The sequence below is a fragment of the Nyctereutes procyonoides genome, unplaced genomic scaffold, assembly GCF_905146905.1.
Source record: "Nyctereutes procyonoides isolate TBG_1078 unplaced genomic scaffold, NYPRO_anot_genome, whole genome shotgun sequence".
In the NCBI taxonomy this organism is placed as follows: Eukaryota; Metazoa; Chordata; class Mammalia; order Carnivora; family Canidae; genus Nyctereutes; species Nyctereutes procyonoides.
Window position 1 is genome coordinate 60,608,963 of NW_026575049.1, and position 144,179 is coordinate 60,753,141.

At 37.3% G+C, this 144,179-nt stretch overlaps 1 long non-coding RNA gene across 2 annotated transcripts; it reads right to left on the minus strand.

Annotated features, from left to right (window-relative positions):
- Nucleotides 1–15,425: 15,425 nt before the first annotated feature.
- LOC129511745 (uncharacterized) lies at nt 15,426–71,482 on the minus strand. Of its 2 annotated transcripts, none has more exons than XR_008664897.1 (4): nt 71,412–71,482; nt 70,531–70,624; nt 42,764–42,834; nt 15,426–15,497 (listed from the first exon to the last, which is right to left on the minus strand). It is a non-coding gene; the product is annotated as an uncharacterized LOC129511745 (long non-coding RNA). The 2 variants fall into 2 exon arrangements; XR_008664898.1 differs by lacking the exon at nt 15,426–15,497 and adding an exon at nt 37,422–37,468.
- Between the last annotated feature and the right edge of the window lie 72,697 nt (nt 71,483–144,179).

Sequence of the window (144,179 nt, forward strand, 5' to 3'; positions counted from 1 at the left end):
GTACTATTAATTCTATTTTACAGATGAGAAACCAGACAAAGGTTAAGCAATTTGCCTAAAGCCAATCTGATTTGAGAGCTGATTCAAGCCCAGGTCAGCTGGGTTCTATCCTCTAGGCCAATTCAACAAAAACATGAGGGGCTGCATGAATAATCTGCAGAGCAAGGTGACCACTGAAGGATTGTGTGGAGTGATGAAAGCAGACAGAAATGGGTCACCAATCAGGTAAGACTTCTTGAATGAGGGATCACTGAAAGGAGAAAAAGAGATGGAATACAGCCCTGAAAAATAGAGGATCAAGCAAGTGGAGCAAGGTAATAAAGAAAAGAAAAAGCATTTGCCATTAAGACTGTAGAAATATTTACAGTTGGTTTCCAATCTCCTCATATTTTCTATCTAGCCAAACAGCAATAAAGGTATGTGGGAAAACATATATATTAAATTACTAGGTGTCAGATTTCTGATTTGATAACACTTGGTATAAAAATAACAGTTATTATTACTCTTCATTTATCTAGCTCTGAGCGTGTACACAGCACAGTATAATACATAGAATTTATCAGAGGAGGGACGAAATTGGTGCCCCAAGGGCTTTCCAAGTAGAAGCTCAAGTGGAGACTGTGTGGCATCTGAGAATCAGGGCACTGCAATCACATGGATGTAGGGTGGCCTCCTCTCAAGGCTGTGGTCGAAGATGTGCAGTCCTATTGCAGGAGGCCTTTTCCTTTTGTGGGATAAGGAAAGGGATTTCAGTGTCCATTTTTTACAAAGAAAGATGTTGGCTGGAGCCTCTTCCTAACATTATGTGCCCCAGATTACTACATGTAAAAAAAACAAACAAACAAAAAAAAAAAACCAAAAACCCAAGAACCAGTTTTCCTCTAAATACTGCTGTCTTTTGAGTGATGAGTGAAGTTCAGTGATGATCCAATGAGACCCTCCATCTGGAAGCAAGGGCAGATGGGAAGCCTTCTTCTCAGGGGCCCAGCAAGACAAGTTTAGGCTCATAATGATTAGGTGTATTAGTTATAAAGTATAGCAACTGTACCTCAAAAATGCCCTGCTGCTGCACCATTGCTCAGAGACTCAGAAGACAACCAAGAGAAAAACAAAGTTAGCTGAAGTTCCTTCATTTCCGTCAGAGCACAGGCCCTCAATCACAGATTGTTAACTTGTACTCTGGACACAAGTTTCATAAACTTGGTTTTATAGTTTCCCAGCATTGATAATTTAGCAAGAGCAGATGAGAAGTACGTGGGGAAGCAGAGAGCTAGGCAACAGGGAAACAATGGAAAAGCTGAGAAGTGTAGCCAGGATTGGGATGGGATGGAGTGACAGGGCACAGAACACACAATCCTAAAACTCAGTGGTCCCTGACAACATCAGGGTCTGCCCAGGGTTATAACCCAGAGTTCAGCTCATACTTGTTTGAGTTGCGACGAATTATATATTCTCCATAATAAAATAATTACATTTTATTTTTTTAAAAGGAACTGTGACATTCTGTAAAAGTAAATACTGAATCAACTACTCCAGTGGAAATAAAAAAATAAAATAATTGGAATAAAGAAATCCCTGCTCATAATGTAGGGTAATCACAGTAAGTAACATTTGTACTTAAGTCTAAATAACCACTGTCAATCGTTATGAAGATTTAAGGCAAATGTAAGAAACAAATTTCTTAAATTAAGTGGTAATGCAGAATGCTAACAATCATTTCGAAAATAATCCCAGATATTTCAAAGAAATATGTCAGAGAGAAACTGAAATCATTTTAAAGTTCACTTAACATTGAGTATTTATTGAACCCCTGTTATGTGTCAGGAGTTATACTAGGTGCTAGGGTTCTAGAAAAAAATTCAAAACAAACAAACCAGCTCTTGCCTGAATTACAACCTCACATGTGAACAGACAATAAACAAGTATATAAATCTACATTGTCACCCCTGGTTATGATACATGCAACAAAGAAGAACAAACCAGGGTAAGAGAGTCAGGGGACATTCAAGCGGAGAGATAGCTACTATTTTTGATACGGTGTTTTTCGGATATTCTCTCTTAGGAGGTCACATTTAGACAGGACCTCTGAAAAATAACATGGCCATTCAGAGGAAGAACATTCCAGGAGAAGTGCTGGGTGAGTGCAAAGGCCCCGAGGCAGCACCAAATTTGGTGTATTTGAGAAATAGCTAAAAGCAGAACAAGAGAGGGAAGAAAGAGGTAAATGACTGCAGACGTGGGTAGTATTCCAGCAGAACAGGATCTACTGCTGAATTGGATGTGGGATATGATGGAGAGAGGAAATCAAAGAGGTATTTTAGGACCCTCTCTCTGAACTCCCTGTCACTTGAAGGCTGGGATACTAGGTAATGGTGGACCCAATTACTGAGATGCGGGAAATGAAGAAAAAAACCAAGTGAGGGATTCTATTGAGATTTGGAGGGGTTGGCCTGAAGATCAATGCCTGGGATCCATCAGAGTATAGATGGAGGGTAGAGCTAGGGGACTGGCCAAGAGACACCAGGCAGGATAGATGTAGGAGCCAACCGGCTAGTAGGCTGGCTTGTGACACATGCCAACATTTAGAAATGAGCAGAGCAGGGGAGAGTCCGAGAAGGAGCAAGGAGTTCAAGAGTCTAAGAAAAGCCACAGAACTTCAAGTTCTAAGGATGAAAAAAAAAAAAAAAATCTCCAGAAGGGGTGAATGAACAGCAGGCTCATTGCCTGAGAGTTTAGGTAAATCAGGTGAACTCTGAGAAACCCCCATCAGACAGAGGGGAGTGCTGGGAGACAAATTTATAGATTTACAGTTGATTTAAATTTCTGACAATGACAGAGAAATGTACAAAGTTGAAAGTTAAAGCCAACATCTAATCTAATAAATATGCCATGGTGGTGGGGGGGATCACTCCCACCAAGCCCCTCCCTGGCCCGTGGCCCGCTGTCCGGTGACCTGCTTCTGATTGATAGGAGGGTGTCACATCTTTGGGTACAGTGGGATGCAGGCCTCAGGGTGGGATCATTCCTCCCTGGTACAGTGGATCCTATATACCCAGGAGATAAATCAGCCCGCTGTGTAGAAAAGGGCTAATCCAAACAATTTAGAGAAAGGGAAGTATTAAAGACGCTGATGGTGAGGCTACGAAACTGAGTGGCAAAAGGCCTCTCAGTTGTCCAGCAGTGACTCGCCTTGGAGAAAACTAATTCTAGTACATAGTGTTTTTCTTCTTGTTGCTTTTGGTTTGTGCATTTTACTTATTTTCTTCATCAAGCTGCGTCAGTTAACTGGAATTCTGTAGGGAAGAAGAGCAAAGGGCTGTGGTGCTTTTAGGCGGAGGCATGGTGTGGGGGGCCAGCAGCCACACAGGGCCCGGGCCGGCCTCTACCATTGTCAACATGTGGTGTATGGAATCACCTATGGGGAGGAAATCTAACCATCAGCGCCATATATTTTTTTTCCTTATAATCACCTATATTTTATTGTCCGTGGTGGTGGAACTGGAGATGCATGGTAATATTCCTTTTTCTTTTCTAAGTACTCCATGACCAGGGGGAAAAAGAAAGAAAGAAAGAAGACTTCCATTGTGATGGTGCAGCAGCCAAGATTTAAAGGTTGTGCTGGACTTACAATTGAAATGCAAATCACTCTTTGCAAACAGCCTCCTGCTGAGGCCCAAATTTTTACAGATCAGGTTCTGCTGTCCTGATGAGGAATCACTGCACAGCATTTCCCAGGATTCACAAATTAGTTGCTGTTTAAGGTATCATTTTCTACGTTATAATTGTAACTTACCAGAGGAAACTTTGTCACAAAAGACAGTACCCCGTGCTTGCATTATTTTTCCAGCTGCACCGCCACTAAGGATCCTTTCACACACAATAAAAATACACACATCACGACCTCCCTCTCTGAAATACACACTCCTTGAATATAAACATTTTGAGAATATTGGTGTGCTTTTCTTCCCCTTCCTTTTTAGATGTGCAGGTGGTAAAATACTGGCTGCCATGAACTGCAGACAATAAATAAAAATTACCAGCTTCTTATGGCTGCCTGATAGAAATGTGCCAGCTTGGAAAAGCCTGATTCTCCGGGCACAGTGATTCCCTGGGAGAAGAAGTCCCTGGATATTCATTTGGGTCTTGAGCGCTCCTTAGTGCGTGGGGAAGCCTTGTCCAGTTCAGATGTGCTTAGCTGCCCTGGAAACAGGACCCTAAAAGGTTCCCTAAAAGGACCCTAAAAGGTTCCCTCTCCTTCCCCAGGTTCAACAATAGGCTGAGAGTCTAAAAGCCAAAGTTGAGTGATGAAATGATAATTCATGGTTGTACGAGGTGGATACCAGTAAGCTAGGACTCCTGCGCTTGGTCTTGTTACAGACCTCGCTCGCAGAGTTGTCCGAGACAAAACCCGATGTGTCTCTGGACATCAATCTCGTATATAAATGTTCTGGATCAGAGTTCCTCAAAGAAAAGTCTGAGAGCCACCTGTCCCAGCAGCACACAGGGAGCCTGTTCTCAAAAGTGTTTCTGGGGATTTATCCCCAGAGACTCTGACTTATTATCCCTAGGGCATGCAGTTTTAACCTGTTCCCCAGATGACTTCTACGCATGCTGAATTTGAGAAACACTGCAGTAGATGAACTCTGAAATTCCTTCCAGACTTAAGGCTCGAGAAATCCACGGGTTAGTCAAACATAGTCACCATGAACACTGTGTCCCTCTACCAGTAATATTGATCTTTGTGTCTTTATAGATCTATATGTCTATATGTTGTCTATCCATCTCTATGCATATGTAAAGCTAAGTTTATGTCTACACCTACATCTACATCTGTATCTATAGCTCCAAGAGAAATAGAAGGCAAAAGCCGACTTCAGATGAGGTTACTATCTGCATCTAGATAGAACCTACCAGAAGTCCTCTCCACCCAAGTATATGATCAAAGGCCCCCCCAACTGGGCAAGCTGTAAATGTGATGAAATCTCAGAGGTCACCTTCCACGTCCCCTGGCCACTCTTACAGGTGGGGCCATGTTCTGCTGGGGCAGGAGAGATTCCTCAGGGAGGGACCCAAGTAAAAGGAAGAGCATGGTCCTTTCCTCAGCCTCCATGGTTTGGAGAGGAGGAAAAACTAATGAACAAGGTCAGAACAGGCCTTCAATGACCTCAGTTTGAGGTAGGTGAAGAGAAATATATGGATTTGATGAAATCAAATCAAATCAAAATATGAAGTAGGTGTGAGAGAAATATATTGGAAGACGGGAGGAGAGAAGGACTGAAGGAAATTAGGAAAGTTTGGAATGATTATTGAAGAGAAGGGGTGTGAAATCTAAGCAAAGTCCATAGAAAAGTGTGAGTTGCTTGAGCCCTGCCTGGGATGAAAGCTTCTGGAATTTTATCATTGCTAATCAGCTTGATTGTGAGGTTGTTTATAGTGACATTTAATCCTTTGAAAACCAGGGAGACTGAATATGTTTTCACATCTTTTTTGGTCATATGTTTTATGCATGGTGGTGAATTATCCCTTCATATACTTTGCTCATACATTTTATTACTTTCTTCTTTAATTTCTTTGACCATAGATGTATTTATGGTCATATCCTTCAGTGTGTGCACTGCAAGTAATGTCCTTCACTTAATTTGTGTTTAAGTACTTGCAATGTGCATACGTTTTTATTTGTATGTACCCAAATCTACGGAACTTTCTCTTCACATATTCTTCAATATTTATTAAACTTACGAAGTCTATACTGTCGAAGAGACCCAAATATTTCCAAGATTTATCTTTGCAATTTTTTTCTTCCCCGGGTGTTTTGCTTCACCTGATAAGATAAAGGTATCTTGATCTTTATCTCCTTCAGATGGCTAACTTCCGCCTGAATTATACAGTCAACTTCCAATTCTTTGTTAGGGAGGCCAGTATAAATAACATGCACAGCTATAATACTATGAATAATTCCCCCAGAAAATACAGCAACTTGCTTTTTTTTTTCTCCCTGTAAAGCTTTCATTTCAATAAACTCTTTATTCAAAGTATCAGTTTATAATGATAACATTTTTCTTCACAAAAAGATAAGCCTGGTTTCTTTAGGTGACTCTACTGTATTGGGCCTTAGTCTTCTTATCTATAATGTAAGACATTTGTTTTAGGTGATCCTCAAAGGCTTTCTCAACTTTGAAACTGTGTTATTTGTGGGAGCACTGTGAACACCTGCCATTGTGCTAACTAGAGACACAAAACAACCTGTCTTCCTGAGAGTAGGGGCTCAACATTACAGCCTTCAGGCCATACCTGGCCAGTGGCCAGTTTTTAGAAGGCCCTTGAGCTAAGAATGGTTTTTACATTTTTTAAAGAGTTGCCAAACAATAACAAAAACAATAAGAATATTTGGCAGAGGCCCAGAGATCATGCGGGGTCCTCAGAGCCTCCAACAGTTCCTATGTGGTCCTCTGTAGAATCTGCTGACTGACACCTACTTCCATGTCAGCAGTCATGTCTTTTGTTATCACGGGCATACCTCCAAAAGCACCATCGGCAGCGAACATAACGTGTACCATATTTCCTTTTCGTCTGGGCACAAACTCAGAACACATTTCCCTTCCTCCCTTGCAGACAGGGCTGGCCACTAACTGAGTCTTGCAGAATGGAGCGTGGGTGGATATGATGTACACCACTTCTAGACTTCTGCTAAATCTCTCCCCTGCCGGACATCCAAATACAGTAGATCTCTGTACACCCCCTCCTGTGTATGCTAGCCGGATGTAGGGAGTTGATCAGAAGACACCAGCACTTTAGGAGATGGGGGACTCATCAAGCGGAGGGAAGTTGAGTCCCTGACTGACCCGATGGTAGGCCATCCACCGACAGAGAACAACACATTGAACTTCATGTGAGTAAAATGTAAACTTGTGTTGGTGAAGATGGCAAATGTAGGAGTTCATTACAGCTGCTACTATTTATCCCAGCGAATGCGGGGCTTCTTTCGCCACGGCTCAGCTAGCACATTGCTTCTGTCTGCTTTGAGCCAGGAAATCAGAGCACAGATCCTGTGAAAAACAGAATTGTGACGCTGAGGACTGGTCAGTTTCTGAGTGAAAGGAGAATTCGACGACATCAATTTGAAACAGTGATTTGGGTAGATCAGAGGCCTTTGTCCCCTGGCTGGTTAGGCTAGGACTATTTTTTCTGAGACACAACTATTTTTTTTTTTTTCTCAGAGAGATAACTCCAGTCAAATAAGTGGAGTGTCAGACCACCAACATGAACCGCATTGAGGTTCTCCTTTTCCTACTCTCGGGCTGGGGCTAATCAGAGTGGAATGGCTTCAAGTGAGTAAGGGTGCATTTCAACTAACCATTCATAAAGTTGAGTTCCGAAGATATATGAAGAAGAATTATCCTCTTTGGACATCCCTATTGCCTGGGAAAAAAAATCACAGGAATAGTCCTAATAAGTTTCTAAAACAGAGACCCTCCATGACAGTACAGAAAATGCTATCTCCAGAATATTCGTATATGACAACAACAAAATTAATGAGTAGATGCGACTATGAAGACAAAATTGTCCCAAGGACAGCAGTTGAGAGCATGACTGAATTTAGGAAGCCTGGGTTTGAATTCTTGCTGTGCCACTTACTGCGTGACCTCTTATGACCTCAGTCTCTCTGATACGCTGTTTCCTCATTTGTAAATAGGGGAGAATGATACTAACAACACCTGCTTCTAAGAATTGTAACAAAACTTAAGTGATTTACTATTTTTAACTTAAAACAGTGCTGGCACAACAATAGGTGCTCATTCATCCTAATTATGACATGATTCAAAATAAGGGCACCAATCCAATAGGTGAGGTCTAATGTCACACTTTGAAAATCTCCACGTCCCCTCCTTTCAGTCATGCACTTCCGTAAATACCTTCCTAGTATTTCACCGTTGCTGAAATCATTCAATTATTCCTTCCCAGCCAAATTTTAAGTTATGGATACAGTTGCAACAAGTGGGCAGGATAGGAAGGGCATTACAGTGGGATGTAATGACAGGGAAAAGAGAGGTAAGGCACGCAAGGGTGTGTGGGGGGAGATCAGTTCTGGCGGCCCTCATCTCTATAGAGCAGCACTTTTTGGAGGCCAGAGCTCTGTGTTCTAAGAGTGAGACTTAGAGGCCAAAAGCACCTTCCTATCTTCTCTGGAGGACAGAAGAGGTTATCTTTTCTTTCAAAGCACTGTCAACTCGAGGCATGTGTAAGTCTTCTCTTTACACTGAGTTGGAGAGAAAGAAGCAAAAATATTCATGATCAGAAGGGAAAGTTCATTTTGGAGAAAATCTTCAAATTGCTACCACACACACACACACACACACACACACACACACATTTAATTGCTTACAAATGACCAAAATTCTGCAGCTTAGATTATCTGAGAGTCTGAATATTTGTAATTTATATATATATATATATATATATTTATCAGTATGCCTGGCTTCCTTTGTTAAACTTTATATAGTTTCTCAGAGCAAAGCATAAAGAACTATATCCTTATTCAATGCATTTTGAAAAGATTGTTTTGTTTTCTTCGAGGAGGAGGAGATACTTTTGTCATAAAGCTTGTAGTCACCTTGTTTGCAATCTCTTAAACAAGGGATCATTTATCATGGAGAAAAATAAATTCACATACCATATGCAATATGAACACACTAGTTTCTGCTATTAATTCAGAATTCTTAGTCCATCCTGCATGTTTTATAGCCTAACATAGTGATATGAAAGGAATTTTATATATTTTAGTTCTGTCCCTCTGCTGGCAGTGGAAGTAAATCCCAAAGTATTTCAGCAGGTGCTATTAATATGCAAATAACAGAGAATACACTATTTCTAATAGACCTCCCAACTGCATGGGAGGCATCGCTGTTGGAGCAAATTAGCTTTCTGTAATTTGCATGCTTTTCACAACCTCCTGGGATTATATTTTAGATCAGACAATAAAAGCATATGCAGTTAGCTTAAAATGTAACTAATTTTAGACTTTGAAACAATTTTAACCTAACTTCTTTGTGGTGTTAAACAGCTATTTGCAAAGAAACTTTTATAACAGTCTATAATTTTCGTAGCATTGATTTGCCATTAATGACTCCATCTCTCCATAGCATGAAAACAAATGTGGTCACAGACCAGGTGTATGGGTTTCCCAATTGACTGAATAGATACAAGGGGCTGGTGAACGGGAGGCCTGGGAGTATGCATTGTGTGGGCAGTTACAAAGAATAGCATGAAGCAAGAGAAAACATGAAATTGGCCCAAGTGGTATGATCAGCCAAAATGTTTCATGGCCAGAGCAATCAGCCAGAAAGATAAAGCCAAATTATTTGGGGTACCATGTAAGTCTCACAATATCTAAATACCTAAGTAAGTAAAACACTAAATACACTGATAGATAATATTGTAACTATTTTAATTTATATCTTACAAGCAATGTGGTTTTAGAACTATTGTCCTATGTCATAGAAATTCGGAAAGTTCCTTGAAAAATACTATCCAGTCTGGCAACATAAGTAACTGGGAATTTAACATTAATTCAGTAGGACTAAGTTTTCTTGTTGCTCTACCAATGAGAAGATGAAAATTGCACCAGCCTGTACATATTTTATTGAGGAAATAAATTATTTTGATCCCTTCCTGGACCGATAAGCCAGTTTTTTTTAAAAAAAATAAAAGTAGTTAGATGATTTTTTTAGCGTTCTGTTGTCTTAAATCCACACATGAAAATTAAATTGAAGAAATGAAATAATTAGATGTTTAAAGCTAAATGTCGCCTTTGAGTATGTGGTTTTGATTTGGAGCCCAAATGTCTAATGACTAAATTATTCTGCATTTCCTTTTGTTTCTATAGACACGGCTGCATCGTAAGTTTAAAATACAAATATGTCATATGAGAAAATGTCATAAATGGGAGTTACTGGAGATTTACTGTCTAAATATGTTTCTTAATCATTTGTCCAGTAACCAATAGCTGACTAGAGAAGAAGAAAACAGAAGATTTGGGGAAAAGAAGGTAACTTTGCTATGAAGAAGGAATATGATGATGAAACGCTCATCTAATACTTTTGGTTCCATCACATACAAAGATTCAATGCTGGTAATTTCTGCCTCATGATTCTTGCTGAAACGTGTAAATCAACTTACAATAAATAATCTGGCCATTTGACAGACTTTGGATCCATAAAGTAAAAAAACAATAAATTTAAATATGATAAATTCAGCTAATTCAATCGTCAGGGATATGTACATATTTACATATGGATAGAGTAGCAGTTTTGTTTATCTGTGGATTCAAGTTTTAAAGATGTTATTTAAAAAATAAAGATATTATTTTTTACTCAATGATCATATTTTGGACAATTAGTCCTGTATGTCAAATGGCAAGAGAATCCATGTATGGTATACATAAGTAAAGCTAGACACTTTGGAAACAAGTTCTTTGAACATGAAAAATTATATTGAGAATAATGATAATTTTGTAACAAAATTAAGATTATCTAATAACAAGTAAATATAAAACATATTAGTATATATAATTTTATGTGTATCATAAATTTATATAATTAATCTAAGTTATAGCACAGCTTATGTTTGGTGTATCATTTCTTCTTCGATATCTTTAGGACTTTGTCTTCAGTACCTCTTATTCCTCTTTCTTCTTTAATAATATAACCCCATGCAATGGCTTTCTTTTCACTTGTCTGTTGACAATTCCTAAGCAGTGCCTTCAGTTTTTATGATTGTTTTTTTCTCTTAAGCTGAATTCAACCCATCCTATGCATCCTTCAAAGTCTAGTTCAAATATAGGCTCCACCATGAAGGTTGCGACCGGCTTCAGTGATGCTGCCGGCCCAAATCCACTTCAGTTTTCTCAGAAGTCCCATTGCCCTCAAATCATTCTCATCTTAAAAATATGGCACTTCCTCCCTTTTTAAATTATATTGAAAATGCCTTATTTTCTCTGACTACCGTATGCTTCCTGATAGTAAGGTTTGTTATTGTACCCTGAAACCAATTCCTTAAAAATAGCTGAGACTCTAGAAATAATGATTATTAACAAATAAAGTTTCTATGAGCATTATTCTCTTAGAGACTGTTAGATATGCGAACATATTTCCCTCTCCTCATATATTTTAAACAGCTATTTATTCTTAGAGAAATTAACTCTGAAAAACTCAGACCACATTTTCAGACTAAACCAGTTTTGACTACTTTTATGTGACCTCAAGTACATCATTTATCTCTGCTGTGTCTGCCTTTCTATTTGTAAAATATTAAAAGCTCACTCTCTCAACTGCTCTGCGCTTCTGTGAGGATTATCCAACGCAACGCACTTTGCATGAACATGCTCTGAAGGCAGGTTTTTATAAACAAAGACTGGCAGTTCCTGATATTCTAGTTCTGGCCAGCGTGGCTTCGAGCCTTGCAGTGTCTAAGAGTTGCTCAGGGCCCTGGCTGCCTCTCCACTGGGACAACATCTGAATGTCCTCATCTTTAGTTACGTGGCTGGCACCTCCATGAAAAAGCCCTTTATAGTCTTTTCTTTTCTCATGGAATGGGTGTTTGGACATGATCTCCTTACCAGCTGACTTCAAGTCAAGGAGAACTTTTTTTGGCAGCTGATATGAAACAAATTCTGGTCAGACATATTTAGGGCCTCAAGTCACAGACCTGTGTTTATTTTTATTGAAAAAGCACAGAGTGGGAGACTTGGCCCCACGGCCTTTTGAGCTCTACACAATAGCAGAGCTCTGGGTCCAGCAGTATATAGAAAGTTGTTTCAAGTATTTTAACCAAAAAACACAAGAAGATGATTAGTTTTCATTCTGGGCAACTAAAGATTGCCCTTTTAGGTATACCACACAAGTATAAGCCAGAGAAGAGTTTCCAAGAAAATACTGCATTTGTCATTCATAAAGGTATCCCCAACACTCCCCACCTTAAATAATCACAATAGTTTTGCCTTTCTCTAGAAATCATGGACTCTATCACAACCTTCCCATGTTCCATCCTTTAACATCAGAACTTCTCTCTTGCAGATGATATTTTGAGCAATGGTAATGCTGAACATAGGTTTTTTTTTTTTTTTAGCAAATTCCCCACATCACACTTTTTTTAATAGTAGTATTTTTATCACTATATTGCTCCATGCCACTACAATCTTATGGTCAAGGCTTCTCTTTTTTAATATTTTAATTTTTTAAAGTTTTTAATTTTAATTCCAGTATGGTTAACTTACAGTGTTATAATAGTTTCAGGTGTACAAATAGTGATCGAATAATCCTATACAGTACTCAGGGCTCGTCATGATAAACCCAGTCTTTAATCCCCATCACCTATTTCACCCATCACCCCACCCACCTCCCCTCTGGTAAGCATTAGTTTGTTCTCTATGGTTAAGAGTCTGTTTCTTTCTGTTTTTCTTTTTTTTTTTTAAGATTTATTTATTTATTTATTTATTTATTTATTTATTTATTCATTCATGAGAGACACACAGAGAGAGAGACAGAGACACAGGCAGAGGGAGAAGCAGGCTCCTCAAAGGGAGCCCGATTTGGGACTCGATCCCAGATCCTGGGATCATGCCCTGAGCTGAAGGCAGATGCTCAACCGCTGAGCCAACCAGGCGTCCCTCTCTCTCTCCTTTGCCTTTGCTCATTTGTTTTGTATTAAATTCCACACATGAGTGAAATTATATGGTATTTGTCTTTCTCTGACTGACTTATCTCTCTTGGTATTCTATTTTCTAGCTCCATCCATGTCATTACAAATGGCAAGGCTTCATTCCTTTTTATGGCTGAATAATATTCCATTGTGTATATATACCATCTCTTCTTTATCCACTTGGGTTGCTTCCATAATTTAACTATTGTAAATAATGCTGCAATAAATAGGGGATGCATACATACTTTCAAATTAGTGTGTGAATCCTGGATCATAAGGTAGTTCTATTTTTTTTTTAATTTTTTAAGGAGCCAGTTTGCATTCCCACCAGCAGTACAGAGGGGTTCCTTTTCCTTCACATCCTTGCCAACATCTGTTGTTTCTTGTGTTGTTGATTTTAGACATTCTGACAGGTGTGATGTGGTATCTCATTGTAGTTTGGATATGCGTTTCCCTGATGATGAGTGATACTGGGGATCTCTTTTCATGTATCTGTTTGCCATCTGTATGTCTTCTTTGGAGAAATGTCTGTTCATGTCTTCTGCCCATCTTTAATTAGATTTTTTTTTTTTTTGGTGTTGAGTTGTATAAATTCTTTATGTATTTTGGATACTAACTCCTTATTGGATGTGTCATTTGCAAATATTTTCTCCCATTTAGTAGGTTGTCTTTTAGTTTTATTGATTGTTTCCTCCACTGTGTAGAGTATTTTTATTTTGATGTAGTCCCAACAGTTTATTTGTGCTTTTATTTTCCTTGCCTCAAGAGACATATCTAGAAAAATGTTGCTATGGCAGATGTCAGAGAAATTACTGCCTGTGGTCTCTTCTAGGATTTTTATGGTTTTAGGTCTCACATTTAGGTCTTTATTTATTTTTTATTTATTTTTTTATTTTTTTACATTTAGGTCTTTAATTCATTTTGAGTTTATTTTTGTGTATGGTATAAGAAAGTGGTCCAGTTTCATCCTTTTGCATGTAGCTGTCCAGTTTTCCCAAGGCCATTTGTTGAAGAGACTTTTTTCCATTGTATATTCTTGCCTCTTTTGCCAAAGATTAATTGACAACATAATTATGGATTTGTTTTTGGGCTTTCTATCCTATTCTATTGATCTATTTGTCTATTTTTGTGTTAATATACTGTTTGGATTACGACAGCTTTGTAGTATAACTAGAAGTCTAGAATTGTGATAACTCCAGCTTTGTTCTTCTTTTTCAAGATTGTTTTGGCTATTCAGGATCTTTTGTGGTTCCCCACAAATTTTAGGATTATTTGTGCTAATTCTAGAACAAACAGTTTTCTAGTTCTAGTGAAAAATGCTGTTGGTATTTTGATAGGGATTGCATTAAATTGCATTAGATTGCTTTGGGTAATATGGACATTTTAATAATATTTGTTCTTCCAATCCACAAGGGAACATTTTCTCATGTGTGGAATGTTTCCCATTTCGACAATGTTTTATAGTTTACAGAGTACAAGTCTTTCACCTCCTTGGTTAAGCTTATTCCTAGGTATTTTATTATTTTTCGTGTAATTATAAGTGGGATTGCTTTCTTAATTTCTCTTTCTATTGCTTCATTATTAGTGGATAGAAACGCAATGGATTTCTGTGCAATGATTTCCCCATACCTTTTTTTCCCCATATATCTTCATGGTCTAAATTTGATACCTTTGATTAATACTGGAAACAGTTTTGTCACAAGAAATGAGTCTTCTTACATTAACTTCCCTCAAGCCCTGTCCATGCGTGGATCATTTTTTATTTGCCATGAAAAGGATCACAATTTGCATGTATTGAACACCATTTGTGAGGCAGCCACTATGCTAGGAGCCATGCATTGTCTCCTTCAATCTTCACAACTATCCCTAGAGGTAAATAACATTCCGCTTATTTTAAGGATGAGAAAATTGAGTCTATGGTGGGCCCAAAGTAAAACTGCTAGATGGTGTCAGAGCTGTTATTTATATTCAAGGCAAGGTTATTGCAGCTTCCACATTCTTTCCATTATACAACCAAAAAAGAATACATCAGTATACATAAATAAACATAACGACATATACTCATATGTATACCTATACACAGAATACTTGTTGCTGAAGCTTCATTACACATAAAGCAATTTTTAGTAATTAGACAAAAATTTGTCATTTTAGTAATAGGTAGATGAACTAGGTACTAGCCTAACCGTCTGTTTGTTACATTGTTAAGCAGTGTTTTAGAATGCTATCGGCACAGATTCATATATAAAAATATTTACATGTCTCATATATAAACAAGAAAACTCGGTAAGCTAGAATAATTTTCTTCAAAATAGTCTGATGACATAACCTCACTCTTTTAAAACTGCATATGACCCTGATTCAGCAGCCTATGGTACTAGGAGGACACACTGGCAGATGCTCAACAAGCATCAGGTGTTTCAGCTAGAAGAGGGTTGAGCAGACATTCAGATTGGAGGTGGGTAAGAGGCAGTTACCATCCACAAAAGAAGGTGAAGACCCAGATTCTGGATATGGGGTCCTGGTCCAGAGCAGAACTAGCAGCCATTCTGATCTGAAACTCAGCGTCTGATGGACTAGCCCAGGGGACCTAATTAGCCCTAAACACAGCAGGTGTTTCCACAGTCTGCAGCAAGACCTAGCCTATAGATGGTCAAATGCTCACAGTTTCAAAGATTAGAGGGCTTAAGAGGCAAGGAGCTGCCCAACTCACCCCAATCCTCTTCTATCTATTTCTTAGTCTTCTTTTTTAAAAGCTTTCTGGAGTATGATTACTCCTCAGCAGACCATGGAAAATGTGCCTGGGAATAAATGAAATTAAACTAGTGATTCAAGAATTCTTTCATAATGCAATCCGAACCAGTCTTTATTAATGAGGCCAAAATATTTCCCATCCAACTGAAGTCCTGCAATTATTTAAATGTGTAAGTGAAACCATTCTTTATACCTTCATTCACAGTCCATTTAAGCCAGAAACTGGGCTTACTTGGTTTACTAACTGAGCATTAAGCACCACTTGAGCAGTTTAAGAACTATCAACAGTTGCAATGGCCCATAATAAATATATATACAATTATTTCTATATAGATTGTCCTTCATTTTTGAAAATGACATTGCCAATACAGGTACCAATCATGTGCCTAACTCTTCCTGCATGGCTAGGATTTTAGTGCATATCTGTATGGGGATTTTCCATTTATAGGGCACTTACTATCTCATTTATTTATCAATATAATCCAATACATAATTGTTATTATTAATGTATCATTAAGGAAATAGAATTCAGTGATGTTGGATAATACAAGATGGATAAAACCAGGAACTGAAAGACCAAAGTTCTTAGCATATTGCATTCATACATATCATAAATAAGCATGATTTTTCTTTCATAGTTGCCATGCAAAATTCTGTGTTGTCTGTCATACTTGCATAGTGGTCCCTTACATAAAATACAAAGCCCATTTATGAGGAAAAATAGTTAGTTAGTCAAAATCATATATAGTTAAATCTTATCTTCTTTCAGTAACACCTTCATTTGGAGTATTTAAATTATTTACTTGGGGTATTCGAATTAGTTATCATTTGCAAATATAATAGAATTTTACAGCAAAGTATCTCAAATAATATTTTCCATGTCTTAAATTTTATTTAGAATTTTTAGTTATAAATGTAATTATATATTTAATTTTCAAATATATACCATCCAGTAGACATGTATTGACAGATTTTTTGTTTCAATTCAAACATATATATTAGAAGTAGGCAGTTTCACATAAGTATTTTCTTAAAGTTTGAAAAAAAGACTAGAAAACTCTAACAATATAATTTCATACTTTGAAGCTTATATATTCAAAGCCTTGTTTTGTAGATTTTCACTGTGTGAGATAAAGCTCATGAAAATTACTTCGTTATGTCATTTTGGACAGAGAAGGAAAAAGGTTTTTATTGATTTCATTCTTTTTAAATCTCTCTGCCTTGAAGGATTGCTCAGAATAATTGATATGGACAAGAAGTAGAGTCTGACTAGATGTTCCTAATGCAACCTCTCCCTAAATCCCAACAAAGTATCCATGAAGGTCCACAAGAAGGTGAAAATTTCACAAAAACTTCAGTAAATGACAACAAAGTTACTGCTAAAAATTGGAAAAATATCACATGATCTACAAAATCTATGTAATTGAATAAAATGGTACAATGAATGGTTATGTATATGTTGCTAAAACAAGAGACCCTATTGGAGTGAAAGAAGAGAAATACTTTCTCTCTCCACCATCACCTGTCTTTGAAGCGAGATGCTTCCTATCCTTGCCCCAGGAAAACTTTGCTGTATGTATGTTATGTACTAAATGTTTGTGCCCTGCCCCCAAATTCATGTCTCGGAACCTTAATCCCTGATGTGGTGGTATTAGTAGGAGGGGGCCTTTGGGAGTAATTGTAATGAGGTCATTGAAATGGAACTATAATAAATAGGATTAATGCCTTTATAGGAAGAGACATGAGAGAAGTAATCTCTTTCTCAGCCATATGAAGACAGAGTGAGAAGCTGGCCATCTACAAGCCAGAAGAAGGTTCTCACTAGAATGCTACCATACTGGTACTCTAGTCTTCACAACTGTGAGAAATAACTATTTATTGTTTAAGCCACCCAATTTATGGTATTTGTTACGCAAACTAAGCTTACTAAGACAATAGATATTTTATTTTAACACACTTAAATTACTGTTTCTTTTCTTCCATCTTTACATTCTTCCTTTCATTCAGACATTGAAATTCTCAGAAAATAAAACGTTAGGAAATATGGAGATGCTAATGGAAATGTACTTCATCTTTCAGACATAACCACAATGACTATAATGCTGTGGAAGGAAACAGTGATAGGATGGTTGTTGGTGGGACATGCTCATAATTGTAGGTTGTTTGAACTTAACTGGTTCAGTGTCAGTGAATCATGCAGTAAATGCTGGAGATAATCTTAACTCAATCCAGAAGAGATGTACTTAAAATCTGCTGAGCAGAACTGAATTGAGAATAGAATCTTAATGATACTTCAAATATATACTTAGTGATACTAAGTATAAGTGGTGCCCAAGCAAGCCATACATAACAACTTGCTAGAAAAATACTGAGTGTGCCAATATTACTTTCAATTCAGAATCAGTAGAAAATGTTAGAATAGTATTTGGCATTCAAAGAGTATGCAAAAATACGTGATTCATGTCAATTAGGCAAACAAAGGGTCATACAAAAATCATGCTGAGTGGTAAAGAAAACATGTTAGTTACAACATAAGATGGGCAATGTAAGAAAAGATACATAAACTAAAATTAACAATAGTAAAAGTAAAGTCGGTATTGTGGAAAATAAAGAAAAAACTGAATTAGTGTGTAGGGATGAAGAGGACAAACTTTAAAAGTTCTTCCAAAATAATAAAGAAATAAAAACTATGAGAGAAGTTTATGGGAAAAAAGATAACACAAATGTGGAAAATAGTATTTTTAAGAGAGACTAGGAAAAATATAACAATGTCTGAGATTTTAAAAAGGAAAAACATCGTAATTAAAGTTTGAAATGGAACTTAAAAACACCTGCAGACATCAAATAGAAAAAAACAAGTTACCTACAGGTAAACACAAGTCTGGCCTGATACTTCTTCACATCAGCGAACAACATGAGACCATGTAATAAAAGTCTACAAAAATCACATTTATGAATAAAATGTGAACATGTCAAGTTTTTATTAATATGTGAATAAAAAAGTCATTCTCTGATATGTATAGGAGGATAATTTTAGCATCCATTTCTTCTTGAAAAAACATTAAAGACTTATTGGAGACCTATTCCAGAAAACTGAAAGATAAATCAAGATTACAAAGTCAAAAAAGGGGAAATAGGATATTGGATAATAGTTTTTAGATGTTATGATTCTGAATCCTAAAGTCAATACTGTAACCAATATGCATTAACATATTAACATAACAGAATAATGCAGAAGTCAGAAATACTTTTGAGAGAAAAAATACAATGTAAAATATATCAATTAACATTAACCTATGTTTAAAATCAAAAGAACAAAAATACTAAGAGAGAATTGGTAAAATTGTACTAATTTCCTCAAGTTATTGGTAGCGTCTCAAGATATTGCTTTGATCTTTTAAAATCATTTATTTAATTATCAAAAGACATTCTCATTGAGAAAAATACATAAAACAATATGAAAGTGTATGTAACTATAGTCACAAATTCCCCATTTGAACACTCTGTCACCAAAAGATGTAATCACAAAAAAATGGTTTGGTTTATATTATTTTCAGAACTGTATAAAGTTAGCCAAAATGTAAGAACATGCATATATATATACAAACACACATGCAAATCCATGCATACACATAGCATGTATCTAGATGTATATATGTATGTATATGTAAAATATGTAAAATTATATCATTATCTGAATGTAGTATGTTTTACACATAAAGTAGATAGTTATTTTTTATATTATTTTTACAAAATTCTGTTTTAAGATACTGCTTTGCAAGTTTTTTTTTTTTACCTGAAACTTTATAATGGACATTATTCCTTTAAACTATTGAGATTACACCAAAATAAAAAGCTTTTGCACAGTGAAGGAAACCATCAATGAAACGAAAAAGCAACCTACTGAGTGGGAGAAGATATTTGCAAGTGATATATCCAATAAGGAGCTAATATCCAAAAAAATATAAAGCGCTTATACATACAACTCAACACCAAGAAATATATATATAATAATCTGATTAAAAATGGGCAGAAGATTTTAAGAGACTTTTTTTCAAAGAAGACATACAGATGCCAAACAGACAAATGATAAGATGCTCCGTATCATTAATCGTCCGGGAAATGCAAATCAAAACCACGATGAGGTATCAACTCACACTTTTCAGAATGTCTAGAATCAAAAAGACAAGAAATAACAAGTGTTGGCAAGGAAGGGAAGAAAAAAGAACCCTAGCGCACTGCTGATGGGAATGTAAATTGATGCATCCACTGTGGAAAACAGTATGAGTTTCTCAAAAAATTAAAAATAGAAATACCATATGATCCGGTAACTCCACTACTGAGATTTACCCAAAGCAAATGAAAACACTAATGGGAAGATATATACACCCTATGTTTATTGCAGCATTAGTTACAATAGTCAAGATATGGAAGCAATGCAAGCATCCACCCATAGGTGAATGGATAAAAAAGATATGGAATACATATATTCCAATATAGTCATTAGTAAAATAATCGTGTAAGAAACATTCCTAAACATACATCCTTGTACACCTGTTTTAGTATTTTTGGAAAATACGCTTCTACAATATTTGTTTTAATGAATATGCTGATTTTCCATTTTAAACAACAGCATATATCCCTTTCCTGAGGAATCTAGGCTTTAATCTAAGCTAACGTCAAGACTGCATCTCAAAACAAAGAGAGTATCCCATGTGGTAACCTACTTCTGCTGCCTCAACAAGGAAGGTCTAAAACCAAAGGCAAGCATCCTGATGCATCTTTCCTCACATATATATCATGTCTTGGGAGCTTTTAATGAAATTTTGTATTCACGAGTCTGCAAGAGTAAATATTTAGTTTTGTTGAGGAAGTCACTGCTATTGCCAGTAGTGATCACTTTAGCACTTTGGATACTTATTTATAAACATCAACAAAATAGACAAGCAAGAACAACTGTACTTTGGGAAAAATAAAAATAAAATAAATTAAAAAAACAAGAAACACTAGAATTAAGAGTCTGAATCATGAGAGAGAAAATATCCTAAGAAAACAGATGTAATGTAGGAAATAGAAGACAATTTTAAATTAGTTAAATTTGTATCCCCAGAAAGATTCAGTGATTTATCACAAACAGAAAGCAACTATATACTGATATGAACAAGAAAGGCAAAACAACACAAGTGCTTAGGAATTAAAAACAGAATTACTAAACTAAAAAATAATGATTGTGGTAACTGAAGAGTTGAACTAATAGAACTTAAAAGTGAAATAATAATATGGATTTGGACTTCAAAGAACAATCAACAGCCAGATAAATCAATACAAGTTATAGTTAACTCTAAATAGTATTTGACATCGGAGTTGTTAAATGACTGCTAGTTTTAAATAAACAAAGGCACAACATGAAATCAGTTTCATGACTTTCTAGGGGAGGATTTCTAGGTAATTTTCACAGATGTGGGTGAAGAAGAGAGTTAAAGCAGGGGAGAGGCTTTACAAACGGTATTGTCTGCATTGAGGAAGAAAGGATAGAATGTTCAATGAAATTTGCCGAAAGCTTAAAGGGGGAGTCTAATTTTGTCTTAGTCAATTGATGAATACAATAAAGTGTGTCCATTTTAAGTGTAAATTTTTCCGAGAATTGAGAAATTTGAATACCTGTGTAACTACCACACCATTAAGATAAATATCTCTTTAACTAAAATATGTTCCTTTTGCCCTTTCCCAGTCAATCTCATATCTCTAGTGCGATCAACCATTGGCTGACTTCCTGTCGTTAGAAATTAGGTGTCTTTTCTACAGTTCCTTATAAATGGGATCAGGAATCATATAGCATGTACTCTTTTATCTGGCTTCTTTTGCTAAGTATATGTTTTTAAAATCCACCCCTGTTATTGCATCCATCAGTAATGTGTTCTTAATTATTTCTGAATTGTACTCTATTGCACAGACAGACCACGATTTGTTCATCCATTCCTCTACTGATGGATATTTGAGGCAATTCCTATCTAAGGTTAGAGCGTAACTGCTGGATTATGTATCAGGTGTATGTTTCTCAGTCATCTTTTGCCTGGCCTCATAGTGTGCATGTGTAGATTAGTTTGCAGCCAAGGACTTAAAGGGACCCCAAGCCATGCTGGGAATCTCCCTCTTTTTTGTTGCATGGTTCCCTTCTTTCTAGTTCTTTTCTTCCCACATTTTAGCTAACCTCATCTTCCTGAATACCAATCTGTCTCCTCAAGTCAACGAGACCTCTGGGTGCTGGTAGGGATCTCTTCCCCTGTACCCAACTGGGAATTGGCTTCAGGCAGAAAGCTGGGACAATATTGGGGCCAAACTCATTTGTTTATCTTCCTCTGATCACAGTCCTACTCTGCTCATTAGTCAGTGTCTGGAAACAGTGACTTCATATGTTTTGTCTATTTTTTTTGGTTTATTAGGGGAAATTTAAGTTTAGACTTAGTTAATTTCTTAAGTCATGAAATCAGAAGTTGATATTGATTAACTTAGTTGAATAGAGAATATAACTGCTCATACATTTAGCAAAAAACAACTATCAGAATAAAAATAGAAAAAAGAACTCACAAATTATTAGAATAAATAAGATAAAAAATAAAAAAGAAACAATATAAATTATAAAGGCAACCAACAAAATAAATAGACAAAAGCAGCAATCATAATAAATGTGGAATGAAGTAATTAATCTGGGGCAAGATGTAATACTTAAATTGTGTGTAAAAATCCAACTGCATGCTCTTTATAATAGATGTAATTAAAATATTGATTAAATAGTTTGGAAATAGTGAGATGGTCTTATTTTTGATTTTGCTACATAGAAAATATAGTTCATAATGGTGGTAAGGCAGATCTAGAGGAAGAGTGTTTTAGGAAATTATAAAGGCTCTGAGATGGGAACAAGGTTGTGTTCAAGTAACAAAAATAAGGCAAATGAGTTATGTCAGTGTTGAATGAATTAATTACTATGGATTATATTTTACATGTCCTGTGGGGTAGTTGAGGGATAGAAGCCTAATGGAGTCAGTGACTTTGATAGCATTTTAGTGAAGTGGTTAAGCGCTTGGACTCTGAAGCTAGGTTGGTTTTAAATTCTGGCTCTACCACTTTTTAGCTGTGTGACCTTGGGCATATAATATATTTGTTTCAAATTTAAAAAAATTTTATTGTAATATAATTGGCATATAACATTGTTAATTTTAGGTGTATCACATAATAATTCCATTTTGGTATATATTGTGAAGTGATCACCATAATAAGCATAAACATTTGTCAGTTCCTTTTTTTTTCTTGTGATGAGAACTCTCACAAGATTTACTCTCAGCAATTTTCAGATATATATTATTAATGATAGTCACCATGCTATACATTTTTTTAAAAAGATTTTATTTATTTATTCATGAGAGACAGAGAGAAAGAGAGAGAGGCAGAGACACAGGCAGAGGGAGAAGCAGGCTCCATGCAGTGAGCCCGATATGGGACTTGATCCCAGGTCTCCAGGATCACGCCCTGAGCCGAAGGCAGGTGCCAAATAGTATGGTATTTGTTTTTGTATGACTTATTTTACTGAGGGTAATGCCCTCAAGACTTATCTACAGTGTTGTAAATGGCAAGATTTCCTTTTTTATGGCTGAATAATATTCCACTGTGTGTGTGGGATGTGTGTGTGTGTATGTGGCGTGTGTATGTTTGTATATGTCGTGTATATATATATATATATATGTACATACATACCACATTTCCTTTATCATTCATCCATTGATGGACACTTAGTTTACTTACATGTCTTGGCTATTGTGAATAATGCTGCAACAAACATGGAGTACAGTTTTTGGGTTAGTGTTTTCATTTCCTTTGGATAAATACCCTGAAGTGGAATTGTTGGATCGTATGATAGCTCTATTTTTTAATTTTTGAGGAACCTCCATACAGTTTTCCATAGTGGCTGTACCAGATTACATTTCTATCAGCAGTGCATAGGGTTCCCTTTTCTCTACATCTTTGCCAATACTTATTATTTTTTATCTTTTTGATTATAGCCATTTTAATAGTTGTGAGGAAATCATCTCATTGTGGTTTTGATTCACATTTCCCTAGTGATTAGTGACAATGACTATCTTTTCATGTGCCTGTTGGCCCTCTGTGTGTGTCTTTGGAAAAATGTCTTTTCAGGTCCTCTGTCCGTTAAAAACGGACAATTCAATTAATAAACTGAATGATTATTATCAAAAAAAAAAGAAAGAAAATATAGTTCAGGTATGCCTGCGTGGCTCAGCAGTTGAGCATCTGCTTTTGGTTCAGGGCGTGATCCTGGAGTCCTGGGATCGAGTCCCACATTGGGCTCCCTGCGTAGAGCCTGCTTCTCCTTCTGCCTGTGTCTCTGCCTCTCTCTGTGCTTTCATGAATAAATAAATAAATAGTCTTTAAAAAAAAAGAATAAGAAAATATAGTTCAGTGTTATTTAAAAATTAACATTCAATTGAACAAACATCAAGGTAAAACAATATTATTAGAAAAGATAAAATGAAAATAAAACATAATTCTCATAGTAAAATAAATAAGACATCTCATTTGTATAAAATAAAGAAAAGGAAAAATATTTATTAAATTAAAAAATATTAAATATTAAAAACTACAGGAAGAACATCAAACATCCTAATTATCATAATAAATGTAAATGGATAAAACTCAAAACATCTCTGACACCAGTAAAAGACTGTGATATATACTACCTACTTCTAAAAGATGTCCCAGTAATTAGAAAGTAGAAAAACATTACTGGGTAAAGATATACTAAGCAAACTAGAAATTTTATTTTTAAAAAATTTTTAAAGGTTTTATGTATTTATTTGTGTGAGAGAGAGGCATAAGCAGGGGGGGAGGCTGTTGGAGAGGAAGAAGCAGACTCCCCACTGAGCAGGGAGTCAGATGCAGGGCAGGGCTGGATCCCAGGACCCTGGGATCATGACCTAAGCCAAAGACAGATGCTTAACCAACTGAGCCACCCAGGCGCCCCAAACTAGAAATTTTAAGTGGTAGTATTCATATCAGAAATATAAAATTATAGAAAAAATCAGGAGAATGAGGATTATTTTGTGTTAAGAAAATATATTCAGTGTTGAATTGAAGGTCAATTCAGAAGAATCAGTTATATGCTACTCTTCTCAACTTCACATTCAGTGATGTCACTTACAGAACTTGAAATTGGCTATGGTAACTTAGAATTTGGCAAATGTTTCAGATCAGACCTCCTCTCCCCTCCCTTCCCACGGAGACTTGGTTGTTAAACATTTACTAGTACACCACTGAATATAATCCAAAATGAATATATAACAGTAATGGCTCTGTAAGGCCTAATAGCGTAACTTAAAAATGTAGAGCACAAACTTATTAGAAATTCAAAGATAAGATGACAGAAACTCAATATTTGTGGGAGAGATTAATATATCTCTGTCAGCCTTTGATGATTCAAGTAAGCACATACAGAAAGTACAATGAAATAGATGATTTGGATTATATAATTAATAAATCACCTATTTCATCATATTGATGTGTATTGCAAACACCAAAGAATATATATTCTTTGTTGCATATACAAAATACTTTAAAGCATAGTAACTCAGACAGAAAATCTCAAGAATTGCCGAAACACTTAAATAATGAGGTATACAGTCTTGGGCCTCAAGACAACCAATTAGAAATAACCGAGTTAACCACTGCGATTGCCCAATGAAATCTCTTCCCTCCCCCAACACATAAAACACTCTAAATAACTAAGGTGGATTTGGAATCAGTATTTTAATTGAACATAACTTCAAAAATAACAATGACCATTGCATTAAAATAGTAAAACTATAAATTCATATCTTCTGACTCAATGATAAGCTAGTGAAAGCCAGAAAAAGGCAAAATAATACATTGCAGAAATCAACAAATTACCTAATTTCTATACTGTAAATTTCTAAGTTATTAATAAGATGAGGAGGTTACTCATTTTAGACTGGGGGAGACACACAAAATCAAAATATGTAACATACAATATTTAACTTTGGATAAATTTATTGTAAAAATGAGGATAAAAATTACACATATGATAAAAAGGATGTTTCCAAATAACAGGTCTCTTAAGTATGAAAGCACTATTCATAATGATCTCCAATAAATGTAGGGATCTTAGAAATAGAGAATAATAGCTAACATATTTTGAGTGCTTATCTAGTGCCAGACCATGTGCTAAGACTTTAAATCTATTAAACCATTCAATTCTCAGATAAAAGTATATGATGAGTGGGGTAGTTCACACATAAGGAAACTCAGACATTGAGATGTTAAGTAATTCACCTGAGGTGAAATAGCTGGATGTGGCAGATCCGGGGACCAGAAAGGAAATCTGGCATCAGAGTCCCTTCTCTTAGACACCACACTGCACTACCACCCGGAAGATTTTATGGGAAACTAAGCTAAATAAGAAGTAGAAGAGAAAGGCCAATTGCATAGAAAAGATGTAAAAAAAAGAAAAAGAAAAGAAAAGAAAAGAAAAAAGAAAAGAAAGAAAAGATGAGAAACCATTATGGATAAACTCTGAGAAAGATTTTTAAATCAGACAAACTTTACAAATGATATTTTTTCAAACTCTCAAGACATTACTGTCATATGATCAGGAATTAAACCAGCAATCAGAGAAAAACAATACTGTGTGAGGAATTAAGTAAGACAAGGAGAGAGGAGACTGGGAGGAAGGAAAGCAGGGAGAAAGGGAAAAAAGAAAAGAGGGAGGCAGAGAGGAAGAGGAAGATAAGACCTGTTCTCCCAATAGCTAATTTTTAATGGCTATAGACTGTTCCTGAAGCAGTGGTGAGTAAAGATGATAAAGGTGAGGAGATGTGTAAGAAACAACAGGAAAACGATTTCACCAGAACAAAAGACAAATGTAACCCAAACAGGGTTTTCTTGTTGATGATAATATTTTATAAGTATATATTTATAATTATATAGCTATTATTAATAATCATTCAGGGTAGAAAACATAAATGTAAATTTGAAAATTGTTTAACCAATAACTACTTTCTATTGAAATAATTGTTTTAATAACTGAATTTACAAAATCATAATGTTTCTTAGGAAGGCAACTGGTATTAAAGCAGAAGAGAGTACATATAGCTTTAACACAAATATGAATATCTATCTGAAACTGACAGCAAATATAATCTTTGTGAGTACCGAGAAAGATCATCAAAAAATTTAATTAGAAAAAAAATTCTTGATCCCTGCTGCTATTATTACATATGCTTTCTGAACATTATAGGCAATGCAAAAGGATTAAAAACAGGAATTAGAGGTGTAATCAATGGGAGAACACAAAACTCTGTTTTTGTTATTCATAGATGGCATCTTTGTGATATAGAAAAACCAATAAAAGCAAATGAAAATTTATTATGTAAGAAAATGGCAAGATAAAAGATACACATAGGAAGATCCCTTCCCTCTCCATAATACCAATAACCAATTGGAAGAGATGGTAAGAATTCTTTTCAAAAACAATTTTTTCCACAGACAAATATGTTTACATGTATGTGTGTGTGTATATATATATATGTATATATATGTGTGCATCAGAAACAATACTTGAATAAAATTATTTTCCCCATAATCACCTTTTAGACACTTATTTTGCTTTTCTTTACAGTATCTATTATATGATTATAAAAACATAATCTCTACCCCCCCAGCAGGATAAAAGACTGCTAAGAGCAGGGTACTGCTTTTTCACTGCTGCTCTTAGTGGCTGCCATATAATGAACAATCAATAAATAATTGTGGTGGTAGTTGTTGTAGGAGGGGGAAAATCTGACAGATAAAAAGAGATTTGTTCATCATCATCCTAGCTGAATAATCTGAATATTGCAAAGATGCCAATCTAATATATTTAAGGAATAATTTATTTGAGTCTCAATGGATATATAGTTTTACAAACTAATAAAAATATTTTATTTCACAATTAGAAAAAGAATCAAGAAAGAATCACTAAGAATGTTCTGGAAGAGAGAAATCTGACACTTGCCCTAGAAGATTTTAAGGTAATGTTTTCATTGTGCCAAAATTAGCAGATAATCAATAGAATCAAATAAATAGCTATAAAACTGATCCTAGTTAAAATAAGAATTTGAAAAAACAAACAAACAAACAAATAAATAAATAAATAAAGAATTTGGCTAATGAAAAGGGAAACATCACAGAATAATAAGTGAAGATTTGCTCATTCAATAAATGGCATTAGAAAAAAATGGATATTGGCAAAAATACATATATTAAAATAAATTCTATGTATACTGAAAAATTAAACCTGATATTGATTGCCACATAACGTAAGAAGAAAAGCTAGGAGAGTACTTAACTACTGTGGAGTAGGGGAGTGGTTTCCACAGGTTCAAAAAGGCAGAAACACTATATCAAAAATACCTAAATATTAAGTAACAAAAAAGTAAGCTGGTAGAAACTTATTTTCATCAAATATAAAGGAAGAGTTACTATCCTCAGTATTTAAAAAAACTCTTACCAATGAATAAAATAAACATTATAACTTCGATAGAAATATGAGCCAACAATAGAAGCAAATAATTGCACACATTAAAAAATTCAAATATCCAATAAATACATGAAAAATTGCTCAGCAATGACATACTAATTTAATTTGAATAGTAAATGATTTATGGAATTATTAATATTCAGTGATGATGATGATATGGAGTGTGGGAAGCGGCCAGTAGTGTGCTTGTAAACCGGCTCTCTTAATGAAGTTCTCACATGAATACTGGTCAACATTTACATTTAATATTAAGTAAGACAAAAGTAAAAAAATGAAAAAAGGACAAAAGTCTAAATGTCACTTATTTTTCAAAAAAATAACTTCTTTGCTACATAGGATAATTGATTTCTTGAATAGCTGAAGAATTATTTTCTCAATGTTTAACACTATTCATGATATAAACACTACAGACATGACAAATTTTTAAAGTAAGCCTTTATTTTAAATTATTCATATTTTGTCTATTGCTTTGTTAAGGCTTACAAAGCAACAAAACAATAATTCAGGCCCTGGTTTGCAATGTTTGTTGCATAGATGTGTGAAATAATCTCACCAGCTTGATATCAATCTTTGAATGTGGAGTTGCTAAGAGATACACAGTAGCACATCAATGTATATATAGTACTTCCACCAAACAGATATACTATATATGAATATTAGAAAATGATGAGTTCTTATCATATTATGGGAAAAACTATATGTTGTATATAAATTTGAGAAAATTATATATGGTTTGATTTGAATTTTGTAAAATCTGTTGTGTGCATGAGTGCATGTTTTTGTCTATGTGGTTTTTTTCAGGTATGTGTAAATGTTCATATTTGTTCTATCTAGGTAGTACACTTACAGATGTTATTACAGATTATACTATGTTATTTCCATTTTTCCATTATTTTCCAAATCTTCTACAATTAGTACATATTTTTTTCTTTTGTTAATTTAAGTGTAATAATGAAGTACCTGAAAAGGCAGTTAAGAAAACGGTCTACCTATATTTGTAACAAAAATAATAAAATACTTAGGAATAACCTTAACCAAGGAGGTGAAAGACCTGTACCCTGAAAACTATAAAGTACTTATTAAAGAAACTGAAAGTGAAAAAAACAGTGGAAAGATATTCAATGCTCACAGGCTGGAAGAACCAATATTGTGAAATCATCCCTACTAACGAGAGCAATCTACAGGTTTATGCAATCCCTATTAAAATACCAATAGCATTTTTCAAAGAACTAGAACAAATAATCCTAAACTTTGTATGGAACCACAAAAGATCCCCAGTGAAAGCAATCTTGAGAAAGAAGAACAAAGTTGGGGTCTCACAATCCCAGACTTCAAGGTATAGTACAAAGCTGTAGTAACTGAAACAGTACGTTATTGGCACAAAGCTAGACACACAGATCATGCAATAGGATAGAAAGCCCAGAAATAAAGCCACGCTTCTATGGTCAATTCATCAGTGACAAAGGAGTCAAGAACATACAGTGGGGAAAAGATAGTTAAATGGTACTGGGAAAACTGAACAGCTCCATGAAGCTCGACCACTTTCTTATACCATATACAAAAATAAACTCAACATGGATGAAAGACCTAAATGTGAAACCTGAAGCCACAACACTCCTAGAAGAAAACATAGGCAGCGATTTCTTTGACACTAGCTGTAGAAACATTTTTCTAGATACATCTCCTCAGGCCAGGGAAACAAAAATAAAAATAAACCATTGGGACTACACTACAATTAGCACATACTTTTCAATCATATACTTTTTTTTTTTTTGCAGCTCTTCCAATGGAAGCAAAAAAGAATTAATTCCTATTAGAAATATTCTGCTTTATGTCTTCCAGGATTTAAGAAAGGGGGAAAGAAAGAAGACACACAAAAAAGTAGAATGTTGTTCAAAAGATCAAGTCTTCTGGAATTTGTACATTGTAGCTTAATTTTACACACCATAAACAGATTACAATTTCAATTTTAGTTCGATGTCCAGCCAGCAGAGACTCTAAATTCTTCCAAGCCGTATTCTTAGGCCCCCTACCAAATTAGAAATGTTCTTGAACTGCCAAATTGAGGTTCTTTCTCCTTAAACTGAACACTGCCTAACACATCATTATCACTGAGAATGATGCAGTGTGTATTTGAAATCTCTATTTCTACATACATTTTCCACATGCTGATTGTAGAGAATGTAGTAAGCCCCATTTGATTCATTAGTTCAGTAAAGAAGATGTTCAGAATTATTCCATGTAATTCATAGCACCTAAGAAAGCATATATTTTCATAATACTCTAAATCTATTGCTTACAGTAGTAACTCAAGCATATTATGACGTCTTTGCCATAGCACCGTCATTTTGAAAATTGTGCTTGTGCTGTTTCTTCATTGTAACTGGCCACCATAAGAACTGATTTAAAATGATATTAAAATAATTATTTTATTTTTATGTTCCCTTCTAGAAATCAGTAATCAGCAAGATTTGGTCAGGAATAACCTACTCTATATATTTATATTTTAGTTTTACCTCTAGACATTTCTTGCTTTTTAAATTAACTCTGCAAAAAGCAAATGATGACAGAGAATTGTGGCAGATGAGATTTTTATGAAATGATAAATGTGAGAGTAATGTCCCAAGCAGATAAAATTGGGCAAGATCACAAAGCTATAGTAATTAAAACAGTATGATGCTGGCTCAAATGGTAGACACAGATCAATGTAACAGGATAGAGAGCCCAAAAATAACCCACGATTATACGGTCAATTAATCTATGACAAAGGAGAGTCAAGACTATACAATAGGGAAAAGATAATTTTTTAAATAAATGTGTCAGGAAAACTGGACAGCTACATGCAAAAGAATAAAACTATACCACTATCTTATACTATACACAAAAAATATACTCAAAATAGATTTAAGACCTAAATGTGAGATTTAAAACCATAAACTCCTAGAAGAAAACGGAGGTAGTAATTTCTTTGACATCAGCTATAGAAACATTTTTCTAGATATTTCCTCAGGAAACCTACTGAATGGGAGAAGATATTTGAAAATGGTATATCCAGTAAAAGCTTAATAATCTAAAATGTATAAAGAATCTATACAACTCAACACCAAAAAATCTAATCTTATTTAAAAATGGGCAGAGGCCCTGAATAGACAATTTCCTAAAGAAGACATACAGATGGCTGACAGACACATGACAAGATGCTCAACACCACTAGTCATCAGGGAAATGAAACTCAAAACCACAGTGAATATAACACTGTTGTGTTAACTATACTGGAATTAAAATTAAAAACTTAGTACAAAAAAAAAACAATGGGATATCACTTCACAACAGTCAGAAAGTCTACAAAGATTCAAAAAAACAATTTCTTGGGTTTTTTTGAGTGGGCGAGGATGTGGAGAAAAGAGAACCCTTGTGTAGTGTTAATGGGAATATAAATTGGCATAGCCACTGTGGAAAACAGTATGGAGCTTCTTCAAAAAATTACAAATAGAAATGCCATTTGACCCAGTAATTTCATTACTGGGTATTTACCCAAGAAAACAAAAACACTAATTCAAAAAGATTATGCAGCTATGTTTATTGCAGCATTATTTACAATAGCCAAGATATGGAAACAGCCCAAGTGTCCATCAATAAATGAATAGATAAAGAAGATGTGGCATATAGTGGAATATGACTCAGCCATCAAAAAAAGAATGAGATCTTGCCATTTGCGACAACATGGATGGACTTAGAAGGTATTATGCTAAGTGAAAAAAGACAGAGACAAATATCATATGATTTTCACTTATATGCGGAATCTAAAAAAAAACAAACAAAAAACTGAACAGATTCTTAAATACAGAGCACAGCCTGGTGGTCGCTAGAGAGGAGGTGGGTGGGAAAATGAGTGAAACAGATAAAGGACTTTAAGAGGTACAAACTTCCAGTTATAAAATAGGTAAGCCACAGAGATGAAAAGTACAGTATCGGGAATATAATCAGTAATACTTTAATTATTTGTATGGTGACAGAGAGTGACTACACTTACCGTGGCAAACACTGAATAATGTGTAGAACTATCACTATCTTGCATATTGGAAATGAATACAATGCTGTCCGTCAACTACACGTCAATAATAAATTTTTAAAAAATTATGCAGGATCATTCTGGTGATATCTTTCTCCACTAAGCCTTTTATATCCTGTGATATTAGAGAAGGGCTCTGCCTACCTAAAAAACTAAGTTAATTTTGTCTGAAGTTAATAGATTTCTTTTTTAAAAAGTCAAGCTTGGTTATTTGGAACTAAATAAGTAAAATAGAATAAAATAGACAAAATGCAATACTGTGGCCAGAACTAATAGTTTTCTTGAAAGTTTAACATGCCCAATGAAAATTAAATATACCCAGGAATGCTAGAGTTTGAATCATCCTGGTTAATTCCATACCAATTATTTATTTCATAGCATTTTATAGCAGTGAGATGTGTTGACCACTAAATGTATGATCAAAAGTTAATTAAGTAAGTTTTCAAGTTAACAGATGACACAACAGCCAAAATGGACTGAAAAGGCATAAAGTTTAGTTCTGGTCATTTAATTGAGTAACATGTATGGGTGAGAAATTTGTTTTTTATGGATATTCATTTTTAAACTCCTGGTAAACAGAGAGACATCTAATTTATAAAATGTGAAGTCATCACATTTTAGCTTATACTACTTTTTGGAGCAGCAGCTTAATTTATTCCACTACTGGCTCGCTCAGGTCTGAGATAGAAAGAAAAAGGTGGGGTATGAAGAATTATGAAGTGACCCATCTCCCATGTTTCATGCTGTAGCAGACAAAAAAAATGAAGAAAGATTTAGAGAGAAGATGGGGAGTTCGACCAAACAATCAAAGTCCATGTTTAAGGAAGTGCAAGGAAGAAAAAGGAATACAAGAAAGGTTGTTTGTTCTTTTTTTAATTAAAAAAAAAATCATTCATAGGTAAAAGAATGAGAGAAGCAGCACCAGGTTTGAAGATGGAAAAGGAAAAGGATGAATAAAATTCCATAATTGACAAATTTGGAGTGCTGATGGAACACTGAAGTTGCAATGTCTAGAATGTGGCTGATAATTTGAGAGAGAATCTTGGGCAGATTCTAGAGTACAAGATATAAATAAGGGATGGATCCACTTAACACAGGTAAGTTGAAGCCTGTAGCTTTAAGAGTAATTACATAGGGCTTATAGAAGGAAGTACAAGGAGAGCCATTGTCCCAGCCATTCCACTTCTAAGAACTCATATTTTAGGCGCACCCCTATGGGTCTAAAATAACACATGCTATTATAGAGATATTTGTAATAACAATAGATTGGAAACAAGCTAAGTGTTCATCAGTAGGGGAATGGTTACATCAACCAGGGTATATCAACAAAATGAAATGTTAAGCAGCTACTGAAAAGCTGTATAGCATGCAAAGATCACCAGGATATATAGTTAAGAAACAAACATATGGTGCAGAATGGTGTATAAAGCTTGCCACCTTTTGTGTAAAAACATTTGGAAAAACAGAATATGTATTTTATTTACTTGCATGTAGAAAAAGAGAAACACTAGAAACACACAAAACTAATAAAGGTAGTCATTTTTAGCGGCAAGGAAAAATGGGGAAAATAGAGTGGGGAAAGGAACATTGTCAGCATAAACTTATAATATTGTTTTGATCTTTGAACCATGAGAATGTATTAACTCTTCAAAAATTTTTTTTTTCTTTAACTTATTAAAACAAAGAGATACATGGGGAGGGCAAGGATAGATTCCACTTGGATAAACATAAAAGGATGGGGGGGGGGAGGGAAGAGCATGTAGATGAGAGGAAGACCATACAAAGCTGAGAGATAAGAAAAAGACTGAGAAAATGAAATGTCAAAGGGGTAGTAGGTAGAGAATGTCAAGGGAGAAAAGGTGGTCAACTTCTTCAAATGCTGCCAAAGGGATGCAGTGGTGAGACTTAAAAGGCACCCAAGGACAAGCATTTGTTTCCCGGTGGGTGACGGTGCTGGTGCACTGCCCAGCACATCTCAGTCTCTCTGTTGTCTGTAGTGTGTAATTACTAAAGACATAACAGTAAGGCTCCCTTAGAACTGGACATTAGATCTCTCCCTTTTAATTAAAAATACCCCATTTCAAAGCTATAAAATCAAAGAACAAACATGACAGATTTTAAAATTATCCTTATAAATAATAAGATCTAGTATTCATTGTAACCTAAAATAAATAAATAAAGAACAAGACGTGTGCCTGGTTAAAGAAAAAAAAAGTTTCAAATGGACTTTTCCCTTGAAAAGAAGGCAGGATTTTTAGGAATAAAAGAAATAAACATTTGGGTGGAGTATTAAGGTCTCAAAGTTGATATAGTAATTTTAAGATAGAATCATCCTTGGAAAAGTGAATTACTATGTTGGCACAGTGGTTTAAAACAGAAGAGAAGAATTGCTGGAGATTTGAGGAAGCTCTGGATTTTTAAATGGTAAACTAAGGAAAGTGGGTCAATAAATCATGCTTGTTTTCTTTTTCTTTTTCTGAAAATTTCTAGGCAAATGCAGGCCTCCAAAAATTAAGGTTATTATGATTCCTCAATTGAATGATCTCCAATTTTTTATTTTAGTTCTACTAATTTTTTTAACTTACATTTTTAAAAAACTTTCTCAAGTTTTCTTGTGGCCAGTTTCCTTTTGGAAGTGCAAATCTAATGTGTGACCTCTCTTGAACATGTTTTATAAGGGGTGAAGATATTCACTAACTAAAAAAGGTACTACATAAAGCATTTCTTAATAAAGTAGTTTTCTAGGTAATCTTCCTTTTACATCAAAGTGAAATAGGATTATTCCAAGTCTACCTGCAAAGGTAGAGAGTTAAAAAACTGGGAAAGTATATAATATTTATCTTTACATTGTTAAGTTGCATTAATTGTATTTTCAAACTCAAGTTAGAATATTCATTTGGATTCCCTGAGCACTCTCATTTCTGAATTAAAAAAAAAATGACTTGAGGTGCCTGGGTGGCTCAGTTGGTTAAGCATCTGCCTTACTCAGGTCATGAGATCAAATCCCCATGTTGGGATCCCTGCTCAGTGAGGAGTCTGCTTCTCCTATATCCTCTGCCCCTCCCCTCTGTTCATGCCCTTTGTCTCCCTCTCTCTCAAATAAGTAAATAAATGAAATCTTGAAAAAAAAAAAGACTTGTTAGCTAGGCCTGTTCCCCACATAGATCACTCAGTTCAAAACTATTTACCAGGGCTGAAAAGCTCGGAAACTCCAAGTATATCCTATAATAAGTCTGGTTTGTTGTTTCTGCCTTTCTTTTAGTGTCTCCTTCTTCATATATCAATCATTTATTCATTCAATAGGTAGATAGGTAGATGTACTATGGAAACATATGGACATTCTCTTGTAATTTCTCAGTGAAATTAGATATATTGTTATCAGTTGAAGATGGGAGGGATCTGCTATAGATTTATAGAGAGAGATCTAAAACAGTCATCAAGAAAGTAAAAAAATGGTCTAAGAAAATGTAGTAGCATGAAGATCTCATTCAGATTAATAACAAATAGCACCCTCTCCATCCCCTTCCAATCTCTACTCATCACCTTCAGATGACCAATGTCCTTGCATTTGTCCTAACGGCCCCAGAGTTCTTCCCATGGAAGGCTCCTAAAGAGCAAATTAACTGGTCAGTAAGATAATCCTCACATAGGAGGATCTTACCTTACCTGGCACCTATTTACTTTTCCAGAATAGCTAATAATACATGGTTTACGTGACAGAAAATAAAAAAGTTGAACTGAATGTTTGGAAGATTTAGGTATTATGTAAGATGCTGAGTGGGAGATGCACTCCTTTTGAAATGGGCTTTAATTTATAACTGTGGGAAGTCATGCTTAACTATAGATATTGGGAAGATACTAAAGCAGCGTGGGGCAGGAGGGCTTCAGCTTCATGGAAGTAGCCATATTTTCCTCTATTCTTCCTATTAACAATAGTTAAAGCCCTAGACAACATGTAAAAAATAAACATAAGACTCGTAGAGAAGAAGACAGAATAAATGATGGCTTCCCCTTACCTAGGCCAGCAATAGCCATGTTGGGAGCTCAGACTTTGAGCCCTGTGGGGTAGGGGCAAGCTCCCTTCTTCCAACACCGGTATCAGTAAAGACCATATGGCCTAGAATTTGACATCCGCTTGAGGTAAGGAGAATTCAGACCACTCTTCAGTTCCTCAATGGAGAAGTGTCAGAGCCACGACAGGAGAATGCTATGACTTTCATCCAGCAATTATGATCCTCTTCCCACCACCCACTCTGTGTCAGTGGAGACAGCTGGAGGCAGTTAAGAAGAACTCAGCCCATCCCAGTCAGGAAAGTGGAGGCCTATGGAAAGCCAGAACTCTTACTCACACCCAGCAGTAATAAGGAGTACTACTCACCTTGGGTGTCAAAAAAAGGTGAGTAGGAAACCTGTATTCCTATGGAAACCTGGCTATAATGAGGTGACATTCCTATTCTCCTGCTGGAGCAGCGCTAGAGGAAGTCAGCTAAAAGAGAATATTTATTTATTAAACAATAAGGAATATTTATTTAAATAAAATGCAGACTCTCAGGATATAATAACTAAAATGCCAAAAACTCCATGAAAACCACTTACTCTGTTAAGAAACAGAGACATCAAACTGAATGAAAAGACAATAAATAGATGCTAACACAGAGGTGACAAGAGATTTTGAATTATTTGGCAAAGATTTAAATGTAATCATCATAAAAATGCTTAAATGAGCAATTATAAACACACATGAAATAATGAAGAAATAAAGACACAGCAAAGAAACAGAGAGGTTTTTCAAAAAGCGAAAAAAGAAGAACCAGATGAAAATTTTAAAATGAAAAAATATAGCAAATTTAAAAACTCAATATGGACTCAAGACAAAACGGAAGGAACAGGAGAAAGAATGATGAACTGAAAGATAATGCAATACAAATGACCCAATGTGAACAGAGAGAAAGTAAACTGAAATTTAAAAATGAACAGAACCTAAGGGGCCTATAGGGCTATAACAAAATATCTTATATTCATGTCATCAGAGTTCCAGAAGAAGAGGAGAAGAGTGAGGCTAAAAACTTCTCAAAAAAACAATGGCTGCAGATTTTGTAAATTTGGCAAAAGATATAGACCTACAGATTCAAAAAGGTACACAAACCCCTCATGGGATAAACCCAAAGGCATTCACACCAATACTCATGCTAGTGAAACTTTTAAAAACTAAAAGGAAAAATCTTGAAAGCAGCAAGAGAGAAATGGCACCTTAACCACGTAGGAAAAAAAAAAATATTCAAATGATAGGACTTACCATCAGAAACCAAAGAGGCCAGAAGGAACTTGCACAACTAGAAAAGCTAAAACAATTTTGAAAAAAAAAAAGAATAAATTATTCTATCTGATTTCCAGACGTATTATATAGCTACTACAGTAATCAAGATCTATGGTATTGGCAGACGATAGACACATAGATCAATGGACCTCATCAATAAGAAATACACCCACAGAAATATACCCAAATGATCTTTCAGGCTTTAATTACTTTTTAAATTAGTAAACTACTTCCTAGAGCAGTTTTACATTCACAGAAAAGCTGAGTGGAAAGTACAGAGTTCCCATATACCCCCTGTCTCCACACATGCACAACCTCCCCCGGTATCAACAACCTTGAGAACGCCTGAGTGTGCTTGAAAAGAATGTGTATTCTGTTGGATGGAGTATATGTGCCTGTTAGTTACATTCGGTCTAAAGTATGGTTCGAATCAAACATTGCCTTGCTGGTTTTCTGTCTGGATCTATCTATCTGTTGGAAGTGGGGTACTGATACCCCTTACTCGTATGGTATTGTCTATTTCTCCCGTCAAATTGGATAGTGTGTGCTTATGTATTTAGATTCTCCAATGTTGAGTGCATACATATTTCTGATTATTGCATATTCTTAATGAATTGACCCACTTATATAATGGCCATCTTTGTCTCCTGTTAACCATTATTGGCTTCAAATTCATTTTGTTTGATACAGACATGGCTACTTCTGCTCTCTTTTGGTTTCTACTTGCACAGAGTTTTTTGTTTTTTTTTTTTTTTTTTTTTTGTCATCTCTTCACTTTAAGCCTATGTGTGTTTTGAAAGCTAAAGTGAGTCTCTTCTAGGCAGCATATGGTTGGGTCTTTTTTTTTTTTAAATCTATTCAGCCACTTTATGCGTTTTGATTGGAGGATTCATTCCATTAACATTTAGCATTATTATTGATAGGTAAGGATTTACTAATGCCATTTTATTGTTTTCTGTTTTGTAGTTATCTTTTTCTTTTATTTCTTGCTGCGTTCCTTTGTCTTTTTTTTTTGTTGTTGTTGTTTTGTTTTTTGTTTGTTTGTTTTTTAAGTAGGCTCTGTCCCAGCGTGGAGTCCAACACAGGGCTTAAACTCATGACCTTGAAAGCAAGACCTAAGCTGAGATCAAGAGAGTCAGATGCTTAACCCTCATGCCCCATTGCTGCCTTCCTTTGTAAACTGATTATTTTCCATAGTGATGTGCTTTGATTCCTGTCTCTTTACCTTTTGTATATCTGTTGAAGATTTCTGCTTTGTGTAAAATTGTGTAGATTTTTTAAATTTGTTCTTTGCCTTGTAAGGTTTACATAAAATATCATATATATATAGGCATCAGTATATATATATATATATATATATATATAGTATATATACTGTGAGTTTATATATATATATATATATACTGATAACAATTTAACTTCAATGGTGTATAAAAACTTTGTCCTTTTATTCCCTCTTTTATATTTATATTGTTTTTATATTGTGTATTCATTAACAAATTGTTGAAGCTATAGCTATTTTTAATATTTTTGTCTTTTAACCTTTACACCAGAATTAAGTAGTTACATCACCATATGGTAGTATTAATGAATTCTGCAATTATTCTGTTTTTTTGTTCCATGGTAATGCTAAAACTTCTTAAGTGGACTCCAGAGGTTTCCCAGAACTGTTTTTGTTCATGCATAGAATGCTCTGTTCAATCATTGATCTTTGTGGGGGAAAAGGGAAGCTGGGTTCTCCACCACAATCTACAATTTCCTACTGTCATATCTTCAAGCTCAGATTTTTTTCTTAACCATGTCCAGACTGATAATGAGCCTATCAAAGGTGTTTTTCATTTCTGTTACAGTGCTTTTTCATCTACAGCACTTCTTTTTGATTCTTTCTTAGAATTCCTAATTCTGTTTATGTGATCCATATGTTCTTGCATGTTTTCTACACTTTCCATTAAAATCCTTAACATACTATTTATAGTTTTTTTAAATTTCCGAGTCTGATAATTCCAAGGGTTTTTCCATTTCTGCCACTTCTTGTTCTGATTCTTGTTCAGTATTTTTACATGGTGTTTTTTGACATTTGTATAGACTTGTAATTTTTTATTGGAAGGTGGATATGATGCACTAGAAGGAAATGCAGTGAATAAGCCTTTGGTAATTTAGTGGTAAGGCATTAGGAGAAGTATTCTATAGTCCTATAATTAGGTATCAGTCTCTTGGTGAGCCTGTGCCCCTGGAGCCCATGAATTTCACAGGTGCTTTCCTTTTTTTTTTTTTTTTTTTTTCATTTCTTATATAGGACGGCTAACTGGGCCTGGATTTGGTATTTTCTTTACTTCATGTAGAAAGCCACAGAGAGCTAGAATGGGTTTTTCCCTGGTCAGGAAGACTCAGATAAAACCCTAGTACTATCTGGTAAAATAATTTCTCCTGAGGTCAGGTTTTGTTAAAGAGAAGGGAATGCTCTGGTATATTTCAAAATGGTTCCTTTTCCCCTTCCCTTTCTGGAAGCTTTGGGGGATTCTTCTCCAATATTTTCTGTGAGAACCTAGTAGAGCTCTTGGAGGTAAAACTCACAAATGTGTTTCTATCCTGCCCCCCAACTTCCATGACTGGGTCAACCTGAAGTTTTTAACTTTCAGAGTTGTCTACACTGAGCTTCCAGCAATTTGCCAATTACAGCTCAGGCGTTCCTACACTGACATCAGTTCCTGGAGAAGTTTCTGCTCATGAGTTTCTGTTCTGGAAAGTGTGACTCTCTGTATCTACACACATATCTGTTTCCAATTCGGGGGGTATCAGTTTGTCCTACAACCTCACTTATATGATGGATCTAAGAAGAGTTAAATATTTTGAGTTTGTTCAGCTTTGTTAGTATGGAGCAGTGACTTGTAAGCTCTTCAAATGAAACTGGAATTCTCAACTAATTTTTGACAAAGGTACAAAGCATTCAGTAGATACAAGGGAACCTTTCAACAAATGGTTCTGGGGAAATTAGACGATCATTGTAAAAACATGAGCCTTCATACTACAAAGCTATAATAATCAAAACAGTATGGTAGTGGCATAAAAATAGACACATAGATCAATGAAACAGAATAGAGTCCAGAACTCAAGCAACACTTAATATGGTCAGTTAATCTTAGACAAAGGAGTTAGGAGTATGTAATGGGAAAAAAATAGTCTCTTCAATAAATAGAGATAGGAAAGCTGGACAGCTATATGCAAAAGAATGAAACTGAACCACTTTTCTTACACCATACACAAAAATAAACTCAAGTGGATTAAGGACCAAAATGTGAAACCCAAAACAAAACAAAACAAAACAAAAAGCACAGACAGTAACTTCTCTGACGTTGGCCATAGCAATGTTTTTCTAGATATGTCTCTTTGAGGCAAGGGAAACAAAAGAAAAAATAAACTATTGGGACTACATCAAAATAAAAAGCTTTTGCACAGCCAAGGAAACAATTAACAAAGCTAAAAGACAAAGTACTGAATGAGAGAAGGTATTTGCAAATCAATATCCAATAAAGGGTTAATATCCAAACTACATAGAGAACTTATGCAACTCAACACCAAGAGATAAATAATCCAATAAAAAAATGGGCAGAAGACATGAACAGGCATTTCTCCAAAGAAGACATACAGATGGCCAACAGACACATGAAAAGATGTTCAACACCACTCATCATCAGGGAAATGCAAATCAAAACCACAGTGAGTTGTCACTTCATACCAATCAGAATGGCTAAAATCAACAACACCAGAAACAACAGGTGGGTGTGGAGAGAAAGAAATGCTCATGTACTATTGGTGGGAATGCACTGGTATAGGCATTGCGGAAAATAGTATGGAGATTCCTCAAAAAAATAGAAAATAGAAATACCATATGATTCAGTAATTCCACTATTGGGTATTTAGTATTCAATGAAAATGAAAACACTAACTCAAAAAGATATATACACCTCTATGTTTTTGTAGCATTATTTACAATAGCCAAATTATGCAAGTAGACCAAGTATCCACTGCCAGGTGAATGGATAAAGTAAATGTGGTACGTGTGTGTGTGTGTATACATATATATGCACTCAGCCATAAAAAAGAATGTAATATTGCCATTTGCAACAAAATGGGTGAATCTAAAGGGTATCATGCTAAGTGAAATGAGATAGACAAATACCATACGATTTCACTTATATGGAATTTAAGAAACAAAACAAATGAACAAAGGGGAAAAAAGCAAAAGACAAACCAAGGAACAGGCTCTTATCTATATAGAACAAGCTGATGGTTTGAGGGAGTAGAGGGATGGGTGAAATAGACAATGGAAATTAAAGAGTACACACACTTATCATGATGAGCACTGAGTAAAGTATAGAATTGTTGTAACTTGAAACTATTATAGCACTGTATGTTAACTATACTGAAATTTTTTAAAAGTCCAGCTGGCAAAAAAAAATAAATTATATTAAATTAATAAAATGAGCTTATATCTCATACTTTATATAAAAAATAACTGAAAATAGGTCATAGAATTATATGTAAAATTATAAAATTCTAGGAAAAATACAGCAGAAAATCTTCAATATCTATGAATAAGTACATTTTTTTTACTTGACAGCAAAATCACTATCCATATAAGCAAAACTTAATTTGTTAGGCTCTACAAAAAACAAAACCTTTTAGTCTGTAAAATACCCAATCAAAAGGATAAAAAGACAAGCTATACACTGGGAAAGAATATTTGCAAATCATCTGATAAAGGTCCAATGATTAGAATATTTAAGAGAGTCTCAAAACTCAACATCAAAAAAATTCTATCAGAAAACGGGCGAAACTGACGAGGAGAATATACAGATGGCAAATGAACACATGAAAAGATGTTCAACATCATTAGCCACTAGGAAAATGCAAATTATACCACAATGAGATATTGCTGTATAATTGTCAAAGTAGCTAAAATAAAAAAATACTGACAACATCAAATGTTGGAGAGAATGTGGAGAAACTGTACCACTCATACAGTGCTGGTGAGAATGTGCAATGGTACAGCTGCCATGAAAAATAGTTCGTCATTTTCTTACAAAATTAAACTGCAGCTACCATATGACCTATCTGTAATTACACTGCTGGACAGATATCCCAGGAAAGTGAAAACTTCCATTACACAGAAAATTGTACAGAAATGTGCATTGTAGAAATATTTGAATAGTTCCAAACTGGACACAACCTCGATGTCCTTCATCGGGTAATGGTTAAACTGTGGTGTATCTGTACCATGAATATTAGTTAGCAATAAATATAAACAATTGGTGCCTACCTGAATAAATCTCCAGAGAATTATGCTGAATAAAAAAACCCCGATCCCATGATTCCGTATACACAGCATTCCTGAAATAACAGAATCAGAGAAAAAAATTTGTGATTTCCGGGCTCTAAGGCAGGGTGGGGACAGGAAATAAGTGGGTGTAGCTCTAAAACTGCAAGATGAAGAATCCTTGTGTTGATGGAAATCTCTGTATCTTGCCTGGATCAGTGTCAATGTCCTGGTTATCATACTCCGCTATCCTGGTTATCGTGTTCCGCTGTAGTTTCACCATATATTACTTTTGGAGTAAACTGAGTAACGAGTACACGTGATCTCATTATGTCTTTTCTTACAGCTGCACGTGAATCTACAGTCATCTTAAAATGAAAAGTTTAATTAAAAAAAGAAGCAAGGAAGGCACGCTGAAACCCAACCAGAGCAGACCAATGTATTAATAGCAAAAAAAAAAAAAAACAGCATAAAAAGAAAAAAAAAAAAAGCTTCCTTGGAGAATTCCAGTTAAAAAAAAATACTAAAACATTTCTTAATCAATCGCAAATTAATTCTGATTTCTTTGTGCAGGCCATGGAGAATCCGCAGCCCTGGCAAGGCCTCCTTCCTTTCCTTCTAGGCCTGCGCTGCCTTGCCCTGCGAGGGGACTCAGTGAGTTCGGTTTTTGAACAGGCCAACAGTTCCTCTGGATTCAAATTTTGACACGTCCTTTTAAGAGTGCAAGCAAGCTCCGTGGGCTTCCTCGTATTCCAGCATCTCCCTTGTAAAACAGCCAACAACACGGCCAAATCTATTGAGAGCATGCCCTTGTCAACCTTCTGAATTTATTGATATTTATATTTATGATACAAACGAGGTTTTTGAGAGCCTCCTTTTCTGCTGCCTGGTGTTTGCTTTCATAGGACAGAGACCAGACAATTGAGAGGGAAGGAGGCAGCACTTGTGCTGGATTTATTGGCACAGAACGCTGAAGAGCAAGCACACCACCAAATAGAGGATATTGATAAGGAGACTAAATTCATTTGAAATCACTAAAACTCAGTTAGGGGCATATTGTATTAAGTGAAATGCCATTACTGAAGGGCCCAGGGAGAGACTGTATGCCAAGTCATGAGAGCTTTTCAGCTCACTGGAAGGCAGCCATTGCACCCACGCACTACATTTGATGGTTTGGAAGTACAGATAATTTCTGCATAGATCATAAAGGGACTTGAAAATGGCTCAGTCCCTAGGAGCACAGGCATGGGCTGAATTGTCCCCGAGTGAGAGCATTCAAGAGAGGATCCCCGTGCAGTAAAAACATGCACTGAGTGGGTATGAATCCCAACTTCCCCTAAAGGCTCCCTCGTGATTGTGGTACATTAGTGTGTTTTAAAAACTCCACACTAAGGACCATCAGTTGATTCTGGGATTTTTTTTTTTTTTTCCAAAGCATCTTTTCCAAGAGAGGAAGGCAACAGAACTCTGGTTTATGTAATACACTTGAACCATTTTTAGTTAGTTTCAGAAAGTTCCCTCAGCCGAAGGAAGTTCTCTAGCAGGTTGTGACAGCAGTTTGGGGTCTCTTCTCACTGCAGGAGAGAGCTTGCTACCCGCCACCGCAAGTTGGAGGAGATTCAGAAAATCTGTTTTCTTCTAAGCAGCCTCCTAGCACTTTCCCCGCAGGTTGTTTGAGTTTTCCTCGCTTGATGTCGCTTGCACCGTTCTTGCACCCCTAATCCTGGGGAGCAAGGACCCACGGTAAACACGAGTCCATTTCAGTGATGCGTATAGACCTTGTTCAGGTTATTCAGACTAAGGAGGCCCCTTATCTAACAAGCACCAGAGCAGACTTTTTGAAAACACTTTTCACCCGTGACAACAGTGGCCTGGTTTTGTCCTCACCAACGATGGAATAAATGCAGTATCTCATGTCACCTACCTCCATGTCTCATTTATGCCAAATTCTTCTGGGCTTGGGCATTGTAAGATGGGCTTTGCACTAGGATTTTATTCCAGCACACACACCTAGAAGAGCGCCGCTCTGAAAAGGGAGGAAAGGCTTCTCTTTCCTGTAAATCTCTGTAGTGACCAGAGGAGAAACAAATTGTCTTTGCTGTGCTATTTCACCTGACCTCTCCTATAAGGTAAGCAGAAGAAATTGCCCTTTGAACCTGTAGAGGGTATGTTGCAAGTCACCAGGACAATGCCGAAGTGCCACGAGATGACTCAGGTAGTCAGCAAACAGAACACATCTCTGGTTGGAGGAAGATCAAGGGTTATTTACTGCCCACTGAGAGTTTCCACCTAAAAGTAAGCTTGTTTTGTCTTTAAAGATACTGAAGATGATGCAAGGTCCTAATGGAATCAGGAACACCCGGGATGCCTGGGTGGCTCAGTGGTTGGACGTCTACCTTTGGCTCAGGGTGTGACCCCGGAGTTCTGGGATCTAGTCCCGCATCGGGCTCCCTGTGGGGGGAGCCTGCATCCCCCTCTGCCTGTCTCTCTGCCCCTCTCTCTCTCTCTGTCTCTCACGAATAAATAAATTAATTAATTTAAAAAAAGAACACCCTAGAAGATATTCATATTTCCAGCACCAAGCACACATTTTGTTCTCTGTGGCCACAAATGCACATGGTGGGCCTTTTGGCAGCATGATCCTATTTTTTTTCTTTATACCTCCAAAGCCCCAAAATAAACTTTATTCTACAGAACTGAGCTGCCAAGGGAAAAAAAAAATGGATTAGAAACTGTAAATGCTTGTAAGATTATCAGAGACATGGCCTGCAAGCATGTGTTTTAATATATCAAATCATAGCAAATGTATCAATTTTGAAATACTAAATCCATATTCATTAATTAGAAAGAGTTAGTTTAAGGAAGAAGATGGATCTCTTGGAAAAAAATAAAAAAAATTAAATGCTTAGAACATGAATGCTCCCATATATTCCTCTAATTTATGCTCTATGTGACATCTGAGTGGTCTTTCACCATTTAGATGTGATCATATCACTTTCTCGGCAAAACTTTAAACGTGGCACACTTCCTTCAGGAAAAAAAGCTAAATTCCTTTGAATGGTACCTCTACTTCTCTCTCGGGGTCTCATTTCTGTCTTGCTTGGCCATTCCTTTCTAGATCTTTCCCTGTCACATCCTGATGGTCCAGTAAGACCAAATGACTGAAACACACCATCTCCTCTTTGGCCTCTGTGTTTCTGCATTAGCCTAGAAAGGCCTTCCTAAAACTTCTCTTTATTCTTTACAACCAGAGTCTCCGTGTATTCCCCTTCTGGAAGCCTTCCCTATTGTTCCCAGCTGACTCTCAGGGTGTGACATGTCCCTGTTGGAATTTGTGCACACATACATGGTTGTCATTACAAATACTTGTTGGCATATCTGTTTCCCAACTAGATTATAAGCTTTCTATGGGAAGAAACCACGTATTGTCATCTTTGTCTCTTCAGCACCCCCTACTAAAGCGAGTGGTAAGGTCACAAAGAATTCTGTTGAATGTGTGAATGAATATATGAATCAATCAATTAGCGACAGTAGCTATAAAGAGAATAAACCTGCAGTTTCAAACACAAATCAGCAAAATAAAAACAGAGAAAACAAGAGAAGACAAATGCCTAATTTCGTCTCTTAGTGGTTTGTTTCAGGAGGCATAGGTGGAGTGCTCAGAGCTGATGGCATGATGCTCTTCCTTGCCACCACGAACCATCTTCAAATATTCTCAGAGGTACAATGGAATAGTCCTCCTCCTTACCATCACTGTATATTTTATCAACATTATATTCTTCTTTTGTTCAAAATCTGCCCACTCACTAAGACAAAGTAAAAGAAATTCTTACATATATCAGTTCATGATTCAAAGAATACCACTTTTTCTGGGGTCTTGAGGTCCTTATTTTATAGAAGCAAAATAAACAGGAGTCTAACAGCAGATCCAAGGAGATCTGCAGGTCCAGATACGTGCTCCTGTCAGCCTTTAAAATAAAGTACTGTTTCAATATGATAGCTGCATATTTGAGTCCTTGGGAGTACACCTTGGGAAGAGACCTGTGTCTGATCCAGGCAAGCACATTCTACAGCAAAATGATGGGGAGATATTAGTCCTTCCAAATCCTCTTTTTCATTCTCATAGATGGATTATTCACGGTCCCCATGAATGAAAGCCTGTTTATTGAAATATTTATTTAATGGTAGTACTCTCAGACACAGTATTAACACCTACCTCACAGTGATATTGGTAGGTATGTAAGATACTATTTATAAAGGGTCTGATTTCTTTCTTAGGATGATATGGGTTAAGATTTTTAAATGTTGAGGATGTGGCTGAGCAGGACTATATTAATAATTGGACTGGCCACAGAGTAAAGGGTGCTGGATATGTGGATTTTCTAGTTAGCTAAATGTTGTGGTTTCTAAGACAGCACGGTGATTAGGAGTAAATTCGAGCCCTAGACTCCTTGGGTTCAAAACTGGGCTCCCCCACTTCTCAACTTGGATAACTTTATTAATCTTTCTGGAACCTCAGTCTTCATTTTAAAAAGAAGATGATGAAACCATCTATATCCAAGGCTATGATAAGTCATATCGAGCTTAAAACAAAAAAGAAAACTGTGTGCCCCTGTACACATTATAAAGTGTCCTCCCCTATTTTAACCAAGTGGAAAAAGAAAAAGTTAATAGAAGTTCTACAATCCAAAAAGCATGACGATACTTAAAGTTTCACATTGTCCAATCTGTCAGCTCATCATTGTCAACCCTCATAAGCCCACACAGGAAGAGGACACATCGGCCCCATGGCCAGAACCTCAGGCTGATTGGAAATTACTGTTCCCGTTGCACAATAATGCAAGGTCATAAAACAATAAACAATAGCCTGTCTTTATTTAAAATTTTGATATTTTGTTCATTCCAACTTTTTTGCATGAGTTTTTATTTTTTAAAATACTTCATCACAATGTCGCACATCTTGACTACTAAATTCTTTGGTATTGCTTACATTTTTTTTGTACTGACCTGACCCTATCTCATATGTTGTTGTGAAAAGTAAATGAAATAATAAATGTAAAGCCCTAAGGACCATACCCCACACATACTTAGTGTTCAGTAGTGTTAGTATGAACATTGTTTTGAATAAGGTTACATGCTTATGGGACACAGATTTTGAACTCTTTGGCATTAATCGTTTGTGAGGCAATCTTCTCAGTATGCCCTTATTATTCCTTAATTCTCTTGAGTTCTGTTAATTAACAAGCACCAAACTGACTATATCAATTCACTGGATGTCCTGTTATATATTCTTTATACAGAATCAGGACACAAATATCTTAATTTCTACTTTTTGTCTTTCTGAACAAACCAGCCATTTGTTTTTTGTTTTGTTTTGTTTTGTATATATTTTTTATTGGAGTTTGATTTGCCAACATATAGCATATCACCCAGTGCTTATCTCGTCAAGTGCCCCCCTCAGCGCCCGTCACCCAGTCACCCCAACCCCCAGTCCACCTCCCTTTCTGCCACCCCTTGTTCGTTTCCCAGAGTTAGGTGTCTCTTATGTTCTGCCTCCCTCACTGATATTTCCCACTCGTTTTCTCTCCTTTCTCCTTTATTCCCTTTCATTATTTTTTATATTCCCCAAAGGAATGAGACCATATAATGTTTGTCCTTTTCCGATTGACTTACTTCACTATTTGCTTCAATGTGGATGCAACTGGAAGGTATTATGCTGAGTGAAGCAAGCCAGCAATTTGGATTGAAGAGGCTAGCCAATTCAGTCTGACACTCAAGCCCATGCTTTCTCACTGAATTGGTCATTTATATGAGTTGATTGATCTGCCCATTGAGTCATAACAGTTGAGCCAGATACTCATGCAGATTTAGTGGTATGGCTAACACCTGCATTGTGAGCTAAGTCAAGGTGGGCCCCTTGGAAACATAGATATTTGAAGACTGTTCTTTCCTATCACGTTGCTCTTTGTTTTGTCACAAAGTGACATCTGTGACAGTCCTACCCCAACTTGAACATATGTTATCCCTATAAGCAATGCACTCTACTCTTCTGAAGCCCTCTGAAACCAATCTGTCCCACCAGATCATGATGTAGATTACACCTAGGAATATGACACAGAAGGTATGTTGAAAAAGTGCTTCCAAGAGTGACCTTGTCAAAATATATCTGCGCTCTCATAAAATTCAGATACATGAAGTGCATGAAAAATAAGCAAAAAAGTAAACACACTCCAAAGAAAACTTAGCCGATGTTATTTTAAGTTGAGTGATATTTTGGAAGGGTTAAGCATTCCTACAACTAATATATGATTGAGAGGACTCCACTTTAGGAACTGTGTGAGAATATTATAAACCAAGCTCACACAATATTAAAATAAGTTAAAATATATGCAAAATTTATGAGAGAATGTCAGGTGTAATGCTTGATAAAGTAAGCTTAATGCTTAAGAAATTTATCTTCAGGCTGAAAAAGCCAACTCTTGCAGTTCTGAGTTAGAGTATAATTTTAGAAACTCTTTTCTGTAAAGTCATTCTTTTATTAATGAGATCAACTCTAGGTGAACTGAAAGAGGTAACTTCCTAAAGCATCCAGGAGGACAAACAAGATCCACGAAAGCACTGGGAAGTTAGCATGCCATGTTAAAAAAAAAAATGCTGGAAGTCAGCTTCATACTATTCTTTCTAGGGGAAAAAGGTGAAAAATCTGTCCTCAGAAAAATCTTTTGATTTGTATCCATTCAGTCCATCTTTTTTTCTGTTTGAGGCATTGCTGAAACTTCTGAATAAATAAAGTGTTTGGGGCAAGTGGAAGCTGTGCATTACTTTAGAAGCTTCTCCTCCGTTTTGGGTGTGCCATGTTGTTACACTGAGGGACACCCTATTATCAGGCTGGACTTCAGTAACGTACCACCAAGAAGTCCAGAGAGCAGATTTCCATTGGCTAACTTGTCACATCCTGCAGCTCACAGCTGAAATAATGCTATGGATCAGCAAGGCAATGAATGAAGGAGGAAATCTGCATATTACACAGTGCCTCTGCAGGATGACTCAGTCTATCTCTCATTTGTAACCCAAATGTCCTTCCTTCACAAAGCAGGCTGGGATGAACTCAATCAACCAGGGTAAATGATTGACAGCCAACACTGCTGAATCATCCAGCAAAGATTAGGAATGAACATCACACATTTAAATTTGTGAAATCACGCCATTTTCAGGAATTTTAAGATGACCTTAAGATCTAGGCCTTTGGCACACTACTCAAAAGCTGGAATCTGGTGTGTACCTTTTTCTAATGGGCCCAAGTGATGAGAAGGTTCTGGGAGCTCAGGGTTTTCATGCACTATGCACTTGAAAACAGTCGCTTTGCAAATATCCCAATTCCTGATTTTCGTCTCTATGTGCTCAGTTTTTCTAAACAAACATGGAATCCTGAAGCAAAATTGGAGACATAAGAAATTGTCTAAGTGATTGATTTTATATCTGTCACATCTCTTTTCAGTAGCTTCTTCAATTCTGCAACCCAATACCAACAACTCGAAATAAAACACACACACACACACACACACACACACAAACAAACAAAAACAAAAACAGAAAACACAACAAAACAACCCAAACACAAAGACGAAAGAAATGGTTTGGTTAACCTTTACTATAATGGTTCAACTCTTTTCTGGCATTACTTGGTGATTCAATAAAGGATCACCACTACCGTAGAGTGGTGTTCCTGGTGACACAGCATCACAAGATACTTGGCATGGTAATCCTGCCTGTGAAATTCAAATAGAGCCAATTAACTTGTTCATAGCTGTTCCACATCTCTTATTACCTGACATAATTATTTTAAAAGCTATCGTATCAAAGAACAGCATCATTTGCAAGACACCAGCTTCAGATTAGCTTCTCTTGCTCTGAAGTCAACCATCCTCTCTCCTTTTTTCTCCTTGTATTGTTTTATGTCTCTGTCCAACTCCTCCTTTCCCATCCTTCTTTCATTTCCATTCTCTCCAAATTTACTTTAAAAAATATTGTAAGATATTATCTTATGCTGGAGTTTAATTTCTTAAAAACCATTCTAAATCCCTCTTGTAAAATGAAGGTGATCAATAAATTGTCTGCTTGCCAATTTTAAAAAATGAAAGGTTCAAAATGGAAGAAAATAGCTGTGAAAGGGTGACTGCAGGCGCCAGAGTTTAGATGATGGAAGGCAAATCTCTCTACTTATGGAGGAAGAAATCTGTAGATGGATCTCTACATCCCACGGAATTAGCTGAAGCTCTTACATCGATATTAGGTATTGAATCTGACCTTCTTTGAGGAATACTTTATGGAATGGACAGTTGACATTATTTCAGGTCATATGGGTTACAAGGTAGCATACTTACTGTAAGCATTAAAGCCTTCTGGAGAAGGAAATGGGCAGCCTCAGAGAATAACAGCTCTCAATATTCATGGCCAGAGGCCAGAATGTCAGAAAGAAAGTGATCACCTACTTTTTCCGCAGTGACTGCCCCCCAATGGGGAATGGAAAGTCTCTTCGATATTCACTATGCAGAGTCAAGGAGTGTGGCTGGTTCTGGGTTTTGTACTGGGGCTAGCTCTATGGACACTCATTACAAGGTTATTACTATCATTATGGTGGACAATGCAATAATATTTTAAATGAGCCAAATTTGGCTCCCAGCTATTCATGAGCTACTCTTACAGGCCTTAGGGAAAATGGCTTATGAGTGCAAGGAAATGGAATCTGGCGCACATCCCATTGCTTCCTCTACTTACAAATCAAAAAGAGCCTCTGTGAAGAATATCCATAGTTCTGGTTCTCCTGAACTCTGATGATGAGATACGTCCTTCACGGATAGCTCTATTGGCCCAACTGCAGAACTGGTTTGGGACACACACAATCTAAAACAAGTGGAGTTAGTTACCCAAACTCTTCATGAACCCTTTCTAATGCATTTCTCTGACATCCTGCCTGTCTTCCCCTGATGCATTTTCTCATGCACCACTTTACATCTTATGAAGAAGAAAACACTTCTTGAAGTCATGAAGTCAACATGTGCCAAAGTATGTTTGCTGGGATAGTGGTCCTTCAAAATGTCCTGCCATAAAAGGATTTTTGGAAAAGTCTTTCTCTTTTGGAGAGTCATAGTATACATGAGTATGTTACAGGCTTTGAGTTGCTTTAGAGAGGAAGGGCACAAGTTTAATTGTAATGTGGGACCCCTATTTTGGGCATTAGATACAATACCTCTTAGAATTATTATTGTTATAGAGAATTAAATAAAGATTCAAGTTTTAGGGGTTCCACATAGAGAGTAATGTTTAACTTTGAGAGTGCCATAAGGAGATTAGCTGTATTTCAAAACTAAACTATACCATTGAAAATTTAGATGAAATAAAGAGTCTTTCAAAACTTTGTCCACAAAAGCTGGCATTCAAAATGTAAACTTAAAAAAAAAAAACCGTAAAGGTATTCGTTTCTTTGAAGACACAATTAATTCTATACAAGACACAAGGTATCTGTTAAAGGAAAACTTTTGGCATCATGGGGTAGAATGATGTTCTTTAGGTAGTTTTAACATCTACAACTCATAATAATAATTTAGTGTATGAAACATGGCAAATTGTCCCTAGCTCAGGAGACAACTTTGCTGTGGGTTGGATGACTTCTAGAAAACACAGCTAAGTTTTAGAAATTATTTTGTGTTTATTCCAAATGTGAGCAATTACACCAATTAACTCTGTTTAGGATATGTACACTTTCAACTTCAAAATGGAAATTTCTTTTCAACCAAATTCCTGGTAACTTTCAGTCCTGATGTAATGGTGAGCCAATTGATTTTTAACCAATTTAAAAATAGGATTCCAGCAAAAACACTTTGTGCATATAACCATCTGCACAAAGATGCCCTGGCAATTATTAGCTTGGTCTCCCTCTGCAGAATTCCTGGGGAAGCATGTTCTGCAGTCAACTAACCTTTTTTGTTAAGAAGCACTCAGTGCCGCAGAGAGAAATTTAACAGGTTACTCCATTCATAGACTTTAGACAGCTTATGTACAGGGAGTGAAGGCTTCTAGGCTAGTCTTGTTTTTCTACTCCTTCAGTCCAGGTGGCATTGGGCAGGGGTGGGAGGGGGTGCAAACTTGAGGGAATTGGGCAGACGGAAAGTGGTATACAACCTTTCTTCTACAGAAGTAATTCTTTGTCCAAATTAGGGGCAAGTTCACAGTCTCATCAGAAACAGAGACTCTGCTGTAATCATTATATTGGAGCATATGTGAGGAGACACAGAGTCTTATGTACATGCACCAGTGGACCTTTTTGTAGTATTGATGTTTCTTGTGATAAAGAGTAGAGAAACTGAACATTCAGGAGTTCATTTTAGAATAGGCTTTTGCAGCTATGAAGTCAAGCAAGAAACCTACATCGAATAAGAAGTTTTATCTATGATTTTTAAAAATAATCTTCCACATAGGCTAATGCCAGGAGCACTATCTAAGATCTAGAAAGTCCTTGAGAAATATAAAAGCCAAGTTTTCCCTTCATTTGAGGCTGCTAGGTCGTGTGGAAAGGCATGACCTAAGACCAACAAAGACGGAATTTTCAATATTTAAGATTTATAAAAGAGGCTTTGGTGGCCAACAAGGCACAGAGGAGGACAGAAAGGGGGGAGAGATAAAGACTAATTGAAAACAGGCTGAAAAAAACCTTGGCTTTCCAAATGAAATGAAGCATTTTAAATAATCCCATGAATTTACTGAATGTTTAATAATATTGTATTAGAATCAAGTGCTGCTCTAAGCTAGTTAAGGAAGTTTTTTTTGTTTGTTTGTTTGTTTTGTTGTTGTTGTTGTTGTTTTAGCAAGTTTGAAAGCTACAGAGTTACCTGAATAGTCAGACTAGAGAGAACTGTAGAGTTCCTCTGAGGAGTAAAATTTTAATTCCATCTATTTATAATTCCGTCTATTTACATAGTTGTGAAGACAGTAGGATCAGACCATCTAGGAGAAGTAAATACATACTCTGGCTCAAGATGTATTGATTCAGTATTGTTTCTCTAGGTGTAGACCCAGTTTAAGTTAGTTTTAACCCCTATATTAGTAACTCACTTCCTTTAAGGTTTTCAGTGACCTTTGCCTGATTCTCATGTAGAATGTTGCCTTAATCTTGGCTGATTTAAGCCTATTATACCTAAAGCCTTGTCCGTTCAGGAAATGCACAAGTTGGCTGATTTTCCTAAACTGCCTCTTTCACTCAGCCCCTCTGTATTTGAAAGCCTACAGTCATTTCTGGTTTTCCATACCCTGGTCAGCGCCTGGCACAGATATGAGGTGGGCTAATCTGTACCACTCTAGACCTGTCATTCTCATCCTTTCTTCCTTGACAGCACCCCTCAATCCCTGAACACCCTTTCAATGCTGACCTCTGCCTTCTTCTGTCCTGACCCATGACACTTAAGAACTTAGAGTGCTACTAACTCTACCTACTAGAATTTACAATGCCCTACAGGAGCACTTACAACCTAAAAGATTGAGCTACAAGTGGAAGGATTTCAGGTACAAACCAGCAGGCAAAGAAAAATGTAAGGACCACATGCACGTCCTAGTTTGCAAAGCAGCATGTTGTGATGTGTAAGGCTGATTCTTACTGTATTTCAGTTCCCTCATTAGCAAAAAGGTAATTATGGAAGTCCTTATGGGGTTGTTATTAGGTATAAATGACTTAGTATTTGATAAAAGCTTAGAAAATTAATACTTTGCAAGTGTTTAATCATTAAATAAAAATAAGCATCCAGATTTGTCAGGGTATTAAAATGTTAAAGTTGAACAGTTTAAACCACAAACTTCCATGACATGATTCCAATATTCCATCCATATGCAGTTTCTTTTTTTTCAAAATATTTTATTTATTTATTTGAGAGAGACAGGGATTGAGAGAGAGAGAGAGAACAAGAGAGAGCCAGCGCTTGCAGGAGTTGGGGGGAGAAGCAGAACTTCTCACTGAGCAGGGAGCCAGATGCTGGGCTCAATCCCAGGACTCCAGGATCATGACCTAAGCCCAAGGCATATGCTTAACCAACTGAGCCACCCAGACACCTCTCATATAGAATATCCTCTGCTATAGGCAGACTGGTCAACTACCTCTCTCCTACACTTGAAATACTCCCCTCAGACCTCATTTTCACATAGCACAGCCTGCTTCACTTGGACTAGTCCTGCATCTCTCTGCTACCTCATTAAATTTTATTTAACTTCTAAGGCCCAGATTAAATTTTCTTCATAAATCAGCTCTTGCCAACTGGGGTCTACACTGGCTCTGTTTTTTCTGAACAATACTTATTGTGTAAAGCATAACTCTTGTGTTAGAAACATAGAAAGTACTCAGTAATTAAGCTGCAAGAGAGCTGACACTCAGAATGATATCTTATTTCCCTTCTTGCCCAAGGGAGAACTGATCTCCTTCATTTTCACTCCTCTATAAAGCAGATGCCCAGGCTAACTGACAACTCAGTCTGCCTTGGTTTACCTCTACAGAAGAGTGTGTTCTAATTGTGGAATGGCCCCTCTGTGTATGGCTTTATGTTTGTGATGACCAGCGCTCTTCCCCATGTTATCTGCTCCAAACTACTCTCACTGCACCAATCATGATTTCCTCCAAAAAAATGAAATTCACAGGCAATAAATAATTGAATACTTCAATTATTCTAAGTAGCCACTCTCTTGCCACAAAAACAAGGAAATATGGAAGTGCATCCTTGCTCACAGTTTTGTTGTGTGTTTTAGCAACTTTACTAAAGTTTTTTGTTGTTGTTGTTGATCTCTGGCTCACAGGTGCTACAGTATTCAACAAATATTTAGTGAGCATCTATTGTGCAAGGCTCTAAGGAAAAAAAAGGTAAGATAGCACTACCTTCAAAGAGCTTTCTATAAATAATCAATTGGTGTAGCCCATTAAAATATAAGACAATAAGATAAATGAAATAAAAAATAAAAATCAGTAAGATGTTTGGAAAGCTGATACATAGAAAACCAAGAGAAATTAAAGTTTTCTATGAATCCTAGTAATTCTCCCAGGACCAAGTTTAAGGAATAAAGGGAAAAATAGGGATCCCTGGGTGGCGCAGCGGTTTGGCGCCTGCCTTTGGCCCAGGGCGCGATCCTGGAGACCCGGGATCGAATCCCACGTCTGGCTCCCGGTGCATGGAGCCTGCTTCTCCCTCTGCCTGTGTCTCTGCCTCTCTCTCTTTCTCTCTCTGTGACTATCATAAATAAATAAAAATTAAAAAAAAATTTAAAAAAAAAAATAAAGGGAAAAATATTTATCATTTTGTTACAACTATCCTAATTGTTCTTTTTTTAATTTGGGCAGGGCTGAGGTGTCCAACCTAGGTGAATAGTAGTAAAGCACTTCAAAAGATATGGAGAATTAAGGATTTCTATAAGATCTAGAAGACCAATTATAGCCAGTATTAACTACCCTTAGCTATGGGAGAGAGGGCCCCTGCCTTACCCTGGGCTTTAGAAGTTCTTGCTCTAGCTCTCTCAGCTCATACTTCTCCCCAAAGCGGGAAGAGTTTGTGAGGCTAAGGTAACAACCCTTTTACAAAGTGGTCCAGGTATCAGGATTCTGAGTTCCCCAACTGCCTGGTGTGTGCCTCCAGGCCTGAGGGATGGGCAAGGGGTGCTGTTGGTATGGAGCGTGGATGGGGACGAGCTGTATGCATTGAGATGCCTCCACATGTACACTAGGGCTTCTAATAGTGCAGGATAAAGTAGGGGTAAGAAAGAAAAGGGGGCTGGTCAGGGCCATGAGTTGTGGGCTGGCCCTCTCTACACCATCATTTTCTGTGGAACTCCCAGGAATCCAAGAATTCTAGGATCATATCTGAGCTTAGGGATCATTGTGAAGGTATACATCTAAAGGTAGGAAGACCGAATACATGTTATTTAACAGTTCATTAACTTGATTTATGACTTTTAAACATTAAAGGTAGCATGTGCCAGTCTCCATATTTATTCTTGCCCTAGCCTCCATGTGAGCACTAAGGCTGAATATAGCCATATGCACATATGAAACCGGGTTTGACCCAGACTGCCATTCCTCAAGAAATCACTCCAGGTTCTTTCTCCAGTCTCCCTACACTCTCCTTTACTTCCTGGACTGTTTCTAGCATAGTGCTGCCTCCCTACCTGACCCAATGAGAGTGGGATACTTGTTTGGACCATTGGTTTGGTCTCTACTTTTTTCTTTTCTCTGAATGCTATCTTCCTTTTTCCACATTTTTTGGTTTCTAATGTTTGAAGCCAGGTTTCATTCTACTTTCTTGCTCAAAAATCTCAAACTCAAATGAGATTTGTTTGAGAGCCAGTTGCATCTTCAGTGGCTGGCATGTGTAGTTGCCACAAACCTCAGCTATTCTCTGTTACAATACATGATAAGCCTTTCTTTGGTATGAAAAAAAGAAAAAAGAAAAAAAAAGGAAAGAAAGAAAAATCCTCAAAAAGAAAACCCAGTGTGTTCACAATTGATGTAAAGAAGTAAAAGGGAAAGAGAAGTGAAGGTATTCACTCAAAAACTTTTGAAAGCATGAAAGCTTCAAGTGATGATATTTAGTGATGGCTGAGATGTATGGCTTGCACAGGAAGCTCTGTGGCATATGCAATCATCATGTACTGTACCCTTTGTATATATCAAAGTTTATCATAAAGTCAATTCTGATGAACTCCAAATATTTTAGTAGATTAATAGTTTTAAAATTAATTAATTACCTGATTCATTAATTAATTGTACAAATATTCATCTAGTGTCTGTCCAATAGACTAGCTGGTATGTTCCAAAATAAGCCCACCATGACTGTTCCATTATACATAGAAGGACTTCGTGTCACAGCTATCATGAAAAAAAATCAGCTCCTCTTTCTACTGTTTTACACAACTGAAGCTCCCCCTTAAACATTAGCATGTCTTACTTTAACTCTTTTTGATGGAAATATTTCTAAGGTATCCTCATTTCCTTAGTGTATACTAAATGTTCTTTAATCACTCATAAAGTCAATCGCTGTTTTAATTAATTTTTAATTCTGTGGTGTACTCAGAAAATTTCAATGTATAGATAGCAGTCTGTTTGTTTTTTATTTGTAACATATAATTTTTTAACCTACTCTTGCTCATCATTTCTATTCTTGCGCCTTCTCTAGTACCTCTACTCCTTTTAATGTTCCTCTCACCTTTTAACTGGGAAACCAGATTTGGTAAAACTTTTTCCAAAATAGCAGTGAGTGTCTGACATATTGTTTATGACATTTAGTACACTAATTTTACACATCTCTTTTAGCTGCTTAAGACTGGTTTTGATTGTTTCCTATTTCTCAGGTGTATTGAGAAGAGAACTTATGGATGAATAGTAACTAGATAAATGAGATATTATTAAAATGTTTCTAAATATATTACAAAACATGTCACAAGATACCTGGCTAGTTTGGAAAATATTATTTTCTTAAAGAGGCTAATTCAGTGAAATTGCTTTGATTGAATTGACTGATTATTAACCAGGTCAGTGCACTCAATTGTCTGTATGTTTACATCTAGTATAAGAATATATTTTGCCTCCTAAATACTCTGCAACTCAAACCCTGAAATATCTATAAAGCTTGTAAAACAAAGATATTAAAATGGGCTAAGAGATCAACCTCCAGTATGATAGTATGAGATAAATGTTGGCCAGCTCTCCAGTGAAACTGGTGAAAATTATTTTTTAAAAAAATCAAAGCATTTGGAATTCTTAGTAGGCAAAGATACTTATAAAGATACTATTGAAAAATATCTATGAAAATTTGGTAATAAAAATAAGAGTATATGGTATTTCAACCAAGATCACTCTCTCACTCTCTTCCACTCCAGTTCTGTGAGGGGGAGATTCCCCTCCAGATTAGTGTCACTGAGAACACAAGATTCCCTCTCCACCCAGGACACAGAGAGAGGTCTTCTTCCTGGCAGGAGCAGAATGCCAGCATTTTTAATCCTGTCCCAACTGTCTTATTACTGAGGCTAGATCCCAGATTAGAGCAGTTGAGAAAGAGGGACTCATTCTTTGCACCCAGCCTCCAATGTATAATGGAGGCTCCACTGTTACCCAAATTACTCTTTCTCTGGCTCATGGACCATGGTTTCACACCAGAAGAAGCAAGCTGAGAGAATCTCAGTTCTCTGCTCCCTCCCCATGGAGTTGTTGATTCCTAGAATAGAGGTGACCTTGAAGAGATACTTGCCATTTCTCTTCCCTCAGATCCCTGGTGCAGAGACTTTTGACTGAGGAGAAAAGCAGGCCATGATGCAGATAGCTCTGTATCTCTTTCTAGGGAACTACCTTCTTTTGCAAGCTAGAATGAAGAAATTCAAGCCTAAAGGCACTCTTAAGAACTGGAGAGGTTGTGGTGAAAGGCAATTGGGAGGCGATTTGTAGATACAGGTTAAACTGTAGGCCAACTAGTTTGCAGAAGAGAACAGGGAACAATACAGCTGGGAAGAGCCCTCCAAGGATCAGAACAAAAATCAAACCCTGATCTCAGAAACTACTCTTTCAAAGCAGCCAAAACCTGCAAGGATTAGTTTGTAGAGCCTTTTATATCCCAGGGCATTATTAAATGCAATAATCAGCGGGCAATTAGTGGAGTTTAACAGCTAAATGTGGTCAAGAAAGGAGAGGGAGAGAGTCCTACCAATGCCACTATCATTCTGGGTGGCTATGAACACATCCAAATCTGTGCATCCCCGAGAAACAACACTGGTATCAGAAAAAAGATAGATTTTAAAACAAAAAAAAAATAATACTAGAAATAGATACATTTTATAGTGATACAAGAGTCAATCCATCAAAAAAATATAACTATATATATATATACACTAATAACGAGTGCCAAAATTCATGAAGCAAAAATTGACAGAAATAAAAGAGAAATAGATAGTTCCACAACAGCAATTGAAGACTACAATACCCCACACTCACTAATGGAAACAACAAATAGAAAATGAACCAGGGAATATAAGACTATACAACAATGTAAACCAACTAGACCTAAAAGATAACCATAGAACACTTAACTAAAAACAACAGAATGTATGGTCTTTCCAAATGCACACAGAACATTCTCCAAGATAAGCCATAAGCTCGGCAATAAAACAAATATCAATAAATTATAAGGGCAGAAATAACATAAAGTATGCTCCTGAACCACAATGGAATAAAATTAGAGATCAATAACAGGAAAAGAATTGTAAAATTCACAAAATACGGAAATTAAACAACACTTTGCTAAATGACCAATAAGGTAAAGAAGAAATCAGAAGGGAAATTAGAAAGTATTTTTAGATGAATGAAAATGAAGACACAACATACCAAAACTTATAGGATGCAGCTAAAGCAGTGTTGAGAGAGAAATAAATAGCAGTAAGGGTCTATATTAAGAAAGAAAAAATATCTCAAATGAATAATTTTCCCCTTTCAGACACTGAAAAATAAGAAGGGCAAATTGAATCTAAAGAAGGCAGAAGGAAGGAAATAATAAAGATTATAGCTGAAATTAATGAAATTGAGACTAGAAAAAAAATGACAAAATTGATGAAGCCAAAGCTGGTGCTTTGATCAACAAACTTTACAAACATTTAGCTAAATTGTCAGGAACAAAAGAGAGGAGGATCAAAGTTTCAGAATTATAAATAAAAGAGAAGACATTACTACTGACCCTATAGAAATAAAAAAAAGATTATAAAGAACTACTGTAAACAATTGCATGCCAACAAATTAGATTAACTGGACTAATTCCTAGCAAGACACAAAATACCAAAACTGACTCAAGAAGAAATAGACAATCTAATAGACAATAGGCTTATACCAAGTGAGAAATTAAAGCTGTAATCAAAAACTTAACAAAGGAAAACTCAGGCCAAGATGGCTTTACCACTGCATTTTACCAAATACTTAAAGAAAAAGTAATGCCTATTCTTTACAAACTCTTCCAAAAAGTAAAGAGAAGACTTCCCAACTCATTCTGTGAGGTCAGTATTAACCTGATACCAAAGCCAACATCATCACACACATGAAAGAAAAATACAAATCAACACCACTAATGAATATGATGCAAAGACCCTCAACAGAAACTAGCAAACCAAATACAGCAACATATATAGAGAATTATATGCCATAATACAAAAATGGTGCTGGGTAACCACATGCAAAATGATAAAGTCAAACCCTTTTCTCACACTATCTACAAAAATTAAGTCAACGTGGATCAAAGACCTAAATATAAGAGTTAAAGCTATAATACTTTTAGAAGAAAACAGGGATTTGTAAATCTTCATGACATTGGATTTGGCAATGAATTCTTAGATATGATACTAAACACACAAGTAGTAAAAGAAAAATATAGATAAATTGGACTTTATCAAAATAAAACATTTTCATGCAAAAGACACCATCAAAATAGTGACACTCCAAAGAGTGAGAAAGAATATTTTCAAAGCATGTATCAGATAAGGGATTTGTATCCAGAATTTATAAAGAACTCTTACAATTCAATAGTAAATAGACAACTTAAGGTTTTAAAAATGGGCAAAGGGTCTGAATAGATATTTCTCCAAGGAAGATTTAAAAATGGTCAAAAAGCACATGAAAGGATATTCAACATTATCTTCAGGGAAATGTATCTAGAAAGCTAGAATTTAAATAATAATTGGCATATAGTCAAACGCTCTATTTCTAAGCTATACCTTCAACAAGAACTGGTATGGATGTGGAGAAATCAGAACCCTCATATACTAATGGAAAATAAAATGATGTTGCCACTTCGGAAGACATTCTGATTATTTCTACGACCATCAAATAGAGATTCTAAATGAACCAGAAATTCCATTCCTACATATGTAACAAACAAATAAAAACATTTCCATGTAGAAACTTATACATGAAGGTTTATAGCAGTATTATTTGTAATGGCCAAAATGTGTAAACATCCCAAATGTACATCACTGGATAAATGAACAAAATTTAGTATGTCCATATGATGAAAAATTAAAATTATTCAACAAAAAAGGAATGGAATAATGAAATGTGCTATAACACAGATGAATCTTGAAAACATTTATGCTGAGCAAAAGAAGCCAATCATAAAAAAACCATATATCAGTCAATTAATCTGAAAGTTCTGGACAGGGAAATCTATAGAGATGAAAAGTCTATTTGTAGTTTCTTAGTGATGGGAGTGGGGGGTAAGGCATAGTGAGATGACAGATAAATGGTATAGGGTTTCTTTTTAAGGTGATAGGAATATTCTGAAATATGGCTGGATATCTTTGTGACTACTAAATAAAATCTATCAAATTATAAGTACCATAATAAAAACAATTGATAAATTTGACCACATATAATATTTAAATATCTGTATTATAAAAGAAACCAAAGTTAAAAGAAATTAAACTGAATAGAAGTTATTTTAAAAATTTAACAGAAATAAAAGTATACTATTAATAATCTATAAATAACTTCTGCAAATTAATAGAAACAACAAATGAGCAGAGAATTTAAGTGCCATTTTACAGAAGAGAAACAGTGAATATGAGTCAAATGAAAAGAATTTCAGCCTCAACGGGTACTCATGAAATATAAATATTAAATAATGAGACAATTTCCTACTCACAAAATTAACAAAAACACAAAGTCTAAGAGCACCAATGTTGGCATTGAAGTGGAGAAACAGAAACTCCACATTTAGACTAGTGGGTCTATAAGCTGGTATAACCAATTTGGAAAGCCATTTAATCAGATGTCATAATCTATGTCCTGGTAATTTGACTCCTAGTTATACTCCCTAAAATAAGTCAAGCATATGAACTGAAGAAGACACATATAAGATGTTCATTGTAACCACTGTTTCTAATTGCAAAAATCTAGAAACAACACAAATATCCATGAGCAGGAAATTCATGATATATTTACCATGGGACAGTAGACATCAGTTAAAATGAGAAGCCAAGGGCATATATGACAATAGAAATAGATCTTAAAAAACATGTTGAGTAAAATTAAGGCAACTGCCAAATGATACATATTTAAATAAAATTTTAAATCTTTCAAAAATATTAGTCCACAAATACACATGCAAAAGTTAATATAAGTGCACAAGTAAAAGGGCAAAAACACATGGGATTGATAAACATTGAATTAATAATAATCATCATCTCACTGAGAAAGTCCATGGAATGGAACTGGAAAGGTGTTTACAGAGGGAATGTTATTTTTAAAAGTCTAAAGCAAATGTGTCATAATGTTAGGATTTAATGGAAAGGCAAAGCAAAAACGTAGTGTAGGATGAGAATTATGTGCACAGGTTCTGAACCAGAATGCTTTGTTTCAAATTTGTCCTCTGCTACCTACAATCTGTGTGACTTTATGCAAAGTACTTAACTCCATGCTCACTCAGAAAATCAGGATGATAATAATAGTACCACATAATAGGGGTGTTCTGAGAATTTAATGAGTCAATATGTGTAAAAATTCAGATGAATGCTTGGCATGTAGTGTTTAATATTTTTATTTGTAAGCTGCATAATTAAGCCTCAATATTTATTTTTCTATTCTAGTTTCTCTGTTTGAAATATCACACAATAAAAATTCTATTATTTCATAAATTATACCAGACTTTACATGGGAAGAAAAGGCAGAGAGGGGCTATCCACAGGGACACATTTGATATAAGCTGATCAGTCTCTGCTTTATAACCTGGATATTTAAATTTCTGAGAAATAAAAGTTAATTACAGGTAAATATTCTACCAATTAAGGCAATGACTACACCAGGTAGCCACTTACTGAGTTAAAAAGTATTTGGTAAGTTGTCCTCTGCTTGTCTAGCTTTTCCTTATGCAGTAGACAAGCTTAAAAAAAATAATCAAGCAGTAGTCAACAGATTCCCTGCCCTTATTAGCATACAGTGTGTTCAAAATAACCAGAGAACAAGGCAAGGAATTATATAAATGCCATATTTTATGACCCTGTGTACTGGAGTAATGCAGTGATGAGAAAGGGCTGTTTGTCAGGAATAATCAAGGAAGGTTGATGGGTTGGGTATTTGCTTGTTTGTTTGTTTTACGTGAAGATAAAAATCAGGAAGACAGGAAACTGTATTAGAAGCAAGAATGAACAGATCCTGAAAGGGGATTATCTGTTTGCTGGGATCAGAGGACTTACCCCAGGGGGGCAGGAAAGACTAGCAGGTTAGACAAGCACGGTGGGTGCCATTAATATCAGAACCATACTTTATGAAAGTTAAAGGAGAATTCTTTAAGCGTGACTTCTGGTGGAGTTGATTCTGAGAACCTTTTTACCAGGAAGCAGTTTAGTTTGAATGTCTAAAAAAAGAACTCCGAATTTCATACTTTTGACAATAAAGACGAGAAGCTATACCTTGAAGCTATAGATGAAGAAGACATTTGGAAGGATTTTCAACGTGACAGAGCCTCCATTCGAGCAAATACATACATAACTAAAGAAATTTAGTTTTAAAAACAATGGCATATATTTTAGGAGAGGAAAAGCAACTGGCTGTGAAACCTCTCACCACATCTTTTCTGGAGCTCATGGAGAGAACCCTACAGCTATCTTTACAACTACCCAACAAGCTCTTGGAAATTGGCTTTTTCTGTGATTTAATAACACCATTTACAGGAAACAAAACTTAACTTTTTTAATACTCACTAAGAGAATGAAGGCAGAGGCAGTAGCCAGTGAACAATTCATTATCTTTGTGAAAACAAACATGTAAATAATCCTTTACTTAATTTCATGAATGTGGTGTGGGAAGGGAGAAGTAAATCCTTTTCAGATACTATGCTGGTGGCTGTAAACACCCTCTCACCCTACCCTGTGGTCTCAGTGACATGCTGGTGCTAAAGTGAAAATATTCAACCAATTCTAATAGACTGAAAATAAAAATAAACAGCTTAATTACATGGTGGGTGTTTTTGAATGGTTTTTCTGAATTTTAAAGTGCTCATCATATGTCTCTATTATTTCACACTCCACAAGACTTCCTCGCTTGGAGTACTCAATGAAGTGAGATGGATGCAACAAATAGCCAGGAAGCATCATGTTTCCAAAGCTAGTATTTCGGTTCATTTCATCATTGAGGAGGGCAGTGAAATGGTAAGCGTTGTGGCAACATTGCTGCCCATACTTCTACTTGAATATAGTGCGTAGCTCAAAACTTTTATTTCAAATCAGGAGAGGAGGAAACACTGGTTGAGAAATATTTGATTAGTCTTTGGTCAGCTGAGATGTGGATTTTTAGATTTCAGGATATGTTGTAAGGGGATCCCTGGGTGGTGCAGCGGTTTGGCGCTTGCCTTTGGCCCAGGGCGCGATCCTGGAGACCCGGGATCGAATCCCATGTCAGGCTCCCAGTGCATGGAACCTACTTCTCCCTCTGCCTGTGTCTCTGCCTCTCTCTCTATCTTTCTGTGACTATCATAAATAAATAAAAATAAAAAAAAATTAAAAAAAAGGATATGTTGTAAACTTTCAGAAGACAACCAAATCTATCAAACGTGGTGGCACTGCATTCACAGGAAGCCTACACAAAAGCTTCATGACAACAGTGAAAATACTGTGTCATGTTACTAAAGAAAAATCACTTTGAAAACTCCCTTTCCTTAAAAGTCAATTAGTAGACTATGTGATCCAATCAGGCATCACTGTTTTTGAACTTTTTGGTGTTGAAACTGTGGACAAAGGAGACAGTGAGAAAGAAAAGAGAGATAAACATAAAGTCAGAGATAGAGATATACAGATAGACGACAGAGACAGAGACAGAGATAGAGGAGGAGAAGGAAGTGAAAAAGGAGGAAGGGAAGGTGAAAGAAAAGAGAGAGTGATGAAAAAAGAAAAGAATAAAAGATGAAAGGGAGAAAGTAATGTAGGAAGGAAAGAAGAAATGAAATACAAAACTTTTACAACTGGGAATGCCTGGGTGGCTTAGTTGGTTGAGGTCTGCCTTTGGCTCAGGTCGTGACCCTGGGGCCCTGGGACCTAGTCCCACATCGGGCTCCCTGCAGGGAGCCTGCTCCTGCTGCTCTCTATGTCTCTGCCTCTCTCTGTGTGTCTCTCATGAATAAGTGAACAAAATCTTTAAAATAAATTTTTTTAACCACTAAAGAAATAATGAGTTTCAAAAGTTTTCTTTCAGGAGCTTATGGATATATTGGAATAAATTAATAACTGGAATTCCTCTTTGGAAACTGTCAATTTATTTCTCATAAATACATTAGATGCAATTTTTACATTAGATACAGTTTTAAATCTTTATAATAACAAAAATGTCTTATCTACCATATTCATCGATCTTACTTGTGAATTCCATTTTTTCCTCAAAGTCAATCTAGGCTGGTCTTTTGTTTTGTTTTGTTCTTAAGATTTTATTTCTATTTATTCATGAGAGATACAGAAAGAGAGGCAGAGACATAGGCAGTGGGAGAAGCAGGCTCCATGCATGGAGCTAAACGTGGGACTCGATCCCGGGACCCCGGGAGCAGGACCTGAGACAAAGGCAGATACTCAATCACTGAGCCACGCAAGAGCCCCTAGGCTGGTCTTTTGAACAGAGGTGATAGAAGTATGTGGAAGACATACAAAATGGAATTCTTGACATGTGTAGGAAAAGAAAAACTGAGTCTACTGTGAGAGAAGTGGAAGGCTAATGCACAAAGAGACATGTGGGAAGGGACAGTCTTTTCTGAATTTCTGACAATTTTCCATTTCCTTTTTCCTGAAGTCTCTTGGATTCTGAGAAACACTTGTTGTTTTTATTTTGTTTTATTGCAGGTATAGATGGTTGATCAATCATATTTCTCAGGTCGTGGCACTTTCTTATAAGTTGATGCCAGGTTCCTTCTTGTTTTATGAGTGTGTGTGTGTGTGTGTGTGTGTGTGTGTGTGTAAGAATATAGGTGAAGTATATACGCATTTTTATTCTCATTCACCATTCCCATTTTCCTTATTCTCATAACAACCACTTCAAAATAATTAACATATATGCTTGAGATTGAATTTAACATTGGAAGTACGTATGGTATCTTGTGTATATGTATGTTTTTGATTACATATGTGACATCGTGCTTAGAGTTTTCTTTCATCTCTGTGCTTTAGACATCCATCTACGTTCCTGTGTGCGTGTGTATCTGTTCATTTGGTTATTTCTAATTGCATAAAATTCCACAGTGGGAATCTTTTACATCTTGCATATTTACCTCCTTTATATATAACTTGTGTTCCATTTTACACTACCCCACATAAATCTAGAGTAAACACCACAGAACATTATGGAATTTCACTGTATTGTATTGCTGGATCATAGGCGTGTGAATACCCTGTGACAGATATTGCTGGATGTCTGCCCAGGAAATCACAACAGCATCACCAGCATCTAGAGTACAAGAAGTCTTATCTCTAACTCTACTAATATTTGCCATTATTCAGGTCTAATTTTTGTAAATCTCCTGGGCATTAAGAGATATCTCTTTCTTATTTTGGCTTTCGATTATCTAATTATTAATGAATTCGAACATCTTATCCTTTCTTTGCTACCACTCACTTCTATCCTTCTGAACACACTTGTGTGTTCATATTCATTCCATTTTTCACAATTGGGTGACCTCTTTCTTTTGAATCATTAATTTCCATAAGTCCTTTATAGTCAAAATATTTGTTTCATTTTACAGTATCTTCTGTATCTTTAAACTATGATTTCACTCTGTGGTATGTTTTATTGAGCAGATATATATATAATTTTGGAGTAACCACATATAGTTGTTCTACAGAACAGCTTTCAAGAAATACATTATTTTCCTTGTTTAAATGCTGTTTCAGAGGACAGGAAAAAAAGAGAAGTCAAAACAACTCACTCATAGAATTAGAAGAGTCTGAATTTAAACAATCAAATAAGATCATTACAAAAAATATACTCCACTTGAATTGTAATACATTACAAAATACTAAACACCAATAAATTTAACACTAATAAATTACTAACTTTTCCTAATAGTGAATTAAAAATAAAATGATTAATGGTTTATTAAGAGAATTCAAAGATAGTTCAATATTATCTATAATTCAGTTATACCTCTAGAAGAAGAGCTATTGCAGGATTTTAAATAACAAAAATCAACAGGCAACATATATTCAAAGGAAAAGATTTAAGTGGATTCACTTTAAGGTTTGGAAAAATAAAAGTATTCCTGTTATCTATTGTGTAATGTAGTACTGTGGGCCATTAGCAACTGCACAGGCAATAAAAGAACTATGAGGTGTAAGACTAGGAGAAAAGTCAAAACTTCATTATTCTTCCTAGAATATTAAACAAAATAAGGCAAATTATTAAAACTAAAAAGAAAATCAAACCAGATTACCCAACAGAAGATAATTTCCTCCAAAACTAATAGTGTTCTTTGGCTATATAAAAATGAACTGGAGACAATTTGAGAAAAACTAAGATTCCATTGACAATGGAAAAAAAAAATCCCCACCAAACAACCAAACCTATTAATTATCTGGATATTAAATTGTCAAAGAACACATGAAAACTCTTTGGAAAGAATTTTAAAAATACATTTAATGACAAAAGAACCGATTTAAGTTTAGCCCATCCTCATAGGTGAAATGGTCTAACTTTGTAAAGTTATTAATTCTGGTCAAATTATCCTAATTTCAAAACAATCCTTATCAAGGTATCAGCTGGATTTTTAAAAAGAAACTTGACAAATATTATAAACTTAAATGTAAAAATGAATACCTTTGGAAAAAAAAGTCAAAACTGGGGACTTGAGCACTAGATAATAGGACTTTGAAGCCATGGCAATAAAAACAGTTTTATAGTTCTAAAGGGACAAACATAATAACAGAACAGGCTAGAGAGAGAGGTCAGGGTTGGGTGTCCACAGGCTGCCCTGGTCTCTGGGGAGAAAAGCAATTGGCCCCTAGATGCCTGCAAAATTAGAAGCCTGACCCTCAGGCAGCAGCTTTTAAACTATGCACATAGGCCTCTTTCAGGAAAGACTGGGAGATGGGCATTTCTCTGTGTCTTCTGTGCTGAGCCCTGGCAGGGATAGCTGGTTAGGAACTGTTTCTTTATTTGGGTTGCTAAGTTTTTTTTAGATATCATTGCCAAAAGAGACAAAGTTTTCTTTTTCTTTTCTGCAGGCTCCAGAATAGCATCTGACTTTTTATTTGAAGACAATAAGTCAAGTTTCTTGGGAAATGATTTCAGTTTTAAGGCAGCCAGTTCCATACACAGAGAATTATGGACTGTGGAATTGAAAGAGACTCTGGAGATGACCCCTCTGGACAGTTACCGAGGTAGGGAAGGAACACTGCTCAGTTTGGAGGTCCTAGATGCAGAGCTGATGTATTTACTCAGTGTTCTTATCTTCTGAGGTATAGTTAGCTCCTGTACTGCCTTGGAAATCTCCAGCAGCAAATAGTTTATGTATTCCAACTTGCAGGTGGCCATTATATTGTAAAACTCCAGGTACATATAATTTTCTTCTATGTTTAACAGAAGTGTCCTTCCTCCTTGACCTCGCTTAGTCACTGATTCAAAAATTTTCTGTCAGCAACAGTACCTTTACTAACCACTGAATGCCATTGTTTCATATCGCTGATTTCTAGAACAGCAAAAATGAAGCTCTTCCAATATCCTGTAGAACTTAAAATACTGGCATGATTTTGGATTTTGATTCTTTCAACCATGACTTGGTTTTCAGACTTTCTCCATCTTGGTTTTCTTCCCCTGGATTAAGTGTCCCCATTAAAATATGGCACCCAGAACTGAACAAAATATGCCGGATGTGGTCTGAGCTACAGAGTGTAGGAAAACGATTACTGGTTGTAATTTAGACAAAGGGCTTCTACTAATGCAACCTCTGAATTGGACTTTTTAAAGGCATCTGCCTCAGACTGATGGGTCTTATTAAAGTTGTGGTCAGCTAAATCCTCCAGATCTTTTTCACATGAATTTCTGCCAAGCCAAGTTTCTCCATCCTGTACTTATACAATTAATATTTGAACTTTTATACAGGACATTGCATTTATTGCTATTAAATTTCATCTTATTGGAATTTGCTCAGAATTCCAGCCTGTCAGAACATTTTTGAATGTTGATTGTTGTATTTCTGATCCTTTCCAACTTTGCGCCTTTCAGATTTCATAAATTTCCTTTCCATATTGTCATCAAAATCACTGGTAAACAGGCCTAATGAGGCTGGGCCAGAGAGGGAATGAGTGGTTGTCCACCGGCAAATGGAGACTGAAATAAATTATTTGGGCTGATTGTTGAATTCAGCTGACCCACTTTTACTCAGCTTAAATTTCATCATGTACGTTAATTTCAGAGGAAATACTACTGACTATTTTATTTAAATCAAGTTGTTTCTGCAGATGATTGGCAACTTTATAATATTATTTGGAGAAAAAAGAAGTTCATTCATTCACTAACACCTACTGTGTGCCAGGCAACACTGTATGCTAGAGAAGTGCCATACGCCATTATAAGGAATTTGAATTTTAATTGTGAGGACAAACCATTAGAGAGTTTATGAGGCACAGTAAAATGATCTGAGTTCAGGTTTAAAAGATCACTTTGATACTAGGTAGAGAATAGATTGTAGAAAGGCAAGAGCGTGAGCAGGGGACCAGTTATGGAGAGTAATTGAAGAAACACCTACTTCTGTGACAGAAGGTCTAGGTTCTACTCTCAGCTCTGCCACTGATGACAAATTTTAGGAGAGACGTTCCAGCGAAAAACAGGGCTTCCCTTACCTGTGAAATAAAAGAGCAAGGTGCTTTGTGAAATAACCTCTACAACACTTACCAGCTCTAATATCCCACATAGCCACAGTTGGATCATCACTAGTTGATTTGTTTTCCGTCAACCCCAGAACGTTTCAGGTTCTACCACAATGCCACCTTCCCTTGGTTTCTGAGATCCATAATCCTCCTTTACTTCAAATCGAGACTTTCTCTATTGCATGTGATGCTTCAAAAGTTGTGAGGGCTGGATCTTTGGAACAACATCTGCTAATTCTGTATGTGGGCCGGTAATGCAGAACTTACTTCAAGCAGATATGTTCTTTATTTTTAATTTTTTTAATTTATTTTATGATAGAGAGAGAGAGAGAGAGGCAGAGACACAGGCAGAGGGAGAAGCAGGCTCCATGCACCGGGAGCCCGACGTGGGATTCAATCCCGGGTCTCCAGGATCGCGCCCTGGGCCAAAGGCAGGCGCCAAACCGCTGCGCCACCCAGGGATCCCAGATATGTTCTTTTTCACGAATCCCTCACTTGGATGACAATCTTCATTTTACATCATTTAGCTGTTTTCTCTCTGAAGACCTTCCTCCTTATTTGGCAGGCCATAGCAAACTAAGAGCTGAATAGTTCTGCCTTCTTGTTATTGACTGTATATTTGGACGTTGTTATATCTGTATGTCATTGTAGATGAATTTGCCGCTGCCACAGCTATCATTGGAGTTACACAGGGCACACACCCACTGGATGTATTTCTGCAAAAATTAGCTAAAGAGACCTTCTTCCTGCATAGGCCTACCGTAGACCAGGAGTAGTCTCTCCATCTTCAGGAAGAAGTTCATCTTCTGCTGGGTTGTGTCATCATCACCCGCATCAGCAGCAACATATTGTCCCTGAAATACATTAAGTGTGTAGTATATGCCTGGTACTGAGCTAAAAGATTTATGTGCATTATCTCATTTTATAGGGCAATTTATTCAGACATCCACTCATTCATTTGATTACTATTTATGGTACACCTCGGATGTACCAGATACTGAGCAAGCACGGGGACGTGGGGGTAATCCAAGCAGTTGATTTCCTGCTTTGTATTGTGTGCAGCTAGAGGGAAAAGATAAGCCCTAAATAGGTGATCATAATGAAGTAGATATTATTTTTTGAAAAAAATTGCAAGGTGTATAGGTGCTCCTAAGAGATGGACCTACTAGATAACTCCACCTTTTGCTATTTTCTGAATACACCACACACTCTTCTGTTTGAGGATTATTGATTTCCTGCTCCCATTATCTAAGGCTCTCTTCTAGAAATCCATATGGCTTACTCCCACATTTTAGTCATTCAAGTTACAACTTATTATATTGGTGGAGCCTTTTCCTGCCACCTTACTTAATGATGCATCTTCTCTCCTCGTGATTTTCTATTCTTTTAGCCACCTGATTTTTCCTCAGGATTCACCAACACCTGAAGGAATATGTATGTCTCCCTTCAACCTACACTTCCAAAAAGTAACTTGCATGAGACCAGAGACTTTGTTTTATTCACTGCCACTTCCAGAGTACAAGGACAATGACTGGCATGTACTAGGTTCTTGCTTGATAAATATCAGCTAAATGGTTGACTGATTGAATGAATAAATGACTGGGTGAATACTATATGAGAGCCTACACAAAAGCTTCAAATTCACCAGGCTGTGCCACAGATCAGGGCCTTGTGTTTTGCCCAACATGAGTAAAAGAGAGACAAGCACCTCTGGCTTAGAAAATGGCCATTTCACATTTGTGTTGGAGGATGGTTGTAAGTCTAAAATCCTGCACAGAGAGAAGAAATAATCTTGAGCAATTTTGTGAAAGAGACAACAAGATTTGTTACAGACAGGTGTTGAGTTGATGAATGAATGTGCACATTTACTAGCAAATGAGTGCATGTCTTGTTTTGTTCCTTTATGTAAGATTATATGCAATATTTCCATTTCTCAGTGTCCTGTGAACCTCTTACCCTTTCCTGGCCGAGTCAGTTCCTCTTCTCGTTTTTCCTAGCCCTCTTTCTACATATATCTGGCCCAGATTCTGTCCTCCCGTGTGAACAGCAGAGGACTATAAAAAGAAGGCAAGATCCAAAGTCAAATAGCAACAAGGGTCACAGAAACACACAAAAAAATCAGCTGAATGAGAAGCAGTATGTGGCCTTTGGGAAGCAGCACTGGGGAAGAGAGGAAGGAGCCAAGGGCAGTCTCTTTTCCTAGGCACAAGCTGGCTAGGAAACAAACCAACTTGATAGGGGAGGTATTATCTCTAGAGGTGGAAAGTGAAGAAGCAGAAGGGATGCAATTGATGAGAAAAAGCGGGTCCTCACATGGAAAGGCACACCTGGCTTCAGGAAGTCAGGAGACACAGAGATCAAGAGGGTCATAGTAAAGTCTGCAGGGATACCAATAGATCATTAAGGGTGTCCCAGCAACCAGGAGGAAGAGAAGGCAAAAGACCGGAGTTGTGAGGGGAGGGTGAGGGGAGGTGGTTTGGGGAATTGAGAGCATCCCAGAAGAAAGAGCAGAGCCTGGATGAGATCACTCCTCCGTTGGAGCAGACCCTGTTTTTTTCCCCTTTGCATAACAAGAATCTCAGCATCTCACTCCCTTTCTTCACAGGAGGCAAGGTGAGGTGCCTTGGCAGCAGCAATATTCTTAGGCATCACCAAACAACTGATGAAAAAAATACTCAAACTCGTTTGTGGGCCTCACGAAATAAAAAATATGGTCTTTTTCTTCTTCTTCTTTTTTTTAATCTCCCTGGATTTCAGCTATTCCAGTATTTATATGCGGACAGGGCCTCAACTTGCAGCTTCACTCACCTAAGATGAAGGAAAGGAATAGTGGGAAATTATACTGAAGGCCTGTTTTTAAATGTAAATGTACAAATGGGTCTCTCTGGAGAGTCAGCAGAGTTAAGATGTCTTGGCAGGTAAATATCAACATGAGGCCTTCTAAGTCCATTCCTTGTTTCTTCCTTTAAGAAATAAGAGATAATGTTCAGTGAATCACCAGATGGAGAATTTGTTCAGGCAAAATGGCTTTGCAAGTTCCCTTGTAAATCGCCTCTGGCTTCTAAAAAACAGTAGCAAATGTGCCGAAGACTGAATTAGCTAGAACAGAAGTTTCACTTTTTCACTATGAGAATTATCTGGGCCTGAGCAAAAACCTGGACTCCCAGAGTTGGAAGGGATGTGAAAAGACTGTCAACCAGGCCTCTGGTTTTAGTCAGAAAGGCTTAAAAAGTTAATGAAACAGTGTGAGGTCCCCTTCAGACGGGAGAAATCCATTCCCTTTATAACCTTGAATCTATACAAATTTGCTACCCACAGGATGTGGATACTGAGGGAGCGACATTGACCTCTATATGATATATTTTGCAAAGCCCTTGCAGAGGTTTCCAAATGGTCTGACGTCTTTGGAAGAAGACAGCCATTTTAAAGTTGACAGCAAGAGATGAGACTCTTCTAGAAAGCCTGAGGTTGGAACTTTGTCTTGCTTTTCACACCTTTCAAATCTTCCAGAAGATAAGATTTGGTCGAAGCTGAATTGAGCAAAAAACACTGTCTATACTGAAAGATCCAGACCACCATATAGCTGCAAGGCCTGCATCTTGAGCATACTCAACATTCTGAAGTGTTTTCAGGAAACAAATGCTCATTTAGAGTATTGTCTTAGAGGTATCCCCCCCATCCCTCCCAGGACTCCATAGGGCTTTCCTCTCACAACACTCCACAAATGGGGGTTCTGCTGAGGAAAAGACTTCCACCTTCAGTCCTCCTGAAGTAGGAAGAGGAATTGATTAAGTCATGGGACGGGGTGGGAAAAATAGCAGTTGGCTATTTTTAAGCTGCACCTTTCAACAGCTTGGGTTAAAATCAAGGCATTGAGTTAAAACCATAGAGCCACCTACCCCAAATTTACTGGGCTTTACATACATGTATTTCTTTTCTGAAACTAAAGCTTGCTCTTGGAGGAGGGGGAAAGCCTGAGGGGATTAAGGACTGTGTGCAATTTAAATTCTTTTGCATTTAGTGACTTTTTCTGGTTAGGGAAGGATTCAGGTATTTGGATAATTTCATAAACCATTGACTCTTTAAAGAGGAATATGAAGAAACATATGCCAATTGAGTTAGAAGCTGGGCATAACTGTGAGATAGATATTAGTCCCTTTTACCAAAATGTGGTTTATGAGGCTTTTAATAGAGATTAAATTGGTGGAAACCAGGTTTTACCTTATTATGGATTTGATAGTTTCTACATTTATCTCCCCAACGTAATACTGAACTGTTGGACCCAACGCAGAGTCTTTAACTCTGCATACATCACCTAGTTCCATTTTACAAATAAGACATGACAAATTTCTGTATACAAATCAAGACAATTCAATGGTGATTAGCTATTTCTTTCTATACAAACCCCTCCTGCTATCTCTGTTTCTGTTAATGGCCCTAAGAACCCTGGTGTGTAACTTGGGGGGTCACTTTGAGGTCTATACTCATGTCCCATCCTGGGATGTTCTTCACTTGCCAAAACTTTACCCATTCAGTGAATATTACTGAGTTATTCTCACTGCTAAAAACTCCTTATAGACGGTGATATATATACTATGAAGAAAAACAAAGCAGACTAAGAGGAAACGAATGACAGGTTTGGAGGGATGCAAATTTTAGAACCGCAGTCAGGAAGACCTGTCTGTCTGAGGGGGTGAAAAGAATGACCATTTTAAAAAGCAAAGTGAGGGGATCCCTGGGTGGCACAGCAGTTTGGCGCCTGCCTTTGACCCAGGGCGTGATCCTGGAGACCCCAGATCGAATCCCACATCGGGCTCCTGGTGCATGGAGCCTGCTTCTCCCTCTGCCTATGTCTCTGCCGCCCCCCCCCCCCCGTGTGTGTGACTATAATAAATTAAAAAAAAGATTAAAAAGAAATAAATAAATAAAAAGCAAAGTGGGCAGAAGCTGGTGGCTTTCATGAATAGCAAGGGGCTTGGTGGTTAGAGGGAAGTGGGGGGAATTGTGGAGAGGCAGGCAGGGGCCACACATGTGGGGCTGGATTTTATTTCAAGTGTGAGAGAAGTGGATGGTTGTGACAATGACAGTGATGAGAGTGACAAAGTGCCACTCCTCATGGAGCTTCCGCTCCAGTGGGAAAAGAAAGAAGATGAATGAGTGCACCAGATGTGAGCTGGTTCCTGCTTTAAAAGATTGCACCGCATTGACATTTACAAAGTCATGAATTCCTGGGGCTCCAAACTGCTGAGTTTTTACCCCAGTCAGCAGAGGGACATTATCCACCTTGAACTTTCATCTACTTGAGGGTAATATGTCAGCTTTTCATTGCTCTGCAGCATGGATTTAACGCTCAGGATGGTATACATATTTTCCAATCTACCTTTGTGTAGAAAATAAGATTTGATGTCTTCAGGGCCCTCATTAAGTCATTATACAAAACTGATTCAGAGAAGACTCCCTTTTCCCAAAAGAAATGTTTCATGTATGTTTGCTTTCCGATACTGGTTCTTAAGATGGATGAAATTATGACTTAAGCTATCAAATGGGAAATCTTGATGATATCCTGTCTAAAAGGTTAGAGGAATGTGTGTGTGCGTGTGTGCACATTGTCTGCCATCATCTATGTGAATTCAACATAAATGAATTAATGAAGGAGGATATAAGAAGAAATAGTTCTGCTGTTTCTGAACTTCATTGTTTTTTGTTCTCAATCTCTCTCTCTCTCTCTCTCTCTCTCTCTCTCTCTCTCTCTCGGTTCACTTAATGTAATTAAGTGAATATACTCCTGGATGAAGTAGCCCCCTCCTTCCTCTGTCTCACGTGTTATGAATCCCCCAGTGGTGACCACAGAAGCCAGCGGCCTCTAGTTCCCCCACCGGTTCTCTCAGACCGCTTACGGAAGAAAGGATGGCACTAGCCTACTGGTTAATTTCTAGTATCATTCTGGAACCGTCCATATTCTTTGACCCTGTTTCCCTCTATCCAGATAAAGAGGTGAAAATCAGTGCCTGGCGAAATAAAAACAGATCTACGTTCCCATTACTCTCCAAACCACAGAGAAGGAACTGGGTCAGACCACTTGGCCTGAAGCTGCTACTTCTGTATAATAGCTTCAAAGGACTACCCTGGGCACCCATGGTTCCCCACCGGCCTTGTAGCAGCGATGATGTTTACAGGCAGAAGAGGGTAGGACCCTGATACAGAGGCAGGAGGATGGAGCCTGGGGGCAGTGGGGGGCAGTGTCAGAGGAATGACAGGTGGAGACAATCCTGCAAAGGAACCAAGCCTTCTCCCTATGGCTTTGTATCCCCCTGTACAGGTCCAGCACTCTTTTTTCCATTCAGTTAAACTCCTATTCAGCTAGGAGGAACCAAAGAACCAAAAGGCTTCTTTAAACAAAGGAACCCAGAGGGTGGAGCCCGGACAGGTTGTGATAAAGGCCATCGTTCAAAAGAGAAGTGATGAGTAACAGAAATGCTAGCACCCTGCTTCAGTTTGAAACACTTATGTGGCTTTTTAAAATTTATTTTTTTGGGGGGAGGGGGTGTTGTGAGGGGAAGTTGAATGAAGACGAGGAGGAAGGCAAGTACCCACTTTATCCAAAGCCCGGGGGATTCGAGGTCCCAAGCGATGCCAATTTTGTTCAGTTCGTCTGAATGAGGGCTAAATAATAAAATCACATTATACAATGCAGAAGTCAAGCCAGAGCAATGAATACAGAACAAAGGTACTTTGGAATATGCCATCCTAATATTCCTGTCTGCACAGTTTAGTGTTCTTAAATGTGTTTTATGTTTAATGAAAGAAACAATGACTTTCAGTGGAGGGAAAAAAATAGATCTTTAAAGATAATCAAGGCCTTAACTACCTACCTTAGGTAGCTGAGAAAAAGCTACTGTACTCTTTATTTTTTAACACTCCAGATATGTAATTTAATGCAGGTCTAATGACAGTCTCAAACATGGGGCTTTAATCGAAATTGTTCAAGCTCAGTACTGTGACAGGAACTCACAAGCCCCCAACAGTGCTGTCCATTTTCTCAGGTTCTGTAAGAAAAAAGGAAAGAAGAAAAAAACCTCTTGAACTTATGTTGCTATTGATGTGTAATATACAATAAAAAAACAGTTAAATTTCAATTACCCACAGGTAATTATAATTTTATTGTTTGACTGTACTACAGGGATTTTTGTAATTCCCAAGACTAATAATTTTCTATAATTTTACAGGTTGTCAAATAAACTATTAAAGATTATCTTTGAAAAGGCGTCTGCAATTGTAAGGACATATCATACTGTTCATGTACTGTATTAGTAATTAGAGATCCCTGGATAGTGAAATATCTGTGCTGGGAGCTCACCACCGGGTAGCACATTTCCTCACGGCCGCCTCTAATCTCCCACGAAAGCTTTCAAACTTCTCAGGTATTCTCTTCACTGCTGTAGGACGCGTGTTCAAATTTTATTAATATTCCCCCAGCAATTCCAAACGGTTTGTCAAGATAAATCTCTGCCGCCTGGTGGGAAGAAGTTAGAATCAGAAGGATGGGCCCCACCTATTGTTAAAGGAAAAATCTCAGGGCCAAATGCAAATTGAGAGGCGATGGATTGGAATCCTGGCAGGATTTGGGGTGTGTGTGTGTGTGCGTGTGTGCGCATGTGCGTGTAGAATAGAAAGGTCTAGGGGCAAAGATAGTTATATAGTTATTTCTACCAATAACTATTAGAATCAATGATATGAAATTAGCCCCCATAGCAAGGTTCTTTCTGAAATTCTCTTTTGCAAGGCAATTTCCTTCTGTCATTTCCATGTATATGTGGTGGAGTGGAGACCGTGGAGCCTAAGGAGATAAAGCCTGGGCTTTTTGACTCGGCATCAAGACTCCCCTCTATGAAACAGCCACCAATGATAGATGAGGGAGCTGCTGAGATGACTTCTTCAGAGAGCCTTTCATTCTCCTCCAAATGCACCAAGCTTGTCTGGCTTTCCTGCTTTTACGCAGCCTGCCTTCCTCCCCTTTCCTGTCAACTCCAACTCGCTCTTTAAGACCAGAGGAAATGTACATCCCTACTGAAGATGTTATTAACTCTTCTATTTCTATTAAGTAGTTTCTCTTCTGGGTTCTCGGAGGATTTTTTTTTCATTTTTATTATGGGGGTGAGAGGTACCATGTCACCCCAAAAAGAAACCTGGAACTAAATAAACAGCCAGAGAATGCCTTCAGATGTCTGAGGGATATGGGGAAAGACCTGGGAACCACCTTCAGGTCCAAACCAGAGATAAAGCCTGTGCTCCAGGTCCTGGGAGAAGTTGGATACCAAAGCAATGGCAGTGACTTAACCGCAAGGACAAGAAATTGAGAGGTGCAGGGAAAGGCAGACAAGGAGAAAATAACGAATGCTGCCTGGTTTCACTGGGTTATTTGGACAGAGACTGTCTGAGAAGGTTTGAAAAGCTCCATGGGGTCTGTAGGCTTGTGCCAGACATCATCATACCAGGCCCTACCGGGGGGTCTACCAGTCTAAGCATTGCATTGTCCTGAACTCTATGCTTCAAGCATCTCCAGGACTGGCCCATGAATTCCTAGTGGGCGGATACTGTTGCATTCACTTCTGTGCCCCAGGACCTCGCCTAGGAGGTAGTCACCTAATACATGTTTGCTGACTGGAGTTTTACGTGCACTGATGATCTGGGCTCTTTCCCTGGCCCTGACACAATCTGTCTCTATAACCCACACAGGACTGAGGCTCAGATTTCTATACTATGTTATACCCCCATTTCCTTTTCAAAGTCCGGAGGGATAGTAGAAATCATTCTTAACTAGCACCCTAAAATCTCTCCCACATGGATACTTCTTTCTTGAATTCCAAAATAGGAGAGTAAAATCTTAACTGTGCAACCAGAAACAAGTGCAAATGCAACAAAGGGCAGCAACCAGTTAGTTCTTTCTCACCACCGGCTAAATGGTTGGTTGGAGATTTTGCATGAGGACTCTCTCATTTGGTGAGAGTAAGAATTTACTGGTGTGACACAGTGTCCTGTGAGTGTGAGTGAAGAGATGTGGAGGGAGAAAGTAGTCATGGGAGACAAAAAGGAACCAGAAAGAAGGTCTTAGGAAGTCCAAAGACATTATTTTGTCATCTTTACATTTTGCCCAGGGTTTTCCTTGGTAAGAAAAATTGATCGTAGTTTGATTTGCAGGTAAAAAAAAACCAAGGTCAGATTAAGAAGTAAGGGGATAATTATATCAACCTTATAAGATAATAAAGCTTTAAGGAATGTAAAGATGATCATTAAAAAATTCTCCAAGGCCACACTGGACAACCGCATAGTAAGGACCCAGAATGAAATCACTTGCCTTTTCATCCCGTGCTTTTACTGTACTTTTCTGTTTCCAATCTTGGTGCCGGTTACTTAAACAGATACCCTGCAACACACAGAAGAGACACCTCACAATCAAATGATTATGTTAAGATGCAAATGAAGTAAGTACAGAATAGTAACAATATTAGTGTTTAAACAAAGACGATTTTTCTTTAGCAGTGCACAATCTCCGCACAAATTTCATTCTCGTATAACGTCTTCTCCTTATTGGCCACAGCAAAGCTAGTATTTGTCCTGGTGGTGTAAGCATTCTGGGAGCTTCACGTTCAAAATGTAGAATTACAAAATATATAGACCTTATTGCAGCATGTCTTACTTCTCGATAAGTCATGTGGTAACAGCTTTGTGCCCTGGGCTGAAGCAATGTCAAGGTCAATTATTTCATTCAAGGCCCCTAATTAAGACTACTTTTTTGAGGTCAGGATAATGCATTACTTTACTTTAATAGAGAGGAGATCAAAGCTCTACCTTAAATTTTCCTGATGCAAAGCAGTGCTGCTTTAACCTAGGTTATAGTAACAAGGGGAGAAACGATTTACTTATTTGGAGGCCCCCACCCCCATCCCTCCAACCCAAAGATGGTGTGGAGATCAATAGAGATAGAGGATAGGGTTACAGACAGGCTCAACTTCTGCTCTCCTTCCATGTCCTTAATCATTTTCTTTTGTCTGTTTGTTTCTTTTGTTTGTTTGTCTGTTTTCAGCTCCAGAAGGACCTTGATTTCTATGGAAGAAGCTTGCATGAGCAAAACCAGTTTGTCCAGAAATGTATAGATGAGCACCTTCATTTACTTCTGAGATCCTGGGTTCCCATAGCCCCTGTGCTGATGTTGCTGCTCCTATTGGAGCAGAGACTGTATGTGGGAGATGGGCACCCCCAGATGTACTTCATGGGGCTCAAACAAATTCACCTTCTACAGTGTTTAAAAAGCAAGATATTTCCCATAAAAATCTCCATCTCTGGAGTCTCAAGGAGAGAAACAAAAGCTCTCCCAGTATTCAGCCCATATTCTTAAATGGTAACAACTGGCTGGAGCTGAGGAATGGCTGCCTCTTTGGGGCAGGATGTGCATTCAAGTTTGTCACCATCCCAATTGCTTGTTGTTACAAGGGTTACAAGCTGGGTGACATTGAAACCTGGCTAACACAGTTTGTTTGGTCGGTATAACCCCTAAATTATTATTAGTACTTATTTTTTTAGAAAGTTGTAATGCTTATGGGCAGCTTTGAAACTCTGCAGTTCCACAGGTCAACCTTCCCGTTGCTCTAGACCTGGCCAGATTCATGTACTTCTACTGCCGGCCTGGCAGGGTAGCAGCCCTCCCCCATGTCCTACCCCATGTCCCCTCAGCCTGCTGGAACTCCCCTGAGGCCCACAAAGGCCGTTTCCAGCAGACGCACAGCTGTCCACCTCAAAAGCCTGTGTCTCTCTCTCCCTTTCATTGCCTAAGGGCTTCCCCCTCAACTCTATGCGCATTCTGCAGGCACAAAGAGGTAGTGCCTGGCATTGGTGCCCATGCTGTAGCCCTCCCTCTGCCGGGGGGTGGGGTGGTGGTGGGGGTGGGGGTGGCAGTGGAAGCACACCTCAGTCACCCTAATACCAGGTGGAATGCTTTTGGATGCATTTCAAATGGTTTCTCAGAGGGTCCCTGTGCAAGGGAGCCCCACTGCCCACAGCAGGAATCCGCTCATGAACTCATCCTTCGTGGCTTTTCTCCCTTAGAGAGAGCTGAGACCACTCTTCTTAACTTGAGCTTCCTGGGATTGCCTCCCAAATCCACTGTGTGCCCCAAGCTTTGAGCTCGGGTTGCTACCCTGGGAAACTACCCTAAGACATTATTTAAATGTATTCTACTGTTGAGGGCATCTTAACAGCTACACACTGTGAGAACGGCTATCGGGGTTGGGAGGGTTCTGGGATCCATGTCACGGAAGGAAAGCTTGTAGAAATTGTGCAGAGAAGACTTAAAATAAGCCTGATAACTATAGTCACATTTAGGGGGAAAATGTTCTCTGAAAAGAGAGATAAAATGGACAGGTTAGCTCTAGAGGGCGAGATTAAGACCAGGAAATTTGACCCAGGCAGATGGTAGGTTTACTATAAGGACACATTTTTAATCTTTAGAGCACACTAAAATGGAATGGACTGCTTTGTACAGAGGTTCACATTTCCTTTCAGAGATTTAAAGTAACGAAATTCCCTTACTTTACAAAGACCCTTATAATCCATGTTGCCCACACGCATTTATTTAATATCACAAACATGGGACATACAAGGGAATCTTGCAGTTTATTGGACAGAGTGGCTTGTCAGATGTTTCTTTTAAGGTGCAAGAAAGGGAAAAGAAAGAGATAAAGCTGGCATTTGGTGATGGGAGAAGTAGTTCCCCTCCCATTATAGGGATATAATTTAGCACCCCTATAAAACCTAGGAATGCCTCAAATCAAAATGCATTTTTCTCTTCACACTGAGAATCTCTTAAGTGCACAGGAACACATGAGATCAGGTGAATTATCTATTATCGGAAAGATATTTACGATGCCTAAGGTGGAAGGGCACGATTCCTATCTGCTCCTCACAGGAACTCAAACATGATAGTAAGCCAGCAGGGAGGAAATAGCTGAAATATTTGGAGGAACAGAACCCTCCCTGCCAGAGGTTACAGTGAATTCAAGTGTTTTCCACTTCTGCCCTTCTTCAAAGCTACAAAGCAATGAGGTAGTCAAATTAATGAAGTATTGTAATAGAAATGGAAAGATTAGAGTGTGCCGAAGAGTGGAATACAGTTTTGTTCTTAAGAGGCACGATAGATAGGAGAGAAGCACTTTGATGTAAGAGGCCGGCTGGAGGGGCTATTCAGCTTCAGTGTCACCAAAAAAAAAAAAAAAGAAAAAAAAAAGAAAAAGAAAAAGAAAGAAAAAGAAATGAAAAGAAAGAAAGAAAAATCAGAATGGGCTAGCATGATTTTGTTATCATTACAGATAGATAACGCGTGAGAAAATAGACATTAGCAGGTTGTAATTCAATGGAGGGTTTCAGATAAATGTAGCTATAAGAGCAGGGCTCTATCCAGTGTACACTTTATCAGAACCTCCTGTGGGTTGAATTACAGCTCCCATAATGGCTAGTGGTCTTCCCATTTATATTTATGGATTTCAGTCCTCCCAACAAAATAAATAAATAAATAAATAAATAAATAAATAAATAAATAAATGGAAATTCGCTACCAGAGCCCACACAAAGACCTAAGTGAGGGAATCCCCAAAGTGACGGTGTTCAACTTTTGGGGAAGTGGCAACTCCAATTTGCTCACAAGCCAGCATCACACGGTGGAACTTTCACATGTTCATGAGAAGCTTAGTCCTAATTTTGAACATCAAGGTCTTTAAACCCGAGAATGAGAGTGTTGGTTCTTTGAGCACATATTCAATGAACTGTTAAGGCCACTCACATCAATCCTCAGCCTTGGGGGTTCCTTATGACGACACAAGCACTAGGACAATTAGGAGACCTAGTGTCATCTTACCTACCTCCTTGGCCTGCCCTGGCGACACCTCCAGCACAGGGTACTGGCTTCCGTCCCGCATCCCTGTCCTCCTGTGGGTGGGCCACAACAGGTGACTTTTTCAATGACATGCTAGTTCCTGCTCTCCTGCTTGTGCAAGTTGATTTCGCTGGGATTTTCTTTTGATGATACTAATTCCGCCAAAGATAATTAGGGAACAAGGAAGTCTGCTTTTACATTCGTGCCTTGGGATGTACAGATTTAGCATCGGAAGGAAAATGAACTTCACTGACTAGAAAGGCTAGAGGAAACTCTCTTTTCAAAGAGAATTGAATGCTTCTTAGGTTTTGAAATCATCTGAAAGAATTAAACCTTTTTATTCTGACCCTTCTGGTGATACGAACGTGCCATCCTTTGTTCAGCGTTAGTTTTCTGCTCCGACACAGCCAGCCAATGCAATGGGTTGGTAATTGTAAGAAGGAACTTATTTTTCAATCAACAAACTCTTCAAGCTGCTGCTGGTGGTGTTAATGGGTGTCACTGTGTTATTAGTGTTGGAATATTTCACATTTAACATATTTCCTGAAGAAAAAGATGAAAAAATAATAATTCCGCAGCCCGGTCTGTTTTTTGGATGATGCCTTGCATGGAACTTTCTGATTAGAGCCAAATGTGTCTGGTTGTCGAAGACATTCCATGTGGTAAGACTGACAGTTTGTTTTAAAGATTTCAGGATAAGACAAGTGGCAGTAAAATGTCACAAAAATGCAATAGTTTAGTGGGGGAAAAGATCGCAACCTGTCCGAACATCATCCCTGTTGCTTATCAATATACCTACCAGATTGAAAATTCCTTAACAACAGTTACTGTGCCTATTCTGTATAAGTGCTGTTGCCCCACAACTACATGAAGAATGTAGCAGGTCATTAATACACATTTTTAGGATTTAAAATCTTTTTAAAAAATTACCAATAAGAGATGGAAAATACTCTCTCTAAGCTTCTAGAGATATTGCTGTTAAGTATTTTAATGTAGCTAGGAGTTTACAATAACACTTAACCTTCAATGGGGAATGTGACTTGTAGCATAGGAAAGAATTCATACAGTACTGGAAGGCAGTTGCTCAATGTGGGATGGTTACAGAATTGGGATAACATAAATTCTGCCCAACAGACCAGATATGATGATGTTTGACAAACTTATTGATATTGCAACTCGTCTAAATTCACACAGCTAATACCAATGAGTTCCAGTGAGTATGTGGGTCTGAGAGAGGAGATGAAATTAATATGTAGACTGAGAGACTTCAGAGCAAAGTCAATTATCTTTTCGGTGACTAGGGTACTTTGCATACACAAATTAAATATTATAAGTAACCGAGAATTAATTTTATACTGGAATCAACTCTGAATATTGTACTCTCGTACACCTGTTATATTAGTGGGATATTTTTCATAACAAAAAATAATGAAATTGACTATTTCTCTAATTTTAAAGTTTTTAAAGAATCAAGTTATATGGCAAGAAGAAAAAAGGCAAAAATGTGAAGGAAAGGAAAAAGCAAGTAATTGCAATTTTAAAAAATGAAGGCTATATCCTTGCATGTGAGAGAAAAGCACTTTTTCAAAAGAAATTAGTTATTGTTCTCTTTCATGTAATATTTGCTACTTAAAACAGTATCATTTTACCTATAAACAAGTTTAAAGCATAACAATGAAAGAAATATTTATAAACTCATTACCTGAAATACCAGAACATTAACAATTCCATTATTTTGACATTCTTCATCTTATCTCTGTCTTCCCACTATCCCGAATTTTATATTCATTATTCCTTTGCTTTAAAGAAATAGTCTTAACCCCATGCATATATCCCTAAATACTACATTATTATTTCTTGTTTTTAAGCCTTATAAAAATGGTATAGTGTTGAATATAATCTTGTATGACTTGATTTTATCAGTAAATAGGTTTTCTAAGATTTATCCCCTTGTGGGGTATAGCTGTTGTGTATTCATTTTTATTGCTGTATCATGCTCCACTATGTGTATATATTACGAATGGTCCATGTGCTGTATTAGTCTGCTGCCATAACAAAATAATGCACATTGGGTGGCTTAAACAAAAGACATTTGTTTTCTCACTGCCTTGAAGGCTGGAAGTCCAAGATCATGGTGCTAGCACGGTAGGTTTCTAGTGAGACCTTCCCTTCTAGCTTGCAGACAACTGTCTTCTCACCATCTCCTCACATGGCCTTTCTTGTGTGTGTGTATGTGTGTGCACTCCAGGGATCTCTTCCATTTCTTATAGACACACCAGTCTATGAGATTAGGGCCCCACCCTTATAACTTCATTTAACTTTAAGAACTTCCCTAAAGGCCCTTTCTCCAAATGTAGTCATACTGAAGCTTAACACTTCAACATACGGATTTGGGAAGGTGGGCACAATTCAATCTATAGTGTGTATCATCCTGTTGAAGGACACTAGGTTTTTGCTCTTATAACCGATGCTTCTCTGAACATTCTTAGACATGTCTCCTGGAGCTCATGAGTAAGAGTTTCTCTAAAGCATATAAATAGAAGTGGGATTGCTGGCCCATAAGGCACGCAAATGTTCAAATTCACAAACTGGCACCAAATCATTTCCCAACATGGTTGTATCAAGTTTTATTCCCATCAGAAATGTCTATGCAACCCCAAAGGTCCACACCCTTACCACCAGTGGTTATTACCAAACATCTTAATTTTTACCAACCTAGTGAGCATAAATGTTACTTTATTGAAGTTTTTAATGTTATTTTCCTTAATTACAAAAGATTTGGGGTTTTTTCATTTCTTTGCAATTTGGATCCTATTTTCTATAAAATTTCTATTTCATCCTATTCTTCATTTTTTGTAAGCTTCTATTCTTTAAAAAAAAATCTATTGGTAGACATTTTGTGTGGATTTTAGATGCAATATCTTTACTGATTATATGTGTTGCTGTATTTCCTAAGCCCTTTATCTCAACCCCACTATTAAAAAAAAAAAAAAAAGGCTTGGTTTTAGGCTTTACTAAATCCTTCACTATTTTGTGTCCTAAACTGTTTTAAGATGAAGCATAGAAATTTATTTGGTTAATAAATTCTTTTGACCCATTTTATTAATACCTACTCCATGCAAAGGCATTGAATGCAACACAATGTAAATTGGTTATGGTACTTGCTCTCAAGATGCTGAAAGTCTAGCTCAGAAAAGCAACTGAGTAGATGTATGATACTTAAGCATATTATCTGGGTTATAATAAAAGGGCCCGGAGATCCCAAAAATCCTTTAAAATAATTTAAAGCTAAAATTGATTGAATTCTTACAATATACAAAGGTAATCTCACTTATACCTTTGAAGACCCTATGAGATTGTTGCTCTACTGCTGTATTTTAAAAGTGGTAAAACCAGTGGTTTAAGCACCCTGCACTTGCTCTTCTGTTTTTCATGAATACTCTTCCCTCCCAGGACCCAGAGTGTATCTCCCTACTTACTGTTTGGGTCAACAAGTAAATGTCACTCATTGCGGAGGCCTTTCCTAATTATCTTGTCTAAAACTCTAAGTCCTGGGGCACCTGGGTGGCTCAGCAGTTGAGTTTGGCTCAGGTTGTGATCCCAGGGTCCTAGGTTCAAGTCCCGCATCGGGCTCCCTTCAGGGAGTCTGCTCCTCCCTCTGCCTATGTGTCTGCCTCTCTCTCTGTGTCCCTCATGAATAAATAAATAAAATATTAAAATACTAATAGTATCTTAAAAAAAACCAAAACTCTAAGTCCTCTCCCTCTGTTCTTTACTTTGGTTTTTCTTTTCTCATAGCGCTCACCACTACCCCAACTTATGCTATATCACTGTTTCCTTACCCACTGGGCAAGATCTTGGATGGTTTTTAATCTTTGCAAAACCCCCAGTACCTAGACTGTGCCTGCTATACAATGTGTGGTCAACAAATAGTTGTCAAGTATATGAAATACAGGAATGAATGATGGATGAATGATTGAATGAATCAACAATGGGCTGAGGGTACCATCAGAGATTTCGCAGGTTGTGACATCAACCCATACTTCCACAAACAGTCCACAGCAGAAACATAAAGTAGAGGAATGGGAGAGAGAAAATAGAACAAATTATAACAAGACAGGAGAACTGTGAAGTTACACAAGAGCAGTGGGGAGGCCCGTAGTTCAGAGCTTCAATTCTGGTATCAGATTATCAAAGTTCAAAACCCAGCATTGAAGCCTCTTTACTGAGTAACTTTGGGCAAGTCACAGAGGTGTTATGCCTTCTTCTGTCTGTAAAATGGGGATGCTATTATCACTTGACTCATTGGACTGTTGGAAGGGTTAAATGAGATAACCGTAATGGCCAGTAGCAGTAACAAGCACCTGTGCTAGGGCAGCGTCTGTGCAATAGGAAGGAGGAAATCAGTGAAGAGACGTTGGATGGTAGGACAAAAAAGCCTTGTGATATATAAAAGGAAAAACCCGCAAAAACCTCATATTTCTGCTCTTTCGGATCAGGGAATGGCAATAACTTGAGGTGAGATCCAGCATCCAGATACGGGATTTGATTTTGAATAAGTCAGAAGGTAGGGAAGAGTAGCAGGAATGGCCAACTTTGTACTGTAATGTTGGAGGGTTACCCAGGAATTTTACATGGAGATGTCTAACAAAGGTTAAGAGTATACACAAAGGAGTCAGGACAAACTTTTAAAGTTATTTGTTTATTCTCCAAGAAGTTCTTCAACAGGATTTTCTTTAATAGTTCCCTTCCCTTTGTATCTCAAATATGGTTTACCGAACCTGAATTTTGCTCTCTCTCTAAGCCTTATTACTCGAACAAGTACTTCGCAGATCTCATGCATTCCATGAGTAAGCCCGCAGTCTAGTGGATCAAAATAAAGACCCAGTCTCCATTCTTAATCCCACCCTCATGCCTGTCCTCAGTCTTTCACTGCCTTGAGGAACCAAGTTGAGATTCTCAAGCTCCATGTGGTTCCTAAAGACTTGATTCAAATGTACTGTGGGGCTGAATAAAATGGTTGTTAAGAGACCCCCCAAGGGGTGATGACCAACCCTCCAATTTGCAAACCAGAAAGCTCTTGTTTACCATGCTCAATTTTAACCACACACATTCCTACTCAGAGGAAACAGCAGGCTCGGAGGCAGTCAAAGAGCGAAAAGGGATAGTTAGAAATCTGTAATAAATGTATGTAAGTGAGACAGAAAATTAGAAAATGGCCACCTGCCAGCAGCCACATAAATTTTGGAGGAAATGCATTTTCTACTGGGATGCTTTATCATAGGAATTGCAAATATTTATTAAAAGTATTAAAATAGTCAGAATGTTAAATGTTTCCTCCAGTGGCGAAATTTCACATTGCCACATTAGAAGATGGGATATTCTGATACAGTGTTTATGAAAATGACTTCATTTTATTAGTCTGTCATCCACAATAAATGGGCAGGTACCTTTAAAACAAGATCTATTGAAGATAAAAGTGATTTGGGGGAGGGATAGCATCTCATTGAGCGAAGGTGGCTTTGCCTACGCAAGTACATCCATCTCACAACCTTTCCCAAACGATGCCAATGAACATTTTTGTTGTTTTGACATTAAGTTTCTAGGATTTTGCCATCCTGTGAAAACCAAAAGTAGTATTTGCCACTCACCGGCCAGGCCTTCTCATGCAAGATACACCTGATGAGTACATGGATGGTCGGGCCTTCGCGGGTTCTCAGACGCAACTAACAAGCACACCCGAGCGGAGATGATAAACTGGACTCTGGACGAAAGGCAGATGGAAGGAGGTGGCCGCTGTACTGCAGCAGGATAATAGAGATGACAGCTAGAGCACATCATTACCGAGTGGCACTAAGTTGAAGAGTGACAGGATGAGCTGGACAGATTACCTCCCTAAGAGGCTTGTGGTTCGTGCGAGGCACTGACCTAATAAAGATCTTATGCCATCACCCAGCAAAGATAAAGAGAGCCTTTTCCCATCATAAGATACTCTCTTGTGTGAGTCAGAACGGCTTCCTGAATCCTGCCCATGAAAATGTGAATGGTGCTAAAGGGAACCCTGCCCAGCTGAAATACGAGGTGGGGTGAGGTGAAGGGAAAGAAAGGCAGGACCCCTTGGGAGGCCAAGCACTTCTTGGTCAGAATAATTAAGAAGTCATTAACCTTCAGTAGATGGGTAGACGGGTGGAGTGGCCATCATTCTTATCAGAAGGCAAGCATTCTGTTTCAAGTGTGAGTTCATTTATGCAATGGACATTCGGGGGGCATCTTTGCAAAGCAGACAACAAATCTGGGTGCTGGAGATTGGAGGTGAACAACAGAGACTCAAATCTTGCCTCAGAGGTCTGACAGTCTGGTGGGGAGGAGATGACTGTTTACAAATGAATATAGGGTGTGTTACGAGGTAATGATGGCTCTGGAGAAAAAACAAAACAGGGTCACAGGGTGAAAAGTGACAAACAAGGTCAGGGAAGGTTTGCTGGATGTGGCGATGTTTAGTGGGTGCCTGAATGCAGTTAGGGATCTGTCCAGATCCCACGGGACTTGAAGGAAGAGCATTCCTGGCAGAGGGAACAGCAAAGGCAAAGGCTCCCTGGTGTGAGCTGAATGTTGGGGTGTTGTTGTTTTCTCCAGCTTCCAGTCAGCCTTCCAGAAAGGAACATTAAAGATCTGTGAGTATGTCAGACCTGCTCGGTCACTGCTAATTTACGTATCTCTTTTGGTTTAGTTTCTGACATGGTTTCAAGTTCCCTTGATCTCCCCAGAAGAGGGATAAAAATATCTGATGGCAAAAAAAGTTCTCCAGCCACTTGCAAGGGTGTGTCAGTAGTGTCTTAACTCGTGTGATGTGGGAGCACCTGACGGTTCAGTGGACTGAACTTCCAAATTTTGCTACAATCTCAAGATGATAGCACAATCATCTTCATGAGGTATTAAATTGTGAGAATTTATATTTCGGCTCTCCAGAAAGCCATTCATTTATTCTTATCCTCCTTACCCCACTCTCCTTCATTCCTCTTGCAAGTATTATCTATCTACAGGTGTAATGCAGTTGGCATGAGGTACTCTGGGGGATACCAAGCAGTGGGCAATAAACTAGTGGGATGCATGTGGACAGTGTTTAGATAGCCCTGGTTTGAAATCTGTGTTCTAATTTCCACAAGCTCTGTATGGCCTAGAGATTCCTAACCATATCACAGTGGTGTATCAGAACCTGCCCCGCTGGGCTTCCACGGGGGTTAAATGAGATTATTTTAATGGTTTAATACAATGCCTAATACAAAACATGTGAATTTATAAACGTTGGTACAGAGTCATCAGAACTTCTTAAGTGTTCCTCAACTTTTATCTATTCCTATAATACATTTGGATCAGTTATTCTGAATTGGTATTGAATTTTAAGATCACTTGTTTCTACAATTTATTGAGATACTTTACAAGTATGAGAAAGGGGCACCTGGTTGGCTCAGTCAGATAAGCCTTCAACTCTTTTTTTTTTTAAGATTTTATTTATTTATTCATGAGAGAGAGAGAGATATGCAGAGACAGAGGCAGAGGGAGAAGCAGGCTCTACACAGGGACCGTGACGCGGGATTTGATCCCGGGTCTCCAGGATCAGGCCCTGGGCTGAAGGCGGTGCTAAACCACTGAGCCACCTGGGCTGCTCAAGCCTTCAACTCTTGATTTTGGCTGAGGTCAGGATCTCAGGGTCTTGAGATTGAGCCCTGCATCAGGCTCCACACTCAGTGCAGAGTCTGCTTGAAATTCTGTCCCTGTCCCCCTCCCTGCTTGTTATAACAAACAAACAAACAAATAAATAATTTAATTAATTAAAAAAAACACTTTACAAGTATGAGAAGAGAATGAAGAGTGAAAAGAAGGACATGCCATTCTCAATAATTTATTTGTTCATTTATCCCACACATAGATATTCAGTGTCTGCTTTGTGCTGGGACTGAGGATCTAGCTGGAAACAGTAAAGGAATTCAGGACTTGAAGATAGTAAGAGGATGACTTGGGATGGAAAGGATATAGATAAAATCAGGATTATAAAGCTAATTATTTCTCACCGCCGGAGATAGAGATGCTGCATTTGATAGAACTGTGAGGTAACCAGCTCCACGAGACCTGGGACCACAGGAAAGAAGAACTCGTCACTTCCTTCCTCTTCCTGCCTGGATTGCAGGGAATTCTAGGAGAAGCTGCAGTCATCACCAAAATATCATGAAGTCACAGTACCAGTCCTAGATGATCCGCCACTGAACCTCTTGTTCTATGAGCCTGACACACCCCCTTTCATTTGGTTAAGACAATGCAGTTGAGTTTCTATGTAAGATCCTGGCTCTCACTAAGGTCAGGATCTGCTATTTTCCAGACGTTATTCTAAGGACTGAGGATTGTGCAGTTGTGTTTCTCTGTGGGCCAAATCTGTTGTCTAAATTTGTTTTCATTTTCTAACCATAAAATATAGGAGATAATGCTCTATGATAGCCCGATAATGGAAGGGCTTTGATCTGGGTTAAGATTACCATCATACTGAAAAATCTGTGTTAAATGTTCCCTATGACCAAAGCAATGATAACCTCTGCCTGAATGCATGTATAGGCTCCGGGGTTCCATGGATCCCTTCGGACTATGTGTTTTTAGTACAACATAAAGGGATGAAGAGAAGAACAACTTTATCCAGGAACACCTCAAAAAGGGGATTTTGGCATGGGATTCTTAGTTGGGAAAAATGAAGGGATTGCAGAAAGTTCTGGCTGAGAAAGAAGCGAATAGAGGCAAACGTTCATCAAGATGGTTCACTGTAAACCTTTTGAAAAGTCAGGAATAGAAGTAGTGTGCGCACGTGTGTGTTGTCAGAGAGCTACTGGGGCACATGCAAAAAAAGAATCCTTAGGCTTTTTCCCACACCTAGTGCAGAGGGACAGAAGAGAGGCAGGGAGAGAAGGGAAGGAAGGACCAAAAAAAAAAAAAAAAGTGAGGGAGGGAAAGTTAAAAGAAAGGTGGGGGTGGGAGAAAGAAATTAGGAGGGGAGGGCACGAACAGAGCATGGGGACAGTGAGAAGGCAAGGCACATGTAGAGGCTGCCTGCTGTGGGAGACAAATGCTTCCCTGGCCCTCTCTCATCATATCCTCACCTCTGCTCTAAAGACGCAGATGCTTTCATCTCTCTGCAGAGGTTAAGGAAGCAGGTGTAAGGAAGGGAATCAACTTGCTCATGGTCCCATGGTTGCTAAGTGGCCCACATAGGATCCAAAGTCCAGGAATTCTATAGAACTCTGTGCTTTATGCAGTCTCTGTAAGGGCACGAGCCAAGAATCTCTGAAAAAGGGTTAGTTTATTAAATGAATATTTATTGAGAACCTACAAAATGCCCTGGAGATACACCAGCGGGAGAGCTTAAATCCAGGAAGGGGAGATAATTTAATAGGTACGGTGATGTTAATAGCTGTGGAGAAAATTTAAGCATAGAGACGTGCACAGGTTTGGGGTGAGGGTTACTCTTGATATACGGAGATTGTGAAGCGTTCAATGGTAAGGCGGAACTTGAACAGGAATCTAATATAAATAAAGGAAGTGAGCTATGAGGCCATCCTGGGAAGAACATTCCAGGGATGCACAGCAACAAGAGCAAAAGCCCTGTGGCTTTTAACAGCTTGAGACAACAAGGTAGCAGGTAATTTATGCTCAGGTGTGTGGTCAATTCAATTACAGCTAGTCAGTGGTGGAAGCATCATCCAGGAAATACTATAAAATGTATAAAGTGTATCAAATGCTTCATGTACAACGGAGTTGGAAAGAGACCGGATCAGAGATGGCATTACAAAAGATGTTTGCATGAGTCTTAAAAAATATCTGCCAGTGAACCAGGCTCTATTGTCTCTAGAAAACTACGGCAAAGAAATAAGAAACAGAATTATCCACTAAAGTTTGACGCAGGAAAAAAAAAAAAAAAAAAGATCTCTGGTATTGGGTCAGGTCATATTTTGTGTTTTTGTTCCATTTCCTGCTTGAAGGGTTTCCATATTGTAGTGAGTCTGTGTGTGGCTGTAATGGGGGCTTCCATCTGTGATCCTGGAAGAGACAGGTCCCAGAGCATAAGCCTGGTCATTCATTGTCTTGGGAGGAAACTCAATTCAGACCTTAGGCAGAAGGACATCCATATAGCACAACAGATAATCTCCTCAAGACCAGCTGCTCCTTGCTTTTTGGGCATGGAAGAGGACCCAAATTACAGAATCTGGGACCAGCTCTGTCCTGGGTGCCACATATTGTTTTCCCTCCTGGCAAGAACAATCAGTGTAGCCTTTTCTGTAAGATGCATGCCAATGTGACACAATAGAAGAACAAGCCCATCGAATGTGAACCAGGGTTTTTGGTGGCTACAGAAAGGCCTTTGTCAAAATGAACTCTTGTTCATTAGAGTCCAAATCCAAGAAGCTCACCTTCTTATTTTCATGCATTCCTGTTTTCCCTGCAGCCCTTTCTCCCTGACACATGACTCCACCAGAGACCACTTCCTGGAGGTGAGTGCCTTGAGACAACAAACCATGTCTGATTCTTCTCTGCATCCCTGCTGCTTTCGTTACAGAGTTGGGCAGGCACACATAACAGGTACCCCGTATGTTTATGGAAGAGAACTGAAACATGTCCTGAGGGTCAAATCAGCCTGAGTTTGTTCAGCTTGGTTAAGAGATGGATGGGAGACCTTTCATGAAGGCCCCAAGTGTTACCCTGGTTTTTGGAATTTAAAAAAAAAGAAAAAAGAAGAGGAAAACATTATGGGCATTTTGGGGAGAATTCAAAGAAAAGGACATGCTTCTAGAAAGAGAACTTTATAATCTAAAGGGAGAGTCAGAACAAAAGCAAATGAGGATGCAAGTGGTGATGCCAAACCTGAATAAGGGTTTCAACACCACAGAAGAACATGGCCAGACAGGTCCTTCTCCACTGCTAAGTGAGTGGAAAAATAGTAAGTGCTACAGAAGGTGAGAAAAGGGAGACATTTTTGTCCTCTTGGATGGCCAGAAAAAGATCTAGGGGTTTGGGATGGGGAGAAATACTTGAGCTGACTCTTAAAGGAATAAGCAAGATCTCTCTCTAGTCAAAGAAAAGAGTAGAAGAGAGTGGGCCAAAGCCAAAGCACAGAGGAGAAGGCTTCAGCCGCAGGAAACGCATGGACAACAAGGCAGGGTGGTTAGAGTGGGGTGGCCACGCGCAGAGGACTAGTGGGAGAGGCCGGGGAAACAGAGGTGGGGACTGCATTGTCCAGGGACTCCAGGGGCAGTCTGAAACATTTTTCTCCAACAAACTTGGACAAGGCCATAGGTCTTTGTCTTGACAGCGAAAGAAAAAAAAAAAAGAAAGAAGAAAAAGAAATGTATGCATGACATGATTTCACTTGCAGCCTGATTTAACAGCAGCGTCTTTTCTGGTTTGCCTCTTGCTGTTGCTTTTCCTAATTTCCTCACTGCACAAAGAAAATAAATAAATAAGTGTACTATAGTCTTATTTATCCTTCTTTGGACATTTCTTTACCAGGCAGATGGTCAATTAAGAGCACTAAACAATGACACTGTTTTCTCTGTAAACATTTTTTTCTAATAGCCTAACAAATGTAAGCCTGTGCTGCCATACTGCTGAATACCATCTTGACTTTCTAATTACAAAGAACTGTGTCTTGATAGTTACAATTACAGCTGTAACAATGATGCCGGGCCCTGAACAATACCGTTAGAGGCAAAGTGCTTATCCGAATATTCACAAATAAAGGCTTAAATTTATGCCAGAGATGTAGATGGAGGTTAAACAATTGGGAGGGAAAAAAAAGGTTGAAAACACTAGTTTAATGCTACAGATGTGAATTTGAATCCAATTACTGTGGGGAGGGAAAAAAAAACTTGAAAAGGTGCTGTTTTCTTCTGTTTTAGTAATCAATAGGTTAAGAGGTGGTTCAACTTAGCATGCTAATACCTCTAATTTTGATATTTGGCTGCAATCTAGCATTTTCAAAGCATACTATCTTTTTAACTAAGTGGGTTTTTGTAAGGCGTAAATGAGTATCCCGAGGTTTAAAGGTACCCATGCTTCAATCAGTTAACCCACAAGTGAAATAATAGGCGCCCCTCCAAAAGTAGCGTGCCCTTGAAACCTTTTGTTGGGCCAAAATGGTATAAAGCAAAGAAGCGATTACTATTAATTTATATGGCAAGATTTTCGAGCATTCCCAGACCCCCCAAAATGACCTTGCGCAGGCTTCTCTGATACCTTAAGACACATCATCTTGCTAACGGATGCACAAAATGAATCGAGCTAAAACACAGATGCGCACACAGGTCAGGGCCTTGGTGGCTTGATCCTGAGATGCTGAGTGTGGTTTGGGGAGAGGGAAGGGACCTGAGCTGGGCAGCGCCCCCTTGGTGCTCAGGGTGTGCTGCTGCCTCTACAATGCCTCGCTGCAAAACAAACACCGAAGGCTATTTTCACCGTTCTTCACCTTTTTTTTTTTTTTTTTTTGTAAAAGTGGAAGATCCTCTTTGAATCTCTTTCAGTTAGTGAATAGATATGAATGCATCTATTTTGTAAAAGCTAAGAGGCATAACTTAAACTTCTAAAAAGCAGAGGCTATCTCCACATGGTTTTTGAACAACTAGTATATGATATATATACATATAGTACTATTTTAAGAAGTCACTATCATAAAGTGATGAAGCTCCTTAAGGCTGTGAAGTCAGATGGCTAGGCATCAAAAAGAAACAAACAAACCTTGTTCTGCCTCAGTTTCCTCATCTGTAAAATGGGAATAATAATGGCAATATTTATATAAATAGTATCATTGGATTGCAGTGAGATTTAAATGAGTATATATAAAGCATGCAATACATTAATTGCTATAGTATTTTTAAAAGGGCAGGAACTGGGATGCCTGGGTGGCTTAGGGGTTGAGCATCTGCCTTTGGCTCAGGGCGTGATCGTGGGGTCCTGGGATCAAATCCCACATCGGGCTTTCTGTGAGGAGCCTGCTTTTCCCTCTGCCTATCTCTCTGCCTCCCTCTCTCTCTGTGTGTGTGTCTCTCACGAATAAATAAGTAAAATCTTTAAAAAAAAATAAACAAAAAGGGCAGGAACTGTTGTTATTAGTGGAAAGTGGGTTTCAGAAAGAGCTTTTCAAACCTGGAAATAGAAAAGCAAAGGCAAAATAGCTAGTAAGAAAGCATCCATCTCCAGGACAGCAGGGTCATTCAGTATCTCTGGGTGTGACCACAGTCTCTCCATGGCTCTTGGCCAAAGAGCATGATTATTTCATTTAATGGTATGATTTCACCAATCTAGAATTGCACCTTGCCATTAACAGCATTTTAAACTTTCTTTTGGGAATTTCCTTTCCAGCTCAAGGCTGAAGTTCACACTGGGATTCAGTGTGCTAATTAAGTCTTTCTTCTTCTCCTCCTCCTTCTTCTTCAAACTATCCACAAGCTACTAAAGTACTAAAACACCAAGTGTGCTGAAAAATATGAGGACGGCTATGTTCCCAGCCCTGGATAGAGTAAAACCTGTGCCTGTCGATTAGCTTCACTGCTTAGTTAAAATAATGTCCACAATAACTTATGCTTAATTGTGCACGTGTGTACATGCCATGGCTAAGCCTGTGACATGAAAAAAAATTATTTAGTCCTCCCAAAGACTTTGTAAGAGTAGTAATATTTTCTTTTCTTCGTTTGACAGATGAGACTAGACACATTAGGTAACTTAATCAGAGTCAAATCATAAAATAAGTGGCCATGGCGTTTGAAATCTCATAAGCAAACTAATAATGTGAAAACATATAAAGGCTCAAAAGCAAACAAAGACGAAGGCTCATTACATATGTTAAAGTGCTGAAACCTCCATTCCAGGTTTGGTTATGCTCACTCGCATTATGAGGAAGCTTGCCCCCCTGCTAATCATGTCCAGTTCACCTGCACACAGCTGTCACAGTGATCTGCAGAAGGGCCCATCTAATTACATTACGGTTTCTGTTAAAGCCCTCGCTGGCTTCCCCATTTGCATAGGATAAAGGCCAAGTCCCTTAGCTTGGCACACCGATCCCTGTGACCTAATCCTCATCTCACCTCTGAACATGCCTCCCTCACAGTCGACTTTCAAGCTGAGAATCGCAGTTCCATGAATAGGCCCTGCTGCTTCACACTTTCTTGCCTTTGTCCCTGCTTTCCCGCTGCCCAGAACAGAGGACAAACATCGTTTTCTTTACAGACCTGCCTTGAGCCCACCAGGTGGCACAGTCCACACCACCAATGCATGTCCCCCATCTTCACTCCGTGCATCTGAGCCCGGGCATCACACAATTTATTTCTTGGTTTTCTCCCTTGATTAGACTTTTAAACTCCTACGGAATAGAGAATCTATCTTAATGACGGTTTAATCTCTAGCACCTAAGTCCTTGCAAAGAAGTACTCAGTGAAAGCTGAGTGAGTATAAAAGATGAGAAAGAAAGGGCTTTGTAAGTATTCAGGAAAACAGAGACAACCCCACCCAACCTCACTGACTTCAATATTCAGTCTGAAAAATGTTCACTGAGCCACTATACTTTCCCTGCTTATCTAGGATGAGCATTTAAACCCTTGCTCTGTCCCTGGTTTTCTCCCAGTGAATTAGAGATCTGAAGATGGGCCATTGGGGGGATGTATGGTTTGGAATATGATGGGATAAGGAGTGGAGACCAACCATTATCTTTGAGATCTTTCCATTTCAGAGAAATCATGTATTGAGTTAGAAGATTCATGAGTTGTCTTGCCATCCCTTGGATTAGCAGAGCCATACATCTTTCTCTTTAGGTATTAATTGTAAACCCTCTGAGCTCAAGATCTGTGTCGAATCCATTGGGGTCTAAATCCACCATGTGCACCTTGCCCAACAGCTATTTGTCAAAAGTGTGGGTGTGTTAGGCAACCCATTATTGAGAAGAGAAAGCAACCTGTAGGGTGGGTGTGATACTTCAGATTCTCTTTACGCTAAGAATACTCTTGACTCCTCCTCACTTTTCCAAATCTGGAACAAAAATAGGCCTTTATGGGAAGAAAACTAGGTCTGGGGTTTTCATCCCGAAAACTGAGGGTAAGTGGTCATATTTTCCAAGATGGCAAACTAGGAGGAAAAAAGTTTGGGTCCAGTTCAGCTTGGCCATGTTCATTTTGAGACGTCTACACTTTCAAAGGGAGACACTGAGCGGACAGATGAATATATGACCCTGGGGCTTTGGGGGGATGTCAAGGTTAAAGATGTAAATCAGGGTGTCAATAACATGGCATTTGCAGCCATGGGCCTGGATGTGATGACTCAGGGACAGTGTGAAGACAGAGGAGATGGGAGAGAATGAGAGTGGGGCGCTCTAAAATTTAGAGGTCAATAAGAAGAGAAAGATCCAGAAGAGGAATGTGAGAAGTATCATTCGGTAAGTTAAGAGAGAGTGGTATTCAGGAAGCTAGGGTAGAAAGTCCCAAGGAGGGACCCACTCTGTTAAATGCTAGAAAACTGTCAAGTGAGATAAGACCTGAGAATTAAATGCTGGATTGAGGAACATGGAAAAATCCCGAAATTCAGATTACTGTGGTTTACTTCTTACAGATTATATAGCGCTTGACTGTTGTCATCGTTCCATTTGATTAGTCATCCTATGCTTTTGTGCTTGCTTCCCTGGGCACCAGCCTTTCAGACTGAGCAGTGAGGAGACCTCCCCATGTAGAATTCTGGTGAGGAGTTAAACCTCAAGGAACTGAAGCAAGGGTCACACATCATCAAGGAAAGGTCAATTCCCAGGCAGGAATTGGTATTTTCTTTTCTCCCATTTCCATATTGCAAAGATGCCTCAGGCTTCCTGGAGTTTCTATTAAGAATTCCAAATCTCCCGGCAATGATTTTTAAGTGCTAGTTTTCCCTAGGACAGTTCTCTTTAGCGTGGCTCAGCCCCACAGTAGTCAGGACCCTTCAATCACTGTAAAAGTCTTTCATCACTTGGACTCTACTCTGTCCCGTACACCATCTCTAGATTAGCCTCTCCAGAACAGTGCATGTATAACGATAACAGCTGTAATTCATCTGCCCTGCATTATCTTCCCCAATCTTATGCACACAGTAGGCACTCAAAAAATATTTGTTGTCTGGTTTGAAATTAGACAATTTTTCTAAGTGCATTCTTACATTTCTTCCTTCCTTTTGATTAGCGAGATTCATTTTGCTTTTGTTCTCCTCTGCCTAGCTATTTTTAAATATAATGAGAGAACAGTATCTCCAGATAGTGTGTGAAAGCATTTTAATACTTTAATAATTCCATATAATTCCAAATGATCTTTTCCCTCCCATACTTTACAGTAAATAATAAGTACATAGATGAAAAATATGTGTTTTGTATCCAAGGGAAGAGCTATTAAGTATTACCAAAAGATCGAGAACATTTTTATCTTAAGTCAGCCACATAAATACCCATTAATTTTTTAAATGATTTTATTTGGTTGATGGAGTATTACATCTTCAAATTACATAGTTTAGATTTCCCATTACACGCTCCTTATGGATCATATGCATATTCACAAAGTTATACAGAAGATTCTACGATGGGAAGGAGCCAATTTTCATTTTCTCTGTTCTTGTTTGAAGAACCAAAACTGTTAAAGGGATAAAGCACTCAGAAGTGCCTGTTCCAGGTTAATTGTCTCAAATTGCTCATTTAAAGCACCATTATAGTACAGCAAAGCCAGTTAATCTACTCTGAAGCTTCCTTTTTTATGACCGTAGCTACATTTGGTGAAATGGCACCTTTGGCAAATGCCCAAATTGGATAAAATTGCCATTTTTCTTGGAACCTAGAAAGAATAACACATGTTTTGAAATCACTTTATATCATGTGGCTCTAAATGGTAAACTGCATGTTAGTCTTGCTCTGGAATTCACTCTCTTTGGCATTTTCTGATTTGACCCTAAACTTCCTTTGCTTTACTGACATGAGTAAATGATGTGCCTTTGTGCACAATGCATAGGTAAGAGTTGGGGGAAGGGTGCAGAAGGAACTGGAGAGAGGAACCACGGCAATATTTTTAAACATCACAACTGTGTAAGAAAATGATGTGTCCCTGCGCTGACACTTGTGCACAACTTTCAGCTGATGGTACCTTTATTATTGGAAACACTGTAGTTTGAGAGCCTCTTCAATGTCGACATAACTAGCAGGTGCCGCGATCATAATGGTAAAAACATTCACTTATTAATCAGCACACATAATTCCTCTCTAATGCTGTCAATTTAAGATGGCAACCTGATACACACACACACACACACACACACACATACACATACACATATTTTTTTTTTTTTGGAGTGGGGAGGAGGGTCAACAATTTAATGAATCTCGTCTGCATTTTAATTCCAACCTAATAATCTGCCTCTGGCTCTTTTCCCTCGCTCACTCTGAGAACATTTCTCTGGATCCTGCTATTAAGCACAATGGGATATTTACCTTCCTACCTCAGTTACGCATTAGGATAGGGGAAACAGATAGCCAGAACCTCCAATCCAAGCAGAACTAATGTTAACCTGTCACCAACCCTCAGTGGCATCATCCTCAAATTCCATTCTCTCTGTTTGTTCATATAGAATCTCCTCCCTCCCTGATTCTGACACTGTAGTGCTTTACAGGTTTCTTTTATTAAACACCACTGGGACCCAGACTCAGAAATGTGCAGTATGTTGACATAGTTAAAATAAATAAATACAACCCATTGCCAGAAATATTAAAAAATTCATCTAAATGTGCTCCTGTCAGAGATGATTTGTTTTCATCCAAACAGGGAAGACTGAAGGCTTCAGGATGGACTGGGTAGAGAGACTCCATCTACTCATTCACTCTTTCATTCATTCATGCCTTCATTCATTTCCTTATAAAAAAGCAACCCACCACCCCTTGCTCGCCATGTCAAATGTAAACAGAATAGACTTTGTTATTAGGAGAGATGTGACTCCAAGTGTCTGAGCTGCAGAGTGACAGCCGGCTCCTCTCTGAATTTCAGGCAGCCTCTGTCACTTGCCTTGACAATGAAGGAAGTTAATATATTCATGACATTACCACACATGCATTCGCAATTCACAGCATATTGTATTGTTTACCCTTGTTCTTTTGTACTACTGCATGTAGTAATTTGCCTTCTAGCAACAGAAAAATTCCTCAACTTAAAATTTTACCCTCATTTTATTTACCCTTAATAGAAAAACCACTGCTTCCTGGCCCATCCGTGGTTGGCAAGACCACCTTTCCGCAGCATTGCAAACAGATAAATGTCAGATTTTACATTTTGATCAGATGTGTCTACAGTCATTTCCTATACATATCCCTCATCTTCTGCCTCCCACGCCTTCCTTCGGCAGTCATTGCCGCCCTTCCCGTGTATTCTTAGCACATTTTGCACTAGGTGGCCAGCTCTTCAGGGGGAGAGTGAAAGAAGTGTGGCATGGATCACGTAGCAGACCCTAACAACAGGGGCGATGCTAGTGAAAATGAAGAGCATCGGGAAGTTCCACTCTTTTGCCACCTATGTTCACTATGCCCACGGTGTGCATGGCTTTTATACACAGTAACACCTCCTTCGGTTTATTCACCACTCCCAGTGGGCTGGATACATTCCCGGACATGTATGGATACCCATAATTCGTTTAAAACCTGTCTATGGGACATTGATTACTCAGCCTCCTCGGTCTAACTTATTTATTCTGAAGGGGTGCAAACTTGTAATAATGTTGAATGCTTAGACAGATGGTTTTGCTAGGATGAGTATGGGGTACAGTTGTTATTCTCAGACATCACACTATTGTTCTTCAGAATTTTGCTGTTGAGGACCAGAATTGAAACACACTTTGAAGGCTTACGGCAACTTTGTGGAGATGGTTGGAGGAGGCAAGTGGTCTAGTAGAGCAAGACACAATGGCTGTTTCATTTTCCTCACCGTGATGAGCTGTCTGCATTCCAATGCATGTCACAAAATACTCGGGCTGAGAGAGGCTGTGAGGGGTTACTCAGTCCAATGCCCTGCCTTTGAGTAGAATCATTACAAAAAAATACCTTATGTTAAGAGTCTTCAAGACAACCTATGCCCTTTAGTCCAACTGAACATTGAAATACTTTCTTAGACTAGACATAATCTTGTCTGCATAATCCTGTCTGCATCTCCTGCTCTGTTAGAGAGAAAGCATTTGGTTGTTCTTTATATTCAAACCCTTTTCACACTTAAGAATTATAATTGAGTTACATTCTCTCAAATTCTGCTGCTCTTATAGTAGGCTATATAATTCAGTGTTTAGTTGTGTAACCTGATTCCTTTGTGCTAGTTATTTGTTGTTCCATCTGTGGATGTCTAGCCAATTAACTAGTAAGCTCATACTGGGCAGGAACTGTCTTTTATAGACGCTTATAAATGATTAAACAGAGACTCTAGAGAAGTGATTCTCAGCCCTGGCTGCATATTTGGATCACCTGGAAAGATATTTTAAAATACTGATGCCTGGATTATACCCCCAGGGGTTCTGAGTTAAATGGTCTCGGACATGATGTGGATGTGGACAGGATGTGGTAATTTATTAGAAGGCACCGAGGTGATTCTAATGTGCAACCAGGGTTGAGAGTATGCTCTTGGGCAGATTGATTAGCATCACCAAGTCTTGATTTCTTCATGTAAGAAGTGGGGATAGGGATCTCTGGGTGGCACAGCGGTTTAGTGCCTGCCTTTGGCCCAGGGCGCGATCCTGAAGACCCGGGATCGAGTCCCACGTCGGGCTCCCGGTGCATGGTGCCTGCTTCTCCCTCTGCCTGTGTCTCTGCCTCTTTCTCTCTCTGTGACTATCATACATAAATAAATAAAAATTAAAAAAAAAAGAAGTGGGGATAAAATAGCAGCCACCCTTCTCTTGGAGGATTAAAAAGTTCATGTATGTAAAAGCCTTAAGCACAGTGACTAAACCAGAGAATATTATCAATAAATGATAGTTAGCATTACTATTGTTGAGGTTATTATCATTACTGGGCCCAAAGTACTTAATATGCTATCAGAAAACTAACAATCACTTAATAAATGCATATTAACTAACAGCTTCAGGGTATTTAGCCAATTAATCTGCATCTACAATAAGAAAACTAAATAATTAAGGTAAATATCAAGTAATTCAAGCCAAAATGTAGTTTCACCTTATACATCAAAATGCTTGAAGGATATGTGTTTTGGCATTTGATCTAGGCAATCGTACTTGTTCACAATTTCCTTGAACATACAGAATTACTGGATTGACTGTGGACTGGAAGATGTATAGTGGGCAAACAAAAGGGTCATAATATCTGAAGGATAAAGTCAAAATATAAAGAATTATAAAATGCTTTTGACAACCAGATGTTGCCAATCAAAGATATTACAGCATTGTAAGGTGATAAGATCATCGGGTTCATAATAACATTTACTACACAATATCATATTTCACTATATAATGCACAAATCTTGCAAGTTATCTGAGAAATCTAGCCATGCTATCTCCTCATTTTACAGATGAGTAAGCTAAGTGTAAGAAAGGTAAAATGATTTGGCTACAAAAAGCTATAATGCAAACTATGATAAATTAAGACAGAATCAAACTAAGAAACTTAGAAACAGAGAAAGAAGAAATTGCTTGTGATGTAGATGATCAATGAAAGCTTCATAGAGGTGGTGACATATAATCTATGAGTGGAAAGAAGGATATAATTTGAACAGGCAGAAAAAAAGTGTAGATCATTTTAGACAAAGAGAACCAACAAAATAAACAAAACAATGGACCTGGCTGACTGAAATGTAATGTACATTAAAAGGGCAATAGATGATAAGATTGGAATAGAAGTCTGGGGTCAAATGTTGAAAGGTCTTGAGTGATAAGCATAGCGTGAATCTCAGAGAAGCCATGCTAGGCTAACACTACAGTAAACATATCTTTAGGTTGGCCAGAATAGAACTGAAAATCATACTTTCAAGGGATTAAGCTGATAAAAAAGTAATTCAAATTAGCATCAAAAAAAGGAGAAAATTCAGTATTATTTAAGAGAAGACAAAACAAAATCTATACCCTAAAAATATAACAATAGCTATTTTCAGCATTCAGTCAAAGCTCACTAAATATGTGAAGAAGCAGGAGATATGACCCATAGTCAGCAGGACAATCAATTAATATAAACAGACCCAATGATTACAAAAATGATGGAATTAACAGATAATAATTTTAAAATGGTTTTCTAAATATACTTGAATATTTGAAGGAAAATATGAACAGACTGAGAAAAAGTGGAAGGTATAAAAAGAACCAAATAAAAGTTCTAGAGCTGTAATATATACTATTCGATACTAAAAATTCACTAGATTAGTTTAAGAGCACAATTATCATTGAAGAAGAAAAGATCAGTAAACTAGATGACACAACAATGGAAGGGAGAGTAGTTGAAGAAAACACAAAGTTATTAGTGATCTGTGGGTCATTTTATTTTTTTATTTTATTTTTAAAAGATTTTATTTATTTATTCATGAGACAGAGAGAGAGAGAGAGAGAGAGGCAGAGACACAGGCAGATGGAGAAGCAGGCTCCATGCAGGGAGCCCGACGTGAGACTCCATCCCAGGTCCCCAGGATCACGCCCTGGGCTGAAGGTGGTGCTAAACTGCTGAGCCACCCGGGCTGCCCTGTGGGTCATTTTAAAGTGTTCTTTTATTATTATTATTATTATTTATTTATTTATTTATGATAGGCACACAGTGAGAGAGAGAGAGGCAGAGACACAGGCAGAGGGAGAAGCAGGCTCCATACACCGGGAGCCCGACGTGGGATTCGATCCCGGGTCTCCAGGATCGCGCCCTGGGGCAAAGGCAGGCGCTAAACCGCTGCGCCACCCAGGGATCCCAATTTTAAAGTGTTCTTAGGTTAAGTGGTATTAGAGTGCCAAAAGGAGGATCAGAAAAATATTGAAGAAATAATGATAGAAAATTGTCCAAAATTGATGTAAACAAAATAAACTCAAAGATGTAAGAAGCTCAATGAATACCAAGTAAGATAAACACAAATAAAATCACACATGGACACATTGCAATCATATAGTTATAAGACAATAAAAAATGAAGATCTTAAAAACAGCTAGAATAAAAATACACTTTAAACACATGGCAACAAAGATAAAAATGAGGGATACATTTTCATTAGAAGCAATGAAAGATAGAAACAACAGATCAACATTTTAAGTGAAAAAAAGAGAAAAAATAATATTACACTCTATATCTAACAAAAATATCCTTAAAAATGAAGATTAAATAAAGATTTTTCAGTTAGAAGAAAGGAGAAAACTCATCACCAGTAAACCTGTAGCAAAGTATATTAAAGGAAGTTCTTCAGGTAGAAGAAAAAATAATACCAGATGGAAATTCAAATCCATACAAAGGAGTGAGGAAGATTGGAAATGAAAATACAAAAGTAACTTTGAAAGACTTTTTTCTCTCATTTATTATTTATTTAAAATATAACTTATTGTTTAATGCAAAAATAATAGAGGATTTTGGCAAGTGTAAATGTGTAGAGGTAAACTTTATTACAATAAGGCAAAAACAGTACAGGAAGGATAGAAAAATATTGTAATTTTTAAAACTGTACTTAAATGATACACCCTCTAACACCCACTAATTTAAAACAAATGAAATTAGGGATATACTTTAAAAACCAAAGAGAAGTTGTCACCAGCTAGACTCCAAGACCTGACCTTTATTGTGCACCTGCTCTTCTTTCCAGCTTATTGTTTAACTCAGGCAAATGGAAAGCAAAACCACCCTTCAAGGAATAGCAACTGCCCTGACAAGACCTCCAGCCTTCCAAGACCCTCCAGACCAGTTTGAGCTTATCCTCTGACTCATGCTTGTGCACCCGGACCATGGAGTGACCTCTAGAATGACTGATGACTACCTTTCCGTCATTACATTAATTGGACATTTCCCCAAGCAGGAGCACAAGTCTCATTTACATAACATACAATGAGAGTATAGGCACATTTCCTTAAGATACATGTGCAACCTCATGCCTGCCTCTACATAGCATGACAGGGCTTCCCTATTTAAATATTCATCCTATCCCTAAATAAAGGAATTTGTTTACCCTTGTTCAGGGAGTCATGGCTGTGGAAGCCAAAGCCTGTGATCTCCTTATTTGCTGCAAATAAAGGTTTCTTTGTGCAGCAGCTCAACCTGGTGCAGTTTCTGACTCATCAAGAATTGAACTCACACTGGTTTGGTAACAAAGTGACATCACCAAGATGATGACATAAGTTGTTCCTGACTTACTCTCCTCATAAGAAAAAAAAAAACTAACATCTATTCAAGAACAATACATCTCTGAGAGAATCCTAGGACTTGGGGGTAAGGCTCAAGCACCTTCTTGCACTGAAGAGATCAAAGAGACGAAACAGGCTGCACAGGAAGAGAAATGACTACAAATGACTGCACTGCCCCTGCCCAAGGTCAGCACAGAGTGGTTTTCCCTGAGCCTTTTTTCCACCAGTGGGAAAAAAGAATCCAGGGAGGATAACCAGCATCCAAGCTATCACTCTCGGACACTTTGTCAAAGCCCCTTCTCTGATCTCATACCATGGGGATGATCAGGTAATGAGTGGGGCTCAACTACTAGGAATATGACTGTGTCAGAGAAAGGGTAAGGGGCTTGCAACAACCAACACATTGATCTTTACAGACCAAGTTCATACCTGAACCGCCCAACCAGTGATTTTGCTCATCCACAGAACCAAGTTGGTGGTGGATTTTGACCAAGGAACTTGGTGCAGTGCAGACATGCCTGATTTAGACCCTCAAGCAAAAAGTTTTGCTGGCCCTAGAGCCCAGTTTGCCTTCACCCAGGGAAGGAGCTGACACAGCCATGCCCACTGTAAAGAGTATCTTCCGGTTCCATCTGATCAGAAAGAATACCACTGGCTGACCCAGATGGGTAGGCAGAGCTGATCTCTCCAGAGCAAAACAGTCCCAGACACCAGACATGGAGCACAGGCAAGAATATTAATTCATAGCCAAGGCTGAGATTAGCTCCTGGCCCCTCCCAACCTGAGGACCTGGATGGGAACTTGAGAGTAGCCTGGAGCAACCTCTCCCTGTCTAACCCAGGCAAGGGAGCTGGAACAGCCCCACCCACTGTGGAAAGTGACTTCCAGCCCTATCTTACTGGAGAACTGGAGACAACTCCTGGAAGTTATGCAGCCCAAGGACATTCAAACCAAGAGGTGGGCAGAGCTAATAGTTTATAGAGCAAAGCCAGTGGCCCTGGTCATCCAAGGAACTTGGGATGCAAGTCAGCTTGAGTTGAGACAACAAAGAATCTTATTGGTTTTCATAGCCCTGCTCAATATAGCCTTAAGCTCATCTGACTCGAGAACCTAATCAGAGCACATGGGAAGCTGCATAATTCTTTCAGCAGTGGCACTTGAACAGATGGAAGTATGTGGCTTTCCCCATCTGCAGAGCAAAATTGGTAGTTTCACCTGATCAGGTTGTATATACAGGACTGATTTGGGTCACCAAACAATGAATACAGGGCAAGAAAGCTAATTCGCGGCCCCACCTACTACTGAATATAGTACCTAACTGGTAAGTCTGAGCAGAGAATCCAGGCAAACACAGAGCTCATCCTATACCTCACTTGGGTAGGAAACCAAACCAGTAGTCCTATCCAAGTTTTCTTGGCCAATGGCACAACCTACACACCCACCCTCAGAGCTCAAACAGTTGCCTTGCTCCAAAATAGACTATAGTAGCAGGACTCACTTGCTCAAGGACATTACCAGCAGAAACACCCAGAAACACAAATGGAGTTAACTGGTAAAAAGCTATCTCAGTCAAAGCAAACCTGTAAAGTCTCAAAGAGGAGCTTGATTACTCAAAATGTGAAGATACTAATGTAGGAATCAAGGATCATAAAATATCAGGTAATTATGAAACCACCAAATGAAACTAATAAAGTTCCAATAACTGATCCTAAAATATGGAGACTGATGAACTGTCAGAAAAAAGTTCAGAGTAATGTTCTTAAGGAAGTTTATTTATTTATTTTAAGGAAGTTTAATAAACTAAGAAAAAACACAGATAATAAAAACAAAATTAGGAAAGCAATGCATGAACAAAATGAAAAGTTTGACAAGAAAACAGTAACTATCAGGAAAAAAAACAATCAAACAGAAACTCTACAGTTGAAAAATACAATTACTAAATTGAAAAGTGGAGTTTCAAAAATAGAGTTGACACTATAGAATAAGGAATCAGCAACCTGGGGGATATAACACTGGAAATTAAAATTTAAATTATATTAAAATATATGTAAATTTAATTTATATTAAATCTAAACTAAACTAAATAATGAGAAGAGTGAAAAAAACCTATGGGAAATATGGAGCACAATGAAATGAAGAGAAACAATTGTTGGATTATGGAAATTCCAGAAGAGAAGAGAAAGAGAAGGGGACAGAAAATATAGTTAAAACAACAATGGCAGAAAACTTCCCAAACCTGAGGAGAGAGATGGATATCCAGTTCCATGAGGCCCAAGGGACCCCAAAAAGTCAAACCTGAATCCAGGGCTACACTGAGACACACTATAATTAAACTGTCAAAGTCAAAACCAAAGAATTTTAAGAGCAGCAAGAGAAAAAGAAGTTATATACAAGAGAATCCCCATAAGACTATTGGAGGATTTCTCAACAGAAACTTTTCAGGCCAGGAGAGAATGGGTTGATATATTCAAAATATTGAAAGAAGATAATGGTTAACCAAGAGTTCTATACCCAGCAACGCTGTTCTTCAGAAAAGAATATCGATAGACTTGTCTTAAACAAGCAAATACTGAAGGAATTAATTACCACCAGACATGCCTTATAAAAAATGCTAAAGGGAGTTCTTTGAATAGAAGTAAAAGAATGTTAATTAGTATTTGTTTAAGAAATAAAAGTACATAAGAAGGTAGTATAAAACATAAGAAGGTGGTGTAAATCTCACTGGTAATGGTAAATTTATATCATAATTAGATTCTTCAGTATAGTAGTAACAGTGTTGTGTAATTCACTTAAAACTTTAGTTTAAAAGTTAAAAAAATGTAGTAAAAATACCATAATTACATATATAGAAATATAAAACCATAACTAATAATCTGTTAATAGTTGCACAATATTAAAAGCATGTAAACTATAAGAGCAATAACCTAAAATGTGAGGGTCAAGAGAAGTAAAAGTGTAAAGTTTATGAGTACTATTGAAGTTAAGATTGTTATTAGTTTAAGGGTGTTTTAAGTTTAATATATTTTATGTAAGTCTTACAGTAACCCCCACAAGGTAAAATCCTGCAGTAATTACACAAAAGAACACAATAAGGAAGTCAAAGCATGCCATACCCAAGCTATCAAAACACATTTAAAAAAATTCAGCAGGGATATAAACAAAGAAGGATGATCTATAAAACAAGCAGAAAACAAATAATAAAATGGCAATAGTAAGTCCTTACCAATATTTTCTTTAAATATAAATAGATTAAATTATCCAATTAAAAGACATAAAATGGCTGAATGAATAGAAAAGCAAGATCCAACAATATGCTGCCTACAAGATACTTACTTTAGCTTTAAAGACACACACAAACTGAAAGTAAAGGCATGAAAAAAAACCCAAAACATTTCAAGCAAATGGTAACAAACAAACAAAACCAGACTTTATTATGAAGTGATCAGTACATCAATAAGATATAACAATTGTAAATATTTATGCACCGAACATTGGAGCACCTAAAACAAAAAGTAACAGAGGTAAGAGAAATAAACATTAATACAGTAATAGCTAAGGACTTTAATATCCCACTCTCAATAATGAATAAATCACCTGACAAAAAATCAATAAGGAAAGAGTTGAACAACACTATAGACCAAATGGATCTAACAGACATACACAAAATATTCTCTCCAAGAAGAGCAGAATACATAGTATTCTCAAGCTCACATAAAACATTATATAGGATAGATCATGTATTAGGCTACAAAATAAGTTTTAGGAAATTCAAGAAATTTGAAATCATACCAACTATCATCTCTGACCACTGGAGCAAGAAACTAGAAATCAATAACAAAAGGAAAAATGGAAAATTCACAAATACTTGGAAATTAAACAAGATTATTGTGAGAAACCAATGGATCAAAGAAGAAATTAAAGGGAAAACAAAAAAAAAATTATTGAGACAAAATGGAAACACAATATATCAGCATGTGCAGAATGCAGCCAGAGCAGTTCCAAAAGGAATATTCTTAGCAATAAATACCTACTTTAAAAAGCAAGAAAGAGGGATCCCTGGGTGGCTCAGCAGTTTAGCACCTGCCTTTGGCCCAGGGTCCCAAGATCGAGTCCCGCATCAGCCTCCCTGCATGGAGCCTGCTTCTCCCTCTGCCTGTGTCTCTGCCTCTCTCTCTCTGTATGTGTCTCAAATAAATAAATAAATAAATAAATAAATAAATAAATAAAATCTTTTTTAAAAAAGGAAGAAAGATACCAAATAAATAGCATAACTCTACACTCTAAGGAAGTGAAAATGAAATACAAACTGAGCTCAAAATTAGTAGAAGAAAGAAAATAATAAAGTTTAGGACAGAAATAAAGTCCAATCAAGAAATGGGCATAAACATGAACAAACATTTCTCCAAAGAAGACATTTTCAAATGGCCAACTGACACATGAAAAGAAGCTCAATATAACTTGGCATCAGGGAAACAAAAATAGAAACAACAATGAGATACCACTTCACAACAGTCAGAATGACTGAAATTGATAGCCAGGAAATGACAGAAGTAGGCAAGGATGTGGAAAAAGGGAAATCCTCTTATACTGTTGGTAGGAATTCAGGCTGGTGCAGCCACTCTGGAAAATAATGGAAGCTCCTCAAAAAGTTGAAGATAGAGCTACCTATGACCCAGCAATTGCACTACTATGTATCGACTCCAAAGATACAAATGTAATGATCTGAAGGGGACTCTATATCCCAATGTTTATAGCAGCAATGTCCACAATAGCTGAACAATGGAAAGAACCCAGATATCCACTGATGAAGGAATGGATAAAGAAGATGTGGTATATATGTATATATACAAATGGAATATACTCAGCCATCAATAAAATGAAATCCTGCCATATGTAATGACATGGATGGAACTAGAGGGTATCATGCTGAGCAAAATAAGTCAGTCAGAGAAAAAAAAATTATCATGTGATTCCACTCATGTGGAATTTAAGAAACAAACAGAGGAGCATGGGGGAAGAGAGGAAAAAATAAAACAAGGTAAAGTCAGAGAGGGAGACAGACCATAGGAGACTCTTAATCATAGGAAACAACATAAGGGTTGCTGGTGGGGAGGGGGTAAGGGGTAACTAGGTGATGGACATTAAGGAAGGCATAGGATGTAATGTGCACTGGGTATTATATAAGACTGATGAATCACTGAACTCTACCTCTGACACTAATAATACATTATATATTAATTATTTGATTTTTTTAAAGAAAGAAATGAAATAGAGGACAAAAAAACAGAAAAGATTAATCAAATTATAAACAAAATTGACAAATCCTTAACTAAACTAACCAAGGAAAAAACAAGGGACCCAAATCAACAAAATGATAAATGAAAATGGAGACATTACAACTGTAACACAAAAACTTAAAAGATCATAAGACACTATTATGAACAACTATATGCCAACAAACTGAACAACCTAGAAGAAATGGAATAATTCTTAGAAATATATAATCTACCAAGGCAGTATAAGGAAGAAATAGAAAATCTGAATCAGCCAATTACTAGCAAGGACATTGAATACGTAATCAAAAATTTCCCTACAGAGACAAGCCCAGGTCAGATGGTTTCACTAGCAAATTTTACCAAATATTTAAAGAAGGATTTATATCAATCTCAAACTTTACAAAAAAAATCAGAAGACAGAATACTCCTAAACTCATTTTATGAAGCCAACATTATCTTGATACCAAAACCAGGAAAAGACACTATTAAAAAAAGAAAACTAAAGTCCAATATCCCTGATGAAAATAGATTACAAAATTCTCAATACTAGGATATCAAATTCAGCAGCATATTAGAAGAATCATTCATTGTGATCAAGTGGGATTTATCCTTGGGATGCAAGCATAATTCAACATATGCAAATCAATCAATGTGATACATCATATTAATAAAATGAAAGAAAATAATTATATAATTATTAGATGCAAAAAAGCATTTGATAAAATTCAAATTTTATCAATTCATGATAAGAACTCTTAACAAATTAGGTATAGAAGGAACATACTGCCACACAATAAAGGCCATATATGACAAGTCCACAGCTAACATCATAGTCAATGTTTGTGAAATGTTGAAAGCTTTAAGATCAGGAACAAGAAAAAGTATGCACTCTCACCATTCTTATTTAACAAAATCATATAAATCCTAGCTAGAGCAATGAGGCAAGAAAAAGGTCTAAAAAATATCAACAATTGGAAAGGAAGAAGTAAAATTGTCTCTTTTTTCAGACGATATGCCTTATGTATAGAAAATCCTAAAGTATACTGTTGTATCTAATCAATGAAATCAGTAAAGTTGCAAGATACAAAGGTAACATACAAAAAATCAGTAGCATTTTTAAACACTAACAATGAATTTTTCTTAGAAATAAATCTATCCCATTTACAATAGCATCAAAAATAATAAAGTAGAAGTAAATTTAACTAAAGAGATGAAAGAGCTCTACTTTGAAAAATACGGGACACTGATGAAAGAAATCAAGTAAGATACAAATAAATGGGAAGATATCCCATGTTCATGGATTGGATGAATTAATATTGTTAAAATTTCAGTACTACCAAAAGCCATCTATAGATTTAATGCAATCCCTATCAAAATTTCAATGGCATTTTTTTACAGAAGTACAGCAAGCAATCTTAAAATGTATATGGAATCACAAAAGATCCCAAATAGCCAAAGGATCCTGAGAAAGGAAAACAAAGAAGGAGGCATCACACTCCCTGATTTCAAACTATACTATATAAAGCTACAGTCATCAAAACAGTACGGTATTGGCATAAAAATAGACAAATAGAGCAATGGAACAAAATCAAGAGTCCAGAAATAAATCCAATCATAAATGGTCAACTAATATTTGACAAGAAAGCCAAGGATACTAAATGGAGAAAAGAGAGTCTCTTTAGTAACCAGATATTCATATGTAAGAGAACAGAACCAGAATCATATTTTACACCACTTACAAAAATTAACTCAAAATGGATTAGACTTAAATATAAGACCCAAAGCCATGAAACTCCTAGAAGCAAAACATTGGAATAAAGCTCCTTAACATGGGTCTTGACAATGATTTTATTTATTTTATTTTATTTTATTTTTTTAATTTTTATTTATTTATGATAGGCACACAGTGAGAGAGAGAGAGAGGCAGAGACACAGGCAGAGGGAGAAGCAGGCTCCATGCACCGGGAGCCCGACGCGGGATTCGATCCCGGGTCTCCAGGATCGCGCCCTGGGCCAAAGGCAGGCGCCAAACCACTGCATCACCCAGGGATCCCTTGACAATGATTTTTAGTTATGACACCTAAAGCACAACAAACTAAAAAAAAAAAATAAACAAATGGACTACATCAAACAAAAAAGCTTCTACATATCAAAAGAACCATGAACAAAATGAAAAGACAACATACAGCATAGAAAAAAATATTTGCAAACTGTGTAAGCAGTTCATTCATGTCAGTTTCATAGCAATTAATATCCAAAACCTATAAAAAACTCATAAGATTCAATAGCAAAAAACCACACAAATAACTCAGTTAAAAATGGGCAAAGGATCTGAACACATTTCTCCAAAGAAGATATATGAAAGGCTAACAGGTACATGAAAAGATGCTCAACACCACTCACATTAGGGTAAGAAGCACAATAAGATATCATCTCAAGCTTGTTAGAATGGCCATCATCAAAAGACAAGACATAAGAAATGCTAGTAGGGATGTGGAGGAAAGCAAACCCTTCTGCAGTGCTGGGATTGTAATTTGGTTCAGCCACTATGAAAACCTGTATGGAGGATCCTCAAAAAATTTATTTAATTTTAAAAATATTTTACTTAATTATTCATGAGAGACACAGAGAGAGGCAGAGACATAGGCAGAGGGAGAACAGGCTACCCATGGGGAGCCTGATGCAGGACTCAATCCCAGGACCCCAGGATCATGACCTGAGCCAAAGGCAGATGCTCAATCACTGAGCCACCCAGGTGCCCTCTCAAAACTTTTTAAAAAACATATAACTACCAGATGATTCAGCAGTTCAACTTCTAGGAATGTATCCAAAGGAAATAAAAACACTAAGTCAAAAAGATATCTGCAACCCCTATATTCATAACAGCACTATTTACAATGGCCAAGACATGGAAACAACCTACAGTGTCCATCAATGCATGATCAAGAAGTTGTGATATATATATATATATATATATATATATATATATATATATATATATATATAACCATTATTCAGCCATAACAATGAGGAAATCCTACCATTTGCAACAACATGGATGGACCCTGATGGTATTTTTGTAAGTGAAATAAATCAGAAGAGAAAGTAAAATACTGTATGATCTCATGTATATGTGGAAATCTAAAAACAAACAAAACTCATAAACAGATTAGACTTGTTACCAGAGGAAGGGGATGGGGATGGGGGCAGGGGGAATTGGAAGAAGGTGTCAAAAGGTATAAACTTCACATTTATAAGGTAAATAAGTACTAGGGATACAATGTACAACATGATGACTATAGATAATACATAGGAACACTGATGAGAGTAAATCCTAAGAATTCTCATCACAGGGAAAAGTTGTTCTCCTTCCTTGCTTCCTTCCTCCTTCCTTCCTCCCTCCCACCCTCTCCCCTCCCTCCCTCTCTTTCTTTATTCCTCCCTCCCTCCCTCTCTCTTTCCCTTCTTCTTTCTCTCTGAATCAATCTTTTTCTTTCTTTTTTCTCTTTCATCTTTTTTCTTTCTTCCTTCCTTTCTTTTTCTTTCTGTCTTTTCTGTTCTTTCTTTCCTTCCTTCTTTCTTTCTTTCCTTATTTCTTTCTTTCTTCTTCTCTTTCTACCTATATGAAAAGATGGATGTTAGCTGAACCTGCTGAGATAATCATTTCACAATATACATATTTTGTAATATATGTCAAATATAAGATGCTGTACATCGTAAGTTTATACAGTGATGTATCTCTATTATTTCTCAATAAAACTGGAAAACAAAGACAAAAAGAGATAAAATAGAGTGTTTAAAACATGTTTACATATGCCAAATGAAGCAGAAAAAGAGAAAAAATTAACAGAAAACGGATGGGACAAAGTGCACAAAAAGAGCAAAATGGTAGATTCAAACCCAACTATATCAATAATTACATTAAATATTAATGTCTTGACACTATAATTAAATTACAAAGGTTAGTAGATTAGATAACTAAAGCTAAATCAAAATATATGCTATGTACAAGAAAATGATATTCACTATAAAAACAGAAATAGAATAAAATTTAAAATATGAGAAAAGGTATACCATGCAATTACCAGTCTAAAGAAAGCTAAGGTAGCCATATAAACACTAGAGAAAATTGACTCAAAGAATGGTCAAGATATAAAGAGGTATGTTTCTTAAAATAAGTAGCCAATTCACTTAGAAGATGTAAAAAACACAGTTAAGAATATATAAGAATCTTACATGTGCACACAATTTTAACAGTTTCAAAATATACAAAACAAATAAGTCACAGAACTACAAGAGATAGATAAATATACAATCATAATTGGAAATTTCATTTTTTTTAAAGATTTTATTTATTCGAGAGAGAGAGAGAGAGAGAGGCAGAGACACAGGCAGAGGGAGAAGCAGACTCCATGCAGGGAGCCCGATGTGGGACTCAATCCCGGGTCTCCAGGATCGCGCCCTGGGCCGAAGGCAGCGTTAAACTGCTGAGCCACCCGGGCTGCCCCATAATTGGAAATTTCAAAACCCTTCTCTCTGTTTAACAGAAGCTGATAGTAAATCTATCAACCAATATAGACTAATTGATATTTATGTAGCATGACATACAGCAACACCACAATACCCATTTTCCCCAATATACATGGATTATTCACTCAAATACACCATAACTTGTGTCATAAAAGAAGAGCCAATAAGTGTCACAGGGTACAAAGTATATTAGCTGACTATAAGAGAATTAAAATAGGATTTTATTTTTTTAAGAAGCCCTGCAAAATTCACACTTATTGGGATAAAACTATACTTTTAAATAACACAGCTCAAGAATTAAAAGTGGAAATTAGAAAATATTGTGAGCTGACTAAAATACAACATATCAAAATGCATCAACTACATCTAACATAGTATATTGGGGGAATTTTTAATTTAAAATGCTTGTATTAGAAAACGGGAAAGATAAAAAATGTAGGTTACCACAGTAATAAACAAAATATTCCACAAAAAAAGAGCAAATCAAACCCAAATTAAGTAGAAGGAAGGAAATAATAAAGTTTAGAGTAAAAATCAAGGAAATGGAAAATAGGCAAAGAGAAAATTAATTAAAATGCTCGTTTACTAAAAAGATAAATACTTTGATACATTTGATAAATGCTTAGCTAGAGTTATCAAGTAAAAAAGAGAGAAGACATATTTGCTAGCATCAAAAATGAAAAATAATCAGTACTAGAGATGCCACACTAATAAGACATCATGAGGAAATTACAAGACTTTAGGCCATAAATTCAACAAATGGCACATTAATCAAAACAAATTACCAAAACTAACACAAGAAGACATAAAAAAGCTGAAAAGTCATATACATTTGTAATTACAACCTTCTTTCTTAAGAAAATTCCAGGCTTCACTGTAGTTTCTATAAAATAATAATACCAACTCTGCAGGAACTCTTAAAGAGAGTAGGAGTACAAACTTCCTAAACCATTTTATGAAGTTTGCATTATTCTGATAATAATACTAGACAAAAATCTGATTAGAAAAGAAAACCGGGATCCCTGGGTGGCGCAGCGGTTTGGCGCCTGCCTTTGGCCCAGGGCGCGATCCTGGAGACCCGGGATGGAATCCCACATTGCTCCCGGTGCATGGAGCCTGCTTCTCCCTCTGCCTGTGTCTCTGCCTCTCTCTCTCTCTCTCTCTCTCTCTCTCTCTCTCTCTCTGACTATCATAAATAAAATAAAAAATTAAAAAAAAAGAAAAAGAAAACCATAGGCCAATATCTCTGATGAACATGAATACAAAAGTACCTAACGCAGTCCTAATAAAGAGAATTCAGAAGTATTTCAAAGACGATTTATCCCGAGGTTGCAAATTAGTTTAACATTTGAATATCAATTATATATTTCACTATAGTAGAAAAATAAAGGAGATAAGATATATGCTTATCCTAATAGATCCAGGAAAACATTCAATAAATTTTAACACTCTTTCATGATAAAAACTCTCAACAAAGTTAGAACTTTACCCTGACAAAGAGTATATATAAAAGAACTAGAGCAATCGTCTTGTTTACTCATGAAAGACTATTTCTCCTAGGTATTTGGGTAAGGCAAGTTTTTCTGATCACCACTTCTATTGTGTTTAATACTAAAAGCCTTAATTAATGAAATGAACTAACAAAAGAAAATAAAAGGCACAAAAATTGGATGTTAAGAAATAAAACCGTCTGTATTCACAGATGATATCATTTTGCACATAGAACATATTAAAGAATCTACAGATAAGTCTCTAGAAGTAATAATTGAATTTAGCAATGTCACAACATAGGACGCCAATATACCAAAATTAATTGCACTTTTAGATACTAGAGATGAACAGTTTGAAAGTAAAAATTTAAAATTTCCTTTATTGTGCCTTTAAAATAATAATATTATTAGGGAAAATTAATCAAATATATGCAATATCTACATACTAAAGATTTAAAAAGCATTACTGGAAGAAATTAAGACATTGAAATACATGACAAGATTTGGAACATTCATGAATTGGAAGGAAGACAATTCTTTTATGATACCAATTCTCTCTAATTTGGTCTACAAATTCTATACAATCTCAGCCAGCATCCAGGAAAATTCCACCAGGCTGTTTGCTAAATTTATCAAGCTAATCTTAAAATTTATAGGAGAAATTTTTATAGTAGAAATGCAAAAAATGCATTTTTGCATTATTTTTACAGTAGAAATGCAAAAAATGTAGAATAGCCAATATTGAAGAAAAATCATATGAAGAACCCGTACTAATTGGTCAAAGACTGACATGAATTAAATATTGTATTTAATTGTGATTAACTGCAGCCTTTTCCTTATACCACACACAGAAATTAACTCCAGATGCATGGGGCCTAAAATAAAATCTAAATCTTTTTATAAGAGTTCATGGAGAAAATCTTGGTAATCTTGAGTTTGATAAGGACTTCTTAGATAGGACATACAAACACACATATATGTGCACACACACACACACAACCATAAAAGAATAAAAAATCAATTGGATTTCATAAAAATTTAAACTATCTTATTTAAGAAGCACCCTTAAGAAAATGAACAAGCAAACAATAGTCTGGAATATAATATTTGCAATGTATGTATCTGACAAATTATTTTGTAGCAACAATGTATAAAGTGCCCTTTCAACTCAAATATAAGAAGTCAAACAACTCGATGTTGGACAAAAAATTTGATCAGATACTTCAGAAATGATATGCAAATGACCAATAAGTACATGAAAAATGGTCATCATTAGTCACCAAGGAAATGTAGCTTACTAACTAATAATTAGTTACTTCTACATACCTGTTACAATGGCTAAAATCAAAAAGGTTGACAATACCAATTGTTGATGAGGATCTGAAATACTGGAATGGGAATTCTCACCTTGCTAGTGGTAGCATAAAATTATATAACCACTGTGGAAAGGAGTTCAATAGTTTCTTATAAAATTAATCATACTTAATCTATGATCAAACAATTCTGTTTTATTTGCCTAAGAGAAATAAAATGTATTTCTACAAAAAGACTTGTATTTAAATTATCACAGCAACTCTCTTCATGATCCTTCCAAAACCGGAAAGTGAATAAATGTCAATCCATAGGTGAATGTATAGACCATTGTGGTATATAGATGGGAGTACTATGCAGCAATGAAAAGAGACTACTGATATACTCAACACTGTTATGCTGCATGGAAGAAGCAAGAAATAAAGGCTTACATGCTGTAGAATTCCTTTTATATGAAATTCTAAGGCAGGAAAAAAATCATACCTGGAAACTGGGTATGGTGGTGGAATGAGGATAGTCATTGACTGCAGTAAATCTTACTGAAGTGACAAGAGTGTCCTAAATCTTGATTGTGAGGGAGGTTACATAAATACACACATATGGCAAAATTTGCCAAACTGTTCACTAAAAGTGGGTGCATTTTACTGTATATAAATTATACATCAATTGACTGGATCCTGCTAAATTTAAAGACTTACAAACATTTCGCAATCAGAGTTAGGAAGATACTTTTGCCTAGAAGCAAGCTTTTTAGGAAGATTTAAGAAAAGAAGCCTGCTATAAAGATACACTGGGACTGGAATCTGAACCAGAACTTATCTGATAATCTCTTTACAACAGGCAGCTCTTAGCAAAGAAGCAAAATTTTAAATGAGGGAAGCATGGGACAAGCAGGAAGGCAATCAAACTCAAGCTCACTCAGTAGTTTTACTGTGGCAGGTTCTATGCTAAAGGCATTTCATAAATAATCTTGCATATTTATCAAAACAATATATGATAAGCATTACTAAAGCCTTTAAATAACATACTCAAGTAACAAAACTAGAAGTAGAGGTGTTAAGGTGTGAACTTAAATCTGTTGTCTCCAAAGATACAGATTTTTTTCACTTAAGAAAAAGCAATTTATAAGGCAATGTTTACTAAAAATACAAGGATGGGTTGTTTTATCTATAAAAAGGATGACAGATTTGTCTTTCAAAGAGAACGAGAACTTCTACCTCTGAGAGCGATGTCAGAAGTTGTATAAGAAAGTACTTAACATTTTGAAATGGAAGGAATTTGATATTTATATTTCATAGTTAACTTGACCTGATTTCCAGTTTCTGAACTGACAGACCTCAGAAAGCCTCTTAAAATTTCCCCAGTAACTAAATAAATTAGGCAGAATGATATTCTCACATTAGTAGTTTTTTTGAAATAACTGGCTTAAGATTATGTTCCTTTTGAGAATCATCATTTTGGTTGGCTATCTCCAGTAGTATTATGCAAAAGCCTGGACTGTTCTACATTTTTTATAAATCCTTCAAATCTATTCTTATAAAGGCATAGTAGTATTACTTTCCCTTTTGAAAATGATATAAAGTTATGGTAGAAAGTGATGAGTAAAAGATCTTAAAAATTAAAAATTCTGAAGAGAGAAAAATGGGAGATTCAAACAAAAATGCAACCTAGTACTAAATATGAAGTCTTATATTTAAGATGAAAACCTCAAAGGCACAATAAGGGATAAAGGGACCTGGCTTCCGCGAAGTCCATTTGAAAGAGACTGTATAGAACTGGTGTGAAATAGAAGCATAACATGGACCAAATATATATGAAACTAACAAAATCTTCAAAATGTGTTAAAGAAAGTTTCCAGAATGTTTTAGTCTAATCAAGTTGAGTATAGAGTGTTGTGTTCAATTTGTGTCACTTTATTACTATTTTTTTAAGTAGGCTCCATACCCAGCCTCTGCGGGGCTTGGATTTATGGATTTAGGACCCTGAGATCAAGACCTTAGCTTAGATCAATGTAGTCAGATGCTTAGCTGACTGAGTAACCCAGGCACCCCTTAATATCCACATTTTCAATTGGACTTGGACAAACTACAGTTCATTTAGAGAAGGTAATCAAAATAATGAGGTATTCAGTAAATACATCCTAGGAAGAATGTGTGAAGAAGTTGAAATGAAAGGGTTTTGTGACAATGGTTTGATGGATACAAACTGATCTTGCATTTTTCAATGAGAACAATCAGTACATAAAACAGGATGTCTGACATACGTACCTTTCCACAAATGAGATGGGGTGTTTCCCAGAGGGATGAAATTCCTATCATTCAAACTATTGAAAAAGATGACAAATGATAATCTTTTAAGAAGAGTATAGGTAAGGCTCTAAGGTTCTTAGTCTTCACTACTATCAGGTACCTTGCATGTTATAGATCAACAGGATTTGGTCATGATTTGGTTGAGAAGGATGAAGAAGAGGAAGAAACTCAATGGTAGTTCCATAGATTACTGAGTAAGGAGTAAAAAGACAGAAAGGCAAGAAGAGCAGATGTCTGGGGAGAGTCTAATAAACTCTATTTTATACTAGATTTTAAATTTATAGTGAAATGCCAATGTTATAATCAGTTATAAATATTTGACATTATTTGCAAATGTAGGGCTGTGTTTCATGGAGAAAATGTAAAGTAGTTATAGTTCTGGAACTTATTTGCCTGGAAATAGTTGCTGAAGATGAGGGTAAAAATGACATCTCAAGGGAAGGGAGTATAGTAAGAGGAAAGGATAAGGATTGACTCTTGAGGAATTATTACTTTTCAGCCTTAGAAAACAGTAGAGGCAGAGAAGAAAATTAAAAGGAGAAAAATAGGATGTTTATAGAAGCCAAGAAAGAAGAGAATACCAAGAAGTCAGAGGCCATTAAATACACTTAAAATACTGCAAGGACTCAAAAAATTCCATTTAATTTGACCATCAGGATCTGGACTTTGGAGATAATTTTCTGTAAATTAATAAGTACAAATGTTAGTAAATAGAAGTAGTGAGTGTACTTTTTTTTTCAATGAATTTAGTGGCAAAGGGAATAATAACGAGATAGCATGTTGACTGTCAAACAAGATAAAAGCAATTTTATCTAGAAAATTAGATGCTTTTGTGTATGTTTATGTAAGCAAAAACAATTAGAAAGAAAGACCAACAATGCCAAAGAAGGAAGAGATGTATCTTGCAGATCCTAGAAAAACCAAGCAGTAAAAAGACCCAAAGCACTTGGTCACCTTGGGGTCATTGCTAACTCTTAAGGCTCATTTTCCTGATACTGTGCCTGAGATATCTACTTTTAATAGTCACTGAGAGGCCTACACGTGCATAACAAGTCTAGCTCAGTGCTTGATACACAGTCATTATTTTTAAAAACCTAGTATTTCTTTTGGAAAGGAGATGGAAACAGGAGGGCAGAGAAGGAAAGATGAAGATACCAGAGAAAAGTTTCAGAGAGTGAAGCATGGTGACAGATGGAGAGGAGGAAAGATTATGGAGGTTGTACCAGATGGCCTCTGCTTTTTCAGTAAAGTAGGAAGGAAGGTCATCTGTTCAGAGTGAGGACAGCATGGTTGAGAACGAGACATGAAAAATGTAGAAAAATGTTAGAATACTTTTTTTTTCTCCCTAGAGAAAAGGGATATACAGTTCAGAGAGGCACGAGATACTGAGTTCCTGAGGAGTAAGATGCCTGGAAGTGTGGTTGGAAAACAAGGGTTTAGCAGGACCAATGGGGGCTTTCTCATAAGCTTATCTGGTAAAGCTTGGCAGCTTGGGAATGAGTGAGTAGCCTACAATGGTAAGGTAACTCATTTGTGGGATTTGGCATGATCTAGGGGTGATTCTGCTGTTATGGTGAACCACCTAGAAGTCATGGAGTCTTGGTGGCCTGGGGAAGTCTTGTGAAGCTGGAGTAAGGATGAAAAACTGGATACTTGAGAGGTCATTGAGGATACAGGAGCCATGATAAAGATGAAAAAAAAAACTGATGGGGAGATGGGAATGAAGATGGTTGCAGTAGGTGAGAGGAGCTCTTATATATGGATTATTAAAGCTGGGTCAGTTTTAAGAGAAGATTAATGTAAGTAGAAGGTATAAGTAGAAGGGTGGCTGAAGTGCATTCACATCAAGATCATAAGAAATGAAGAGGTTAGATAAATTTTATATAAAAGGTATGGTTTTGGACACCCATGAATATTCTCAAATTATTGGGCTGATAAAAGATTTAAGGAAGAAATATGTAACATGAAAACAGCAGTAGTAAGAATAGTAGGTGACAGTTCTAAGGCTATGAAGAGCCTTTAAAAGGGGCCATACAATTTCAGAATAAAACATTTACCTGAGGCTCAACAGATTTGAGTTTGAAGCATGGCTCTGCCACCAAGGTTTCCCAGCTGAAGAGCAAGAGATGTGGAGTCTGAGATTACCTCCAGTTAGATCTAATAACTGTGACCTCTTAGACTGACCCAGTCTTTGTTTCACCAGAAGCATACACTCAAGTTAAAGAGATAAGTACCTGTTCATGCAAAAAGAAAAAAATAACAGAGAGGTGACCCTACAAGACAGTGTTTGAATGTTAGGAGGTGGCAAGGTAATTCTTACTACAGATGTATCTCGGGACAAGAGCTCCATGTTAAGGTCACCATCTTTCATTGTAGAGAAGTGAGGAAGACCCATACTCTTGGCTTCTGAACAAGAATCAGGATCACCGAATCACTGCCACTGACGCATAGCTTCCCAACCAGCTTGGTGTTTAAAGACTTGCCCAATGAAGCTCCAGGCTAGCACCACTCCCTTGCTCTGAGGAAGACTCACAGTCGAGAAAGGAGCACAGCCATGGCCTTCAGGAAGCCTCCTAGTTCTACCCCTGGCAGTTTCAAGGGATCTTCAGCAAAGCTCTCTGGAATCTGCCTCTGCGAATCTTCCACCCACCACAGCCCATACCTAGTTCTGCCTTAAACAACCACATCCACCAACTTGCTAGCCTCTCACAGTTCATTTTTTTCCTACTTCAATCATGTGACTATAAATAGTTCAGGTCATTCACTACTTTAATTTTTTTAGCTTTATTGATATGCAAAAAAGTCACATGCATTTGATGCTTATATCTTGATAACCTTGGAATCATTACTATCTGAAGCCAAGCCCCGGGAGACTGAAGTCCTGCTGAACTCAGCTTCTATTAATTGAAGTCCCATGAACTACAGAGTGACCATATCTGGGACAGACCCACTTTACTTCCATAGTCCTGATATAAACAGGGCTGGCTTCACCACTGGGCATAGTGGTAGGGCCCAGTGTGGCATCAGAGGTCTACGAAAGTGTTTTAATTTTTATTTCTTTTAGAAATAAGATAAAAATAATGAAAGAAAAAGCGAATATGATAACATGAATAATAATATAAGGAATCCAGCCTGGCTTGTATTTGCTTTTACGACAAACGGTCATAAAATATAATTTTTAATTTTTTTTCCTAGAGGAAGAGGACCATGGAATCAAAAGTGCCTAGACATGATGAAAATTATAATACGGTCCTGAGTGTAATCATTAGTAGCTTCCTTTTTTTCTCCTCTTGAATTCTTAGTTCCAATGATAAAGTTATAGAGTGACCCTAATAATGAGAGAGTGGAAGAGAGACCTAAAGGAGATACCTAGAGATGGAAACTCTCAAACCTAAAGTAAAATACAGATGAAGGTCTATTTCAGACCAATAGCCATGGTAAACATATGGTCATTTTTTTAGTGTTCTCTGTGAGCCTGTCCACCTTTGAAGTCTCCCTTCCATTCTTAGAATCATTCTAAGAGATGCCAGTTCACCAGCTGGGACACTGAAAGGTATACATGAGAGAAGGAGCATGGAGATTGTGACTCCACCCATCACTGAGGAAAAATCCTACCCCAGTGGCCCTCCCCTATCATCTATTCTTTTCCCACACCCCTCTCTCCTTCTCACTTTCTCTGTCTCCCAGGCTGCCAAATTTCATTACAGTTAGTTTTGAAAACATGCCGATTGGCTCTGCCACAAATTTGTGTTCTCTAACCCCTCACTGTGGCTCAGCAATCCTTCTTTTCATCTCTTGTTAACTCCGTTTACTCCTCCTCCCATGGCTTGGCATAGAGGAGAATGAGAAACAGGTCAGTCTCTCACTCACTCAGCAAGTCTTGGTTGAGGACATACCACAACACCCAGGACAATTCCTGGTCCTGTCACAGATCTGACCTCAAGTCGCTCACAATGTAGTAAGAAAAACAATGTGATTCACCATTTTTTTTTTATATGCCTACTAGGTGGCAAGAAGGATGACGAACACTTGCTTTGAAAAGATGAATTAGACACCAGCTCTGCCTCCCCTGAAAAGTTCACTTCTCAAATGTACATAAATGGATCAATATCAAGCCAAATGTTGCCTCTCTTTAATTGGGGGTCGGGAGCTGATTATGCAAAGTATACCTGAGGGCAGATTACAGTTGAAAGTTTGACCCAACTTGCACAACAGACATCTCTTTGCCCTCAGTTTGGGCCTCCTCCCATCTCCAGGCATTTCTACATTAGAACCAAAGTGAATACAAGCTTATTTTTAAATCATTAAAACCCTTGGCCCAAACAGCTCACTACAGCATGTTGTTCCTTAGTTAGGAGCTGTCAGAGTCACTTAAAAACAAAGCTGAGCAAAGTGTTAAATAAACGTACAAGAAGGCAGAAGGGGCAGTTCAAATATCACCAGGTAATCCAAATCCACTGTGGATTTGGGGAGAGCGCATCTGCAGACTCTAAGAGACCGCAATGCTGATTAGCTTTTTAATCTTACCCCAGTAAGGATGGAAATTTTTCCTGTTACTGAGAGACACGAGGAAACCATTATTTCTTTGTAAAGACAAATATCCATTTCAGTAAGTAATTTAAAGCACACACTGTAGAGAACATGTGTGGATATTTGGCAGGGAGCTGGAAGTACTAATAAAATAACTTCTCCTTAGCCGGTCTTTTCTAGACTAAAAGACAAAATTAATGGTGTCTTCTTTCTGGTATTTACCATATTATAGATGCTTACAGTTGATCAACTGTTAGAAATAAAGAAGTCCTATGCACATAAAATAAGGGAAGGAGGACAAGAGAAATCTATCACTATTTTCTTTTTTACTTAGAATGTCATCAATGTTTAACTAACGCTCTTGATGTCAGCCTGGCTAATGACTCTGTCTTTCATTATTTAGATATGTCTATACCTGCATAGCCCTGGGATTGTCTCAATCATACATATTTAGCTTTGATACTGTTTGCCTCTTTAGGATTTGGTTATATATCCGAGGGAAAAAAATGCACTTATATTTTTAGATAAGTGTTACTTCATGACATGTTTGTGAGGCTAAGAAGATGACTGGGGAAAAAAAAAGATGACTGGGGGTTGATAATATTATAGGGCACTAAAAATAATTTCACTTTAGAAACCACACATCTTGTCACCTGTCCCTCATCCTGGTATCATGCTGGGCAATGGGAAGATACATTCAGTATTCATACATACAGTCAGAGCAGGGTGCTGGCTGTTGTGGAGGAAGAATCCCTACCCGTCTCTGTCATTACCCTTTTGGAGTTTACTATGGCTTTGGGTAGTAGATTATGAAAAAGGACAAATGCAATATTTAATTAGTGGAACCAGAGCAAAGAGTAGAAAAACTAGTGTTGTATCTCACGACATAAATGAAGTGTCTGTCACTCTGCTTGGTTCCTATAGGTGCTCAGTAAATATTTGTTAAATGAATGAATAAATATTTTCTAGACCCTAGATGATGGCCCTGAGCTATCATATACTTGGGTCTCCAATGGCAAGTAAGAGGCTTCAAGATTCTCAGTCATTTTTTTTTCTCTTGGAGAATTGGCTTTTTAATATATAGTTTAACAAATGACTATCAGAATGTCAAGTCTGCTAATCCTGTGTCCTGGGAGGTTTCCAAGACAGAGGACTCTACTGTGCATTAGAGGTGGGGACGGGGACCCACTGGTGTAGACTTTTTAATGGATCTTCATATGTCACTGTTCTGCAGAGCCTCTGTCTCTCTTTAAATCTTTGGTGTCCTTCAGGGACTCTTCATATTAGCTTTCTAATTACCAAAAACCATGTCACAGAATTTCCTTTTCTCTCATTTATGCCGATTGCAATGCATCATCTTCTGGATCAAGTTAAATAGTTCTTCTTCCTTTGCTTTCCTACCTTTGAAATTTTTGTGGACTGTAATTATTTCGCATCTTGGCAATGGCTTCAATGAACTATCCATTTTCTTTAATCCACCCAGATAACTCGATTCTTCTATGGGCTTAATCATCTTGCTGCTCTTGCCTGGAGTTCCTCTCATTGCTCTTCATTTGTTCTGAAAAGAGATGCCTCAAACTGAACCCTGCACTCTGGTGAGATTTTTAAGAAGCAGATGTTCTCATGGTATCCCTATGATGCAATTTTATTGCTATGAAGCTTTTTATGGCATTATCAACAATTTGTATTTTCTCCAAAACTATGCCTAAAGCTTTGCAAAACTTTACTTTCACTTATGGGTCTTCATTTAACTTACATTTTATGAAGTGGGAAAGAGAGACAGACAGACTTGCGTGTGTGTGTGTATAAGATAAAAGAGAAGAACTGCCAAAGGTGTTGACATTTTCTAACTAAAGAAATAATTTCGCTCTGAACTAATCCCTTAGAGATTGCAACTATCCAACTTTATAATCTTAAAAACTCTTATTCACTTGATAGGTTATAAAATATTATTTTATAGATATGTAGTTAGATACACAAATATAGACTTGTAATATTTAATCCTGTGAGGAAGAATTATTCCCATTTTACAGATGATGAAAGCTACTGTCTGAAGAATCCAATAACTGGCCTAATGAAGCAAGGGGTAGACCTGAGACAAAGCCCTGGATCCCCTGCCTCCCAGGCCAGAGCCATCTCTGCTCCAAAACAGCTGCCTCTTCCATCACAGCTGTTGTTTAGAGAAACCAATTCCAGTTTCAGATACTGCATATATAATAAAACACTACAGTAAACTTTACACTCAGCCTCCAATACTTATTGCATACTTTGTTTTATCAGATTGCCTTGCCACTGTCAAAGGAAGAGAAAAAAGAAACTAGGAAAGTGAAGTGTAGCTTGTGTTCTTCTTTGCAGAGATCCCTGCAAATATCAGTGTCGGGAGTCAAGGGCAACCTCATTGTTCTGAGCTTTTTCTGGTATAGGGAGAGAGACTAAACATCACCATGCTCTGATGGTAATAAAACAGAACACACGATGTGGAGCATACAGTGCTGATCCACTGGGCTGAGGTCCCCAAATTATGAACAGGTTGCCTTCCAAATCTTCTCTTGAAGGAAGTTGTTTAGATTAATGCATGCATGTTCTCATGCCCAAAAAAGCCCTATAAATAAGGTTAAGAGTTTAGGTCTTAGCCACAAAATCCTGGCTGTAGTTGTCTGGAGTGTAGTACCAGGTGTCCTGGCATCTCTATAATAAAAAATAATAATAAATAAAATAATAATTATTTTTAATAATAATAATAATAAATGAAATTATATATAATTATATATATATATATATATATATATATATATATATATATATATGCTATGGCCTAGAGAAGGGGCTCTAGAGAGGTGGTGAAAGTGAAGACCAGACCAGTAGGGGGCATTTGCAGAGAGCAGCAACAGGGCTTTTACAGTAGAAGCTATTGTGACAGCAAGAGACTCCAGTTAGATCAGTACTGGGGAAAGTTTCCTCCTTTTCTTTACTCTTGTCAGTCCAAGACACCACTTCTCCTTTCTGCTATCAGCCACTTATTGCTTCAAGTTTCCCTTTCACCAGAAGCAGTTTGAGTCAGAAGAGAGGTCTGGGGCTCCCACCTTATGCTCTGTTCCCAAAGCCAGCACACAGTGATACAAAAAATTGGCTGAGTTTATCTATTTGCAGGTCCCTTTGTATGAAGATCATACCAGAGGAAAGAGATGCTCTGGGCCCCTACTGAGCCATCAGTATCATTCTGTAATTTAAAAAATACTTTATGTCATATGTAAATTCACAAGATGTAATTGGCCAACATATCAGTTGCTTCTAGGTTGTGCTTATTGAGAGAACTTATATCTGATGTCATCTAGTATAAATTACCCAGATTGATATCCTTATTCTTTTTTTTTATTTTTTTTAATTTATTTATGATTGTCACAGAGAGAGAGAAAGAGAGAGAGGTAGAGACATAGGCAGAGGAAGAAGCAGGCTCCATGCACCGGGAGCCCGATGTGGGATTCGATCCCAGGTCTCCAGGATCGCCCCCTGGGCCAAAGGCAGGTGCCAAATCGCTGTACCACCCAGGGATCCTGATATCCTTATTCTTAATGTGAATTATTTATATCTAAATATATAGTGTTGACTATCAAGATTTTTTCCCATGTAGTTGCAAAAATGATGGGCTCTGGACTGCCTGGTTTATAAGCTTTTGCCCTTTATTTAGTTATTTATACAAGAGTAAAAATAATGCATACTCCAAAGGGTTGTTGAGAGGATTAATGGCTTGGTTCTTACAATGGTCTTATCCCAGTAATTACCAGAGAGTAAGCACTCAGTGTTTTCTCTTGTTATTGTCATCATTGTCTTTGTTGTCTAGTTATGCTTCAGAGTTATATAGATTCTAGATTTTCTATGGAATTTTAGCAGAGGCCTTGTGAAAGACTCTGTTTTAATAGGGTTCTCTGGGATTGGAGAATGTGAGGAAAGGGGTCTGACACCTGTGAAGTTATAATGACCTCCCAAACTCTTCCAGTGAAAGACGGGAGAGTGGGAAGAAAACATGACTCCTCTTCTTTGCTCTCAGCACTACAGAGATTGATCTGCCCATGCCCAACCCTAGGATGCATGAAAAGTGGAAATGGCCATAAGGCCAGCAGGTAGAGAAGAGGCAGCAGAGTGTGGTAGTGATGAACATGTATTTCGAGGGGCCAACTCTTTGGGTTTAAACCCCATCTCCATCCCTTAATACCTGTATGACCTTGAGCAAGTTACATAAACTCTCAGCTTTCCTGTCTGTAAAAAGGAGATAATGATAGTATCTACTTACAAGGTTGTTGTGAGGATTAAATGAGTTAATGTCTATAAATGATATAGACTAATATCTGACATAGTTCAAGTACTACAGAAGGAAGTGAAGAAAGGGGTGATAACCTAGATACAGTTAATAATAACAAGCAACCCCTCCAGTGGCTCTTCCCGAATCCCATATGTATTCAAGATGCATTTATATATCAACTGTGTTTACTGACCTGAGTTTATTTTTAAATAATGATTCAACTGTCTTCTCATCTTCTTTGGTTTTACATGTTTGCATTTTTTCTACCATGGTTTCTCCATGTCATCCTAACTTTATTATCAATTTTAGAAAAAAAAATCAGTCTCTCCTTGCATGAATAGACTCTTAGTCTGCTTTCGGAATATATCCAGATTTTTCCCCCTTGGTGTCTAGAATGATAGGTAAGAAGCAGTCAAATCCACGTCTATCTTTGCAAGAGGAATGACCCAGCCCATTCCTCTTGTACAATTTCTGCTCTGAAGTGATGCTAGACACTTTTGATGTAAGGCTATGCAATTCCTCCAAAACATGGCCTGAAATGATGAGAGACAGAGGACAGAACTACCAAGTATTGCCAGATCAAATTAGCTATCTGTCCCTTTAATTGTTATTAAGCCCATCTGAACTTTAGTTTCGTTCTCTGTAAAATGGACATAATACTACATACCATTTTGTGCACCATTTATTGAGTAATCTGAATTATTATTGAATGCTCTATTTTATTACAATAGGTGTGTTTTCTTTCTTGGTTTCATCAAAACTTGCATTCATCCGTGGAGTGTGTTATGTAGGTGAGTACTGTCTTTTGTGTGTAGTGAGGTAGAAAAAGGTTGAGGATAGTTGATCTGAAGGACTGAATGGATTGCATGCACCTCAGGAATTCCCCCACAGATATTGTTTTCCTCATCTGAACTTCTGATATGTCCAGAGAGATGGAGAGCTCATCATTGTGCCCCATGAAAAAGTATACAGTGCTGTCAGTTTGTGCAGAAACGTATGGCCAAGCAGCCAACCCAGCTGACACAAGATTTGACATTGTCTTATGAACATCAAGGAGCCTGACAAGGGCAGTTGGCTGAATTGAAGGCCATCTTTTCTTCCCGTGGACTGAACTCAGCGCCAAGCTTTTCTGGAAGTGGTTTGTGGTTACCTCTGGCACAAGGGACAAAAACCCAATAAAGATCCTAGTGTCCTAGATCATAGTGCATGACTATAATCTTAGTCTAGAAGATTTTTAAAGCAGATGTTACTAAACATCTGTCCCAGTCATAATAAAATAAGTAAATAAAGATCACAAAAGGGAAAGCAGCCATAGATTGTAAAAAGCTCAACTTTCAAACTTACCATGTGCCCTCCAGTGATTTTCTCTTGGCATTAAATGTGTTAATTTGCTGTGTCCACTCATCCATGAGGGTCTGTGACAGCATTATGAAAAGTCAAAGAGATCTACAATAATGAGTTTTCTTTTGTTTTTAATTTTATGTTTTCACATTGATTACAATTTTTAAAATATGAAAGGACAGAACATATTCTGAATTATCTAGTAAACCACCTTAGAACCAAGTATTGCCATATGATTTCAGTGCTCAGGTTTATGTGTGAGTGAATAATCTTATGGGGACCCAGTGATAAAATATAGTCAGAACATTTCTGGCTGGCTTTAGGTGATCACACCCTAATGTTAATGAGACAGCAATCATCATGTGTCTGCTATTGTACTCTTGTTGGATTCTTTCACTAATTATAAAGACAAAACTTCTTTTACAGTGATCAGCTACTATTGAAAGATATTTTCACAGGCTAGGGTTTTAGCTTCATAATTTATTTAATAAATCTAGAATGTTTTGACATCATGAAAATGACAATGTGGTGGAATAATGTTCTACATTAATTGTCACAAGCTAATGAGAAAAGAACAAAGGCAGACTTAATATATAAATGGGATTTTTGCACCAAATGAACAGTAAATGACATCACAGCACCTGGTACAAACTTCCAAAGCTTTTTATCGTTGTTCAAATAGAGAATTCTGGTTGAATAATTAAATTGTCACCAGGCAGTAGTGGTATAACCACTAAACTTAAAGAAATCCATGTAGAGGAGTAAGTATCTTCCATGTTGCTTATAGATGTTCTCTGCAGACCCATATTTGTACATCACAACTTGCAAAAGTTCATGAGGATTAAGCAGTAATAAACAATGAAGAATTTGTCATTCTGACAGGTGTGAGGTGATATCTCACTGTAGTTTTGATCTGTATTTCCCTGACAATGAGTGACGTTGAGCATTTTTTCATGTATTTGTTAGCCATCTGTATGTCTTCTTTGGAAAGAACATCTATTCACATCATCTGCCCATTTTTAAACTAGATTATTTGTTTTTTGAGTGCTGAGTTTTATAAGTTCTTTATATATTTTGGATACTAACCCTTGATCAAATAAGCTGGAGATTATGCTAAGTGAAATAAGAGAAAGACAAATATCATATGTGGAATTTAAGAAGCAACACAGATGAACATAGGGGAGGAAAAAGAGAGGCAAATCAGAAAAAGAGTCTCCTAAATATAGAGAGCAAATGGAGGGTTGCTAGAGGGGAGGTAGGTGGGGCGGATGGGTTAAATGGGTGATGGAGATTAAGGAGAGCACTTGTGATGAACACCGGGTGTTGTATGGGAAGGCTGAATCACTAAATTCTACACCTGAAACTAATATTACACTGTATGTTAACTAACTGGAATTAATTAAATTAATTAAGATTTTTTATTTATTCCTTTTGAGAGAGAGCGAGCATGCATGCAAGTGGGGAGGGGCAGAGCAGGAGGGAGAAGGAGAAAGAATCTGAAGCAGACTCTTCACTGCTTAGAGGGCTTCCCCAGCCCTCATGGGGCTGGATTCCATAACTTGAAGTCAGACACTCCACCAGCTGAACCACCCAGATGCCCCTAACTAACTGGAATTTAAATAATAAGTTGCAAAAAGAAAAAAAAATTTGCCATTGAATTATATTGTATAATTTTTTGGTATTAATTTTTGGGTGAATTTCTATATATTCATTGAAACAATGTATTGTGGTCCAAATTAGATATTCTTTAAAACGGAAAAGTGACAACAGTGATGCATATGATTTAAGGAAATGGTCCATTAGGTTCAACATTACAAATATACAAATCGACAGAAAGCGAATCAAATGCCAATTTGTATATTATTTTACAATTCAACCTACATATCATTTAATTTTGCAAAACATCATAACATCGTCTGCCACATTAAATCATTTTGAACAGTTTTGGCTACATATTTTTATTTGTATTTATTAAAAGTAAACTGAGGAATATTAAAATGTTTAAGGATATATCTGAGCATTTATCCACTCCAATTGGGCAGCACCAAACCAGAAGTGATTGTAAGTGCTCCACTGACAGGAGTTAGGGAAAAGATTTTAATGGAGAAAGTGAGACAGCAAAAGCAATAAATAAATAAATTCTCTTATCGACCACAGCTTAAAGCCTAGTTGGCTGTCCCCGATTGGTTGTATTTAGTGTTTTGATTTCATCACCCTGAAGCATTTACGGGCTTAGATTTTTGTTTTGCTTACATAGACCTCCACGGCATTAAAGTAACTTCAATCTAGTGGCCTCTTTGTTTAATTAATTAAACATATACAATGTGAAGTTTTGTTTAGATTTTTTTAAATATATGAATTATAAGCACAGTTGCACATACTTAAGTAAAACATAATAAAAAAGCAATTTAAGACAACAATGAAAGCTTATAATTTTTTTCCTTCAAAAGTTTACTTTATTCAAGTGCTAAGATTTTTTTTAATGGATAAAGATTTTAATAGTAAAATTTAACATTGATGGAATACCTATTATACATACACAGTTAGTATTACTCTTCTCACTTTAAAAATAGAAAAATGTATTCCAAGGGAAAAAAATGACTTGTCCAAAGTCATAAAATTATTAAGTAATAGAACAAAGATTTGTAGAGAGAGATGTATGGTTGCAATTTCTATTCTTCTCTCAAAACAACAAAATGTCTCATGGTTTGAGCCAGGAAAATACAGAGGGACAGTTAACAGAAATAATGAATGTGATTTTGTAAGAGTTGGCCAGTAGTCCTTATTCTTTGATGACAATTGTACGATAGGTCTGGGAAACTCATGAAGCTACTCTTCATCATTATGATAAAACAACACTATTGCATAAGAATGAAAAGCATTCTACACTAGCTCAGAAGAACTCATCAAAAGTGGAAAATTTCTGGTAACTGCTGCATGAGTATCACTCAACCTCACTTGTAACATGATATTAATATTCACTATTAACAAATGTGATTTATAGGGATGCCTGGGTGGCTCAGTGGGTGAGCACCTTTGACTCAGGTTCTGATCCCTGGGGTCTTGGGATCAAGTCTCACATCTGGCTCCCCCTGCAGGGAGCCTGCTTCTCCCTCTGCCTATGTCTCTGCCTCTCTCTGTGTGTCTCTCATGAAAAAATAGTCTTTAAAAAATGTAATTTATAGGTAAAACAATTGCTTTTCTACCCCTCTTCACTTCTCTTCTTTCCTCCTCCTCCTCTCTTTTAACTCCTCTTCCTCTCCCCTCCTTTTCATCCTCAACTCTCTCCTTCATTTTTTTTTTTCTGTTCCTTTCTCCCACTGTACATCCTCTGACATCATTATCCACCTCCAGGGACATTTTTCTGGTGTTGATCTTCTAAGGAGGAAACTTTGCCTTTATGGAGTGACTTAGAGTGATACCATCTCCACTGCCCAGGGCAAGGGAAAAGAGTTTCATTTATCTTATAGGCAGATTATAATGTTCCAATAGCTGAGAATCCAAAATTGTTTAACACTGAAAGACTGTATTTGCTGGAGGGAATGAATATATCAGAAAGGCATAAGACCTTTTCAAATAAAAGTAAATCAAATATTTATTGAGCACCTACCATGTGCAAAAGCTAAAATAGTAGGTAAAAATTGAAAACAAGGATAGGGCAAGCCTTGCCTTCAGATTGGGCATACAAAAATTCAAATCCTAATGCAAGCTAAATAACTGCTCAAGGCAATTATAGAAAAAAGTTAAAAGGAGATATAAAAGTAATTTATAAATAAATAGTGAAGACTAATGCTATAAAGTTGAGACAAGACACAGGTAGAATTTGAATTGTACCTGGAAATTTTACAAGGACTTGCACAGTTGGAAAAGTGAAAATATCGTTAGGATTATTATTGGACTCAAGTGGTGAGTTATTCTGATCAATTCTTTGTAAAATTGGACAAATCAATAACAAAATGTTTTAACAACATGCCAAGTCACTAATGAAGATCTTCATTTGGAGGAACTGCATATTCTTATCAGGAGAGTAGGGCCAGTAGTAGTGCTAAGAGTAGAAAAAGCAGTAGTCACAGTGGTAGTTACCACTTTCAGCAACCCTCTACATCTACACGCTAAGAAATGCAAATAATGCTAGAGAACCATCATGAATCTAAAAGATTAAATGTGGCAGGTCATGAGTGGTAATTATAAATTGTTTATTTTTTCCTTAACTTTTGGATTCCATCTTTTACATTTAAATCTGCATTAACTTAAGTCTTAGAAATTGTCAGAAATGTGATTTATATAGGGAGAGAAGCATTATTTCGGCACAAGGCAAAATGAAAAAGTTCTTTTTTGCACACATGTTTCCAGTTTTGCTGCTTAATTTTGGAAAGAGGTAATTCTACGTCAAAATTAGGCTGAGTGAAAAATGCACACACAGTAATCTTCATTTTCATTATCTGGAGTAGTTCAAAAGGCTCAAAAAATGGAACTATTCTCCAAGAAAGGAATAGAAAGGAATGCATGTTCAGGTAATTACAAATAACAGACGCATCTGGTTATCTTAATTGTTTGGGAATGTCTCAATTAGCTGAGAATGTTTTCATGATGACTTGGAGACAGTGAAAATTTTTCACAGCAGATTGGATTCAATAGTGAAGAAATATAGGCAGCTCACCCTGAAGTCTATTTATGACTATAGAATCCGTTCAAAGATCCATATCTTTTGGATTTTATTTGCCTGTAAAGGGAATAGAAATGCTATTTGCTTTTGTTTTGCTTTATCTCTGCAGCCTCGTGGTTGGTCTGAAAGAGGATTGCAGGACTGTTGGTGCTGAGGATACCCAGGCAAAGGCAGGACATGCCAGCCTCCTGTTCTCCATCCTGACCATGGTTCCATTTCCTAGTACGAGTTGCCTTCTTACTGAAATTTGATGCTCAGGCTTACTCAGTAATTTGGACTTGCTCCTTGGGAAGATTAGAAGGATCCCTAGCTACAGGTACATTCTCAATCTGGTTGAGGACTGATGGTTTTTGGATACTTGAAAACAATTCATACTGACATATTTTGGTCAGACAGTCAGCAACATTACTTGTCTTAGGCCTGCCACCATACCAATGCTCTCATACCCTATCATGCTTCTAGTAGATTGAATTCAGCGCAGATCCTGCTTTTATCTGAGCTTAACTTCCTAGTTATTTTATTTATTCATACTTTTAAGGAAATAGGTTTGTCAACTGCTGGATAGTACATAAATTACTAAATATGGAATACAGGGCAGTGTAAGATAATACAGGATAGTTCTGGAGGATGTCCAACAAATCAATGTCTTATACTCCGAAACTTCCTCCCTGGGTGAAAAAGCCCTCCTATACAATTTCCTTGCTTTGTGGTATATTCATGTAGATTAAAAGAGATGGCCTCACCTGTTACAGGGGCAATTTGGCAATTTCCAATGCAATTGTTTATAAATGCTTCTAGAGTGATTTTTTCCAATCTTGACAAACACTCTCTCAAGCCGGAGGAAACTTCATAATTTCTAGTGAAGAGGTTATGAATTATTAAATCTCACTAATTCTTCACTTAACTGCCACCTTTATATAGAAAACATGATCTGGGTTAAATCCTACAGATAGGGGGAACATGCACCTGGGGTTAATCTAACCAGTAAGTGGATGCTCCACTGCCTCAATCAAATTTAGATCAATATTATTTATCCATCAGCCCTTGAAATAGAACATGGGCTCTTCCACCAAATCTTTCTTTCTTTTTTTTAAAAAAGATTTTATTTATTTATTCATGAGACACACACACACACACACACACACACACACACAGACAGGCAGAGAGAGAAGCAGGCTCCATGCAGGGAGCCCGACGTGGGACTCGATCCCAGGTCTCCAGGATCACGCCCTGGGCTGAAGGCAGCGCTAAACCGCTGAGCCACCAGGGCTGCCCCCACCAAATCTTTCTTACCTGTAGGAATTAGCAGGAGAAACCTAATACTGTCTGGCAATTTATCTACTCCTAGAAAAGTCCGTCTCTTCTAATTTTTCAACGCAGCACCACACATACACAGCAGAAATGCTTAGGAAGTATTGAAGAGAGGGGTACAAATGAAGGGGAGTGGAAAAAAAAGAGAAATATTAGGGAAACAGATGCTCAGCTTCCTCTCTTGTAGTGTAGGATGTAAGACGCTGGCGCTTCAACCAATATGTAACTTCCAGCCTGCAGATTCTCCTTTTAAAAAGTAGAACCTACTCCTGTCTAACAGAGACTTACAAAGTTACAAGGCCCCTAATTAACTAGGCATTTAGTCAATACTATTTCTTCTTAAACTATGGACCTTTAGACACAAAATACCAATCTAATATGTTCTGTATTAGTACGTTAAATAAAAGATCCCACATGAACCATGGCTCCATCTCTTAGGGCTTCTCTCCTAGCACACTTTTTCTCACCTGATCCTTGCTTGCCCATCTCCATAGTGATGTTAGACAATTCATTGTTGGATTCCATATAAATCCTTCATGTGGGACGCTTGGATGGTTCAGCAGTTGAGCATCTTCCTTTGGCTCAGGTCATGATCCTGGGATCAAGTCCCATGTCAGGCTCCCTGTGGGAAGCCTGCTTCTCCCTCTGCCAATGTCTCTGCCTCTCTCTGAGTCTCTCATGAATAAATAATAAATAAAATAAAAAAATCATTCATCTTTTGAAAGATAACAAGCAATCCCTTGATTTCCATAGCCTGGAAAGCTTTTCTTTGTGAATAGAATACTAAGAGACCATAATGTAGATATATAAAACCCGCCTGCAAGGAATATCTTCTTACCTCTTATTCCATGTCTTTTCTTGAAGAAGTACACTGACTTTGGGACACTCCCTTTAATATATACCACTATCTGTCAGGGTTTCTAATTGTCATCTTTCTTAAATCTGCCAGAATTGTTATCTTTGTTAGAAAATGCCACACAATGGTCTTTCCTTCATTACCAATCCATCCCGGGTAGCTTGGCCAAATCACCTAACCTCTCTGAGCTTCTGTTTCTTCACTAGTAAGAGGAAAGTGCTAACACCTCACAGAATCAAGTAAGATTGAAATTCAGGTAATGTAAAAGTCTCAGGGCTTAAAAGCTGCAGAATATAAATACTGTCTCAGTAACTCTATTACTCAAATTTTGGCACCCCAATATCCCACTTGGTCTCTGCAGTGGAACAGACTTACAGACTTCCTCTTCCCCAAATACTTCCCAACTCTAGAGTGGCTTTCCAATTCCACTGGTCTGCTCTATATTTCCATCCCTACTCTAATGGTCTCAGCTGGGATTCCACAAAGCTTAGGGCTCCACAGTGCCCTAAGAAGTCATGCTTCAAGCTGAAGCCCTGTTCCCTTCACTCACACTACATCTGAAGTAAAAACCACCTCACTATCTTATTAATGCAGTAAGAGTCAGAGCTATGGCATGGCGCCAGTGCATCTGGCACTCAGGTGTGCTTGCCTCTGAAGCCAGGGGAATCTGATGTACCAGTGAGTTCCATCTTCACACTCACAGAGTCAGGATAAAACTAGCTCCTTCTAGTAGGTTTGTTTGGATTGGAGGAGGGAGAGGAAGATACCACAGTAAGACTGATTGAGGACCTAAGTATTATAATTGTGGAGTATTTTCCACTGGGAAATCATGACCTCCTTATCCTAGTGCTCAGAGAGGCTAATGGAATGGCTTGGGCAGACTAAACCTGATAACTACTACCAGATTATACCCAGGAACCAGATTATACCCAGGATTCACTGTTATCTTTTGGCCCAAGGTCTGTTACCAGGCCTGCATGGAATGGAGACTTGATCTTTGCTTATGATACAGGGTTTTACTGACCCCATTATTTCCTCTAAGATGTAGCCTCCAAATGAAACTTTACCCAAGTCTGCCTTTTTTGTCTCTCTCCATCAATTAGGTCCCCTTACTCCCTGGACTCTTCTGTGTAAATCATTGGATTGTCCACCTGGCTTAGTACATGAATCTCAAAGCACTGAATAAATACCTGACATCTACTACACACAGAAAAAGACAGTCAAGAGCAAAAGGTTTGGAGAAGCAAGGGGTATGTAGATCATATCAGAACTTCTCCAGAAAATTAAACTGAAATTAAAAAGGTTTTAAATACACTGAGAGTTGGCTGAGCTTCACCCCTGAGTAGGAAACAGATAGACAGGTTTACATGCTAATTGGATAATTGGTGAGCTGCAGTTGATTCAAATATAAAGACACAGATTAAACCAAATTTCAGTAGTTAACAACCCACTCTGAGGTTGCTTATTTGTTTGTTCTTGCCGGTCTAATATTTTTAATCAATGCTTTTCCACACCCTGCATGGAGGAGGAAGATCGCTGGGCATGGTTACAGAGGCCAATAAAAAAATCTAGAAGAAGATGCTAATAACGAATGAAAAAAATGGAATTTTAGTGGAAGAAGGCTTAACTCCTTGGAATCACACAGTCAGATGCACTAATATTTATAGATGAGGACAATGGGGCAGAGAGAGGTTATAAGTGAAACCAAAATATTATTCTTCAGAGTTTTAAGTAGAAGCTTAATTAGTATAAGAAAGTCTTAAGAAGAGAACTGAACTTATGACATTTCCCAGACTTTCTGGGTATAGCACACAAAATAATTTCAATTTGTGAATCTTCAGTTTCTACCTAGTATATAGGGGACCAACATTATGGCCAACATCCAACACATTGAATCTAGGGTTGAGAAAGCTGATATTTGCAATTTGTAGATGATTTACTGGGTTCAGGTCTGGGTTCAGGGATAAACATTTGTACATCATTATTTAATTTTAGAAGGAACAGCAAAGTGTGTTAGAAATGGTGAAAGAACCAAAGGCAAGTGTTCTCGTCATGATTTCTACAAACTGAGTACAGTGAGGCAGGAGGTATCTCCACCCCTCTTACCTCCATACCCTTCGTAAGGTGATTTTGCATCTCTTCCCATCATGAAGTACACTTCATGTACTTTCTAAGTCTGGGCTGACTTTGTGACTTGATTTGACCAACAGAATATGGTAGGAGTGACAGCATGAGAATTCAAAAGCTAGGCCCCCGGAAGCCCTGCTGTATCCTGCTATAAAACAAGCCCAATCTAGCCTGGCTGGAGGAAAAGAGACTGGAGGTAGAGAAAGTCAGCCAAGTTTTCCCAGCTGAGGTCCTAGATGTGTGACAGAAACAGCTAAGATTGCAAAGCCATTTAACTGACCTGCTGCTGATCTCAGATACATGTTGATCCCCACTGGACCAGTACTGCCCAGTGAATCCATAGCTTCATAAGCCTCATAAGCAATAATAAATGGCTACTGTGTTAAGGGGGAGTAATAGTTATTATGCATCATTATTGTAACAACAGACAGCTGACATATGTGTCTGATAGGATTAGCTCCCTCTATAAATATTAGTATGGCTCTGACTTCCAGTAGAATGGATTAGATGTCCCTAATTTGTGGAGAAAAATATGGGGAGATAAATATCTATTTATTTATCTACATGTTATATACATATATTTTTCAAAGTGTATATGTATATATAGATACACACACATATATATGCAATATATATAACCACATCTCTGTAGATATGTCCAACTTTAAACACATATATTCATCTATATCTAGATTAATAGACACAAACTGTAAAATCAGACAAGATGCTTTACACAGAGCTCCTCAACCAGATACATTCATCTTCATATAAAGGTAAATTACTCATTTCTGTCATCAAGGATTTAGTAAAGGCTCTATTGATAGCATATCCTGTGCACTGACATAAAGCGGCCCAGGGCAGATTTATTTAGCAGGTTGGGCAACTAACATATCTTGTGATTTAGCCAAAACAGGTTTTATTTCCTCAACCATCTTTTCTTTCCTCCTATTACCATTCAGGTGGCCCTGCATAAGATTTGCTCACATCAGTGATTAGTCCCTGTATCATTTTTATAGGTCTATTTTTAAAAGGTGCTTATTTAAGTGACTGGTAACTAATCATAGTTCTATAATTGACTGAAAAGTTGACTCAAATTAAATTGAAAAAAAAAAAAACACACCAAACTCTCATTATAAATTATTCTTCCCAGCTCCACAAACACTCATTTTACAAACAGCGAAAGCATGAAGAGACAAAGTTTGCCTTCCTGCAAAAAATATGTTCAACAATTACAGACCAAAATTTATAGCAAAGGAAGAATGTTCCTCTTTCTTCGCGGTGACACTAATAAAAGGAAAGAAATATAAGTACTGCTTAGTGTAGGCTGGGAAATGCCTAAATTTTAAAATTAGAATAGTAGCATTTTATTTCTGGACAAGCTCGACTGATCTTTTTACACAGAGCGACAGACAGGCTTAGGGGGGCATGACCTCATCACAAAGATGTGGGCTTCAAAGGCCGCTCCTCAAACCTCTTGCTGATCACCTGCCCTTCTACTACCCCAAATTAAACATTTAAAAGTTTTGAAGCCTTCTTGCTTTACATTAAACATTTTTCTACCATCCTCCAGTCAATTACCCAGAGGCCAAAAATATCTCTTCCCCCATTCAGCCTATGGCACCTCCACTGTGAAGTGCTCTAAATCCATTAGCAGGGCCCTCTCTGCATGCTACATCATCGGAGGAACAAAGCCGTGATGATGTAGAACAACCCACGTTCATGTATATCACTAGAGTTCTAGCCTCCTGATCAGCCGGCGGGCTTAATAAACATTCCAGATGGCTTGCTCTGCCTGAAGGAAGAATGGATAATCACACTGCAGTCCCCTCCAAACAATAATAAAATAAGGCCATGGTAGCACAGAAGCCCGAGCCTGCCAAAAACATTGAAAGGACTGCTTAGAACAATAGAATCAAGTGATTGGAAGGCACATCAGTGCCCTCACCCTTTATGAAGGAAGGTGGCCTGCTTTCCTATAAAGCATGCAAAACCAATTGTGTTATGCAACAGCTCTGCCGAAAAAGAAAGAAAGTAAGAAAGAAAAAAACCCAACAACAAAAATTCCAACTAAATACTTTCTTTTAAAAGATTTTGGTGAAAAGGGAATTTAAATAAAATAACCTTTGCAAGCCAGAATCCTGAGCCATATATACATAGTCTGACACATACAGCTGTGTGTTATGCTTGTCAATAGGGAGCAGAAGAGGTATGATCAGTTCTATATTCACTTTAAGGCATTTTGGGTGGAATTCCATAATTAGAATATATGGAGGTATTCTGCAGAGTGTCTGAAGAGGCTTAAAAGGATGAATTCACAAAGAAGTGAGTTGAGTACCACCGGTACTCAGCTCTGAGGCCAGTTCTTAGGGCGCACATCTCTCCTCTCCACTGTTTGCCCTGGGTTCCTCTCTCTTTGCTCCTTGGGTAGTACTTTCTGTGCTTTGAACAGATACCCATTATAGTTAATATGTTCCTGATTGATAACTTATGTCCCCTTCTAGTTCAAACATTTGATCTTCCTGTTATGTGATTGGAGTATATCAGAGTTGGAACTTAACATCTGTTCAGTGTTTATCATGAAAGGTCTATGCAGAACAGAGAGGATTTCCAGGGCAGTGAAACTATTCGATATGATATGAAAATGTTGGATCCATGTCACTATAGTTTTGTCAAAACCCGTAGGATGTCCAACAGCAAGAATGAATGCTAACATAAACCCTGGACTTGGGGTGATAATGATGTGTCACTGTAGGTTCATCAATCACAACAAATGTCCCACTCTGGTGGGCAATGTTGATAATGGGAGAGGCCTTGGACGTGTGAGGGGAGGAGGTATGTGGGAAATCTCTGTACCGTCCTCACAATTTTTCTACGAACCTAAAACTGCTCTAACAATTGGAGTCTATGAAAAAAAGAAAGAAAGGTCAAAGCAGATTCAGGCATTTTCTGTATTTATTGGTGGTCAATTGGGGGATTATAGTTAGAAGTCCAAGTAGATTCCTGATACACAGCTTTGACTGCCTCTAACCCAAATAAAAAATGTCAGGTTCTGACTAGACGTATTTGCATATCAGAGTATAACAAGATTCCTTAAGGGTAAGCCAAAAATCAAAAGATTATTCCTCCAAGGAAAAGCATCTATAAATAAGGGGCACATGTTGCTGGCTTCCATCTCTCCTGGTAATGCTT